The following is a 144,179-nucleotide window of genomic DNA, read 5'->3' as shown; positions in this document are numbered from 1 at the left end:
GGGACTAAAAGCATGCAATGGAGGAAGGATAGCATCTTCAACAAATGGTGCTGGGAAAACTGGAAATCCATTTGCATCAAAATGAAACTGAATCCCTTTCTCTCGCCATGCACAAAAGTTAACTCAAAATGGATCAAGGAGCTCGATATTAAATCAGAGACACGGCGTCTGATAGAAGAAAAAGTCGGCTATGATCTACATACTGTGGGGTCAGGCCCCAAATTCCTCAATAGGACACCCATAGCGCAAGAGTTAACAACCAGAATCAACAAATGGGACTTACTCAAACTAAGAAGTTTTCTCTCAACAAAAGAAACAATAAGAGAGATAAACAGGGAGCCTACATCCTGGGAACAAATCTTTACCCCACACACTTCAGATAGAGCCCTAATATCCACAGTATACAAAGAACTCAAAAAAATTAGATAATAAGATAACAAATAACCCAATCAACAAATGGGCCAAGGACCTAAACAGACACTTCTCAGAGGAGGACATACAATCAATCAACAAGTACATGAAAAAATGCTCACCATCTCTAGCAGTCAGAGAAATGCAAATCAAAACCACCCTAAGATACCATCTCACTCCAGTAAGATTGGCAGCCATTATGAAGTCAAACAACAACAAGTGCTGGCGAGGATGCGGGGAAATGGGTACACTTGTTCATTGTTGGTGGGACTGCAAAATGGTGCAGCCAATTTGGAAAGCAGTATGGAGATTTCTTGGAAAGTTGGGAATGGAACCACCATTTGACCCAGCTATTCCCCTCCTCGATCTATTCCCTAAAGACCTAACAAGAGCATGCTACAGGGACACTGCTATATCGATGTTCATAGCAGCACAATTCACGATAGCAAGATTGTGGAACCAACCTAGAAGCCCTTCAATAGATGAATGGATTAAAAAATGTGGCATTTATACACAATGGAGTATTACTCTGCAATAAGAAATGACAAAATCATAGAATTTGGAGGGAAATGGATGGCATTAGAGCAGATTATGCTAAGTGAAGCTAGCCAATCCTTAAAAAACAAATGTCAAATGTCTTCTTTGATATAAGGGGAGTAACCAAGGACAGGGTAGAGAAGAAGAGCTGGAGAAGAAGAATAACATTAAACAGGGATGATAGGCGGGAGGGAAAGTGAGAGTTAAGGGAAATTGCATGGAACTGGAAGGTGAGCCTCAGGGTTATACACAATTACATATAAGAGGAAAGGAGGAGTAGGAGAAAAATTATATAAGTGGAAGAAACGATTTATAGTAGAGGGGGTGGAGAGAGAGAAGGGGAGGGGAGGGGAGGGGAGGGGAGGGGAGGGGGGATAGTGGAGAATGGGATAGACAGCAGAATACATCAGTCACTAGAAAGGCAATTTGTAAATCAATGGAAATGTAACTGATGTGACACAGCAATCTGTATACCGGGTAAAAATGGGAGTTCATAACCCACTTGAATCAATCTGTGAAATATGGTATAATAAGAACTATGTAATGTTTTGAACAACCAACAATAAAATAATTAAAAAAAAACATTACATAGTTCTTGATATATCATATTTCACACTTTGATTCAAGTGGGTTATGAACTCCCATTTTTACCCCGTATACAGATTGCAGAATCACATCAGTTACACTTCCACTAATTTACATATTGACATACTCAAGTCTGTTGTATTCTGCTGCCTTTCCTATCCTCTACTATCCCCGCTCCCCTCCCCTCCCCTCCCCTCTTCTCTCTCTACCCCCTCTACTATAATTCATTTATCCCCCTTGTATTATTTTTCCCTTTCCCCTCACTTCCTCTTGTATGTAATTTTGTATAACCCTGAGGGTCTCCTTCCATTTCCAAGCAATTTCCCTTCTCTCTCCCTTTCCCTCCCACCTCTCATCCCTGTTTAATGTTAGTCATCTTCTCATGCTCTTCTTCCCTACTCTGTTCTTAGTTACTCTCATTATATCAAAGAAGACATTTGGCATTTGTTTTTTTAGGGATTGGCTAGCTTCACTTAGCATAATCTGCTCTAATGCCATCCATTTCCCTCCAAATTCTATAATTTTGTCATTTTTTAATGCAGAGTAATACTCCATTGTGTATAAATGCCACATTTTTTTTACCCTTTCGTCTATTGAAGAGCATCTAGGTTGCTTCCAACAATCTTGCTATTGTGAATTGTGTTGCTATGAACATCGATGTAGCAGTGTCCCTGTAGCATGCTGCTTTTAGGTCTTTAGGGAATAGACCCAGAAGGTGAATAGCTGGGTCAAATGGTGGTTCCATTCCCAGCTTTCCCAGGAATCTCCAAACTGCTTTCCAAATTGGCTGCACCAATTTGCAGTCCCACCAGCAATGTACAAGTGTACCCTTTTCTCCACATCCTCGCCAGCACTTGTTGTTGTTTGACTTCATAATGGCTGCCAATCTTACTGGAGTGAGATGATATCTTATGGTGGTTTTGATTTGCATTTCTCTGACTGCTAGAGATGGTGAGCATTTTTTCATGTACTTGTTGATTGATTGTATGTCCTCCTCTGAGAAGTGTCTGTTTAGGTCCTTGGCCCATTTGTTGATTGGGTTATTTGTTATCTTATTGTCTAATTTTTTGAGTTCTTTATATACTCTGGATATTAGGGCTCTGTCTGAAGTGTGAGGACTAAAGATTTGTTCCCATGATGTAGGCTCCCTATTTACCTCTCTTATTGTTTCTCTTGCTGAGAAAAAAAAAAACTTTTTAGTTTGAGCAAGTCCCATTTGTTGATTCTAGATATTAATTCTTGTGCTATGGGTGTCCTATTGAGGAATTTGGAGCCCGACCCCACAGTATGTAGGTCGTAGCCAACTTTATCTTCTATCAGATGCCTTGTCTCTGATTTGATATCAAGCTCCTTGATCCATTTTGAGTTAACTTTTGTGCATGGCAAGAGAAAGGGATTCAGTTTCATTTTGTTGCATATGTATTTCCAGTTTTCCCAACACCATTTGTTGAAGATGCTATCCTTCCTCCATTGCATGCTTTTAGCCCCTTTATCAAATATAAGAAAGTTGTAGTTTTGTGGATTGGTTTCTGTGTCCTCTATTCTGTACCATTGGTCCACCCGCCTGTTTTGGTACCAGTACCATGCTGTTTTTGTTACTATTGCTCTGTAGTATAGTTTGAAGTCTGGTATCGCTATACCACCTGATTCACACTTCCTGCTTAGCATTGTTTTTGCTATTCTGGGTCTTTTATTTTTCCATATGAATTTCATGATTGCTTTATCTATTTCTACAAGAAATGCCATTGGGATTTTGATTGGCATTGCATTAAACCTATAGAGAACTTTTGGTAATGTCGCCATTTTGATGATGTTAGTTCTGCCTATCCATGAACAGGGTATATTTTTCCATCTTCTAAGATCTTAATTTCTCTCTTTAGGGTTCTGTAGTTTTCATTGTATAAGTCTTTTACCTCTTTTGTTAGGTTGATTCCCAAGTATTTTATTATTTTTGAGGATATTGTGAATGGAGTGGTTGTCCTCATTTCCATTTCAGAGGGTTTGTCGCTGATATACAGGAATGCCATTGATTTATGCATGTTGATTTTATATCCTGCCACTTTGCTGAATTCATTTATTAGCTCTAATAGTTTCTTTGTAGACCCTTTTGGGTCTGCTAGGTATAGAATCATGTCATCTGCAAATAGTGATAATTTAAGTTCTTCTTTTCCTATTTTTATGCCTTTAATTTCTTTCATCTGTCTAATTGCTCTGGCCAGTGTTTCGAGGACTATGTTGAACAGAAGTGGTGAGAGAGGGCATCCCTGTCTTGTTCCAGATTTTAGAGGGAATGCCTTCAATTTTTCTCCATTCAGAATGATGCTAGCCTGAGGCTTAGCATAGATTGCTTTTACAATGTTGAGGTATGTTCCAGTTATCCCTATTTTTTCGAGAGTTTTGAACAAAAAGGGATGCTGTACTTTGTCAAATGCTTTTTCTGCATCTATCGAGATGATCATATGGTTCTTATTTTTAAGTCTATTGATGTGGTGAATAACATTTATTGATTTCCGTATATTGAGTCAGCCTTGCATCCCAGGGATGAATCCTACTTGATCATGGTGTACAATTTTTTTGATATGATTTTGTATCCTATTCGCCAGAATTTTATTGAGGATTTTTGCGTCTAGGTTCATTAGAGATATAGGTCTGTAGTTTTCTTTCTTTGAAGTGTCTTTGTCTGGTTTCAGAATCAGGGTGATGTTGGCCTCGTAGAATGAATTTGGAAGTTCTCCCTCTTTTTCTATTTCCTGAAATAGCTTGAAAAGTATTGGTATTAGTTCCTCTTTAAAGGTTTTGTAAAACTCTGCTGTATACCCATCCGGTCCTGGGCTTTTCTTAGTTGGTAATCTTTTGATGGTTTCTTCTATTTCCTCAATTGATATTGGTCTGTTTAGGTTGTCTATATCCTCCTGTCTCAATCTGGGCAGATCATATGACTTAAGAAATTTATCGATGCCTTCACTATCTTCTATTTTATTGGAGTATAAGGATTCAAAATAATTTCTGATTATCTTCTGTATTTCTGAAGTGTCTGTTGTGATATTGCCTTTTTCATCCTGTATACTAGTAATTTGAGTTCTCTCTCCTCTTCGTTAGCATGGCTAAGGGTCTGTCGATCTTATTTATTTTTTCAAAGAACCAACTTTTAGTTTTATCAATTTTTTCAATTGTTTCTTTTGTTTCAATTTCATTAATTTCAGCTTTGATTTTAATTATTTATTGCCTTCTACTTCTTTTGCTGTTGTTTTGCTCTTCTTTTTCTAGGATTTTGAGATGAAGTATGAGATCATTTATTTGTCGGTTTTTTCTTTTTTTAAAGAATGAACTCCATGCAATGAATTTTCCTCTTAGAACTGCTTTCAATGTGTCCCATAGATTCCGATATGTTGTGTCTGTGTTTTCATTTATCTCTAAGAATTTTTTAATTTCCTCCTTAATGTCTTCTATAACCCATTGTTCATTCAGTAACCTATTGTTCATTCTCCAAGTGATGCATGATTTTTCCTTCCTTCTTTTATCGTTGATTTTCAGTTTCATTCCATTATGGTCAGATAAGATGCATGGTATTATCTCTACTCCTTTATATTGTGTAAGAGTTGCCCTGTGACATAATATATGATCTATTTTTGAGAAGGATCCATGTGCTGCTGAGAAAAAAGTGTAACTGCTTGATCTTGGGTGGTATATTCTATATATGTCAATTAAGTCTAGGTTGTTAATTGTGTTATTGAGTTCTATAGTTTCCTTATTCAACTTTTGTTTGGAAGATCTGTCCAGTGGTGAGAGAGGTGTGTTGAAGTCTCCCATGATTATTGTATGGTGGTCTATTAGACTCTTGAACTTGAGAAGAGTTTGTTTGATGAATATAGCTACACCATTGTTTGGGGCATATATATTTATGATTGTTATGTCTTGTTGGTGTATGGTTCCCTTGAGCAGTATGTGGTGTCCCTCTTTATCCCTTTTGATTAACTTTGGCTTTAAATCTATTTTATTTGATATGAGTATGGACACTCCTGCTTGTTTCCAAAGTCCATATGAGTGATATGATTTTTTCCAACCTTTCACCTTCAGTCTATGTATGTCTTTTCCTATCAAATGCGTCTCCTGTAGGCAGCATATTGTTGGGTCATGTTTTGTGATCCATTCTACTAGCCTGTGTCTCTTAATTGGTGAGTTTAAGCCATTAACATTTAGGGTTATTATTGAGATATGGGTTATCCTTCCAGCCATATTTGTTTATTTATGTTACTGAATATGGTTTGTTTTCCTCTTTGATTATTTTCCCCCCTTTACTGTCCTACCTCCCACTGTTGGTTTTCATTGTTATTTTCCATTTCCTCTTCCTGTAATGTTTTGCCGAGGATTTTTTGGAGAGATGGTTTTCTAGCTGCAAATTCTTTTAACTTTTGTTTATCGTGGAAGGTTTTAATTTTATCTTCCATCTTGAAGCTTAATTTTGCTGGATACACAATTCTTGGTTGGAACACATTTTCTTTCAGTGTTTGAAATATGTTATTCTAGGATCTTCTAGCTTTCAAAGTCTGTGTTGAGAGATCAGCTGTTATCCTGATTGGTTTACCCCTAAATGTAATCTGCTTCCTTTCTCTTGTAGCTTTTAAAATTCTCTCCTTATTCTGTATGTTGGGCATCTTCATTATAATGTGTCTAGGTGTGGATCTCTTATGATTTTGCATATTCTGCGTCCTGTAGGCTTCTAGGATTTGGGATTCTGTCCCGTTCTTCAAGTCTGGGAAGTTTTCTCGAATTATTTCATTGAATAGATTGCTCATTCCTTTGGTTTGGAGCCCTGTGCCTTCCTGTATCCCAATGACTCTTAAGTTTGGTCTCTTTATGTTATCCCATATTTCCTGGATGTTCTACTCATGGTTTCTTAACAGTCTTGCTGAGCTGTCTATGTTTTTTTCAAGTTGAAATACTTTGTCTTCATTGTCTGATGTTCTATCTTCTAAGTGTTCTACTCTGCTGGTAGTATTCTCAATTGAGTTTTTAAGTTGGTTTATTGCTTCCTGCATTTCTAGGATTTCTGTTTGTTTTTTGTAACCTCTATCTCCCTGTATAGTTGATCTTTTGCTTCCTGGATTTGTTTATGTAATTCATTGTTGAAGAGATCTTTCATTGTCTGATTTTGCTGTCTAATGTCTTCCTTGAGACTCCAGATCATCTGAAGCATGTATCTCCTGAATTCTTTATCTGACATTCCATCTGCTGCAGATATTACCTCTTCTAACATTGAGTTGACCTGCATTGCTTGTGGTCCTTTCTTTCCTTGTCTCTTCATACTGTTCGCGTTTCTTTCTGCTTACTGAGACTGTTGTGTTATTGAATTTTCCCCCTATATATTTGTATTACTCTTGTATAGTTGCAAAGTCTCCCGCGCAGGCGCGGGCAGGGGCTCTGCTCCTCCTCCAATTAGAGCAATGTGCCTACCACATCGGCAGGCCGCTGGGCCTGTTCTGCTGGTTGGTAGCAGGTGCGCCTACCTTGCAGGTGCGGGCGGCGGCTCTGCCCCTCTGCGGGTCGCTAGGCCTGTCCTGTCGGTGGTCGCAGTTCCGCCTCCTTTGCAGTCGCGGGCAGCGGCTCTGCCCCTCTGAAGGCCACTGGGCCTGTTCTGCCGGTGGGTCGCAAGTCCACCTACCTTGCAGGCACGGGCGGTGGCTCTGCCCCTCTGCGGGGCGCTGGGCCTGTTCTGTCAGTGGTCACAGTTCCGCCTACCTTGCAGGCGCGGGGGGGGGGGCAGCTCTGCCCCTCCGCACGCCGCTGGGCCTGTTCTGCTGGTGGGTCACAGGTCCACCTACCTTGCAGGCGCGGGAGGCGGCTCTGCCCTTCTGCAGGCCACTGGGACTGTTCTGTTGGTGGGTCGCAGGTCCGCCTACCTTGCAGGCAAGTGGGGTGGCTCTGCCCCTCTCCGGGTTCCTGGGCCTATTCTGCCGGTGGGTCGCAGGTTCGCCTACCTTAGAGGCGTGGTTGGCAGCTCTGCCCCTCCGTGGGCCACTGGGCCTGTTCTGTTGATGGTCACAGTTCCGCTTACCTTGCTGGTGCAGGGGGAGGGGGCAGCTCTGCCCCTCAGCAGGCCGCAGGGCCTGCTCTGCTGGTGGGTCGCAGATCCGCCTACCTTGCAGGCGCCGGGGGAGGGCGCGGCTCTGCCCCTCAGCAGGCCGCTGGGCCTGATCTGCTGGTGGGTCGCAGGTCCGCCTACCTTGCAGGCGCGTGGGGTGGCTCTGTCCCTCCACAGGTTGCTGGGCCTACTCTGCCGGTGGGTCGCAGGTCCGCCTACCTTGCAGGCGTTGTTGGCAGCTCTGCCCCTCCGCAGGCCACTGAGCCTGTTCTGTTGGTGGTCACAGTTCCGCCTACCTTGCTGGCGCGGGGGGAGGGGGTAGCTCTGCCCCTCAGCAGGCCGCTGGGCCTGGTCTGCCGGTGGGTCGCAGGTCCACCTACCTTGCAGGCGCAGGTGGAGGGCGCGGCTCTGCCCCTCAGCAGGCCGCTGGGCCTGATCTGCTGGTGGGTCGCAGGTCCGCCTACCTTGCAGGCGCGTGGGGCTACTCTGCCTCTCCGCGGGTTGCTGGGCCTATTCTGCTGGTGGGTCGTAGGTCCGCCTACTTTACAGGCATGGTTGGTAGCTCTGCCCCTCCGCAGGCCACCGAGTCTGTTCTGTTCGTGGTCACAGTTCCGCCTACCTTGCTGGCGCGGGGGGAGGGGGCAGCTCTGCCCCTCCGCAGGCCGCTGGGCCTGGTCTGCTGGTGTGTCGCAGGTCCGCCTACCTTGCAGGCACGGGGGGAGGGCGCACACCTATTTGCATTTAGACAGTTACGTGAAATGGAGGACGTAATGCTTGGGATGAAAGTTGGGGGAAGGGGAAGGTAGGTGCTCTTGAAAAGAAAGAAGGAGAGGGAGATAGATAGCATAGAGGAGAATGGAAAGAGCAGTAAAACTTGGAAGGGGAGAGAGAGGGAAAAGGGAGAGAAAAAAATAAAATGAAATAGGAAATAAAATTAGGTCTTAGAGATCCATTTTCTTCTCTTCCCGTAGGCAAAGCTGTGCCCTCTGGGCTGAGTTTTGCCCTCAATGTGTCAACAGCAATCCCTGTAAGGCGGTTCCTGGGAGTCTCTCAATCCTGTTGGTCTAGAGCCATTTCACTTCTACGGCCCCTCCTCCCCTTCCTCCTGCCAGCCAGCCAGGTCCTGCTCACCGGAGGCAGTTCCCCAAGGATTTGGTTACACTTTCAGCCCCACCGAGTGCTCTATTTCCCTAACTACTGAGCACTCTCTCTGTCATTCATCTAAGCCCCAGTGCTGTGGAGCTGTGGTCTGGGAGTCAATTGTTTAATTTTTCCGGACGCCTTTGGTGGGCACACCTTCAGAATCTGGCAGCTAAGACCATTGGTGTCGCTGCTGGTGGTAATAGGAGTTGGGGATCGAGGATTCCCTCTACTTCCCTCAGCCCCTACAGTCACAACCACTCTGCTGGTGGTAGGAGGAGTTGGGGGTCTGGAGTGTCCTCTGTTTCCCTCCACCCCTACCGTCACACCCTCTCAGTTCGCGGTTGGGGGAGTTGGGGGTGGGGAGTCTTCTCTGCTTCCCTCTGCCCCTACAGTCACGCCCACGTCACTGGCAGTAGGGGGAGTTGGGGGTCGAGAGTCCTTTGGCCCTTACGGTCACGCCCACGGAGAGATTTTGAAGTTTCCTGGTTGTTTGTATCTGATATGGGTGGGAGTCACACACCTGCTAAAGTAGATTCCGCTGGGAAGGAATCTCTTTGGCCGAACTTTGGTGACTTCCCCTCTCTGCTATGGCGGGCCCCTGGCTCCTTGCCGGAGTGTCCGAAGGGAGGGGTGGAACTGGCTTGTCTCTGGTCTGACACAATCTCTGGTTTTAGTTCCCAGTTCGCTATTTCGTAAAGGCTTGGTTAGATTCCCTTCACGCTGTCTGGGGGGGGGGGGGAGCCGTTCGCCGGGTGGGCGGGGCTGTTAGTAGAGCCGGGAGGGCACGGGCTGTCTGCTGGGCCAGGCGGGGACACTTCTCGCTGCGTCGGGCCGCCAGGGGCTGCCTGTAGAGCCGGGCAGCTGTGGCTGCGTGGCTAAGATCCAGGCGGGCGGGGTGGCCATTCGCTGAGCGAGAGCGGGGCCTCCCGGGAGGGCCGGGCTGGCGGGTGCCGTCTGCCTGTTCGGGCGGGCCGCACCGCTCCGGGCCGCCGGCCGCTTGCAGAAGCGGCTGGTGGCCGCGGGATTGGACCTCTGCACCCCCCGGGGGGCCGCCTGTAGAGCTGGGCAGCTGCGGACGCGTGGCTAAGAGCCTGGCAGGCGGGGTGGCCGTTCGCAGAGCGAGAGCAGGGCCTCCCCGGGACGGCGGGATGGCGGGTGCCCTCTGCGGGTTCGGGCGGGCCGCGCCGCTCTCTTGTATTTTATTTAGAGCTAGGGTCTCATTGAGTTGCTTAGTTACATACCATTCCTGAGGCTGGCTTTGAACGAGATCCTCCTGTCTCTGCCTCCTGAGCTGCTGGGATTACAGGTGTGTGCCAGCACATACAGCAGTAACTTGCTTTTTATAACTTTATTTTATTTTTTATATTTTTACGTGATGCTGAGGATAGAACCCAGTGCCTTACGCATGCTAGGCAAGTGCTATACCACTGAGCCACAACCCCAGCCACCCCCCTGGTCTTAATGTATACATGAGCCACTGAGCTATACCTCCCTCCACAAGCTAAATAAATGCTGATTGCTTTATTTACTAAAAAGTCATACACCAAATATTACCATTTTATAACTCTTCAAATCACAAAATTATAAAGATGGAAAACAGATTAGTGGTTCCCAAGGGTACATATTGTTAGGGAAGTGGGAGAGGAGTAAAATTTTAAAGGGGCAGCATAAGGGATAACTTTATGGCAATTAATAGTCTTATAATTTGATTGTAGTAGTAATTAAACCAATCTACATGTATGATAAAATGGCATATACACAAATATCCTAAAATGGCACTTTGTACTATTTTTATAATTTATTTATTATGATCCTATAATTATTTTAAAATAAAAAGTTTAAAAAGGGTGTCAATTCATACAACAATACAGATAAATCTTAAATACTTTTTGCTAATTGAAAGGGACAAGATCTAAAAGGATGTACATTTTTTAAAACAGTACTACAGTGAAAAACTGTAATGTAAATGGAAGAAAATACCATGGTATGTTAGAGTTCTTACCTAGAATGTTGTGAGGCCCTTGGTTCAATCTCCAGTACTGAAAAAATATTGGAAATTTTAAATTTTTAAAAAATTTTTTAGTTGTAGTTGGACACAATATCTTTATTTTAGTTATCTATTTTTTATGTGGTGCTGAGGATCAAACCCAGGTGCCTCACACATGCTAGGCGAGTGCTCTACTGCTGAGCCACAACCCCAGCCCCAGAAACTAAAAAAATTTAAAAACAATTTGCAATAGCACATAAACTAGTCATTATTCTGATAAAACATTATAAAACACTGATGAAAGAAAACCAAGAGTTTTTAAAATGGAGTGATACAACATGTTCATGGGTTAAAAGACTATGTTGTTATCATTTCTTTCTAATATGGTTTGTAGTTTCAACATAATCCTAATAAAACTTCCAATAGGACTTTTTTGTAGATATCCTCAACCTGATTCTAAAGCTTATGTGAAAAGGCAATTAAATAAAACAGTCAAAACAATTTTAAGTCAAAATAGAAAATTTGTAGAATTCATACTATCTGATGTCAAGACTGAAAAATAAATCATCTATACAGTGTGATACTGATGAAAGAATATATGCACTGATTAATGAAATAAAATAAAGGGTGCAGAATACACTGGCATGAATATAGTCATTTTTTTTGAGAAAGGTACAAAGGCAATTCAATGAAGAAAGTAATGTTTTATTAAAAAAGTTCTAGAGTTGGGCACAGTGGCACACATCTGTAATCTCATCAATGGGAGAAACTAAGGCAGGAGGATTGCAAGTTTGAGGCCAGCTTCAGCAACTTAGCAAGACCCTGTCTTAAAATAATTTTTTTTAAAAGGGATAGGTATGTAGTTCAGTGGTAAAGCACCCTGGGTTCAATCCCCACTACCACAATAATTAATTAATTAATTTAATTAAAATGATGAGTGAAAAATTGGATCACAAACAAACAAAACCTTTACCTAAATCTCACAATTTATATAAGAAATCAAGATGGGGGTAGAGCTCAATAGTAGAGAGCATGCTTAGAATGTGTTAGACCCTGGGTTCAATCAAAGAAAGAAGGAAAAAAGAAAAGGAAAGGGAAAATCAAAATAGACAATAGATACCTTTAAAACAACATTATAGAACTTTTTTAGAACTTTATAAAAATAGAACAACTTTGTAACAAGGTAAAGCAATAATTTCAAAGACATCAAAAGTACAATCCATAAAAGAAATAAAATAAAGTTCAACAAAATTTAAAACTTTTCCTCTGTGAAAAACACTTTTAATAAAAAGGAAGCCAAAGACTGAGAGAGAATATATGCAAATCACATGTAGTATAAAGGACGTATGTATAGAATATATAAAGAATTCATAAAATTAAATCATAAGAAAATACCTCAATTTTTAAAAACAAGCCAAATATTTGAATAGACACTTCTTTACAGAAGATGTATAGGTATCAAATAAGTACATGAAAAGATTCCCAACAACATTAATCATCAGAGAATTGCATACTTAAACCACAATGATATAGCATTTCAGAACTACCAGAATGGATTTTTTTAAAAGTTAAAAAAAAAAAAAGTAACACTGCTGAGGCCAGGTGCGATGGCACATGCCTATTCTCAGCAGCTCGGGAAGCTGATGCAGGAGGATCAAGAGGTTAAAGCCAACCTCAGTAAAAGTAAGACACTAAGCAACTCAGTGAGACCCTGTCTCTAAATAAAATACAAAATAAGGCTGGGGATGTGGCTTCAGTGATCGAGTGCCCCCGGCCAACCCCTGGCACTAAATAAATAAATATTAAAAAACACTACTGAATGCCAGTAAGGATATAGACAAAATAGTACTCTCCCACATTTTTTTCAGTTTCCAATAATATTAAACATTTAATATGCAACCTAGAAATACATATTCTATATATTTACCAAAAGAAATGAAAACCTAGTTTCACACAAACATGTGCTTAAAAATATTGATAGCAGCTTTCTTCACAACTGCTAAGAGTTGGAAAAAACCTGAATTTATGAATAAACTGTGATATGTTCATACAATGGAATACTAATCAGCAATTTAAAACAACATGATTCATACATGAAACAAACTAGATAAATCCCAAATGCATTATGCTGTGTGAAAGAAGCTAGATTGAAAGCCTATATACTTTATACGACATTCTAAAAACTGAAAAATAATTAGCATGGGAGAACAAATCAGATTTTTGGGTAGCCAAAGATTTCACTGAAAAATGGAAGAACAAGGAAATTATGAAAGTGATGAAGTTTTTAACTTCATCCTAATTCTGGTGTTGATTAAATAACTATGTATTTGTCATACAAAAAGGGTGAATTTTACTATGATAATAAAAAAATAAAAACAATTATTGACCCATGGTGACACATGCCTGTAATGCCAGCTGAAGACTGAGGCTGGAGGATTTAAAGTTCAAGGCCAGTCTGGGCAATTAAGTGAGACTCTGTCTCAAAATAAAATAAAGAAAATGGCTGGGGATGTAGCTCTAGCATGTGCAAGCCCAATACCACAAGAAACATTTTTTTTCTTTTGGTACTGAAGATTGAACTCAGGGGCACTCGACCACTGAGCCACATCCCAGTCCTATTTTGTATTTTATTTAGAGACAGGGTCTCACTGAGTTGCTTGGCATCTCATTTTTGCAGAAGCTGACTTTGAACCACCATCCTCCTGGCCTCAGACTCCCCAGCTGCTGGGGTTACAGGCATGGGCCACTGCACCGGGCACAAAATTTTTTTATAAAATAAAATCAATTGAAGAAGAAATAAAGATTTCCAAAGCAGAACTTCAGAAAGATACTTGTATACACACAAAAAAATTTAAAAAATACAACACAAGAGTACCCAGGTATTGGGTGTTCAGAGAATATGTAAAATTAAATAATACTAATATCACAATGGCATGGGGGAATAATTGGGATAATACTGTCATAAGATCTTTATACTTCATGCAAATAAGATAATTTTAATGTTGACTTAAACTAAAGATGTATTATAAGGCTGAGGTTGTGGCTCAGTGGTAGAGCACTTGCCTAGTATGTGTGAAGCACTGGGTTCGATCCCCAGCACCACATAAAAATAAATAAATAAAATAAAGGTATTGTGTCCATCTACAACTTAAAAAAATAAAACAAAGATGTATTATAAAGTATAAATAATAAGCCAACAGTGGAATAAAATAAAAACATGAAAAACAATCCAAAAAAGAGGACAGATGAAACAAACAGGAAATAGCTATGATTTTAATACAACCATTTCAATGATTATATTAAATAAAAATACTCTAGATATACCAAATAGAAAACAAATAATGTGAGATTAGACTAAATCAAGACATAAAAAGGTTAAAAGACTAAAAGAGTGTGTGTGTGTGTGTGCGCACGCACACGCGCATGTGTGTAGTGAAAGCAATAATCAAAAGGACACTGGAGGGACTGGAGATGTAGCTCAGTGGTAGAGCACTTTCCTGGCACATGTGAGACACTGGGTTTGATACTCAGCACCACATAAAAATAAATAAAAAGTATTGTGTCCACCTACAACTAAAAATATATTTTAAAAAGGACACTGGATTAGTTATATTAATATCACATAAAGTAGACTATGGAACAAGAAATATTACCACAGGAAAACAAGCTTATTTCACAATAATAGTGTGGTCAATTCTCCAAAAAGACATAACAACCTTGAATGTACCAAAAAACAGAAATTCTAAATAAATAGCAGCTAAAAATTGAAGGACCAGAAAGGAAAAATTGACAAAACCATCGCTCTACTCAGATGGAGACTTCAATATTCCTACCTTAGTAATTGACAGAATGTTTAAATGTAAAATCACTAAGTATATATAAGACCTGAACAACACTACCAACCAATATGACCTATTAATTGACATTTACAGAAGAATTTACCCAAAAACAGCAGAGTTCTGGGTAAACTCTGCTAGAGTTCACATGGAACATTCATCATGATAGACATAGTGAGAGCCATAATAGAACACTTATCGTGATGGCTAATTTTGGTTGTCAACTTGATTGGATTGGAAGAGTCCTAGAAAATTGGTTAAGAACATTTCTGGGTGTGTCTGTGAAGGTGTTTCCAAAGAAGATTGGTATGTAGGTCAGTAGCCTGGGTGGGAAAGATCCACCTGGAATGTGGACAGCACCATACAATAGGTTAGAGACTCAGATGGAATGAAAAAGCAGGAAGGAAAATCTAGCTCTCACTGTTGCCTGACCCTTCTTGAGCTGGTGCATTTTTCTGCTGCTGTCATCCATGGGCATCAGATTCCAGATTTTCTAGTCTCTGAATGCAGATTTGCACTACCAGGGCACTTTCAGTCCTTCAGCTTCAGGCCGAGGCTGCATTATTGGCGTCTCTTTCATTCTAAGGTTTCTGGCTTCCTGGACTGAACAGCTTCTATTTTCTCTGGGTCTCTAGCCTATAGAAAGCCATTGTGGGAATATTCAGCTTCAGATCATGTGGGCCAATCTAATAAATGTCCTGTAATATCGGTATCCTTTAAGTTCTGTTTCACTAGAGAATCCTGATACACTTACCAAATTTTGAAACAAAAACTATACAAAGCATATTCTCTGAAAATAATAAAATTAAACTCAAAATCAGTAACAGAAAGATACCTGGTAAACTCCCAAATAATTGAAAATTGAGTGATACACATCTAAACAGGAAAACAAGTTAACGGGAAGTTAATAGGAAAAATAAAAGGGGAATTTTAAAACACTTCAAATTGAATGAAAGTGAACAGGATAATTGATCAAAATTTATGGGAGATGAGTAAAACAGTGATTAGAGAGAAATTCATATCATTAAGTAAATATATTACACAGCTAGGGATATAGCTCAGTGGTAGAGTGCTTACCTAGCATACACAAGGTTGTGAGTTTGATACCCAGCACCAAGCATGTGCACACACACAAACACACACACACACACACACACACACACACACACGAAGACAAGTATCTCAAGTCAATGATCTAGATTTCTACTTAAGAAAAAAATAAAAGGAACAAATTAACCCAATACAGGAAGAAAGAATAAAAATAACAGAAATCAATGAAATTGAAAATAGAAAATCAGTAAAGAAAATCTACAAGACTAAGAAAGTAACTCTTTGAAGAAAATCAACAAAATTGGCAAACTACCAACCATATAAATGGAGAGAGAGAGAGAGAGAGAGAGAGAGAGAGAGAGAGAGAGAGAGAGAGAATTGGAAAAGAGAAAGAGATATATGTTAAGATGTTAAGGAATTGTGTTACATAATTGTAGAGGGTATAAATCCAAAATATACAATGTGGAACAGCAGGCTAGAGACCAAGGGAAGAGATGAATCCTGCTTTCCTGAGTCTGAAAGCAGTCAGACTCAAAACAGCAACATTTTTCTCCACAAGTTAGTCATTGTTATCAAGATAGTCTTTTTACTTAGGCCTTCCATTGACTGGATGAGACCTATCTACATTCTGAAGGGTAAGCCATTTACTCAAAGTCTACTGATTTAAAATTTTTAAATACCATTTTTGAGAACAAAGAGTGTGGCTCAATGATAGAGTGCTTTCATAGAATGTATGAGGCCTTGAGTTCAATCCCCAGAAACAACAACAACAAAAAGCCTTCTTGGTCTGAGGGTATAGATCAGTGGTAGAGTGATTGCTTATAATGTGTGAGGCCCTAGGTTTGATCCTAGGACTGCAAAAATAAAACAAACAACAATGAAAGATCAAGCAAGATTTATCCCTGGAATGCAATGAGGGTTTTGAGATATGCAGATCAACAAATATGATACATCCCACTGACAGAATGAAGGACAAAAATTGTAATTGTCTCAGTAAGTGTAGAAAAATTATTTGACAAAATTCAACATCCTTTCATGATAAATATTCTCAATGAATTAGGCACAGAAGAAATATGACTCAATATAATAAGGTCTATGTATTAAGTCCCATAGCTAACGTCATGCTTAGAGGTGAAAAGCTGAAAACCTTCCCTGTAAATTCAGGAATAAGACAAGAATATCCATTCTCATCACTTCTAATCAACATAGTAATGCAAGTCCTAAACAAAGCAACTACTCAATAGAGATTTAAAAGGCATCCAAATAAGAAAAGTTGCTAAACTCTTCTCAGATGACATGTTCTCATATATAGAACATGCTAAAGACTCCACCAAAAAACTGTTAGAATAAGAAAAGTCAGTAACGTTGCTAAATAAAAAAAAAAACAATATTTAAAAATCAGTTGCATTTTCTATATACTAAAAAAGAACTACTGAAAGAGAAATTAAGAACACAATCTCATTTTAATACATCAAAAAATTAAATACTTAGGAATAAATTTAACCAAAGAAGTAAAATATTTGTACACTGGAAACTAAAACTTCATGAAAAAAATTAAAGACACAAATCAATAAAAGACATCCCATATTCATCAGAATTAATATTGTCCATACTACCAAAAGAGATCTACAGTTTCAATGCAATCTCTTAAAATTCCTATGGCTTTTTTTTTTTTTTTTGTAGAAACGGGGGGTAGATTTCTAAAATTCATGTGGAACCACAAAAGACCCTAATAGCTAAAACAATCTTGAGTGAGAACAACACTAGAAATGTGGACTTCACAGTGAAGCAAATTGATTACCATGACTGACTCCATTTTGTATTATGGCTCCATCTTGTACTTGTGGATGTTTTTCTAAAGATAGATCTTGTGAGGAAATAGGATGTAGGAAAGTACAAAACAACACGTGCTGCACACAGCTGATTAGTATCTTAGTTCTACAAACAGAACTTTTCCAAGAAAATTATGACACTCTCCAGAAAGGGAATTTAGACATTAACAGGAGAAAAACATCTTGTATTTTTGTAGTTTAAATTCCTGCTTGTTGATATGTAATTGCTGATAACTACCATCATAAAAGTATGAGGAATCCAGCTGCTTGGGAGTTCAGCTCCCCCATGGTTCAAACTACTCCATGATTTACAAAACCTTTAAAGAGGAACTAATACCAATACTTTTCAAGCTATTTCAGGAAATAGAAAAAGAGGGAGAACTTCCAAATTCATTCTACGAGGCCAACATCACCCTGATTCCTAAACCAGACAAAGACACTTCAAAGAAAGAAAACTACAGACCAATATCTCTAATGAACCTAGATGCAAAAATCCTCAATAAAATTCTGGCGAATCGAATACAAAAACACATCAAAAAAATTGTGCACCATGATCAAGTAGGATTCATCCCTGGGATGCAAGGCTGGTTCAATATATGGAAATCAATAAATGTTATTCACATCAATAGACTTAAAAATAAGAACCATATGATCATCTCGATAGATGTGGAAAAAGCATTCGACAAAGTACAGCATCCCTTTATGTTCAAAACTCTAGAAAAACTAGGGATAACAGGAACATACCTCAACATTGCATAAGCAATCTATGCTAAGCCTCAGGCTAGCATCATTCTGAATGGAGAAAAATTGAAGGCATTCCCTCTAAAATCTGGAACAAGACAGGGATGCCCTCTCTCACCACTTCTGTTCAACATAGTTCTCGAAACACTGGCCAGAGCAATTAGACAGACGAAAGAAATTAAAGGCATAAAAATAGGAAAAGAAGAACTTAAATTATCACTATTTGCAGATGACATGATTCTATACCTAGCAGACCCAAAAGGGTCTACAAAGAAACTACTAGAACTAATAAATGAATTCAGCAAAGTGGCAGGATATAAAATCAACACGCATAAATCAAAGGCATTTCTGTATATCAGCGACAAACCCTCTGAAATGGAAACGAGGACAACCACTCCATTCACAATATCCTCAAAAAAATAAAATAAAATAAAATACTTGGGAATCAACCTAACAAAAGAGGTGAAAGACTTATACAATGAAAACTACAGAACCCTAAAGAGAGAAATAGAAGAAGATCTTAGAAGATGGAAAAATATACCCTGTTCATGAATAGGCAGAACTAACATCATCAAAATGGCGATATTACCAAAAGTTCTCTATAGGTTTAATGCAATGCCAATCAAAATCCCAATGGCATTTCTTGTAGAAATAGAGAAAGCAATCATGAAATTCATATGGAAAAATAAAAGACCCAGAATAGCAAAAACAATGCTAAGCAGGAAGTGTGAATCAGGCGGTATAGCGATACCAGACTTCAAACTATACTACAGAGCAATAGTAACAAAAACAGCATGGTACTGGTACCAAAACAGGCGGGTGGACCAATGGTACAGAATAGAGGACACAGAAACCAATCCACAAAACTACAACTATCTTATATTTGATAAAGGGGCTAAAAGCATGCAATGGCAGAAGGATAGCATCTTCAACAAATGGTGCTGGGAAAACTGGAAATCCATATGCATCAAAATGAAACTGAATCCCTTTCTCTCGACATGCACAAAACTTAACTCAAAATGGATCAAGGAGCTTGATATCAAATCAGAGACACGGCGTCTGATAGAAGAAATAGTTGGCTACGATCTACATATTGTGGGGTCGGGCTCCAAATTCCTCAATAGGACACCCATAGCACAAGAGTTAATAACTAGAATCAACAAATGGGACTTACTCAAACTAAAAAGTTTTTTCTCAGCAAAAGAAACAATAAGAGAGGTAGATAGGGAGCCTACATCCTGGGAACAAATCTTTACTCCTCACACTTCAGATAGAGCCCTAATATCCAGAGTATACAAAGAACTCAAAAAATTAGACAATAAGATAACAAATAACCCAATCAACAAATAGGCCAAGGACCTGAACAGATACTTCTCAGAGGAGGACATACAATCAATCAACAAGTACATGAAAAAATGCTCACCATTGCTAGCAGTCATAGAAATGCAAATCAAAACCACCCTAAGAGGGGCTGGGGATGTGGCTCAAGCAGTAGTGCGCTCGTCTGGCGTGCGTGCAGCCCGGGTTCGATCCTCAGCACCACATAAAAACAACGATGTTGTGTCCGCCAATAACTAAAAAATAAATATTAAAAAAAAAAAATCTAAAAAAAAAAAAAAAACACCCTAAGATACCATCTCACTCCAGTAAGATTGGCAGCCATTATGAAGTCAAACAACAACAAGTGCTGGCGAGGATGTGGGGAAAAGGGTACACTTGTTCATTGTTGGTGGGACTGCAAATTGGTGCAGCCAATTTGGAAGCAGTATGGAAATTTCTTGGAAAGCTGGGAATGGAACCACCATTTGACCCAGCTATTCCCCTTCTCAGTCTATTCCCTAAAGACCTAAAAACAGCATGCTACAGGGACACTGCTACATCGATGTTCATAGCAGCACAATTCACAATAGCAAGACTGTGGAACCAACCTAGATAGACGAATGGATAAAAAAAATGTGGCATTTATACACAATGGAGTATTACTCTGCATTAAAAAATGACAAAATCATAGAATTTGGAGGGAAATGGATGGCATTAGAGCAGATTGTGCTAAGTGAAGCCAGCCAATCCCTAAAAAACAAATGCCAAATGTCTTCTTTGATATAAGGAGAGTAACTAAGAACAGAGTAGGGATGGAGACCATGAGAAGAAGATTAACATTAAACAGGGATGAGAGGTGGGAGGGAAAGGGATAGATAAGGGAAATTGCATGGAAATGGAAGGAGATCCTCAGGGTTATACAAAATTACATACAAGAGGAAGTAAGGGGAAAGGGAAAAATAATACGAGGGGGAGAAATGAATTACAGTAGAGGGGGTAGAGAGAGAAGAGGGGAGGGGAGGGGAGGGGAGGGGGGATAGTAGAGGATAGGAAAGGCAGCAGAATACAACAGACACTAGTATGGTAATATGTAAATCAATGGATGTATAACCGATGTGATTCTGCAATCTGTATACGGGGTAAAAATGGGAGTTCATAACCCACTTGAATCAAAGTGTGTAATATGATATATCAAGAACTATGTAATGTTTTGAACAACCAAGAATAAAAAAAAGAAGAAAGAAAGACAAATAAAAATTTTAAAAATGAAAAAAAAAACTACTCCATGAGTTAGTTTTCCTGTATTTCATTGTGCTTGCAATTGATGCCCCCCATGTGAGGACCCCAGTGCAATGATCCCCTGTAAGGGAACTATCTAGTCACCTACAGACTGAGGAAACAACCCAGTGAGAGTGTATCTTGGTTGGACATCCCAGTGGTAAATCAACAACAGGTTTGGGGTTCTGTCCCATTAAGCATGGGATGGAGTCTGCTTTCTCTTTCTCAAGTCAAGCAAATATGGGGAATTCCATTTCTCCTGAAGTTAAAGGGCATGCTTTTCAGTTAAGAGCCTTAATAAAGAAAATAGGACCAACTGTTCTTTATCATTTATTATTTAGAGCTTTTAACTGTTATTAGGAAACAATACCCTTGGTATCCAGATGCTGGTAGCAGAAACTTGCGAGCAAATAGGAGAATGCCTCAAAATGTCTATTGAGTAAGAATTTAATTACTTGGAATCAATGCCATTTATCTATTCAACCTATTCAAAATTTACAAATATTATGCCCCAATCTTCCCCCTCTAGATAGACTACCTCCTCAAGCTCCCAAGTAAAAGGAACTAAAGAACCATGGAATTACTTAGGATTTTTAGTAACTAATCAAGCCATTAAACCATAGAAGCTTCAACTTAATTTACCAAATTTTTATACATTAAATGATTTACAAAGATTACTAGAAAATATCAATTAAATCAAACCCATATTAGACATTCCTACAAAGGCAGTGTATCATTAGATCTATAGGTTTAAGAAGTCAGCCCCCAAAGAATAAGTGTCACTTTATAATACAAGTTGCTATGAGACATAAAAGACTGTTTTTTCTTACACTCTGGGTTCCTGCCCCTTCAATAAGCTCCTCCCTAAATAGATTTCTCTTCTCACCAGATAGACACATAAAAAATAGATAGATAGATAGATAGATAGACAGACAGACAGATAGATAAAAGATCCCATAGATGCAAGTTTTCTTTTTCTTAAAACACTTTTTCTGAGGACTTCATGAGTTTCCAAATTCTTTAAATATCTAGGCTGACTCTAATCTGATCCAAAGTGTTCTCTGGTCTGATAAACATGCTCCATATGCTCTTTTAATAAAATAATTGCAGCCATATCATTTTTTTGCTTTTTTCAAGGTCTTTGCCTTATTCTAAACTCAAGGTTTTCTAATAAATTAATATTTGGTCCTACACCAATTAGTCTGAATTTGTCTAACTAGAATTTGTTGTCCTGTTTTTCTTTCTGCTATTTTTATTCAGGGTGAATTGTTCAGAGGTTAACTTTCAAATACACTAAAAAAAGGAAAGAGTCTTCTCCTTGAAAGAATTCTAAACAAGGGCTGGGGATGTGGCTCAAGCGGTAACTCGTTCACCTGGCATGTGCGGGGTGCTGGGTTTGATGCTGAGCACCACATAAAAATAAAATAAAGATGTTGTGTCCACCGAAAACTGAAAAATAAATATTAAAAAATTTTTAAGTGAGGGAAGGGGAGGGGGGATAGTAGGGGATAGGAAAGGTAGCAGAATACAACAATTACTAATAGGGCATTATGTAAAATTGTGGATGTGTAACCGACGTGATTCTGCAATCTGCATTTGGGGTAAAATTGGGAGTTCATAACCCACTTCAATCTAATGTATGAAATATGATATGTCAAGAGCTTTGTAATGTTGTGAACAACCAATAAAAAAAATTTTAAAAATACTAAACAAAATAATAACAATAATAATAAACAATGGTGATGGTGGGAATGAAACTAACCCCATGAAGGATGCCACCTGAACCTCTGATTTCAGCATCTGCCATGAATGACAGACTCTACTCCTAACGTCCCCAATTGAACATGACTATCCTATATCTGAGTTATATTACAAGAATCTGTGAAAACTCTAATTTAATATATAAAGGATTAAGTCTGACAGTCTATTTAATTAAACATCTATAACTCTTTTGCTTCCTACCTGTGGGCATCTAATACCTAACAAAAGGCTATAAAATCTTTTCTTCCTATTGATTTTTATGTACATGTGTGCACAGCTGAGTATTGTGTGTTGTTCACTTGTGTCTATAAATCATGTACATGGTACCAAAATTAGCGTATAGATAAATGAGCACGCATAATATTTTTTAAGTACCCAATGCTTTTCAGGTCATGTGACTTAAATTAGTTAAGATAAAAAATAAAAGATGTCTTCAAAATTACTAATCTGCAAGTTTTTCTAGGTGATCAGCCAATCAAAAAAATAGAATCTATAAAATGTTTAAAATACAACATCCTATATCTTTATCTTCATGGGTAACATGTTTTACAACAAATAAATTTGACATAAATGGAATTAATCTTCATAAATAAGTTTATTTAAAATATCTGATTCATATACAAAGTTAAATACTATAACATCAACTACTAATTTTAAATTTAAGCACTCTTGGCTTCTCAAGTTCTATAATAATATATTTGGGGAATTTATTGTATTTTTATAGATTGTTAGTAAATTAAAAGCTTAAGATGACTTTGTTTCAGGGTCTTCACTAAAAACAAGATAATTAAGGACTAAAATTCAACTTACAGGTATTGTTCTATATAAAAAAACAAAAAACAAAACAAAACCCTTTCTTGATTTAATCCTAACCTCCCACTCTGGAACACATTCATAAAAAATTAGATATAATTAAATGGATATTTTTACCCCATCAATAGGACATAATATTTGTCCTAGGTTTTTACAAAAGGCACATTTAATTATGAAAGACAAAAATATGTGGCAGGGATCCTGATTTTTATCTACCCAGCTGTAACTAACACTCAACTTGATTTTCTGATGGTTCAAGATGATGATTAAAGAATTGCCCTAATTGGGTATGAAGGACAAATATCCTTTTACATACTCATTAATCCTTAAAGAATATATTATTTGGGCTGGGGATGTGACTCAAGTGGTAGCAGCACGCTCGCCTGGCATGCGTGCGGCAAGGGTTTGATCCTCAGCACCACATACAAAGATGTTGTGTCCGCCGAAAACTAAAAAATAAATATTAAAATTTTAAAAAAGAATATATTATTTAAATAAAAAAGGTGAATACACATCCACCATATATCCCTCAAGAGCATTTCCTGATTTCCAATTATAAAATAAAATTATATTACAAAGGTATAGAAATCTAAAAAGTATAGTTCATAAAAACAGATACATAGAACAACGAGGCAATATAAAAAGCCCTGAAACAAATCTACACATTTATATCCAACTGATTTGACAAAAGTTACCTAGTACACACAATGAGAAAAGAAGTTTCTTCAAATTAATGGTGTTACATTTGCTTTTGCTCAAGAAGCTTAAACTGTTGGGATGTATCTGCTCTCCATTTGCCTGGCACAACATTCCTTCACCCTTCAAGTCTCAGCTTAGAAATTCCCTCCTCTATGAAACCTTTCCTTAACAAATTAGGCCTTCCTTAGCCTTGGCTACCAAAGTTATTTGTACAAACCTCTTTCGTAGCAATGACTTTATTAAATTTTTACTGTTTATCTCCTCTTTTAGACTATGAGCTTCCTGAAGACAAGACTTTATCTTTTCATCTTCTATGTTCCACATGTCCAGTCCACGTTTTCCATATGGAAAACAATGAAGATTCCATGTAGGCTGAAGCAAGAGGATCACAAGTTTAAGGACAGCCTCAGCAACTTGGCAAGACCCTCAACAACTTAGAAACCCTGTCTCTAAATTTTAAAAAGGGAACAGGGGATGTAGCACAGTGGGAAGGAACCACTGGATTCAATTCTCAGTACCAAAAAAAAAAAAAAATTAAAAATAAGAACTAAAATAGGATTCAGCAATACCAAATCTAGGGATGTATCCAAAGGAAAGATTTATCTCTACCTCTAAGATAGAGCTGCACTTCTGTGTTTATTACAACATTCACGATAGGGTATATATTGAAATAATCTAAGTGTTTGTAGGTGGAAAGATGGATGGATGAATGGATGAAGAAAATATAGTGGGTTATGTAAATAAATATATGGGCATATATATATAAACTTATTCAGCCTTAAACAAAGAAATTCCGCCATTTGTGACAACATAGGATTCTGTGCTAAGTGAAATGGGCCATTCACAGAAAGACAAATATTACAGGATCTCACTTACATGTAGAATCTCTAAGAAAGGTAAACTCAAGCTGGGCACAGTGGTCCACACCCATCATCCCAGAGGTTAGGGAGGCTGAGGCAGGAGGATTGCTAGTTCAAAGCCAGCCTCCGCAAAAGCAAAGTACTAAGCAACTTAGCGTGACTCTGTCTCTAAATAAAATACAAAATAGGGCTGGGGATGTGGCTCAATGGTCAAGTGCCCCTGAGTTCAATACCTGGTACCCTACCCCCCCCCCAAAATATAAACTCTTAGAAAGTAGTAGGGTAAAAATTAGGGGCTATGAGTAAGAACTAAGGGAAACTGGGAGATGTTAGCCAAAATGTACAAACTTGCAATTAAAATATGAATAACTAGCTGGACATGGTGGCTTATACCTGTAATCCCAGAGGATCAAGTGGCTGAGGCAGGAGGATGGCCAGTTCAAAGCCAGCCTCAGCAATTTAGCAAGGCACTAAGCAATTTAGCAAGACCCTATCCCTAAATAAAATATAAAACATGTTAGGGATATGGCTCAGTGGTTAAGCTCAAAATTTCTTTTTTTAAGAGAGAGAGAGAGAGAGAATTTTTTAATATTTATTTTTTTTAGTTTTCGGCGGACACAACATCTTTGTTTGCATGTGGTGCTGAGGATTGAACCCAGGCCGCACGCATGCCAGGCGAGCGTGCTACCGCTTGAGCCACATCCCCAGCCCCAAGCTCAAAATTTCAATTCCCAGTATACATATGTATTTCTGTGTGTGTGCATGTGTGCACGCGCTGGCAATGTACGATTTTTGGAGACCTAATGTTGACTTTAGTTAATAATAAAATGTTACATACTTGAAATTGGCTAAGAGAGTGGATCAAGAGTTTTCACTACTCAAAAACAGATAACTCTGTGAAGTGATAAATATGTTAATTAACTTGACTGTGGCAATCATTTCACAATGTACACATATAACAAAGCATCACATTAGGGCCAGGGGTATAGCTCAGTGGTAGAGTGCCTGGCATGCACAAGGCCCTGGGTCCATCCCCAGCACCACAAAAACAAAAAACAAAAATCATCATGTTGTAATATATACAATTTTTGTCAATTAAACCCCAAAAGCCGAAAAAGGTAGATACATGTAATAAATTAACTCTTAAAAATGAAATTATGACACATTATAACACAGATGAATCTTGAAGACATTATGCTAAACAAAATATGCCAGTCACATAAGGACAAATATTATATTATTCTATTTATATGATGTTCTTAACAATATTCATGGAAAGCAGAATTATATATTGTGTGCATGTACAAATATATAACCATGTTAATACATATTACAATGCACCAATAAAAAGGAAAATAAAAATGAAAAATGAAAAAAATAATTGTGGAGGAATGGCAGAACAAGGTTATCATTAGTGGGTACAGAGCTTTGGTTACACAAGATAAGAAGAGTTTTGAAGAAGGACTGTGGTGATGATTGCAAAATAATGTGAATGTACTTAATGGCATGAATTGTATACTTAAAAAGGAATGACAGTTGCCTGGGGTTGTGGTTCAGTGGTAGAGTGCCCACCTAGCATGCATGGGGCACTGAGTTCGAGCCTCAGTATCACATAAAAATAAAATAAAGATATTGTGTCCATCTAAGACTAAAAAATAAATATTTTTAAAAAATGGTTGACAGTAACTTTTATTATGTATCATTTACTACAATTTTTAAATAAAATTTGTCAACAAAGCTTTCCCATAATTGGGAAAAAAATTGTCAGAAAGCATATATCCAATAAAGAACATGAACCCAGAACAAAATCTTTTAAATTCAACAAATAATAAAACCATCACAAAACATGCAAGAGATGAATATTTTGCCAAAGAGGATATTCGGATGGCAACATGAAAATGTTCAAATCGTTAGTCATTAGGGAAATACAGATTGAAACCACAAAGAGATACCACTACATACCTATGAGAATAGCTAATGTCGGGTGGAAAAAAAAAAAAACCTGGCAAAACCAAGTGCTAGAGAAAATGTGGGACTAAACCTTTCATGAGAATGTCAAAATGGTAGAGCCACTTCAAAAAACAGTTCAGCAGTTTCTAAGAATGTTAAACATAAACTTACCATATATCCCAGCAATCCAACTCTGGGAAATTGCTCTAAAGAAATGAAAACACAAAAAGTCGCATACAAATGTTTACATAGCAGCTTTATTCATAATTGCCCAAAACTGCAAAGAATCTAAAATGTCCTACAAATGGGGATTAGATAAAACAAATGGTAGTACATCCACACAATGGCGTATGACTCAGGAACAAGAACTAATGTTAACAACCAATGACATTGGTAAATCTCAAATTTATTATTAGTAAATTGAGTCTCAAAAACTTATATCTGTATAATTCCACTTACATAACATTCTTCAAAACATAAACCATAAGGACAAAGACAAATCAATGATTACTAGAGGTTAGTTATAGGGGACTGGTTTTAACTATAAAGTAGCAGGAGTGAATATGGTGGGGGTAGGCTAATAGGACCGTTCCATACCTTGATTGTAATGGTTATTACATACCTCAATGCATAACTTATCAAAGCTTATATAACTGTAACCCAGAGTAAATTTTACTTTTTTTTTTCAGTAATAGGGACTAAATTCAGGGCACTCTATCAATGAGATACAACCCCAGAACTTTTTATTTTTTTTATTTTAAGATAGTCTTGCTAAATTACCCAGGCTGGCCTCAAATTTATAATTATCCTGCCTCTGCCTCCAGAGTAACTGGGATTATAGGTGAATGTCGATATGCCTGGTTCTAATGTAAATTCTAAGAATACAAGTTTAAAACTTGATGGTGTAAAATAAGCCTATATACTGTATGATTCTATTTATATGGCATTCATGCTAAAGCAAAAACACAAGGACAGAAAACAGATCAGTGGTTGCCAGGAACTGAAGATAAGGGATAAGAGTTGACAACAAGGCCTGCGGAGCTTTGGGGTGATAACAAATATTCTGTATCTGGACTGTGGTGGTGGTTCACTCACATATTAATGTGTCTGAGTCCACAGAACTTAAACTAGAAAGGGTAAACTTTATACAAATTACCTTAATTTTTTAAAAGAGAAGAGGAAAAGATTCAATAACTAGCTTTAAGTCAGAAACAGTGGTGCACATCTGTAATCCCAGGTACTCAGGAGTTTTTAAAAAAACAAGATATACTACAGGGGGAATATCTAGAATCTAAAATTCTTATCCCAACATGACTATTTTAATTCTTCCATTTGATTTTGGCCAAATTATGTTCCCATGTTTCTCAATCACCCAGATATTTCTATTTCTCATCCTTGTTTACCAGAACCATTCAAGAATTTTAAAAAAACTATTTTAAATATTAAATTATGAAATTCCAACTGGATATGGTGGCACATGCCTGTAATCACAACTACTCGGGATGCTGAGGGGGGGTATTGCAAGCTTGAGGCCAGCCTGGGCAACTTTCAAAACTCTGTCTCAAATAAAAAATAAAAAGGGATGAGGATGTAGTTCAGTGCTTGCCTAGTATGCCTGAGGTCCTGGGTTAAATCCCCAGCACTACAAAAAAGAGTGCATGTATATGCATTTGTATATGTGTGTGTGTGTATGTGTGTGTGTGTATAAATAAAATTCTATATGGTTGTAAAATGGCTTTGGCAGTCTCAGTACACAATTTTTTATTTTAATAGAATTACCTACCGGGAGAGCCTTATAATGTGATGTGAATTAAACTGGACCTCATTCAAGGAGACTATGAGAGCAAAATTTTAGCAAGACAATACCAGGATTTTTAAAGCAAAAAAAGAAGAAAATGCGGGCTGGGGATGTGGCTCAAGCGGTAGCGCGCTCGCCTGGCATGCGTGCGGCCCGGGTTCGATCCTCAGCACCACATACCAACAAAGATGTTGTGTCCGCCGAGAACTAAAAAATAAATATTAAAAATTCTCTCTCTCCCCTCTCTCACTCTCTCTTTAAAAAAAAAAGAAGAAAATGCCTTTTAAGGACTTGATAACAGAGACTGGCACACAGTAGGTGCTTAATTAATGTACTTTTATTAAGAAGGCAGTATAATGCAGAGGAAAGGGCCTGCATAGGGTTTTAATCACACTTGGCACCACCAGTTAATGTTGTCTTGGGCATAACCTGTCAACTTTCTGAGCCTATTTATTTTTCTTATGATATTAATCCCATACCAGTATAGCCATACTGAGAATTAAGGAGGTTTAACAGATTTCCAGAGCTTGTTGCAGTTTGTGCACAATTAGTAACTACCTCCTTCCTTTGGATGTGCCTGAAAACAGTAGAAGTCCGCACTTTCCAGACAGAAGAGCCTGTAGTCAGTAGCTTTCTCCTGTGTCACCTGATTCAGGATCTGGTTAGGTAAACTTTGGGTGCCAGCCTGAGAGGCAGAGGCAAGAGCAAGACTAAAGGGTATATATTCATGGTCAAAGAATGGTATGGAAGTTTAGTGTAGGTAGCAAAGACTGAAGTAATGTAATGCCCACTCCTTACAAACATATCAACTCTGGATAAATGGCTAGGAACTGAAATTCTGTACAAGAAACAAAAATTCCTAGTAAAATGAGATCGTTTCAGTTGTAATCTTCTATCCCAGAACCTTTACAAGAGTCTGTTATAACTTGGATCCTAAATGTATCCCAAAGGCCCATATGTTAAAAGACTTGATCTCGGGGTAAAGTAAAACTTCTAGGAGGTGGGGCCTGGTGGGAGATCCTTAAATCACTGGGATATTGAAAGGGATTGTGGGACTTCAGGCACTCCCACTTTTTTTTTTTTACTTTTTTTTGCTTCCTGGCCATAAGATGAAAGGTTTTGGTCACGACATGTACCAGCTTATCTATGCTATCTCACCAGAAAGCCAAAGCAATAGAGCCAATCAATCATGGACTGGAACTTTTAAAACTTTAAGTCAAAATAAGCCTTTTCTCGTTATAAACTGATATCTCAAGTATTTTACAATAGTGACAGCAAGCTGACTAAGCCAGGCCCCTAGTAGTGCTTGGGCCTGATGCCCTTGTCTGATAGGGTAGGCCCTCCAAGAGGTGATAGTTAATTATATTTTAATGGGTAGCTTCCAGCCACTGGGAAAGGAGATAGCTGGTGCAGTCCCAAATACAGCAACTCTCTCAAGGACACACTCTGAATAACTGGTATCAGAACTCTCCAGAATTGTGGAATTCAAATGCTGATGCTGGATAAGGTCATACAAGGGCAAGGATCAGCCAGAGCACTTCAGTTAATGGAATTTCTCCAAATTCTCACATATGCCAAGATGGGATTTGTCCCTAAAGCACCCAGCTGCCCTACCAACAGGTACCTTGTTTTCTCCTCCTACAATAGTCTCTAACACACTTTAATACCAGCCAGGCTTATTTGTTTTCTTCTTCCCTTTATCCTATCTCCAGACCCTTGCACAGATATAAAAAGGCTCATCACTATTCCCATGTCCCCACTGCCACCCAAGTGAGGACCTATGAACTTGGAAGAAAGATGCATGGCCAGAAGCCCATTATAGGGATACCTTGGTGGTGATACCTCTCATTGAATGGTAAAGAAATCATCTTCCCTGCAGGGGCTCTAGGTCTACTAACAGTCTAGCCTTTATTTGTACATTCAGCAGTCTAAGAGGGCTTGTGGGAGGTCATCCTTAATATCAGCTCAACCTACGGGGTGGGATCCTGGGATTAAGAGGGATAAATTGTTAGCACCTGGGCTCTGCTGATGTTTTCTCTTATAAAACACAGCAGGGATTAAGTAAAGTTCACTGGATTTGGCAACTGCAACCTCTCTAGAGAGAATGGAGGGAACAGTATTGGGAGGGGACACACAGCATGGGAAGTTTTTATATATATATATATATCTATATATATATATATATATATATAGGTACTTCCGACAGAACCAAACTCCATTTGTACTCCCCCATCCTACAGGAACCAGTGCTTGGAGGGGGAGGGGAGTGGGATCAGCTGATCAGTCACCAGCGCTGTCATCACCATTGCCGGAGAGGTCGAGAACAGACATCATGGAATCAGACAGCTTGCTGGCGATTTTATCTGCAAATGAAGAAATAGATGCAATCTTTTGGTGATTTGGCTTGCCAAAAGAAGGCCTGCCCGAGCTGGCCTAAATGAAGCTTGGTCTGCACCAAGCTCCCAAAATGGCTCACGTAATCCCCAAACATTAAACAAAACAACTGATAGGCTGTTGGAAGCCACTATTAAACCTCACAAGTAGAACCATTTATCAACCTGTGAACACCATAATATAACTTCTATCTCAGAGTTTCCACTCTCAGGGCTCCAAATATTTTTGTGTCTTCCAAGAACCAAAATAGTAATTTTTTTATACTGTGTTGAACTTAGCACTCCATCCTTACCCTCAAAATAAAGCTCTCACCAGGCATGGTCATGCACACCTGTGACCCTAATGACTAGGGAGGCTGAAGCAGGTGGATCACAAGTGGGAGGCCAGCCTGGGCAACTTGTCAAGACCCTGTCTCAAAATAAAATATTAAAAGGCTGAGGATGTAGCTCAGTGCTGCTAGGTTCAATCCCCAGTACCACAAAAACAAAACAAAAAAACAAAGCTCCCACAGCAAAAGAGCAACACAGCAGTAATGGCTTTGGGCCTGAATGCTCACAGCTCACATCTCTCATTTGTCCCATGATTCTTGAGGATTCCCTGAGAATGGGTTAGATCTCCTCACAGTACTTGTTGTCTCTTCAGAGTGATCACTCTGTACTGTCAAATGTCTGTTTTGTCTCCTCCACACTCTCTAATAAAACCAGAAGTTCAAGGGCAGTTTATTTCTGGAGTCCTAGGATTCAGTATAGAGCCAGGCCAAGAATGAATGTTTGGTTATAAAATATGGCCTAGTTCAAAGAATAGGGCTGACAGGGCCAATCAACCCTACCTAGTTTACATTTTGCCTCCACTTATTACTAGCTGTCTCACCTTGAAAATGTCACTGAATATCTCTGGGCCTCAGTTACCTCACTTACTTACTACATGTGATATAAATCTTTTAGAATGAGTTAGTGAGGGTAAGTGCAACCATCCTTCAGTATCCATAGAGAAAGATTTGGAAGACACCAAATCCAGATTTGGTATTCTGAAGGCCCTTATATTAAAATGGTGTAGTATCTGTATATAAACTACACACATCCTCCTGAATGCTTTAAGTCATTTTTAGATAACACTTAATACAGGATAGATACTATGTAAGTAGTGTTGTCATAACATGTTGTTAAGGAAATAATGACAAAAATATAGTATTTGTACATTCAATACAAGTGCAATTTTTTTTTTTCAAATATTTCTGATTTGTAGTTGGTTGAATCTGCAAGTACAGAAGCCACAGATATGGAGGAGCAACAATAAAGCATGAAAACCTCAATGGGCCAGTTACACAATGGACCATCATTAAAATGAAGGTAAGGTCTTTCATGTATTGATATAGAAATATCCCTAAGACTATTGAACAGAAAAGTGATGGGGCAAAACCATGGGTTCAGTAGACTAGCATTTGAGTAGAAAAAACAACAGAGAATATATAGGTATTTTATTGTGTATCAGGAAAGAGACACAAGAAACTAACTGGTTGCCTACGAGAGACCTAGATGACTAGCAGATAGGAAAGATGTTTTACTGTATATCCTTTAGGATTTTGAGTGCAATGCCAAATGATAAAGTATAAATTATATAGCCTGTTAACTACCTAACACATAGAAAGTACCTGATAAATGTGGCCATATTTATACAAAGACTAGGCCACTGGTTTTCCAAGTGTAGTCCCCAGAGGACCAGTATCAGTTGATTTATTCAATTAGAAACTCTAGGGAAGGGCTCTATATATCTGCCTTAACAAACCCTCCAGATGATTCTGGTACAAGCTAAAGTTTGAGAACCACTATTCTAGTAGTTGAGCCCCTAACCCATGCCTGCCCCCCAACCCTAGCCTGGAGCTAGACACATGGATATGCTCATTCAGGAGCCTCTATTCCAGGCCCCAGACTGGACCTTTTCAGAGCAAAGAGTCAGCCAAGTACCCCCACCTGTACGCTTCTGCATCTTCTTCCTATTTTTCAAGGCAGATGCCAAAGCCTGACCCTGTTGCAAGGGATCTGTCTCCATGATCCTCTGCAGCATTGGACGGCGGTCCACTGGGCTGACATCCACCACACTGTTGTTCTTGGGACGGGGGTAGTCCACATTGCGTTTAGCCCACCCCATCTGATGGCGGTTTGGATTGGTGCAATACCCAGTGAGGTCTCCAATCTGGAGAGAGAAAGAGGATAATGGTGAGGTCCTGACCTCCAGAGGACCTCCAGAGACTTCTACAAAGGAGGCAGGAACAGGCTTGGTAAAGAATAGGAAGCCTATATCTGGGTATGATGACACACATCTGTAATTCAAACTACTTGGAATATGAAGCAGAAGAATCTTAAATTCAAGGACAGCCTGGGAAACTCAGACCCCGGCTCAAAAATAAATAAATAAATAAAAAGGAGCTGGGTATGCAGTTCAGTGGTTGAGTGCCCCTGGATTCAATCCCCAATAAAGGGAAAAAAATGGAGCCTAGAGTCATGCAAACCAAGCTCCAATTCTGGCTTCACCATATACCAGCAGGTGCTTAGTTAGCCTCACAACATCAGCTTGCTCCTTTGTCACATGGGAGTGAATAACAGGTAGCCTGTATGACTTTTACAAGAATAAAATGAGCTGGGTGTGGTGATGCATGCCCGTAATCCCAGCAGCTCAGGAGGCTAAGGCAAGAGGATTGCAAGTTCAAAGCCAGCCTCATCAACTTAGTGAATCTCGGAACAACTTAACAAGACCCTGTCTCAAAATTTTAAAAAAAGGGTTGGGGATGTGGCTCAGTGGTTAAGTGCCCCTGGGTTCATCATCCCATCAAAAAGAATAAAATGAAAATGTAAGGTTACTTGATCAATGACAATTGTATTATAATGATACTTTGCTTAAGTTTTCTGAGGTCTAATTAAATTTAACAAATATTCTTGGAACCTATTATGTTCCCAGCTCTATGTGGAAACAAAGAAAAAGAGTCAAACTCATTTCTACCTTCAGGGAATAACCAAGCTAAAGAGGGACTCAAGGATGAGTGACAGATGATAACTGTCAACATACTACTGATGGGGAGGGTCCCTTCTTTCCCTCTTTCTTTTTTTTTGGTGGTGGTACTGGGGATTGAACCCTGGGGTACTTTATAAATGAGCTGTATCCCTGGCCTTTTTGAGACAGGTTCTCGCCAGGTTACCAAAGCTGTCCTCCTATCTCAGCATCCAGAGTCACTAGTATTACAGGCATACACAACCATGCCCAGCAGTTAGGGTCATTGCTAACTAAACACTGGAAAAGCACAGAGCATACTTGGGGGGCACCAAAAAGAGAATGGGAGTGGCAGGAGTGAAAGATGTATGTGAGTACTACAAGTCAGTATTAACAGAAAGTTTATTATATGCCCAGTACCATTCTAAGTTCATATATGAATATACATGTGAGTGTGTGAATGTGTGTGTGTCTTAGTTTAGGTACATTCTTGGATATTTGTACAACCATAAAAATCACCTAACAATGCATCTCTCAGAACATCTCCCCATTGTGAGGCATCATATGTGACTATATTTACCCCTTTGTATATATGTGTTAATTAACTTAATCCTTCTAACAATGCTATGACAAACAAAGCACATGAGGTCACACATCTAACATGCAGTGGAGTAAATTAGAACCTAAGCAGACTAGCTCCAGAGCCCATGCATATGACCACCCACTTCCCTGTAGCAAGGAAAAGGCAAGAGATGGGACTGAGTAAAGCTATCACACTGCACCACTTGGGTTGAGGGCAGAAGCACTATTCATGATGCAGTATACCAGGGAACTCCTTGCAGGTTTCTGAGGAAAAAAGGGTGTGTTCTGGAGCTTAGGAACTCAGTGAAAAATATTACAACTTTACACAGATTTTCCCTTTAAGCAACGGGAAACCTCTAAAACTATGTGAAAACAAGAATAGTGTGATTCCTTCACGGCTGCAGACCACAAATTCTCTTCCAGACTAACTAGAGACTATGGTTTCCTCCTTGGACTGACTACATGCCCTATGGTGGCCCCTTTCTTTATTATTAATGTTCTAATATACAAACCTGCCTATGTCATTTCCCTGCCTAAGAAACCCTTCCAGATATATAACCATAAAAAATAAAGGACAGCTCCTGAAATTAAGCATGTGGAACAATCTCCAAGATGAATTTGTACATGAATCAAGTAAAATGCAGAACTATATGAACAGCATTAAAATAGTTAACTGTAACTGCTTGTGTGGGTATATGTGCACATATAAATATGGAATAGCTCTGAAAAGACATCCAAAAGTCTAATAGTGACTGGCTCCAAGAAAGGGACAGGGTGATGAGAGACACAGAAACAAGAGAAAGATTTACTTCTTGCTGTATAGCATTTAGTACCTTTTAAATTTTAAAATATGATTTGCATTACCTATTTTAAAAATTTTTAAAAAGAAAAAAATTAATAAGCACAACAGAGGTGAAAATCCCTTTGAAGGCAGGTGCAGTGGTGCATACCACTAATCCCAGTGACCCGGGAGGTTGAGGCAAGAATATAGTAAATTCAAGGTCAACCTCAACAACTTGGGAAGACCCTGTCTCAAAATTTAAAAAAAAAAAAGTTGTGCACAACAATGGCACATCCCTGTAATCCCATCAACGCCAGCACCTTGAGAGGCTAAGGCAGGAGGGTAGCAAGTTCAAGTCCAGCCTCAGCAATTTAGCAAAGACTTAAGCAACTTTTTAAGTGGTAGTACTTGGGATTAAACCCTGGGGAACTTTATAAATGAGCTGTATCCTTCTTCTCTAACCCACAAACAGTATAGATGAGGGCTCTTAGAGTCATGCTGTCTTCAACCTTCACCCCACCCCCATTCCCATCCCTGCCAACACTCCATGGGCCTCTCATCAGAGTGAAGATGTCTTTCTGAAATGCAGAGATGGGGGAACTAGAAGAAAAAGAGGCTGGAAAAAACCACCTAGAGTCATCCATGCAAGTCTTGAATAACAGAACTCAGATATAAGAACCTAATTCTATAGGTGCTGGGGAGCCACGAACGGCATTTAATCAGAGGAGGTTAACATGGTCGGACTAGGCCATAAAAAACAGACCTGGGGCATATGTCTAGGTGAGTTGACTCTAGGATTATGTAAATGGTAGAAACAATGGGAAATTGACAGATTCTCAAGAGATTTTGAAGGGAAAAACCATAGGACTTGCTGGCTGACAGTTATAGCATCTTGGGTACTAAGTGGGAGAAAGAAAAGTCATTTGCAACTTAAAACAACTGAGTGACTAAATAGTGATACCTGTTCTATGGACTAGAACCAGGTCTGGGAAAAAAGCTTGGAAGATTATCTCTCTTCTCCTTAGACCTATTATCATTTGGCAAAAGACACACCAGGTCAGGCATCCAGGAACCCACAGGGAGTATTTGAACCACTCACACCCACCTTGTAGGAGCTAGGCAAGACAGACCAACCCCTTTCTAGAATGTGGGTAGAGGAAAGGGTTGCCATGAAGAAAGAGGAGAGGTACCTTATATACGGTGGTGGTTTTATTTTCAATGGCATCTGCTATTTTCACCATCGGAGAATGAAGCCACTTAATCTCCATTTCGAGTGGGTCTGTGTCGCCCAACAGCTCATCTGATTCTCCGGTGGCCAAGCCTTTAACAGAACCAAAACCATCATTAGGATCCTTGCTCCTCTCTGCTGTCAGCCCTTTGGTCAGGTGTCAGCAGAAAGGACATGTGAATGCTGCTCAGGGGAGTCAAGTGGGGGAGAAGCTTCTCAGTCCTACTAAAAGGCTACATGAAGAATGATTAAAAGCATGAGTTTTATAATACGACATTCGCCTACTGGGGACTGGCCTCAGAGTCTTGGCTTGCTAATCTGAAAAATAGAAATTTCACAAGCCCTATACACAGAGGGCTGCTGTGAGACATGGCAGAGGAGCCCTATTATTGTTTAACCCAACCATGATGTTGCTCTATAACTGGAAACTACCAGGATTACCTCCCTAGGACCAGGACTCTCTGTTTCTTCTGGCCCATTGTCTGGAGTTGGTCTCCACTGTAATCTCAGATGTGCCAACTGCCTTGTGCCACACTATCCTCATACCTCCTATAGTTCTGCCCCCATTCCCTTCTTCCTAGTCCCTACTCACCCTTTAAGATCCAGTACTAGGACCAACTCATCCAAAAATGCTTCACTACTAAGCTCTCCCCCACCCTCTTCTCTATGTCCCAGACCTCAATCTTTTGCCTAAATGTACTCTCAGTGAAGAAGCCCCACTTGTCCTCACACCCATCAAGAGTCAAGCATTATCCTGAAAACATGACCTCCCATTCCTCTCAAGTTCCCCCGGAGAGAAGTGAAAACTAAAGTCCAGAAAGGGGGAGGATGACCTGCCTAAAGCCACAGGGAGAATAAATAAGGAAGTAAACAAGTTCTCTTGTCCTCATTTGTAATAAAAGGAAATTAGAAAACCCAGAAAAGAAAATATCTGACCCTCCAAGAGAAACAGATACCAGAAGCTAGGTTACCAAGACATTCTCAACTACCTCACAGTGTCTACACATGGGTCCAGGGAGTCTTGGGACTGGATACAGAAAGAGGCTAGAGCCACAAAGCCAGGGCTTCAGAGGGCAGTGTCTTGTGAAAAGAAACTTTCTAAAAAGTTTCTGAAAGTCACACCTCTGTATAATAATCACCTTAATAATAGCTAAAATTTACTAAGCATTTATTTACTATATGCAAATTACTGTTCTACATGTCTTTTCCTTTCTCGTGTGCTAAGCATTGAACCCAGGGCTGTGAGCACACTAAGCCACTGAGCTACACTCCCTAGCTATCTTTTACACAGTAAATAAATCCTTACCATCACTTACCATGGGTGCTGTTGTCACCATTTTACAGATGACATCATTGATACAGGGAGAAGTGAAATAACTGTTCAGCCTCATATAGCTAATAAGAAACAAAGCTTGGACTGAATGCAGGCAGTTCAACCTTTCAGCCACCTAGCTACTCAGAGCTGGGTGTCTTAGATAACAGGGCAGTAGAGCTGGTTCCAAGGCTACCTTTGCATGCCACTGTCTATGTGCCTTTTGGCAAACATTACCATTTTGTGAATTAGACACCTCACCAGCCAGTGGGCATTAAGAAGGAAAGCCTAGGAATACATTTGCCATGGTGGTGGAAAAGCCTATAGAAACACTAGACAAAGGGCTTTTGAAAGGAACATCTAAACCCACTCCAGGCCAGGTCCCAAGAGATAAGAATTTGCACCTAACAAAAGCTCACAACCATCACCATCACAACCAACCCCTGGCCCAGATTACAATTCTCTACCTTGCAGGAAAAGAAATTAGGCTGAGCTTGTTAAACTTGTACAAAACACAAGTAGTAGAACCAGGGAAGAGGAGATTGTAAATGGGATCTGCCATCAGGTCTGTGTGGCACCATCAGGAGAAGACCAAGTACAACCAGTTATCCATACTTACATTCCATGGTGTCTTCATTGGCCTGCTCAGTATCTTCAATGTCAAAGACCTCAGTCATTTCCTTAACAATCTCAGCACTCAGGTGGGCTGGTAGAGTGTGAGTGGGTGGTGGTGGTGTATAGAAACTGATCTTTCCACTGCATTGAGAGGTAGAAGGAAATTGATGATGGTCATTGAGAGAAATAATGATCAATCAAAAAGAGGACGAGTTCAAAAGCCAGAAACAGTAAGGGACAAGAAAACTCAGAGTGGATTCTGAACAATAGGATGAGTTGCTGGATAATCACTGGCACAAAGTCCCAAGCACAACATGCCCTCATGCCTTGGTTTTCCCCTGCCTTGGGATAGAGGACAGGTAGCCACACCAGCTGTGATAAACACAGATGAGCTATTGTAGAGCCAGACTCCCAGCAGGCCTCATGCTCAGTCCCTTCCTCACCTCACCCAGTCAGCTAGGACAGCTTTAGCAGCCTGCTCCTGACTGTATAAGCCTCCCTTCTTCTTCTTTCCCAAGCGGTGGGCCACTGCAGTCAGAAAGTGCTCAGTGGTCTGGAACCCAGAAACTCCATAGTAGTTGGAAATCTAGTTTAGGAAGGAAGAAAAGAAGTCATTAGGAAGAAAAAATAGTTCTTGGAGTGGGTAGGGTAGGGCATCCACCAGGGGACCTGCTATGTACCTCTTCCAGGTTGCAGCGCTGTAAAATGGTCTCCACTGGGGTCACAGGATCTGCCAGCTTCTGCACATGGATGCAGTTACGCAAAATAGTGCCCACCTCGGAGTTGGGTCCTGGGACAATGCCTGGAGCATCCAGCAGCCTGATGAACTTGTCTAGGTAGACCTCCTGCATGAATCTGGGGTGGGAGAGAAGAAAAAACTGCATGTGCTTGACATTTAGTAATAAAGGTTGAGCCTAGAGAGGTGGGGGAGGGGATAAAGGAGCAAGGAGAAGGTGTCTTTCAGAAGCTGAAAAATGTAGAGCTGGTGGGGTCTGGGGCCCTATAGACCTTGGGCTGATTCTAAAATTCAGTGTCTGCCACTGGGGTCCAGGCTGCAGAACCATAGTATGCTTCTGACTCTCTGGGTTTCAGTTGCTCCATCTATGCACCCGAGCAACTCATGAGTAGCCCAATCTTGCATTGTTCTTAGGAGGAACTAATGAGAAGGACCCAGCAGGGTGCCTGTCCCACACCTGGGGGTACTAGGAAAATGAGGGACTCCCACACCCAGGAAAAGAATCAGAGGATTATAGAAAATTAGGAAAGGGATGAGGGCTTAAGGAATAGGAGTCTGAGGGAACTTTAGTGTTAAGAAGTTGTGAAGTAGAGGAGCAGGTGCTTACTTGGTAACCCCAGGAACGGCTCCCACACTGCATGCACGGCTGCGCTTCAGGCTATTGATCAGGCTGCTCTTCCCAACATTGGGAAGGCCTAGAAAGTAGCAGCAGATGACTCAAGGTAGAAATGACCCTCAGGAATATCAAGTCAGACTCTGTGAGGGAAGCCTGGCAGAAGCAGTGGTCAGGCCATGGAGAAGCCAAAAACAGAGCCTGGCCTCCTGCCTTCCCACTCTAGGCTCTGATCAAGACCCTTACAGGGACTTTCTTCCTCTCTTCCTTTTGTGGACATGCTCAGTAAATGTGTTCCTTCTCTCTAGACGTGACATCCACCTCCTACCCACACCAGCCTGGAGAGGAGCTCAATTCAAGGCCTCATAGGCCCAATGCAACAGAAGGTGGACATCAAGAAATGTCTGTAAAACACAGGGCCATCTGTTCTGCTGTGTAATTGCCCTGGGGGATAAGGGGGTTCTCTCCAGTTACCAGTCTCTTTGTGCAGCTGTCTTTTCTTGTGGCACCTGTGAACTGCTCTCAGCCTGTGAATAGCTTGTTTCTTCCTCCTTGGGTCTCTCATTCTCACCATTCTCTCTGCATATGCATGAATTTACATATGTAGACTACTCTCTCATATATGTGCTTTGGTTTCTATACACCTCTCTTAGTGATTCTCATTCCAAAATATGACTGTTTTGTGCTTTTTTTTTTTTTGGTCTCTCTCCCAGTCTATTTCTCTAGCATCTCTTTTTCTTTTTCTGTGTGTGTTTGTATCTAAGCATCTATTTCTCATTCTGGCCATAGTTCTTTCTGATTCTCTACATCCCACCAATTCTGCCTCTCTGTAATTCCCTCTATGCTAACTTCTGTCAGCCTCCTTCTGACCATACCTAAGGTGAATCAGGTAAATGATGGCTATTAGAGACTCCCATGCCCAGAGTAAGAATCAGAGGATGGTCCAAAATTAGAAGGGGCTGAAGACATGGAAGCCTCCTCTCTCTATGAGTTCCTCTATGTATTTGCTTCCTGAATGTGTTTCATTGTAACTCTTTTTATCTCTGCAGGTATCTCCCTAAGCCTATGTGTGTTTGTGTGTGTTTCTCTCTCTACACATACACACAATCTGTCTCATCGGGAGAGAGATACATGAACATATCTGTCTCATCATAGACATGTTCATGTATCTCTCTCCCGATGACTCTAGATTGTGTTAGAGGGTTATAGTGTATCTAGGCACATGAGTGTTACCCTATGACTCTATTTGCTTTAAGAGAACAGAGTTGGGGTGAATACATGTGGAAAAGGCTTGGTCTGCCATGTATTGGCCCCTCTGTGTCTCCAGATGTGCATCTGCTGGGTGTGTACAAGATCCCACACATGTAGGGGTGTGTGTGTGTGTGTGTGTGTGTGTGTGTTTCTTTGTGTCTATATATCTCTCTTTGAGTCTGCCTTCATCCCTGAATGTTCTTTCTTTGGGTATGATGTCTGCACTCTATATACATGGGGTGTCCTTATCCTTGCTATGCCTCCCTCTGTAGGTTTCTGTACACACAAATCTAACTCAATGTCCCTTTTGGTATTTCTTTTTGGTCATTATATCCCTCTCTCTCTCTCTGCATCCCTCTGTCATTTAAATTTGTCTAATTTTTCATTCTCTACCAACCCTGCCATCTGGCCTTCCTGTTTTATTTTTCTGCATCTTCCTCTGTCTATTCAAGTATATGTATCTATACATTCTCAACTGTCCAACTCTCTCTCCATTTCTCTATCTTGGCTTTACTTTCTCTGCCTGACGATCTGTCTTCGTTTGTCTCTCATGATTTCCCTAGTCCCTTCCCATGATCCTTCCCTCAGTACCCTGGGTTCCATAAAAGCTCAGGTTTAAACCTCAGCCCTGCCTTGTCTTGCACTGGGCTAACTCCACAAGTCTTTTTTTTTTTTTCCTTTTTCTGGGTCTCAGTGTTCTCATCTGTAAAAGAGAGACAGTAACACCTCCTTCCCACAGCTCTGACAAGATGAGATGATAACAATTCCAAGCTTGGCACTATGTATGTGGTCCATGGTTCTAACATTCAATCACTGTGGTGACTATGAACATGCTTTTCCATGTCCACCTATCCAAATTACAGCTCAGAAAACCCTTTCTGAACCACTCCCTTCTTCCCCCAAAAGGCATATTTTCCCCAATGAAATCCCTCTTCAAAGAAGGAACCTAGACCCCAAGACTGTTCACCATGCCTTACCCACAACACCCACACGGATGTGGGTGCGTACTTCACCCAGGCGGCAATAGTTTCCCAGAACCCTCATGAGATTTTCAGCTCCAAAGCAAGCTTTGCTTTTTAGCAGCGATTCAGGGGCTTGATCCACTGGCACACTACACCGATTCTGGAAAATAAGGGCTGTTACAGAAGAGGCATCAGGTAGCAGATGAAATCTGAGTCCAGATTTTCAACTTAGAGGGAAACATTCAGGAAGTCCCTGTGATCATCAAACTCCTCAGCCTAAAACAGAGGGCTTCTCAGACAGGTACTGAACACCTACTCTTTACCACTCACTCCCCTCCACTGTCTTTGCATCTCCAGATTTCTCTCGTCTCTGCTTCTGACTTCACATATGTTTCTTGCTTCCCATAGAAGGGGGCAGGGAGGCATCCTGGCTCTAGATAAGCCACGTTTGAGTGCCAGTTCTACCTCTCATAGGCCTATTTCAAGCAAAGCCTGCTTCCCTTCTCTAGGCCTCATGTGCACAACAGGAATGCCTGCCCTCCTTGCCTCTACAGGGATGAGGAGGTGACTGAACCACAGACTACATTCCCTTGACACCTCACACAAGACAAGGCCATCCCAGCCTCCACATCTTTATTCCTAATACCACCTCCTCTTCCCAGAATGCCTTTCCTCCTTTTCTTCATCCCTTACTCACCCCAACATTGTTTCTAGTGCCACAAAGTTAGAATTAAACTTGTTTAATAAGAAATAGGTTCAAAAAGCCTATCTGGCATATCCTTAAGGTAGAATACAAATGTAACACAACAGGTTTCTTCTTTCATTTGTTTGTTTTTTGAGGTACTGGGGATTGAACCCAGGGGCATTATACCACTGAGAAGCACATTCAGTCCTGTTTGTTTTTTAAAATTTTGAGACAGAGTCTTAATAAATTGCTGGCCTTGGCCTCAAACTTGCAATCTTCTTGCCTCAGCCTCCTAATTGTCTGGGATTACAAATTTGCACCACCATGCCCAGCTGGAATACAACTGTTCAAAACATCTTTGCCTTCAAAACGGCCACAAAATTGGGCTCAGTAGTAGACTGCTTATCTAGCATGCACAAGACCCTGGGTTTGATCACTAACAGCACACAAACCCATGTGAAAAAAAAGGTCAAAAGACTATAAATGAGACAACATATTTCTCAAAGACATAAAAGTTCAAAGTTATCTAAATAAATCCAACATAGATTAACCCTGTTTATATAGGGATTTCTGTTTGGGAAATGTTGACTTGAGAATCACATGTCCCTGGGAATAAAAACAGGCATGCCTACAATAGAAAAATAAAAACATGGGGCCGGGGTTGTGGCTCAGTGATAGAGTGCTTGCCTAGCAAGAATGAGGCACTGGGTTCAATCCCTGGCACCACATAAAAATCAAATCAAATAAAATAAAAATACTGTGTCTATTTATAAAAATTTTTTAAATAAAAAATAAAAACATTAATACTATTAAATATTGGCAAGGGGACAGGGAGCCAGGTGTGGTGGTGCATGCCTATAATCCCAGTGACTCAGGAGGCTAAGGAGGATTGCAAGTTTGAAGTCAGCCTCAGCAACTTAGTAAGACCCTGTCTCAAAATAAAAAATAGGAAGACTAGGGATGAAACAATCTTGGGTTCAAGACCCAGTATTTAAAAAAGATACAGGGGGTCCTATTCATCTACCCCACTGGTGGGAGGATAAACTGTGACAGCCATTATGAAAGCAATTCCATCTATGTCATGAAAAATGCAAAATGCACAAAGCCTATGTATGACCCAGTGACTCCATTTCTCAGTACCTAACCCACACCAATACTTGCCTCCATACAAGGAGAATGTACAAGGGAATTTGTGGAAGTACAGATTATAACAATGAAAAATGGTAAAATAGGGGCCTGGGATGTAGCTCGATAGTAAAGTGCTTGCCTAGCATTCTTAAGGCCCTGGGTGCCATTCCCAGCACTACAAAAAATACTAAGTTTAATGCCTGGGCTGGGTTTGTGGTTCAGTGGTAGAATATTTGCCTAGCATGTGTGGGGTACTGGGTTTAAGCCTCAGCACCACACAAAAATAAAAAATAAATAAAATAAAGGTATTGAAAAACTAAGTTTAATGCCTGGTGCAAAACTGGAAAAAAAAAAGTTCCCCTAGCACCCAAATTCTCTCTCTAGAAGCAACCAATGTTTCTGTAATACTTTTTCATAATAAAAAAATGTATTTCTATATTAATGATATGATTAACAGTAAAATATAACTTTCTTATATTCATATATGAATACACAACCAATGAAACTCCACATCATGTATAAACACAAAAATAGGATCCTAATTAAGGCTCAACATTGAAGGCACAGTTCAATTACTAAAGGGATAAAGGACCCATTCCACATCATAACTCCCTAACCCTGGTCCTAGGCTACCCTGAAAAAGGACAGATACCCTGATCCCAGACTTACCAGGTTTTTGACCTGATGTTGGGTGCTGGCCTTAAAAGCCACAGTTGGCAGCTCATTACGAAGGTAATCCAACCACTTCTCCACAATCTCCTTAGGAACTAGGTCTGGGGAAAATAGGAACAGATGGGGTTGGCAAGGAGAACGTCACCTCCATGGCTCACTCCAAAGACATATCCATAAACACCAAAGGGTAGGGCCACCTCCTGCCAATAGGTCTTTCCACTGGCTCTGTCAGTCCCTGCCCAGTCTCCAGATGGGAGTCACAAAGGAGAGTCTGGTCTACGGGACCAGTTGGCCCTCCCTGAAGGCAACTGTTCACTCAGGGAAAAAATGTGCAAACTGGTTGTTTGGTCCCAAATGGCCTCCTTCCAAGTCAAGGTGCCCAAGGTGCCAGAGGCCTGCCAAAGACTGCTTTCCCTCTCAAAGGGTTGGAGATATAGCTCAGTGGCAGAGTACCCTTAAAAAATAAGTTTAGTGCCTGGTACAAAAATTAATAAAGTGTTCCCCTAGCACAAAAATTCTCTCTCTAGAAGTATTAAGGATGTAGTCAGTGGTAGAGCACTCCTGGATTCAAACTCCAGTACTGTAAAAAGAAAAATAACAACTATCACAAGAAAGACTATCATTTGTGAAGTACTGACCATGTACCAAACATTAACCCTCAAACAAACCTGTCAGGTTGGGACATTCATGACCCATTTTATAAACAGAGAAATAGGAGATCTCAGAAGTGACATGACTTGTCTAATAACTCAAGAGAAAATAACACAGGTAGGATGAGACACAAACCTGAATGATTCCTCAGTCCATATGCTCTTTTACTCCAATCTTTGAGTTCCAGTTTGGGGAAGAGAAGAGCTCTCCAGGACTGTCAAGTCATAAAAATGGCTCAAAAATGGCAAGAATGGTGACATGAAAGGTTGACTTCAAGTCCACCTTGCATTACACTCATTTGTGTGTGTATGTATTTGTGTACCTTCAGACAATATTCCTGGCTTTGAAAACTGGAACAAGAATTTCTACCTGGCATAACAGTATGAGTACCAATGTGTTGCTTGATCTTTATCTGGTATGAGCTAGTCTTTCAAGAAGGCTGACCCCTTCCCTGCCTTACTCAATCCAGCCAAACACCTACCAATCTTGTTCAAGACCAGGACCAGCTTCTTGTTGCCCTCTGCCCGCAAAACAGCCTCCTCCATTTGGAAACACCGACAGCCCAATGGGTCTCTGGCATCCAGGACTTCCAGAATCACATCAGAGTATTGTACTACCTGTACAGCAGAGGACAGAGGGATGAAGGCAGGGAATAGAGTGGGCAGTAGTCATGTAGGCTCATGAAAGAAAAGGTCTCCATTTCAGTAAGGAAAAATCAGAAATGGAAAAGAAATGAAAATGGATTGGGACCCTCCCAAAAAGGTCTTAAGAAATGGATCCCTGCACCTTACGGAACTCCTTGTAATAAGCCTTCCTTGTAGCCTCATCATCCAGCTGAGGAAACATATTTAATTCCTGCAAAACCTCCTCCTAAAAGAGAAAATAAAGAGAATGGATTGGGGAAAGAAGGGAGGAGAAGGGGGAAAAGACAAAGAGTACAGAAGTGTACATGCTCAAGGACTCTGGAAACCACAGGAGGCTAGGGAAGCCATGTCAGTCTCAGTCCACCTAAAAGTAACTTTGACCAACCCACACAGTTGAAAACTGGAAAAAGAATGAACAGAACCACATGGTGCATGTGTTTAGCTATGTGTATGCATACACTTGAGCACCAGTCAGATGCCTGAGCATGCACAGTGGAGTGTAAGGGAGGGATGTGAGGAAAACAATCTATGGTAGATATAGAATTGGGAAGCCAAAATCTGCACTATATATCAGGGAATAAAGTATGGAGTTGGTAATTGCATATTCTGTGTTTGAATCAAGAACAGATGCCAGAAAAGCAGTGAGAAGGACCAGAAGGAAAACGAAATCCCCCCATATGCTTCTCTCTCTCAACCCTCCCCCTTATACTCTTACTCCCTCTTTTGTACCCCCTCCACTCATCACACCTTTCCAAGCCCCCAACCCTACCACCACTCCCAGTTTGGGGCACAAGTTTGGGAGAGAGATGCTCTCCAGAGATACCTAGTCAGAAATAAGGTTCAAAATGGCCCCTTATCTCCCTTTTACCCTCCCTCCCTGTCCCTAATCTTTCCTCTCTGTACTTATTCCTTTCTTCCCTTCCAACAACCTCACACCCTTCCTGTCCCTTTTGCAGTGTGACAGCAAACCCACACTAATCCCACCCAGGGGCACAGGCTGCTCTCTTACCTTGCGTTCAAACTCCTCCTGGCGTCTCAGGACATCCTGACAGTAGCTCTCAATGGTCCTGCGTCTGTCTCTCTCTTGCTCCCGGGCAGCCTGCTGCTTCTCCCTCATCTCCTCAACCTACCAAGTGAACAGACTGCTAGGATTAGAGCTGACTAGATCTACATACTAAGAGAGAAATGGATGACAGAGTAAATAGTGCTACATGGCAGAGGTAAGAGAAACTGGGATACAGAGTGAGGGCAGACAGAACAGCAGGAAGTAGAGTACTTGAGAGGAAGAAATTGGAGAAATGAAGGGAAGGAGATAGTGGTAGAGAAAAATAAAAAGAGAGTGGACACAGTGGCACACACATGTAATCCCACAGACTCATGAGGCTGACAAGAGGATCAGAAGTATTGAACCCAGCCTAGGTGACTTAGAAAGACCTTGTCTCAAAAATAAAAAGGGTTAAGGCTGGGATTGTAGCTCGTCGGTAGAGTGCCTGCCTAGCATGCGTGAGACACTAGGCTCAATCCCCAAGCACCACATAAAAATAAATAAAATAAAGGTATTATGCCCATTTACAACTAGAAAAATACTTTTAAAAATAAATAAAAAGGGCTGAGGATGTAGCTCATTGCATAGAATATCCCTAGGTTCAATCCCCAGTATCATTCATAAATAAATAAATAAGAAAAAGAGGGTATGCGAAGCTAAGAGACTGCATTATAAGCAGAGAGGAATCACTTAAGACCAGACAAGAAAAAAGGACAAGGTCCTGGGATACAACCTCATTTTAAAAGTTGGAAGAAAAAGCTGGATGCCATGGTGCTGGCCTGTATTCCCAGCTATTCAGGAGGATAAAGGAGGTAGATCCCTTCAGCCCAGGATTTCAAGGATACTCTGGGCAACATAGATATCCAGTCTCAAAAATCACACAAGCAAGCAAGCAAACAAAAAAGCAGGAAGAAGAGCAGTAAGAGAGAAATGCAAAAGGTTGGTCAAGAGGAAGGAAACATTCAGGCGAGTGGTATGTCAAAAGTCAAAATCGGGAATGCTTCAAGGAAAGCATGGTCTCAAATGCTGAGAATTCTACTAAGATGAGAGAAAAAAGCTATCCATGAATATGGCATGAAGGTTGGCACTGGGGAAGCCAACAGGGGTGGTTTCCAAGGAGAAGTGGGAATGTAAGCCAGAGAGTAATGGATGGGAACATGAGGGAGAAGTCAGCAAACAGAAAAACTAAATCCTATATCAAGGTAACCTCCCTCCCTCACTTTCCCCATCCACAAACAGCCTCAAGAATCCTAACATCTCTCACCTCTACCCTTCCACTCAATACTTCTGCAGATCCAGCATTTAAACCAGGCCCTCTCCCTCCCCCAAGGTAAAGAAGGGCTCACCCTCTTCTTCTTTAATTCTGCCTCCCGGCTGGCATGATCATTGCAATGAACAAACTGGGGAGCGGAGGGCACTTTGGAAGTTGCTTTCTTTCCATTTTGCTTTATAGGCTGGTCGCCACACAAGAAGAAGAAAAAAAAAATCAAACAAAATAAACCCAAAGAAATCACCAACAGAGGTTAAACCTGTTCAGAGGACTGTAGCTCTGGAGGGAAAGAAAGGAGTAGGACCAAAGGGCTTCATCCCTAGAGAACTGCCTGTTTGGCTGAGAAGAGACCCTCCCTTACTTACCCAGGCAGGGACTAACTAAAAACTCCAGGAAACTGGTGGAGGCAGGGGCAGCTAAAAAGGTTTACCAAGGCCAAGGGAAAAGCTTTCTAGACAAGTAGTTCCCAAAATGTGGTCCCTGGGCCAACCACAGAAGCACCAGGGGACTTGGTAGAAATACAAATTATTAAATGCCATGCCAGACCTACTAAATAAGAAGCTTTGGGGCAGCACCCAGCATTCTGTTTAAAGCCACCCTAAATATGATTCTGGAGGGTGGTTTAAAGTTTGTAGTCAGGCATGGTGGCTCATGTCGGTAATCCCAGTTACTCAGATAGCCAAAGCAAGAAGATAACAAGTTTGAGGCCAACAACTTACAGAAACCCTCAGCAATTTAGCAAGATCCTGTCTCAAAAAAAAATAGAAAGAGTTGGGATGGGGGCTGGGGTTGTGGCTCAGAGGTAGAGCGCTAGCCTACCATGCTTGAAGCACTGAGTTTGATCCCCAGCACCACATAAAAATAAAATAAAGATATTGTGTTTGCCTACAACTAAAAAATATTAAAAAAAGAAAGGGCTGGGATGTGGCTCAGTTATATAGTGTCCCTGGGTTTCAATCCCCAGTACCACAAAAAATACATTAAAAGTTTTTTTTAAATGGAACTGGGGTAGCAGTATAGCTCAGTGGTAGAACTCTTGCCTATCATGACACAAGGTCCTGGGTTCTATCCCCAACACCATAAAATATAAATAAAGAAAGCAGATGTGAGGGCTGGGGATAATAGCTTATCAACACAGCTCTTTCCCAGCATGAACTGATGCCCTGAGTTTAATCCTCAGCACTTTTATTTTTTTATTTTTTTGTTTTGTTTTCATCCCTAGCTGAATACAGTATTAGAATCACTTGGAAATTTTTTAAAACATAAGATGCCTGTGCCCTATCCCAAACCAATTAAATCAGTATCTCTTGGGGTTAGGTATAGTATTGTTTTTAAAACTCCTCAGGTGATTCTAATAGGTAGTCAGTGTTGAGAACTGCTGCCTATGAAATAGGCAATTGTCTTTGGAAAGTACTTTGTGAAAAAAAAAAGCCCAGCTGGAAAAACATCCTGTTTGGAGAGTGCTTCTCTGGCTAACCCCAACTCCTGGAAGCCCTGAAACTGACCCCTGGAGGAAATATAATCTAGATCACAAGGTGTTCAGTCATCATTTACCTTTCTCCTCTTAACCAAAATAAAACCATGAGTGTTAGATAAAAGTCAAAACCAACACATTAAATGCAATGTGGTCCTCTACCGAGATTCAAGAAGTTCTGAGTTATGAAGGAAGTAAGGACAATGGTGGACTGAAATTTGAGTTCAGTTCTGTTATGGTGTGTAAATAAGTACTTTATTTATCCTTTGATTCTCTGGTAATTTGCCTACTAAATTAATAATATACAATGACTCTGAAGAGTAACTGACTACTCCTGGGCTGGGCACCAAAAAGGAACAGTAGGTACTCATAACATTTACTGTCTCCTTTTCTTCTTTAACCCTCTTCCTTCTTTTTTTTTAATTGGTTGTTCACAACATTACAAAGCTCTTGACATATCATATTTCATACATTAGATTGAAGTGGGTTATGAACTCCCAATTTTACCCCAAATGCAGATTGCAGAATCACGTCGGTTACACATCCACAATTTTACATAATGCCCTATTAGTAATTGTTGTATTCTGCTCCCTTTCCTATCCCCTACTATCCCTCCTCCCCTTCCCTCACATCTTCTCTCTCTACCCCATCTACTGTAATTCATTTCTCTCCTTGTTAATTTTCCCATTCCCCTCACAACCTCTTATATGTAATTTTGTATAGCAATGAGGGTCTCCCTTCATTTCCATGCAATTTCCCTTTTCTCTCTTTCCCTCCCATCTCATGTCTCTGTTTAAAGTTAATCTTTTCTTCCTGCTCTTCCTCCCTACTCTGTTCATAGTTGCTCTCATTATATCAAAGAAGACATTTGGTATTTATCCTCAGCACTTTTAAAAAATGGGGAGTGAGATGGAGTTGTAGCTCAGTTGTAGAGCATTTGCCTAGTACATGTGAGGCACTGGGTGAGACCCTCAGCACCACACAATAAATAAAATAAAGGTATTCTGCCTATCTACAACTAAAAATATATTTTAAAAAATGGGAATGACAATAATCCCGACCAACGTAAATCAAGCATAAAAAGTAATGTATGGCTTATAGTGGGAACTTAATATATGCTGCTGAATCTCTGCTGCAGCCACCAAAAGCCAGGTCTACTAATTCCAATGTGGTGCTCTGTCCAGAGTCAGCCAATATCTACTGACCTGATCTCCAATAATGGGCATACCTTAAGTGTGAGCCACCCCATATGATTGTGGAACCAACTTACCTTCTTACAGCCTTTGGAACCTTTACTTGGCTTTTTATTTTCTGCAAAAAAGGAAAAAAGAAAAAAGGAAGGAATCATCATACATCTATCCAAATTTGGTCACACCTTAATCAAGGTCAGGCCACCCTGAAACCTAAAAACCCTCATACACTGTGTCTATCTAGATTCAGCATAAGACAGAGACGCAGATAGTAACAACAGTATCAAAGAAATATAGGATATAATGTTTTGAGAGTTATTTCAATGTAAACTCAAACAAATTTTCAGAGAATTCTGTAGTTACCTAAATGTGTGCTTGTGACTACAAGCCTCCAGTGCCAATCTCCTTGTTTGGGGCACCTCAATAATTTCAGAGTCAGGGTGAGATCAGGGAGCAAGAAGCAAGGTAAGGTGATCTGAGGATGCCCAGCAGGCTAATCCTGCAAAAATGCCCTCAGCATGTGAGGAGAGAACTATCCCTTCCTGCTGGCTCTGCTCTGGCCATCGCCTCTAAGAGACTTGACCCACTCACTAAACTGCTGCCTCCCTTGGATCCAAGAAAGAGAGAGCTACCACTTCTCAAACCATGCCTTAGGAACTTAAGAGGCCTTTCCCCAACTTCAAAGAGAAGTCCCATCTGTCATCCCCTTCACAACTGGCCTCCTGGGGAAAAATGGTTTCCCTTAATTCTCACCACTTTCAAGGGGGTCAAAGGAATTCCTAGAGAGGGAGGAGGTTCTGGAAGGTCAAGATATATACAAATGTATGAGCAGTTCGAGATTACCACATACAAAAAAAACCAGGCTCCACTATCATATGGAGTGGTTCACACTGAAGCAGAGTTAATACAGGAAACAGAACTTAAATATTACTGCAAATCTGTAAGGAAGTTCAAGAAGATACTTCAAAGGAACTGTGTGAGAAAGATTCCTAAAACTTAAGGGATCATTTCTATAGTTACTGGAGAACTTGTTACTAGAGAAGTTTCTTAAATGTGTAGGACTAAGTCTTGGGGGAAAAAAAGATTCCCAAAAGTTGATATTGAAAAGAAATGCAATAGATGTAGTAGAAAACAGAATGGACATCAATAACCATCAAATTAATATTAACCTAGAATTACTCTTCTGACAGACAATTAATATCTATAATATATAAAGAACACAAAAACTTTACAACAAAAAAATCAAATAACCCAATTAATAAATGGGCAAATGAATTAAACAGACTTCTCAAAAGAAGAAATAGAGATGGCCAATAAATATATGAAAAAACATTCAAAATCATTAGCAATTAGGGAAATGAAAATCAAAACTAACTGAGAGGCTGAAGTTGTGGCTCAATGGTAGGGCATTTGTCTAGCATGTGTAAGGCACTGAGTTCGATCCTCCGTACCACATAAATAAATAAATAAAGTTATTTTTTAAAAACCACACTGAGATTTTATGTCACACCTGTCAGAATGGCAGTCATCAAGAATACAAATAATGATAAATGCTGGAAAGGATGTGGAGAAAAAGGAACACTTTTATACTGTTAGTGGGATTATAAATTATTATAACCACTATGGAAATCAGTATGAGGTACCTCCAAAAGGCTAGGCATAGAACCACCCATCTATACCACTCCTCAGTATTTATCCTGAAGAATTAAATTCATCAGACTATAGTGATACAAGCATACCCATGATTACAGCAGCACAACTCACAATAGCCAAACTATGGAACCAACCTAGGTTTCCATCAATGGATGAACAGATAAAGAAAACATGGTATATATACACAATGGGATTTTATTTAGCCATAAAGAAAAATGAAATCATTACATTTGCAGGAAAATAGATGGAACTAGAGATCATTATGTTAGGTGAAATAAATCAAACTCATAAAATTAAGGGTCATATTTTCTCTCCTATGTGGAAGCTAGAAAGGAAAAGGAAAAGAAAGATGTGGGTGGATCGCATGAAAATCAAAGGGAGATCAATAGAGGAAAGGGTCCAAGGGGTGGGGAACGGGGAGGAAGGGAGAAGTGCTGGGGGTGATATTGGCCAAATTATGTAGTTATATTGTATATTGTGTGCATGCACAAATATGTAACAACAAATACCATCAGTATATATAACTATAACACACCAATAAGAAATGTGCGAGAAAAAATATTAAGCTAGAGGACTAAACGAGAGAGCTTACTTTAAAAAAAAATCCAAAAGAAATGGAAATTATAATGAAAAAAAAGAAGATGGAAGAGAAAAAGGTACAAAAGGAGACACAATAGCTTTCTTAAATAATATATGAAAGTTCCTTAAATCAAAAACAGGCTTGAGGATCCAGATTGAAAAGGCACATGGAGGATCAAGATTAAAAAGCATCCTGAGGCTGGGGTTGTGGCTCAGTGGCAAAGCACTTGCCTAGCATTTGTGAGGCACTGGATTTGATCCTCAGCACCACATATAAATAAATAAATAATAAAGGTATATCAACAACTAAAAAATACTTTTAAAAAGCTTCCAAGTGTGGTAGTGCATGCCTGTAATCAAAGTTACTTAGGGGGCTGAGGCAGGAGGGTTGCAAGTTTGAAGGTAGCCTCAGCAAATTACTAAGACCCTGTCTCAAAATAATAAATAAAAATGGCTGGGAATATAGCTCAGTAGTAAAGGACCCCCTGGGCTCAATCTACAGCACAAAAAATAAAATAAAATTTACAACAAGGGGGCTAGAAGTGTAGCTCAGTAGCAAAGAATGTGCTTAGCACATGTAAAGCCCTGGATTCAATCCCCAGCATGGCAAAAGAAATTTTTTTTAAAAAGACTAATCAAAAACAAAACAACAAACAAACAAACAAAAAACATATCCTAGGCATATTCAGATGAAATTTCTGAACTCCATGGCTAAAGAGAAAAATCATAAGCTTCCAAACAGGAGCCTGTAACAAATAAGAGAGAAGTAGACAGCATTCCCAAATCTGCAACAGCTATTGCAAGTTGAGTATCCCTTATCCAAAATAAAAGGGATCAGAAGTGTTTTGGAGCTGGACATGGTGTGGCACAGGCATGTAATCCTAGCTACTGGGAAGGCTGAGGAAGGCAGATCTCAGGTTCTAGGCCAGTCTTAACAATTTAGTGAGACCCTGTCTCAAAAAATAAAAAAGCTGGGGATATAGTTCAGTGGTAAATTGCCCCCAGGTTCAATCCTCAGTACTGAAAAAATAATAATAAATAAGAATTTTGGATTCTGGAATATTTACATATACATATAAAATATCTTGGGGATGGGACCCAAATCTAAACATGCAATTTATTTATGTTTCACATATACCTTACAACATATCCTGAAAATACTTTTATACAGTATTTTTAAATTAACATGTATGAAACAAAATTTCAGCGTGGAATTTTCCACTTGTTACATTATGTCAGCACTAAATACATTTCAGATTTCGGAATATTAGATTAGGGATGCTGAATTTGTACAAAGATCTGAGAAAATGGACTGTATATCAAATCAAATTCCTCTATCTGACCAATAGATGACTCTTATGTGAAAATAAAGGACATTTTCAGACACGCAAAGATTACTATCTGTTTTCCTTCTGGTAAAACTACTTGAAAAAAATAAAAATTAGGGGTTAGCTTAGAGAAGCAAAAACATGAAATCACACTAAAAGCGTCACTCTGTAAGATAGTATCAAACAGCTATTATTGTTGGGCACAGTGGCACATGCCTATAATCCCAATGGCTGGGGAGGATGAGGCAGGAGGACCACGAGTTCAAAGCCAGCCTCAGCAATGGCAAGATGCCTAGGCAACTCAGTGAGACCCTGTCTCTAAATAAAATACAAAATAGGGATGGGGATGTGGCTCAGTGGTTGAGTGCCTCTGAGTTCAATCTTCAATACCAAAAAAAAAAAAAGCTATTATTTAACTTTATAACATGATAGAGAAATACAGTTTTAATTATGCTTTTGTCTTTTTTTCAATACTGGGAACTGAACACAGTGCCTTATGCATGCTAGATAAGCACTCTACCAGTGACCCACATCCCAGCCATAATTATGTTTGTTAATTCCTAATATAACTTTAATTACTCAGGTAGGATTATTTATTTTTTTCCCACCTCTCATCCTTTAATCCCTTTCCTCTACTGATCTCTTTGATTTTCATGAGATTTGCTGCTATTTTTCTGAGCTTCCACATATGAAAGAAAACATTCAACCCTTAACCTTCTCAATTTGACTTATTTTGCTTCCATTGTGTGTATATATCACATTTTCTTTATTCATTCAACCACTGGACACCTGAGTTGGTTCCACAGTTTGGCTATTGTGAATTATGCTATTTAAACATGAATATGCATGTACCACTATAGTATGATAAGCTTAATTACTCAGGATAAATATTGAGGAGTGGTATAGCTGGGTCATATGGCAGTTCTATACCTAGCCTTTGGAGGAACCTCATACTGATTTCCATAGTGGCTGTAATTTACAATTCCACCAACAGCATAAAAGTATTCCTTTTTCTCCACATTCTCTCCAGCATTTATTATTATTTGTATTCTTGATGACTGCCATTCTGACAGGTATGACATGAAATCTCAAGTGTAGTTTTGATTTTCATTTCCTTAATTGCTAATGATGTTGAACATTTTTTTTTCATATATAGTTGGCCATCACTATTTCTCTTGAGAAGTATCTGTTTAATTCATTTGCCCATTTTTAGTCATTTGATTTTTTGTTGTAAAGCTCTTTAAGTTACTTTATATATTATAGACGTTAATCTTCTGTCAGAAGAGTAGTTATCAAAAATGTTTCCCATTCTGTAGGTTCTCTCTTCACATTCCTAATCATTTCCATTACTGTGCAAAAGCTGTATAATTTGATGGTGAAAGATTATTTTAAAACTTTATCAATTGAGCAAAACAAACAAATGAAGCAATAAGAGGAAATCAACAATAAAAATAAAATAGTAGAAATTTGATCAAAAATACGTAGAAATTCAACCAGATAATTTAGTTACCATAATGAATACTGTTGAATTTCCCTATTAAAAAAAAAAACATATACAACAAAAACAGAAACCATGTCTCCTTTTCTTACAAAGTACTCATGTTGCAACAAAAAAGAACGTGAGGATTAGAATGAACCAGGTCTGGCCATTTTACTCAATAATTTCCATCTGTCTAACTTCCCTGGAAACTGAGTGCCTGTGCTGGCTGGATACAGGCACACAATGAAAGAAAATACATCACACTGAAAAGAGAAAAGCATCTGCTTCAGTGGGAAGTGAAGGGGGTAACATTGAAGAGAAGAGGGGAGGGGTGCCATCTCATCACTCCCACTACTGCAGCACTCGCAGGAGCCTCTGTATATTGGTTTATCAACAGCTTCAGAAAGAAAACAGCCACCATATTGCAGCTGGCAGATGGCAGTACTTATTCTGGCTCACCAACTACATAGCTATATGACCCTGAACAATTTTGTTTCTATTTGCTTGTTTTTGAGATGAAGTGTCTGCTATGTTGCCCAGGCTGGTCTCAAACCCTAACTGAAGCAGTCTTCCCAAGGAGCTGGGACTATAAATGTACACCAATGCACCAGGCTGAAGATTTTTTTAAAAAAAATCTCTGAGCCTCAATGTCTATATCCAACATCTAGACCAAAACCCACCAACTCTCACATGGATATTCTAAAACTGATCTCTCCATTCATTCATCTCTCATGCCTCATTTCCCACGCTCTAGGTACCTATACTTCCCCTATACCCTGTACACCCACCTTTGCACTGACTTCATCTATCCCATTCTCCCTCTACCCTGTCATCAAACACCACATGATTCAATATAAAAACATCATTATGTACCACTATAATAAAAATAAACCAATATACAGAGGCTCATGAGTGCTGCAGTACTGGGAGTGATGAGACAGCACGGCTCCCTTTTCCTCTTCACTGTTCCTCCCTTTACTTCCTCCCTCTGAAGCAGATGCTTTTCTCTTTTCAGTGTGATGTATTTTCTTTCATTGTGTGCCTGTATCCAGCCAGCACAGGCACTCAGTTTCCGGGGAAGTTAGACAGATGGAAATTATTGAGTAAAAATCCCATGGAGGTGATCAACACTACCCTAATTCTTCAACCTGTCCTTGGGAACATTCCTCAGCCTCCTGCCTTGAGACTTCACTTTCCCAATAACAATGCTTCACTTGCAGGCCTCTCAAAAAGTGGTGCTTCTGTCTGGAACACTGTTATTTTGTGGCCAGTAGGTAAAAGACCTATCCTCCAGACTTAACAATTGTCAGTCTGTAATTATTACTTCTTGTTAAAAAGGAAAAGAAAAAAGTAGGATTAAACCCTGCTCTTTGAGGACCCCACATTGCTGCAGTATCTGTCACCTAATTGTCACTTTTCCTGATTTATTAAAGTACCTGGATCACTGCTTTACTTTCAACCCAATCTGTGTCACCATCAACCTGGATAACTTTGAAGATGACTGAGTAACTATTCCAATAACCTGGGGTTTCCCATTTCCTTGACATCCTCACCTCAAGGTATCTCCACTCCATCTCAGTCACTCACCACCCATCCATTTGGTTATACCTATAGAGGCATCACCTATAACTGCTCAGACTTCTACAAGCAGTCACAGATATCCCTCTCTCCTATCTTCAAATTCATATAACTTTCTACAGAAATGAACCATCTGTTTAGCTCTTTATTCTTCAGTCACCCCCACCTCTGTCCAACTAACATTCCACATTCTATCAGTATAATCATGCTCTCACACAAAGCCTCAGTTCCCTTGCCCTTCCATCACCTCACTGGGATATATTTGCCAGTGTTTGTTGAACAACCTGTCAACATTATACACCTGTACCAATAAAACTGATGGTCGTAAGCATTTAACGTAATGAAACACTCCCCTTTTGCCAGGCACAGTGGTGCACAACTGTAATCTCGGTGACTGGGGGCAGGATTTAGGCAGGAAGATCTCAAGCTTGTGGCCAGTATCGGCAACTTGGTGAGACCCTCAGCAACATATTAAAAACCTGTCTCAAAATCGGAAACTTGGAATGCAGTTCAGTGTGCAAAAAGCATCCCAGGTTCAATGCCGTGTGTGTGTGTGTGTGTGTGTGTGTGTGTGTTTATACTTCCCCTTTAAATAACCACTCAAACATGTACCTACTCAAACATGTATTGGGAGGGGCTGGGGTTGTGGCTCAGCAGTAGAGCGCTTGGCTAGCACATGCAAGGCCCTGGGTTCGATCCTCAGCACCACATAAAAATAAATAAATATGGGCTGGGGATGTGGCTCAAGCGGTAGCGCGCTCGCCTGGCATGCGTGCGGCCCGGGTTCGATCCTCAGCACCACATACCAACAAAGATGTTGTGTCTGCCGAGAACTAAAAAATAAATATTAAAAATTCTCTCTCTCTCTCTCTCTCTCTCTCTCTCTCTCTCTCTCTCTCTCTCCTCTCTCACTCTCTCTTTAAAAAATTAATAAATAAATAGATAGATAGATAGATAGATAGATAGACAGACAGACAGACGGATGGATGGATGGATGTAAAAAAAAATGCACTGGGAGGGGAGCAAGGGTCTCATGAAAATCTAAGGGATATCAGTAGAGGAAAGGGACCAGGGGGATAGGAGGAGGGGAATGAGGGGAGCAAGGAGAGGAGGGAGGAGGGGAGCTTGTTACATTGTGTCAATGTATAAATTTGTAAAAAAAAAATCCCATAATTATGTACCCCTATAATAAAAATAATAAATGTAGAGAGAAAAAATAAAATAAAAATGATTTTATTTCATGGTGTATGGTGGTACACACCAGTAATCCCAACTACTCCAGAGGCTGAGGCAGGAGGATTTTAAGTTCAAGGCCAGACTGGGCAACTTAGTGAGATCCTGTCTCAAAATTTAAAAAAAGAGAAAAAAAAAAAAGCTGGGATGTGGCTCAGTGGTATAGACTCTCTGGGTTCAATCTCAAGTATGACAAAAAAATTATATTTGAGTTAGGGATGTAGCTCAGCAGGAGCACACCTGCTTACCAAACATAAGACCCTGGATTTGATATGTAATTCCACCAAAAGAATGTAATCCCAGTCACTCAGGCTGCTGAAGCAGGGGATCACAAGTTTTAGGCCAGCCTTGACATGACAACTTAGCAAGACCCTATCTCAAAATAAAAAATAAAAATGGCCAGGGATGTAGCTAACTGGCAGAGCACCCCTGGGTTCAATCCCAAGTACCAGAAGGGAAAAAATGTATTTGAACATTCCTTATAGGATTCCTCAATTACCTTTCCAGATTTAATCATTATTATTATTATTTGGGTCCTAACTATGTATGCCCAGTTCAGAACACAGCACCTCCCCCTCATCTTTCCCAGTAATCATCCCAGTTAGTCTGGTAATTTTAGTTGCAATTTACCAATGAAAGTCCTGTTTTGTGTGCGCTATAAAAAGTTTTTATACTCAATTTAACTTTTACCATTTAATGTAATTTTATAGCTTTATTTTTCTTCTTTCTTTCTTTCTCTCTGGAGCTGGGAAATCAAACCCAGGGAATCATGAATGTTAGGCAAGCATTCTATCACCATGCTATATCCCAGCCCATCATTCTTTATTTTTAACAATAGTCACATAGCTCCAAAATCAAAAGTATATTTTCAGATAAGGGGTATGTCTCAGTGGTAGAGCATTTGCTTAGCATATATGAAGTCCTGGGTTCAATCCCCAGCAACACAAAAATAAAAATGTACTTAAAAAGACTTCTCTCCCACATTTGCTCCTATCCATTACAGTCCCTTCACTGTCAAAAGAAACCATCTTACTGGGCATTGTTCAGTTTCTTTATGCAAATATACACATATATTCTTATTTCTATTTTCTCCCATAAAAGGTAACACTGTGGGGCTGGGATTATAGCTCAGCAACAGAGTGCTTGCCTCACATGTGTGAGGCAGTGGGTTCAATTCTCAGCACCACACAGAAATAAATAAAATAAAGACCCATTGACAATTTAAAAACTTTTAAAAAAAAAGAATTTAACAGTGGTTAATTTTTTAAAAAAAAAGTTAACACTCTATTCTATCAACAAGTTGCTTTTTTTTTCCACTCAACAAATCTTGAAAATCTTTCCGTCTAATGGTCTTTCCATACAACATTCTTGTTCCAAATAATTTTTCCATACAATATTTCCTCATTTTTTAAACTGCCTAGATTTCTACATGTACATATTTTATAAAATATGACTTTATTGCAACCACCTAATTATTGTCTTTTTCATCATTATCAGTATTTTAATTATCTGGTAGTAGATGTTGCTAAATAAAGAATAATTAATTTTGTTCACTGTTCTTGTGCTACTTATAAATATTATTTGTTCTTGATATTAAAAGTTTGATTTTTGATAAAATTTTTATTATCTTATAAAGAAAATATATTCAAATTTGTTTTTTCCACCAAGCTCTACATAGGCAGGGCCATGATTCACACAGAATAGAGAACCACTGGTGCATAGGATCAATAGACTGTACAATGGTTGCACAATTCTTGTCCAGTCCACCAAGTGTGTTATCCAAATGTTGTCATTTTCTTTGTGGACCATGGCAAGATAAATGCAGCGAAGCCCAGAAGTGCACTTGTCCAAAAGTCCTTTTCTTCTCTTTTATGCAGGAGTCTGTGTGACATATTTGTCTTCTCCTTCTAGGCTTCATACATCATGGTAGGAGAGGGAACTGAATTGAGCACTACAAACTGAGTCACTCTACTTCCTGGCATACACTATGTTATACAAACTATGCCTCATCATGCCAGGCCCTTGGGACACAATGATGAATCAGACAAGGATGAGAAGTCAACAGTACAGTGGTGGAGACAACCCTGGTCAATAGGCCCAGTTTCTTTGGATGCACAGAGTAGAAACCAAGGAAAGAAGTTATCAGAGAGGGATTCCCAGAGGAAGTGATGCATAAGCTGAAATCTGAAAATCAATAGTTATTCAGTTGAAGAGTGAGGGGAGGGGAGGCAGAAAGTCCTAAGGCACAAAGAATAACAATTTGTCCACATGTCTTATTTTAGGGTTAAGAAAAACCCTAGACAGGTGTGGTGGCACATACCTGTAATCCCATCAGCGGGGGAGGCTGAGGCAGGAAGACTGCAAATTCAAGGCCAATCTCAGCAATTTAGCAAGACTCCTATCTCAAAAAATACAAAAAAGGACTGGGGATATAGCTCAGTGTTTAAGTGCCCCTGAGTTCAATCCCCAGTACCAACAAAATAAAAAGAAAAATCCAAAGGTCAGGAGAAGCCAGACAACAATTTGTGGGTAGCATAGTATATGCATCCTCTGAAAGGCCAGATTCCAAAGAGAAACAAAAAGACTAAATTTTATTTATCTATTTGCTTATTTATTTATTTATTTATTTTTGGTACTAGGGATTGAACCCAAGGGCACTTAACCACTGAGTCACCCCCTGAGTCACTGGGATTACAAGCATATGCCACTATGCTAAGCTTCCAGCTACTTGGGAGGATGAGGCAAGAGGATCACTTGAGCCTAGAAGTTTGAGGCGAGCTAGGTAACATGGCAAGATCCCGTCTCAAAAAATAAAATAAAATAAAAATCCTCACAATAATTGCAATTAGGTAGATGCCATAATTAATTACTTCTATTTTGTAGATAAGGAGAATATAGTTAAGTAACTTGCCCACAGTCACAGAATTAGTAAGTGAGAAAGCTGAGATTCAAACCCAGTCTAGCTCCAGAGTCTATGCTCTTAACACTGGTACAACTTATGGTACCAACTTAAAGGTATAACTCATAAAGAAAAATATTAGGCATATTAGGCAGTGCCATATAGTATTTACTGCCATTCACCTAAGATCAAGTCACTTAACCTTGCTGAACCTCAGTTTTCTCACCTGTAAAAAGGGAATGGTGGATAAAGGAAGCATTTCTTACAAGGAAGTCAGGAGGGCAGCCATTATACCACATTTTACACACATTCTGAATGATCTGGAAAATACCGAGGGGCTGGGGATGTGGCTCAAGCGGTAGCGCGCTCGCCTGGCATGCGTGCGGCCCGGGTTCGATCCTCAGCACCACATACCAACAAAGATGTTGTGTCCGCCGAGAACTAAAAAATAAATATTAAAAATTCTCTCTCTCTCTCTCTCTCTCTCTCTCTCTCTCTCTTTAAAAAAAAAAAAAGAAAGAAAATACCGAGCAATTTTTAAAAGTCACTATGAAATTCTATGAATATTCACTAAAAGCATAAGATTGGGAGGGGTTAATTAAAAAAAACTCACTGTGTCTGTGCTTCATCATGATGTATCAGTCCAGCTTGAAAATGGGTAATTCCAAATATGCCCACTTTTTTCCTATCAGAATGGGAGAAGAAGCAATTTATACAGACCTGGGAGCCACAATGCCCCAAGCCCCCTAAAAGTAAAATGAAATGTCAGAGAACATGATTAAAAAGCCCTAACAACTATAGATGCTGGGAGAAGGGGCTATCCTAGAACTAGGTTCTAATATGGCTGAGTACACACAGTGTCACATTATCCAAAGGGAGGGGTATATCTGAGACCCTTTTCCTGAGTGGAGCTGATATCTCAATGGATTGAATGGGGTCCTTGATCCTTATTCCTCCATTTTGTAATATTATACCCTAAATAAGGAACTAGAGTAAACCCCTTCACACTGAGGGGAGAGGAGAGGCATGTCTGTTTTTTTTCATGAATCGGGGTGATATTTCTTTTCCCAAGAAGGAAGCCCTGTCCCTCATCTACCCTGGTTGAAGTAATGGTGGGGATAGATTCCAGGAGTCTACCCTGAGGAAAAGGGGCCTCTTACCTATGTGTCCATGAGATTGAGGTCAGTGCAAAATTTTAGAGCAGGGAAATCTGTGCCTGCATGTGTGACTAGGGTGTACACCTTGTCAATTCAGGGGAGCTGTCATCTGTCCCTCTACTCTGGGGTGCAGAGAAATGTGAAACCAGCAGTGGCTGAATGCACTTCTGGTACATGGGAGAGAAGTACAATTGAATGTATCTCCAAATTATTAGGAAGAGAGGGGAGGGGTTCTAGGTCTTTCTACCCTGGAAAGGGCTATGGGGCAGCACTGATATGCCTGATTTCACCATGAGATGACATCAGTACCAAACTAATAGAGGGAAAATGTGCAGCTTTGAATGAGTAGGATATACACCTTGCCTGCAGGGGGCTGTTCTGAAACCTTCCATGGATGGTGGAACTTTTATGTGGATCTATCTCTTCATATATTGACAGATAGGGGGTGTCTTGTTATTTTACCCTGGGTGAGGAGAAATGAATCTGAGTTCCTGTACCTTGGATAAGGAGGAGGAAGCCTATGTGCACTGCACTATAGGGTGATTGGTGATTTTGGTACCTCTTACCGTTACAGGGTGGGGGAACTGCACCTCTGTTCTAGTGAGGTCTCTCCCTTGGCTACATTTAATTATAAGTCCTTGGAAGGAGGTCTCTGTGTCTATTTCACAAGGAGAGGATAAAAATCTGAGTCTTCCTAGCTGGGGATTCCTCGAGGGGCTCCACTGACGACCTCCTCATATATTAACATCCGTTCATATTTGCTGTGAGGCACTTTGGGGTGGGCCTTTACAAATACAGTAAATCAGCGCTACTATATGGTGCAGAGGTTGGGTTTAATTCTCCACAATTAGGACTCCCTCTAGCACAGGAAGGAGGAGTAATTTGCAAGGTTCTCCTTTTGCTGAGGCCTGTGCCTCTAACCACTCCAGGAAGGGGTGATCTTATCAGCTCTGCAGCAGTGCAGTGGGGGCGGGGCTTTTGTTACTCAGCAGAAGTGGAGACTTGCGTGGGTCACTGGGTCTACATCAGGAAAAGAGATTTCCTAACGCTTCACATGTTTCTCAGCTCAGAAATAATGATTGGGAGATACATCACAGCCTGTCCTGGGGGATGAGGTGCCTCAATTAGGATCTGTGTCTTAAACCAGGAGAGGTCTATGCCACTCAGCCCTGTAGTGGCCACTGTGTCCCTATATGGTGGGGACGATGTCGCCACACCTTTGGCGGGTTGATATCCATCTAACACCGAAGGGAGTAAAGCGAAACAGAGTCTCACTATCCCGAGGGGCGGAGGGCCATCAACGATTTTCCATACAAGTGAGGTCTGTGCCTCTCGGCAGTGCCTCCGGGGTCTACACCTTTCTAGATGGGGTGGAGCAAAGCCTCAACCCCGCGAGAATTCAGTTTGGCGCATGTCCACGTGCGGAACTATCCCTGTCCTCCTTCCGGGCCTTTCTACTCTGGAAGAGAGCCAGCCGTTTACCTCTCTATTCCAAGCTGGCAGGCATCTCTGGTTTCACCTCAAATAGTCGATCCTTATGGCGCTGCCGGCTGGGTGAGCGCTCACCAAGAGAAAAGAGGAGAAGAGTCTCTTACCTACACTTCCGGCGGGGATCACAGAGGAGAGGGTAGCACAACTACCAGGACGGAGGACATGCGCTTGTACGGCTAGGTTCCGACTTCCGGATCTCAGCCTCGCGAGGCGTGATTCCGTCGCCGAGCTCGGCTCCGCCTGCTGCGCGTTCTCTTCAGAGGCGGGGTCTCAAATTATCTACTCTCACCTTCCGGTGCCTTCCCCGCCCCCACGCCGGCCCCGCCTCCTGACTGCCTCGTAGGTTAAGAAATAGCGGGGGTGGGGAAGGGGGCGGGGAAATGGTAAGGGGAATCATCGGATTTCCTCCTAAGGTCATGTAACCTACTTGTAAGACAGAATCTTGTATACCGGACTCTCTCTAGGATTAAATCAGCATGTTCCCAAATCTTAGTGGTCAGGAAATAACTCAGCCTGCCTCGGATGTAGGCAGGGGAGGGGGTTCTTTGTCTGCCTGGAAGATGGCGACCGGCAGGGTATGAGAAAATGGCCGCCTGGGTCACATGTCTAGCCGAGAATTTCCCACCTGAAATGAATTGGGTTAGCTATTCCCAACAACCTTCCCAGCTCACAGGGCTCCAGATGAACCCTGAGGCAGCCACTCCCAGAACTTTCTGCAGAAGCTCACATCCGTGGCCAGGCTCTGCCCGAGAAGGAGCCAGGAATAACTTGGGAGCTTCTCCCACCCATATGCTGACCCTCCTCCCTCCTTCCCTGAATTGCGGAGCAGCGTTTGCGGAAAGAATGAATTTGTGTCTCTGAAGTGGGACCAAGTAAGGTTTTTTTGTTTTGTTTTTTTCCAGAAACCATTTCGAGGAGCACCTGACGTGGTTGGAGAGTGGGTATACCCCTAAAAACAGTAAATAGTCTGAAATGGCTTCTCCTTGGTAATCTAATTCCAGCCCCTCCTCTTCCTCTAATCTAGACCTCCGGAGGGGGCAGAGGGTAGGTGGGGCTTTACCCGGAGGGTATGTTCCTCCACTTTAAGCACATCTGCTGAAAATGACTTCCTCAGCCCTCCTACCCCTTAGCACATGCTAATCTCACTCCCTAGCCCTATATCCATGAAAGACTTGTAACCTCTCCCCATAGAGGCATAAAAATTCCTTTGGACACCAAACTAGCCCTGGCCACCTTCACATTTCTCCCGCATTTGCAAATTCAGTTTTTTGAAAGACCTAACTCCTATCACTTCTGTGAAGTTGCTATGAACTTTCACAGTTGAGTAAAAACCCAGAGCACTTTGTATATAACTGTTAACCTACCACCTCACTGAATATTGTACTGTAGTTGTTTATGTGACTATATCTCCACAGTAGAGTGAACTCCCTGAGATTAGGGACCATATGTCTTCCAGTTCTCAATCATACCTAGCACAAAATGGGTACAAGGTTGGTTTCAGCAAATTTGACAAAACGGGTGAGTTTAAAGCCTATATCTCTAATCATTGGAAAATGAACAATTTAATAGATAGCATTGGGAAATTTAACTCACAAAAAAAAAAAAAAAACCCTAGATCTCTACTTATTCTACATAAGAAGGTGGACTGCAAATAAGAAGGTAAAACTATAAAGCTAATATAAAATGTGCAGGAAAATACCTTTGTGGCCTTTAACTGCGGAAGGGTTTTTTGAGGGGAGTGGTACTAGAAATGGAACCCAGGGGCACTCTACTACTGAGCAATACCACTAACCCTTTTTATTTTTATTTTGACCCAAGTTCTCACCAAGTTGCCTAAACTGACCTCAGATTTATAGGTCCTCCTGCTTCAGCCTCCTGAGTAGCTGTGATTATAGGCCTGCACTACTGTACCTGGTTTGGGGAAGGACTTTTTAAACAAAATCCTTAGTACACAGAAAATACAGTAGAGAACAAATGTAATCAAATCTTTGATAGGAATAAAAATTGGTACTATTGCTTCAGAAAACAATTACAAATTGCGTGAATAGTTGAAGATGGCTCTGGGATCCAACAGTTCTCCTGTTGGAGATAGGTAGAAGATCTCCCCTACACGTTAAATCCTGAAGAAATTCTTATACATATGCTCAAGAAGGCATGTGCAAGAGTAATCTTTGCAGAACTGTTGTAGTGGAGAAAAAAAAATTTGAATGTCACCAATAGGAGAATGAATAAAGAAATTGTACTATAGCCATACAACACAATACTATACAACATTGAAAATGAATGAATCAGGTTGAGGCAGGAGGATCACCAATTCCAGGCCAGCATAGGCAACAGAGAAAGAATCTGTCTCAAAAAAAATACATACACACACACAAAGAATGAGTAAGAGTTGCATGCATGAACCCAGATAAATTTCAAAAATAATGCCAAGATAAATACAAGTTGCAGAAGAATACACAAAGTATGAAACTACTTTACATAGAGTTTTAAATCTCAAATAATGTACTATGCTGTTTATAGATTATGTAGACACATATTTTGGGGGGGGGTACAGGGGATTGAACAAGGGGTACTCTACCACTGAACTACATCCCTAGACCTTATTTTCTGTTTTGAGGCATGGTCTCACTAAGTTGCCCCGGCTGACCTCAAACTTGCAGTTCTGGTGCCTCAGTCTCCCAAGTTGTTGAAATGGTATTTTAAAAATAGAAATACCAAAAACAGAATGGTGATTATTTCTGGAGAAGAAAATAGGAACAGAAAGAGAGAGAGATGCACAGGAGACTTCAACTGTTTTGTCTAATATTTTATCTTCTGAGCTGAGTAGTAGGTACATGGGTGTGTGTTGCATTATTCTCTATACTTATTTGAATGCCTCAAATAATATTTTTTCAAATGACTCAAAGGATCTACAACAAAGTGTTAATAATAGTTTGAATCTAGATCACTATTTCTCTAACTTTGGCTAGAATCAGAATCACTGGATTACTGATTACTGGGCCCCACACCCAGAGTTTTGGTTCAGTAAGTCTGGTTTAGGGGGTTTAGGACCCAGGAATTTGCGTTTCTAAAAGTTCCCAAGCATGGTGGTAGTGATAATAATGATGATGATGATGATGATGACGATGACTACGACGACGAAGAAGCTGTTATTGTTGCTAGTCTAGGTACCATATTTTGAGAACTACTGATGGAGAAAATGAGATTATCAGTGAATTTAATTTTCTTCCTTGTGCTTTTCTGTGTTTTCCATTTATATGATGAATATGTATTATTTTAATGAAAGGTTTCTGTTTTTACTTAAAATCACTTTCATCTCTACTTCCCACTTTCATTTCCCTCCTATACACAGTCAATCTAAGATATTTTATGCATATCTTTACATTTGCCACCTTGCAATAGATGTATTATTTTAGATGCATATATTTCCTCAAATTTTTAATTTTTCAAAATTCAGGACAGTTAGAAGAAAAGTATAATGAAAGTCCATGTGCCCTTACTATTTTGCCAAATATTCTACATAATCACAATACCACTATCACACTTAAGAAAATTTAGCAGTTATTCAGTAATATCAAATATAGCCAAGGGCTCAGAGTTTAGCTCAGACCCCTATATCTTTGTGGGTTTTTTATTGTACCTCCCCCCTATTTCAGGGAGTATGCTGAGGATTGAACTCATGGGCATTTTACTATTGAGCTACATCTTCAGCCCTTTTTATTTTTTATTTTGAGACAAGGTCTCACCAAGTTGCTGAGGATCTTGCTAAAGCTGTTGAGGCTGACCTCAAATTTGTGATCCTCCTGCCTCAGCCTCATAAATTGCTGGGATTACAGGCATGTGCTACCACACCTGGCTTTCTCCTCCCTATATTTTTTGTGTGTTTCAAATGACATTGATATTTTTGAGGAGTCCAGGATAGTTGTACTTTTCCTTTCCTTTTTCTTCAATATGGGAATTGAACCCAGGGCCTTACACACTCTATGCAAGTGCTCTCTACCACAAACTACATCCCCAATCATTTTTATTGCATTGTGAAACAGGGTCTCACTGAGTTGCTCAAGCTGGCTTCAAGTTGAGATTATCTTGCAGGCTCATTGTTATGTATAATGTCCCACATTCTGGGATCATGCTTTCTTTCAATATGGTTAGATTCAGATTAAATGTTTTCAGCAAGAGGAGTACATAGAAAATATCCTTTATTTCATATTGTATCACCTCAGGAGGCACATAATATCAAGTTGTTCCTTGATGATGCTTTGTGTTTGTATATTTTATTTTAAGTAATGATATCTCATTCTGTTGCTTTGTTCATCCATTCTTCTGTTTTTATGTATACTTCTAATCCCTTGCTTCTACCTCCTCATGGTAACTAGTGCGCTTTTGCTGCATTTCCCCTAAATATTCAATGGACAGCATGATTGTCTCTAGCTCCCCAATGGTACAAATAATACTTCAGTGAACATCCTTGTACATGTCCCCTTATTGACCTGTATGAGGATTTGTTTTGCAATAAGGGTTTTTTTCTTTTGTCTGTTTGCTTACTTGAGCCTAGGACCTAATACATACTAGACAAACACTCTACCACTAAGCTGCATCCCAAATCCCCTCTCCTTTTTTTTTTTCATTTTGTTTTGAGACAAGGACTCACTGTGTTGACAAGGGTGACCTTGAACTTGGAATACTCCTGCCTCACCCTCATAAATAGCTGGGATTACAGGTGAATGTCACTGTGCCAAGAGATAATTTGTTTTGGAACATACACCCAAGAGCAGAACGATTGTATCCTAAAGTGTACATATATATTTAGTTTCACATTGGACACCAGTTCTTCTAAATGGTTCTCCAGGATGGCTGTACCAGTCCCATACTTTGACCACATATAAGGATTTCTATATGCCTGCATCCTCATTAAGATTTTTTTTTTTTAAAGAGAGAGTGAGAGAGGAGAGAGAGAGAGAGAGAGAGAGAGAGAGAGAGAGAGAGAATTTTTAATATTTATTTTTCAGTTCTCGGCGGACACAACATCTTTGTTGGTATGTGGTGCTGAGGATCGAACCCGGGCCGCTCACATGCCAGGCGAGCGCACTACCACTTGAGCCACATCCCCAGCCCCTCATTAAGATTTGATGTTTTCCAGCCTTCTAGTTTTTGCCAGTCTAACAGGTGTGACTCAGTATTTTGGTTTAGCTTATATTTCTTTGTATACTAATGCATTTTTAGCATCCTTTCATATGTGTGTTAAACACCTGTTCTGTAAATTGCTTGCTTAATAGCTCATATTTTATGTTGAAGTTCCTATCTTTCCTATGGATTTCATTTTGATTTACTGGAGTTTCTAACAGAGTCTAGCTATTAGATTCAGACATTGTAAATATTCTGTTGTAACTTTGAAAATGTTAGACTTTGAACAGAAATTGTTAATTTTGATGAAATAAAATTCATCAGTTTTTTTTTCCCTTTGTGGGCTTTTTCTTTTGTTTTGTTTGGCTGTTTGCTTACTTGTTTTTACAGTACTGGGCATTGACTCCAGGGGTGTTTAACCACTGAGCTATGTCTCCAGTGCTTTTTTAATTTTTAGTTTGAGATAGGTCTCACTAAGTTGTCTAGTCTGGCCTTGAATTTACAGTCTTTCTGTTGAGCTTCCTTAGTAGCTGGGATTACAAGTTTCACTTTGTAGTTTGAGGTTTAGAGATTTTATTTATTTATTTATTTGGTGCTGGAGATTGAACCCAGTGCCTTGCACATGCTAGGCAAGCACTCTACCATATCACCAGCCCTGGGGATTTTATTTTTAAAGTACTTACCCTTCCTAACTCAAAAAGATATTCCCCTCCTATTTTTCCATTAATTTCATAGTATCACTTTTCAAATATAGGCCTTATTCCATCTAGAATCCATAATCCATTCTTTTTTACTTATTTATTTTTTGTACCAGGGATTGAACTCAGGGGCGTTGCTGAGGCTGGCTTTGAACTCTTGATCCTACTGCCTCAGCCTTTGAAGCCATTGGGATTACAGGCATGCACCACCACACCCAGCTAGAATTCATTCTTACAAGTGGTGATAGGTGAAGATAGTTTTTTTTTTCACACAGTAAACCAGATTTTCCATCATCAAATACTAAAAATTCCTCCTTTTCCCATTGATTTGCCATGTCAACTTTATCATATCCATATTATGATATGTATAAGTGTGTCTATGTCTAGTCTTGCACTAATGCCACATTGGTTTTAATGTTTTATAATGTATCTTAACATCTGATAGGGTGTTTTTTTTTCCTCTTTAGTCTTCTTTTAATATTATCTTCATTATATCATTACATAAGTTTTAAATCAAATCTATCAAGGTCTTAAAAATGCAAGTGAGATTTTGATGGGGATCACACTGAATTTATAAATTAATTTGGGGAAGTTGACAGCATTGTAATATTAACTGATTCCATCCAAGAGCATGGAATATCTCCTAATTTGTTCAGCATGTCTTCTTCTGTATTCTGTAAGTTTAAGGTTTTCTCTTTAGAATTATTTTATATTAATTTATATTTTCTTTAGAGTTTTGGTTACTATTGTGTTTTGTTTTTATATATTTTCTATAGCTAATATACATTTATTTTCAGTATCAAAACTATTCAATATTTATTTATTTAGGTACTGAAGTTTGAACTCAGGAGCACTTTACTACTAAGCTACATCCCCATTCCTGTTTTCAATTTTTTTTTTTTTTTTTAATTTTGAGACAGGTCTTGCTAAACTGCCCAGGCTGACCTCAAACTTGTGAACTTTCTGCCTCAGCCTCCTGAGTAACTGGACTGAATATCAAAGTATTTTAAAATTATGCTTTGAGAGAAGGCTCTTCCAGCACCATGCAATGCACAGTACTCATGTCTACCTACAAGGAAGTGAGCATGTTGCGTTTTGAGGAATTCAATCAGGCTGTGAAGCAGCACAACAGACAAGACCATTTTCTCCTACTTTACCAGTACTAAGGACTCTGAAGGGAAAAGCTGGTATCCCTACTGTGTGCAGGCTGAACCAGTTGTTCAAGAGGGGCTGAAGCATATTAGTGAAGGATGTATTTTCACCCACTGCCAAGAGAAAAATCTTACTGGAGAGATCCAAATGATGATTTCAGAAACCAATTGAAAGTACCTGCAGTGCCTACACTAATTAAACATGGAATGCCTCAAAAACTGGTAGAATCTGAGTTTCTTCAGGCCAAACTTATGGACATGTTGTTGTCTAGAAGATGATGGTAGAGATGGAAGATAATGGGAGAGCCAGGTATGGTGACACATGCCTATAATCCCAGTGGCTCAGGAGGCTGAGGCAGGAGGATTGTAAATTCGAGACCTGTCTCAGCAAATTAGTGAAGCCCTAGGTATTTAGCGAGACTGCCTCTCAAAATAAAAGATCAAAAGGAAAGATTGGGGATGTGGCTCAATGCTTAAGCCACCCTAGGTTCAGTCCCCAGTATCAAAAAAAAAAAAAAAAAAAAGATTTGATGATGGTAATTGTGTCTTGATTTCCTGGTTTGCTCTAGTATAAAAGAAACTGCATACTTGCTTTGAATTTATTTTAGCAATAAATAAATGGTGAAGCCAAAATTAGCTTTTGTCTAAACAATAAAGAATGCTATTAAAAAATAAAGTTGTGCTTTGAAACATTTCACTTACCCCTGTCCACTCAGTTGACCCCCCCTCCAAAAAAAAACACCCTTTGTATCAGTTTTGTTCATTTGTTTTCTCTTTCCAATGTTTCTTTCTGCAGTTACAAACACTATAAATGTATATTCTACCGCCCCCTTACACAAAGTACCATACTCTCCATATGGTTATATATGTTGCCTTTTCACTTAATAATACACCTGGAGGTTTTTCCACATCAGAGCATTAGAGCATTTTCACTATTTTGAAAGCCACTTATAACAGTACATAGATGACTGCCTTAGAGTCTTAAATTATGTGGATGTACACTCTTATTTAATGACTGTGGTCCCTGACTGATACATGGTTGGGGTGTTTTTAGTTTTTGGTATTACAGTGAATAGATATCGCATACATATGCAGATATTTCCATAGGATAAATCCCCAAAATTACATTTATAATTTTAATAGATATTGCTAAATTTGAACTCCATAGGTGGTGTATCCTTTTGCATTAAGTGAGAAATGGTATCACAATGTAGTTTTAACTTGTATTTCTCTTATTATGAGTAAAGTTGAATATGTTTCCATTTGTATAAGGATTATCTTTATATCTTTTACTATGAATTAACTTTTTATCATCTCTCCTTTTCTGTTGGATTGTTGGCCTTTCTTTGATGTCTAGAACCTTGTTGTATAATTAAAGATATCACATCTTTGTCAGCGGTATCAGTTTTCGGAATTTTTTCCAGTTTGTCATTATTTTGACTTAGCTAATAGATTTTTTCCAAGTAAATTATATCTAAACAAATGTAAATGTTTTCTTTCTTTTGCCCTTTCCAATTTTTCTTTCTCTTTTAGTTTATTTCTTCCTTTCTATTGTCATTTCTTAATTATTTTTCTCTTTCTCTTTCTTAGTCTTTCCTTCCTTTCATCCTTCTTTCCTTCTTCCTTCATTCCTTCCTTTCTCCCTTCAAAATTAGGTTTTACTATGTTGTCCAGGCTGACCTTGAACTCCTGGGCTCAAGCAGCAACCCTCCTTCCTCATCCTCCCAAGTAGATTAGGCTACAGGCATATACCACCTCCAGATTTTTAGTCACAATTTTTATGACATATTTCATTAATGACCCCAGTTTTTCATTTATCTCTGTATCCACAACCTTTCATGGTACCCTTGCACACTGTCTGGCCATGTGACTTGCTTTAACTAACAGGATAGTAGAAAACTTGTTATAAGCACAGATTTAGAAAAAAACTTCTTACATGTTTTGCTTCCTCTCTTGGACCTCTACCACAGCCATATATACCCACACTAGCCTACTGGAGGACTGTGAAAGACTTGTAAAAATGAACTTGGGGGCTGGGGTTGTGACTCAGTGGTAGAGTACTCACCTAGGATGCATGAGGCACTGGGTTCAATCCTCAGCACCACATAAAAAATAAAGATATTGTGTCCACCTAAAACTAAAATAAATAAATAAAATGAACTTGGTCATCCCAGCTGATGCATCCTATAGCAATCTACTTCTGGCCAAGCCACCAACCAAGTGCAGGCACATGCCAGCTAACCCAGTTGAAATCAACAGAGACAGGTTTATTTTTTTTAATGAATCATTATTATGGCAGGAATCCCCTATCATTGTTCTTCCTTTCAGAGATATCCTGGCCATGCTTGCTTTGTGTGTGTGTTATGTATTACTGGGGTAATGTATTTCTAAGTAAGCAGTCCACCACTGAGCTACATCCCCAGCCCCTTATTATTTTCCCTTATCAACATTAAAATTAGCTTTTCTAATTTCAGAAAAAGTAAATATTTTTAATGGGCTTACACTGAATTTATAAATTAATTTGAACAGGCACAGTGATATACCTGTAGTCCCAGCTACTTGGAAGGCTGAGTTAGGAGCATCACTTGAGCCCAGGAGTTTGAGACTAGCTTGGGCAACATAGTAAGATCCCATCTCAAAAAAAAGCAACTAATTTGACATCTTTATGATTTTGATTTTTTATAAGAACATGGAGTACCTCTACATTTTTCTTTAGGGTGATATAAATATTTCTCACAAAGATTTGAGACATAATTTTTTTCTTTTGGCAGTTCTGGGGATTGAACCTAGGACCTTGCACATACTAGGCAAGCACTCCTACCATTGAGCCACATCCCCATCCCTTTTTTATTTTGGACAGGGTGTCACTAAGTTGCCTAGGCTGGTCTCAAACTTGTGATCCTCCTGCTTCATCCTCCTAAGAGTCTTGGATTACAGGTGTGTTCTACCACACCCAGCTAGACATTTCTTTTTAAGGTTTCTAGTTATTATATCTTTCTTCTTTAATAAATGTAGCCTTTTCTTTTATACATCTTCCAAATGGATGATTTCTATATATTAATTTTATATCTTGCTACCTTATTGATTTTTTCTCATTTGTAGTAGTTTTTCTATTGGTTCATTTGAGTTTTCTGGCTCTATAATCTTATCATGTAAATAGTAATAGCTTTTTCTCCTCCATTCCAATTATATACTTTTAATTTATTCTTTTTCTAATTGCAATGATTACTACCTCCAATACAATGTTAAATTTATAGTAGAGAAAGTAAGTAAATACCATTACCTGAATTCTGATTTTAACATATAAATGCTGGGAGTATTTTCTGCTTAAGTAAAATGATGAATTTGGGAAATCTATGAATCTATCAATAGAAAGAAAGATAAAACATCATATAAAGAAGAAGCGATATATTTCTTTTATTGAAAGTTCCTTAAAAAGAATAATATTGAGTTTTGTCAAACAAATCTTTGACATCTCTAGAGATGCTGATATTATTTTTCTACTTAGATTTAATAATGTGTATTAATGGATTTCCTAATATTGAGTGATTCTTACATTCTTGGAATAAACTCCACATAGTCCTTAGTCCTTACTTATGAATCCTGATGTAAATCACAACCTGATGTAAATCTTTGTGATTTACATCAGGATTCATAAGTAAGGATTAATTTATATGGTTTTCTTTTTCTGATATATTCTATTTTTTCCTCTTGGTAGTGGTAATTGAAACCAAGAACACTCTATTGCTGAGCTACATACCCAGTCCTTTTTACTTTTTATTTTGAGACAGGTTTTTGCTAAGTTGCTGAGGGTCTTTTTTTTCAGTTGTAATTGGACACAATACCTCTATTTCAATTATTTTTATGTGGTGCTGAGGATCAAACCTAGGGCCCCATATGTGCAAGGCAAGTGCTCTACCACTGAGCCACAACCCCAGCCCCAGCTTAGGGTCTTGCTAAATTGCTGAAGCTGGCCTTGAACCTGTGATTCAGCCTCCCAAGTTACTGGGATCCCAGGCATGTACCATTGTACCTGGCTTCTTGTAGAATCTGTGTCAGATCTTGGCATCAGTATTATACTCACTTCATAAAAAGATTTTAACGTGTTTGGGGGCTGGGGTTGCAGCTCACTAGTAGATTGCTTTCCTAGCATGCATGAGGTCCTGGGTTTGGTCCCCAGCACTACACAAAATGTTCCTTTAGGCTCAAAAAATAAAAATAGCATTGAGATCTAAAAATTTAAAAATAGCATTGGGATTATCTGTTGTTTGATATTAACGAACTTTCCCTTGTGAAAAGATCTTGGTCTAATACTTTTAGGAGGTGCATAGCTCCTTAAAGCTTTCTCTATTTCTTCCAAGGAAATGGTTCTGTTTGGAATTTTCTCTTTTAGGGTCAGTTATATTTTTCTACTACATTATCCATTTCTCCTAGGTCTTTAAAACCATTTGTGTAGAGTTGTGTGAAGTCTTTTTTGATGTTTAAAAGTCTACTTGCTATAGTTCTGTTCATCTATTAATTTCTTATTTTGTATATTGGTGCTTTTCTTTTTCTTTTCTGGACTACATTATCTAAGAGCTTATATATTTCTTTTTCACAGGATCAGTACATTTATTCATTCATCCTCTGTTATCTAGATGTTTTCTAACTCTTTGATTCAAGTTTTTATCTTGGTTAATTCTTTCCTTCTGTTCTCCTTGAATTAATTAATTAATTTTGGGTACAGGGATTGAATTCAGGGCCAATCAAGCACTGAGCCACATCCCCAGCCCTATTTTGTATTTTATTTAGAGACAGGGTCTCACTGAGTTGCTTAGCACCTCTCTTGTGCTGAGGCTGGCTTTGAACTCATGATCCTCCTGCCTCAGCCTCCCAAGCTGCTAGGATTTTTTTTTTTTTTGTCTAACTCTTTGAGTCTAATGTTTATTCATTTACTTTTTTCCATGTTTTTCATATAAGTATTTTAAGGCTATAAACTTTCCTCTAATCACTGCTTTCACTGTACCATAGATTCTGGATATGTAGTTTTTCAATACCACTATTGTCTGAAAATTGAGCAATTTTGGCTTGAGTTTCTCCTTTGATCCAAGAGTTGTTGCAAAGTCAAAAAAAGATCCATTGGCTGGGAATGTGGCTCAAGCGGTAGCGTGCTCGCCTGGCATGCGTGCAGCCTGGGTTCGATCCTCAGCACCACATACAAACAAAGATGTTGTGTCCGCAGAAAACTAAAAAAAAAAAAAAAAATTAAAAATTCTCTCTCTCTCTAAAAAAAAAAAAAAAGATCCATTTATATCAACTTCTATTTTTTCCAGTAGTGATTAGAGAAAAATATCTTCTGTTTACTTTTTGGAATTTATTGAGATTTTTATTCTTGGCCTAATATTGACTTTGTTGTTTAAGTTTTCTATGTTGTTACTGGATTTTCTATTGCTTTAATCTGTCCTGGAATGAAAAAGGTGAGTTAAATTTCTCTTGGTTTTAGTGTGTTTCAATTTACTATCTGTTGGCCTCTGAATCTCATTTTAATTTCGTTGACAGTTGCTATGTTATTTGGTTCAAAAATATTCAAACTTTTATATCTTCATTGTAAATTTTGGCCGCCTTCTTTGTCACAATTAATGTTTTTTTGAAATAACCTTTTATTTAAAAAATATATTCATAAGAAACTTACAGAGGTAATACAGAATTTCCATATACCCTTCACCTAGTTTTCCCTTCTGTTAACATCATGTATAACTACATTTGTCAAATACTAAGATATTGACACTGGTATATTGCTATTAACTAAAATGTCCACATTTTTTTCAGATTTCATCAGTTATTCCACTGCATTCTTTTTCTATCCCAGGCTCAAATTCAAGATACCATATTGCATTTAATGATCATGTCTGCTTCAATATGTGACAGTTTCCCAGTCTTTCCTTGTTTTTTGTGAGTTTCACAATAAATCGGTGCTTTTTCTTCTGAGTTCCTAACTTGTCTGATATTAAGATTGCATTATTTGCTTTCTTCATTTGCATTTGTCTTGTACATCTTTGCCCATTATTTTTTTTTTTCCTTTTTAAAACCAGAGACTGAACCCAGGGGCACTTAACTACTAAGCCACATCCCCAGCCCTTTTTATATTTTATTTAGAGACAGGGTCTCACTGAATTGCTTAGGGCTTCGCTAAGTAGCTGAGGCTGGCTTTGAACTAGCAATCCTCCTGCTTCAGCCTCCAGAGCTACTGGTACTTGCCCCATGGTACCTGGTGCCCATTCTTTTTTCTTTTTTTTTCTGATATGGAGGATTGAACCAAGAGGTGTTATATCACTGAGCCACATCTCCAGCCCCCCCTTTTTTTATTTTGAGACAACATCTTGCTAACTTGTCCAGAACTCAAATTTTCAATCTTCCTGCCTCAGCCTCCCAAGTAACCGGGATTACAGTGCACCATCGTATCAACCCATTCTTCTATTTTTAACCTTTTGGAATCAATTTATTTTAGTTGATTATCTCTATATAGATAGATAGATATTGATTTATTGCTAAAGATCAAATCCTGAGCCTTGCATATGCTAGGCAAGTGGTCTACTATTGAGCCACATCCTTGGCCCTAGTTAACATGCTTGAATATAGCAGTTGGGTTTTGCTTGGTGATCCAATGAGCTAAGACCATTTGTATTTATTGATAGGAAAGATTTGTCATAATATTTTTTAAACTTTCTTTACATATACATATTACATATTAAAAGCTTTTTGCTGCATAGCCTCTTCTCACATTTGTTTTTATAGTTATCCTGACATCCAGAAAAGTTAAGGACTAGGATTGTAGCTCAGTGGTAAAGTAAGAGGCCTGGATTTGATCCCCAGGACAACAAAAAAAAGTTCATATTTTGAACTAGTGATCAATCTTTTTTTTTTTTTTTTTTTTTTTTTTTTTTTTTGGTACCAGGGATTGAACTCAGAGGCACTCAACCACTGAGCCACATCCCCAGCCCTACTTTGTATTTTATTTAGAGACAGGTTCTCACTGACTTGCTTAGTACCTTGCCATTGCTGAGGCTGCCTTTGAACTCAGGATCCTCCTGTCTCAGCTTCCCAAGCCACTAGGATTACAGGCATGTGCCACCATGCCAGCGTGATTAATCTTAAGTGTCTTTTTCTTTCCTTTGGCAGTACTGGGGATTGAATTGGGCCCTTTCTACCACTGAGCTATATCACTATGCCTTTTTTTTTTTCATTTTGAAACAGTTGGCTGTGAGTTTGCCATCATCCTGCCTCAGTCTCCCAAGTAGCTGAGATTACAGGCATTTACCACCACTCCCTACTTAAGTGTATTATTTTTTTTATTACATTTTCCTAATTGTTTTTTACTAAAGTAAAAAAAATGTTATTGATTTTTTTTTTTGGTGGTGGTGGTGCTAGAGATTAAATCCAGGGGTGCTCTACTACTGAGCTATACCTCCAGACCTTTTTATTTTATTTTGAGATAGGATCTCACTAAGCTACCAAAGCTGGCCTCAAACTTGCAATTCTCCTGCTTTTGCCTCCTGAGTAGCTGGGATTACAGGCATGTGACACCATGCTGGTTCATATTATTGATTTTTATAAGTTGATTTTATATCTGGCAACCTTCTAATAATGTCTGTTGAATCATTTTAATATATTTTCTTCTAGCCCTCACATCTCTCATTTCTCTTTCTCCCCATATAGTCTTTATTTTTGAGAGAGAGAGAGAGAGAGAGAGAGAGAGAATTTTTAAAAAATATTTATTTTTCAGTTTTCAGTGGACACAACATCTTTATTTTATTTTTATGTGGTGCTGAGGATCGAACCCAGCACCCCGTGCATGCCAGGCGAGCACGTTATCGCTTGAGCCACATACCCAGCCCTTCTCCCCATATAGTCTTGACCAAAATTTTCAGTTCTGTATTAAACAGTTATTGGTGAAAGTAAATATCTAGTTTTTTTCTTGATCTTCAAGGAAATACATCTAACATTTCTTCATTTAATATGAAGTATGATGTAAATTTTGAGTACATAACCTTAACCAATTTATGAAATTGGCCTCCTAATTTACTAATGATTTTTATTGTTTATAGGTGTATGACATGATTTTTCTACATTAATTGAGATAACCAAAAATGTGATGAATTGCACTGATAGATTTTCTAAGATTGAACTAATTCTCCTTTAATTTTTGAACTAAATTCCATTTGATCATCTTATATTTTTAACATACTGTTGGGTTCTATAATTTAATATTTCATTTGAGATTTTCACATAAGAGAAATGAACCTATAATTTTATTTTCTTTTATTGTCCTTATCTGGTTTTAGAATCAACATTCCAAGATTGTACTAGACTAATAAAATGAGCCAGGCAGCTTTCTCTCCTCTTCTATTTTCTGGAATAACTTCCATAAGAAAGGAGTTGGCTAAGGATGTAGCTTAGTGCTTGCCTAGCATACATGAGGTCCTAGGTTTGATCCTCAGCATCCTATAAAATAAATAAAAAATAAAAGAGTTTCTTGGAGAGTCTGGCACAATGTACCTATAAAACCATCTGGGCTTGGATTGGAGGTGGGATGGGAGTTCCTTGACTACCATTTCAATTTCATTAATACTTAGTGGTCTATTCAATTTCTGTATTTTTTCTATATCATTTTTGTCATTTTCTATTTCTCAAGGGAAAAATTCTTATCTGATTTTTCAGATTATTTCTGTCTAGTTCCTAACAGTCAGGTTTCTGGCTCAAGTCCTTGGCAGTGCCTTCACAGAGAGGGGAGCGCCAGAGGAGCAGCATGCCTGTCATTTGGGGGCCAGTGGAAGTTTGGCTCCTTTTGCACTTTGAGCAAAAAGAAAAAAATGGTTATGTGTGATTCTCTGGCTTTGAATATTTGGGACTGTATATGATTGTGTACTCTTCTATGAATGTGTGTGTTTATACATGATGCTCTGCTGTGCTTCTGTTTATACAAAAATATAAGACTGAAAGAGAACAGTTTTTCAACAGGAAATTGGCTGGATGATTCGCTCTGTAGCTATTCTTCAGTATCTACATGGATCCCTGAGCTGCAAGGGGGTAATTTCATGGGTCCTTCAATGTCCTGGTGTACATCTGTATCTCTGCAAGTGGATGATTCATTCTGTGTGCTATTCCATGCCTCCGACTGCGTCTGTGAGAATCTGTGATCATATGTGTATCTGTATGTCTCTGCATGTGCCTGGGTCTCTAACAGTGGTAGATGGTGTATGCATCTCTGTTTCACTGTTGAAGTATATATATATGGAGTGCACATGCTACGTGGCAAGTTCAGACTCTCTAAGTCTGGAAGAAACATTACAACAGGAAATGCTCTGGATTCCAGCTTCCGGATGGAATTTCACTCAGAAAAATACCCCTTCCTGGTCCTCCCAATAAATGCAGCATTCTTTGTCTTTCTTCAAGAGGCTGATTTGAGGGGGGTTTTGCTAACCTTGACCTCGGAGGCCACATCTTTCAGGAGGTTTTGGCAGAGCCATGAAATTCCACACCCTGCCACTTGCCTCTTGCCAGGCCTACCTCTTCCTCCTGAATCCTTTTATAGCTCTACATTATCTACCAGACCAATTCCAATTTAATTGTTCAGAGTGGCCAGAGGAAGACACAGGGAGATGGGGACAAAGAATATAAGATTTTTTAAAAGTAAATTGATATGGGAACAGGAACAGATAGATAAAGACAAAGAGACAGAGACCAAGAAATAGGGTTTGATAGGTAGAAGCAGACTATAAAAAATGGAGATTAAAGAAACAGATGGATGGGTAAAGATATACAGAGAAATGAAGTAAGCTGGGTGAAGAAAGAGAGTCTAACTGAAATTAGGTAGGAATATAGGAGGAGATAGAGATTGGGGTCACAGAAGCAACTCCATTGAAAGTGAGGGCACATGCCAGGCTTAGTGGAGCACGTCTGTAATCCCAGTGACTTCAGATGCTGAGTCAGGAGGATTGCAAGTTTGAAGCCAGCCTGAGCTGGCAAGGTCTTAAGCAACTTAGTGAGACCCTGCCTCAAAAATTAAAAAGGACTGGGGATGTATCACAGTAGTAGAGCACCCCTGGGTTCAATCCCCAGTACCACACACACACAAAAAGAGGACACAGAGATGATAACAGAACCAGACAGATTGTGAGGGGGTAACTGGGATTAGATAGACAAAGATGGAAATAAACACGTTGGTGACAATAAGGAGGAAGATGCTGATATTGCAGCTAACATTTTTGAGCATTTGTTCTATGTGGGGCATCATTCTACAAGCTGTGCTTAATATTAAAACTCACTTAATCCTCATAGTAATACTATGAAGTGCAGGTACTATTCTTATTCATATTCTACAGATGAGAACACTGAGGCACAGCAAGTCAGTGGCACTGCTAGCATTGGAATTCAAACAGTTTAGCACCAGACAGTGAATGTATTTGTGTAGATTATATCATTGAATCCTCAGAACTCTGATGTAGGTTTTATTATTATCATCCACAGTTTACAAATAGGGAAAGCAACACTTCAAGTGATAAGTAACTTGCCCAAGGTCACACAGAGGAGCACGGAGTGAAGCCCCAGCCTGGACCCAATAATGAGAATATGTCATGAACCAAGGATTAGGATTAATTATTCCAACAGTGACAAAGAGATAGAAGCAAAAAATGTGAAGGGGGCAGAGAAAAAATGAAGACAGAGATATAGAAATTGGGACAGAAAGGTGAGACCAGAGAAAGACAGGTGGAGAACAGACAGATGAATGCAGCAACACAATTAGAAAAATGAGGACTGGAAGACAGCTGAGATAAGATAAGTAAGGACAGAATGATAGGGGACAGGAGGACAGGAGCCAAGGAAATTGAAAGAGAAACAGAAAAGACAGAAATTCAGAAACAGATGAGATAGAGCAACAGGGTTACAAATATAAGGACAGACATTGACCAAGATGAGGACCGTGAATTAGGGGCAAGATGGGAGACAAGGTGTACCCCAACATAACTAACATATAGAAAGTGAGACAGCAAGAGCAAGGAGAAAGTTTGAGAGAATAGGAGGGACAGGAAAAAGAAACAGCCAAACATATGTAAACAAAATGACAAGAGAAAATAAAATAGAGACAGAGATTGGGGAATGTTTGAGAGATGGTGACAGTGATGGAGAACTTGGGCTGGGGGACAGGCAAATGATAGAGAAATATAGACAAAAAATTCAGTTCAATACAACAACTATTCACAAATCTTTTGGCTATATTAGGACCAGCACTGGACGCAAGGGGCCCACTGGACTATGAACTTAGAAAGGCAGGGCCCATGCCTTTGTTATTCACTACTGTAGCCTACACCCATAATAGAGTGCCATTTATGGAGAGGGTTCTTGTTTATTAAGTGTTAGTAGAGAGTGTGCATGCATTTGTGTGGATTATATCATCAAATCCTCAGAACTCCAATGTGGGTTTTATTATTAGCACCCACAGTTTACAAATGAGGAAAGTGACACTTCAAGTGATAAGTAACTTGTCCAGAGTCACACAGAGGAGCCAGGACCAATGGTGAGAGTATATCATAGACCAAGGATTGGAATGAATCCTGTTCCATGCACCTGAGGCACAAAAAATTCTATTCTGCCAGTCTCTAAAGCCTTTATGTTTGACCATGATGCCTTACCGCTTCCATGACAGCTTGCTAAAGGAGAACTGCAGAGCCTCTAGGGTAAGTGTATCCAGACTCCTTATTCTCTGGAGCTCTAACCATCTACTAGGAGAGACAAATCTAGCTATTTCAGAGAAACTGGAAAGTCCTCTGGGAGAACTGAGGAAAAAGCAAAGAAAATAAAATAAGATTCTTAGAAGGGGAGGAAGTTTTAAGAGGCCAGAGGTAGATTTACATAGAAGTCAATGAAGCTTAAGTTTCAGGACCCCTCATTTACACAGGTCCCTTCAAGTCCTTGTTTAATGAACACCAAAAATATCCTGTCCCCAAATCTTCAACTCATATCTGAAAGAAATGAACAGAGGTTCTACCAAGTTTGACAGCAGTCCTAAATATGTGTAAGATAGGGCTGAGGTAAGATAGTTCAGTGGTTAAGTGTTTGCCTAGCATGGAAAAGGCCCTGCGTTCAACCCTTAGTACCACAAACAAGTGTAAGATATTATTGTTGTGAAGCTGAAACTTTTCTAAGCTATCAATAGAAAAAAAATTCTATCAACCATACTTTTAGGAAAGACTAACATTTCTATTCTCTTTATAGAAAATGACCTTTATTCATGCTTCAGTGACAAAATAGAAACCAACCATCAGACATTGAGAATTGTTACAGGTCTCTCATCTTCCCACCACTGAATCTCTAAACCTACCAGTGTCAGTGTTCATTTTCTTGTTCCTACCTGTTATGATGAAGAAATTAGGGCAGGACAAGTTCGAGGATGGATCTCCTCCTCTCTGAGGTGTGGTACCCCGAATCTTGACCCATACCTCTCCTTTCCCTTGCATTATTCCCTTTCTCCCTCTCTACTGGATCATTCCCAGCAGCAAGCATAGTCCACTAACTCCCATCTTTTAAAAAAATCATACTTTGACCCTAATACTACCATTACCCTGTCTCCCAGGGCTCTGTTCCTCTTTGTAGCCAAGTTGCTCAAGAGAATTTTCTACACACCTAGTCATACTTCAGTGGGGTAAAGGTAGGTGTTCCCTTCCATTTGATGTCAGTGAGGGTCCAGTAACAATCTACATACCCATTACACTCTAACCAACTAGTACTGTACATTAAAAATTAATGATTTTAATGATATAGATTATAAAATTTAAAATATACATTATCTGTAAAATTTGAATAAACAATAAGTTCCTATAGACTCCCCTAACACCCAGGTTCAAAAACAGATCATTCATTAGTGACAACCCCCACTATGGAACCCTTACTAGTCACATCTCTTTCTCCTCCCTAAGAGGTAACTGCTGTCCAGAATTTTTCCTTTTTCATTCATTTTCTGTATGATTTTACAACATATTACTGTATCCATATATTGTTTAATTTTTTCATGTTTTTCAGCTTTATAGAAATATATTTCTGGTGACTATTTTGAATCAGCATTAGTTTCCTGAGTCTCATCAACATTGATACATGTAGCTACAGTACAGTCATTTTTTTATTTCCTTACAATATTCTATTATATAAATACATCTCAACATATTCATCCTATGTTTGTGTTTTCAGTTTCTTGCTATCATAAACAGGCTTTTGTGAATATTTTTGTCGTGCTTCTCAGTACACATATGCAAGGATTGCTCTAAAGGGCAGTTCCCAAACTTTTTGGTCTTAGGTCCCCCTTTTTTAGGTCTCCACCTTTTCAATTAAGACACATCTATGTTGACCAGGTGGCCTCCAATTCCTGGGCTGAAGCAATCCTCTTGCCTCAGCCTCCTGAATAGCTAGAACAATAGACCCATGCCACTGTGCCCAGATTGCATTCTTAAAAAGCATTGCAGACCCCAAATAACATTAGTTTATGTGGGCTAATATAAAATATTATCAAATATCAATTAAAATCAATATTGATATTAAATATCAAATATCAATTGATATTTGCTGTATTAGAAATTAAAACTGAGGAAGCAGCGTGCATTGGCTCAGGGGCTCAGGAGGCTGAGGTAGGAGGATAGCAAGTTTGAGGCCAACCTAGTAACTTAGTGAGACTCTGTCTAAAAATAAACTTTAAAAAAAGCTGGGGATGTAGCTCACTGGTAGAACACTTGCCTAGCATGGTCTAGTTCCTGTGTTCAGTCCCTAGTACCACCAAAAAAGAAAAAGAAATTAAAATTGGAAAAGTTTAAATATATCCATTTCAAAATAACAATAATAAATATATTAATTTCACACAAGGTTTTTATGAAGAATATGTTTTCCAAAACAAAAATAATTTAGTGAGAAAAGTGACTCTGTTATACATTTTTTTATAAATCTCTACTGTATGGCTTAATAAAAGACATCTGGATTCTTATATCACTTCTACATTCAATCTGTTGTGATATCACATGTCAAGTAGCCTCTGGAAAACTCTCTCCTACATTCTTGAGAGAATGAGAGTAAAATAAGCAAATAACTAGTATTATGGTTTTGGCTCCGCCCAACTCCACAGGATCCCCAGACCACACTGTGAGAACTGCTACTCTGGGATATATATCTAGAACTGCTGGGTGATAGAGTATGTGTATCATTCAGTTTTACTAGAAAATGCCCAGCTTTTTCTAGAGTAGTTGTATCAATTTACACTCTCATGAATGATGTATCCATTCACTCTTCATCCATTCTGGTGTTCATCCTAACAGCTCTTATCAAGGTCACCAACAGTAACTATGTTGCTATATCCAATGGACTCTTTTCATTCCTCATCATACTTGACTTCTCAACATTCTTAAAAGATCCCAGACACACTCCTATTTAGGACCCTACCTCTCAGTCTCTTTGCCAGCTCCTGCTTTTTCACCCAACAAGTAAAGTTGGAACTCTGTAGAGCTCAGTCATAAATCCTCTTCCATTTTCACTCTTTGCTTTATCTTTACTGATCTTTTTTATTCTCATGGCATTTATTTGTTTGCTTGTTTATAGTGGGGATTTAACCCAGGCACTTTACCACTGAGCTATATTCCAGAATGTTTTATCTTAAATTTTGAGACAGAGTCTTGCTAAGTTGCTTAGGGCATCACTAAGTTGCTGAGGCTGGTCTTGAACTTGCAATCCTCCTGCCTCAGCTTCCCAAGTCACTAAGATTACAGGTGTGTGCAATTGTGCCTGGCTTTATGCTGATGACTCTCCTTTATATTCAAAACCCAGACCACTTCCCTAGAATATACCACCACATACTTGACTTTTCCATGTGGATTTCAAAAGAGCATGTCCCATTTAACATATCCAAAACTTAATTCTTGCTCTTCCCCAGAAAAACCTGTTCCTCTTTCTATTTTTCTCACTTCAATGAGGGACTGGCTCCACCATCTGCAGTCCCTGAGAATCATTCTTGAGTTCTCCCTCCCCACCTCCCCTTCCAAGCCTCTACACCATATCCTCTCAATTCTAAATATCTCTTAAATTTGTATACCTCTCCCTATCTAAACTGCCACTACTTTCAGCATTTGTCAACTCACCATTATCTCTATTTGCAATGAGTTCCTAATCTTGTCCACCATCAATCCAGTCCACAGCAACGATGTCAACCCCAAGTTAAAAACTTAATTTTTAAGTGTATCTCATCAGGTTTTAGATATGAAATACCTACAAAAGGGATTCTATTTTCTTATGATTCTGTTTACATATGACACAAAGTGAAGAATTTCATGGAACATACTTATCCTTCCTACATAATTCTATGATACACTCTAACACTTTCTATTCTTTTCTCAAATTGACTACAGTACCTTCTTCAGTGGGATCCGCATGTAAAATCATTGCTTCAATACCTTTCCAATGCTTGTAGACTCAAATCCATTCTCCTTACCATGTCCTATAAAGCTCTACATAATTTGACTCCTTTAACCTTATATCCCACCCCTCTCACCATTGACTATGTTCCAATCACACTAGCCTTCCTATAGCTCCTAAATATAGTTGTCCACTGGCATACTTGGACAATTGGTTCCAGGACCCTCACCACATGGATGCCAAAATCTGCAGATGCTCAAGTCCCTTATATAAAATGGCATAGCCTGGTTAACAAAGCAGACCCCATCACAAAAGAATGGCACAGTATTTGCAAATAACCTATGCACATCCTCCTATATACTTTAAATCATCTCTAGATTACTTATAACAGCTAATGCAACACCATGCTATGTAAATAATTGTTATACTGTACTGTTTAAGGAATAACAACAATAAAAAATCTGTATACATTTGGTACAGGCAAATTTTTTCATTCATACACAGGATATATATATATATATATATATATATATATATATAGAGAGAGAGAGAGAGAGAGAGAGAGAGAGAGAGAGAGAGAGAGAGAGAGAGAGAGACTGGAGTGTGAACCCAGAGCTTCACACATGCTAGACAAGTGCTCCACCACTGAGATACATCCGCAGCCCTTTTTTAAATTTTTTATTTTGAAATAGGGGCTCACTAGTTTACCCAGGCTGACCTAGAACTTGTGATCCTCCTTCTTCAGCCTCCCAAGTAACTGGGATTCCAGGTGTGTGCTACCACACCCAGTTCAAAATATTTTTTATCTGAAATTGGTTGAATCAGTGGATGCAACAGAGGAGCAATTGTATATCATTTCTCTTTCTCCCCAGGGCCTTACTACTTGTGTTGTCCACTGTGCCTGGAACATTTTTGCCTTCACCCTTCCTCTGCTGACTCCCATTCCTTCAGTTTCAGCTTAAATATCAGGCCTTGCCTGACGCCTCAGACTAAATCACCCAACCCCATTATTCTTTTTTCTATCCTATCATCCTGTTTTGTCCCTTTATAGCCTTATAATATTTTGTAATTATGTGTGTTTATGTGTTATAACTATGTTTGTATATTTCATATTATCTTCAATACCAGGCTATAAACTCTGAGGAAAGAGTTTGTTCACCACTGTCTTGTTCATCTCTGTCTTACTACTGCATAGTGTTTCACATGGAGCCTGGCCCATAGTGTGTGCTCAAAAGACATTCATTGAATGAGCTGGAGATTTGGAGAACAAATGAAGGGGAATTAAGGAAATGTGGAGAGAATTTCACACAGAGGCAACAGCATATGCAAAGGTTCAGAAGCTATAAGGCTAAGGAAAGTCTAAGAATTTCAGCTTTGACTCAAGCATGTAGTCTGGAAAAGCTGGCAGGGGGCCAGATGATGAAGGGATCAGCTTAACCTTCCCAGTTAAGGAAGGTAGATTTTCTTTTGAGTCAGTTGGGACTTGCTGAAAGATTCTAAATATAGGAGTAATATGATTTGATTTGCCTTTTCAAAAGATACACATTGCCTATAGTGTAGAGAATAGATTCCAAAGAACAGAAATGAACCAAGGCAGCTGCAGAAGTATTGTAGGTTAGAAATGGCGCTGGTCTAAACCAGAATTGTGTCATCAGAAATTAAGAGCCTAGAGCTGGGATTGTAGCTCTGTGGTAAGCACTTGCCTAGCACATGTAAGGCACTGGGTTCGATCCTCAGCACCACGTTAAAAAAAATAAATAAGATAAAGGTATGTGTCCATCTACAACTAAATTTTTTTTTTCAAAATGAAGAGTCTACATAAATAGACTTGGGAGATATTAAGGAGTTAAATGACAGTACTTAATAATTACATGGGGGGCTAGAAGAAAAAGCAGAACCAGGGGTGTACCTCAGGTTTCTTCTTTCACTGGGGTCATTCACTAAGATAAGGTGCCAAGAAGGACAGTTTGGAGGAGGATACCCGGGGTTGGAAACAAGCTGAGGTTTTAGGTGTCTCTGGGATATTCAGGTAAAGCTGTCTAATAACCAATGGAATGCATGAGTCAGAAGAAACATTTGGACTTGGGGTTAGCAGTTTAGGGGTAATCAGCAAAGATAATAATTGAAGCCATGAATGCAAATGAGATAACTGAAGGAAAGAAGAGAGAAAGACAGGAGCTTAGATCACAGCCCTAAAGAACAGCAACATTAGGGGTTGGACAAGGAGGAGCTCAGAAAATAAAAAGGAATTACCAAGGAAGTAGGAGAAATATAAGGAGAATATGATGTCATGAAAGTGGTTTAAGGAAGAGGGAGTGGTCCCCAGTGCCAAATGCTACCTAAAAGCCAAGTAGGATCACCTCTGAAAAGATTCTATTGCCCAGCATTTTGGGAAGCTGAGACAGAAAGATCTCAAGTTCAAAGCCAGCCTCAGCAATTTAGGGAGGCCCTAAGGAACTTAGCAAGACCCTGTCTCAAAATTAAAAAATAAATAAATAAAATGGGCTGGATATATGGCTCAGTGGTTAAGTCCCCCTGGGTTCAATTCCTGGTACAAAGAAGAAGGAGAAGGAGAAGGAGAAAGAGAGGGAGAGGTAGAGGAAGGAGGAAAAGGAGGAGAAAATGAAGATTCTATTGGAGTTAGTGACTTAAACCATGGCAGACCTTGGTAAGAGGCAAGAAGTGGAGGCAGATTGGAGTGGGTTCAAAGATACGTGGAAAGTGGGGAAATGAAGACAGTTGAGGTAGGCAACCCTCTTGAGAAGTTTGTAGAAAAGAGAAGATAAGGAGATGGTTGGAGAGAAAGAATTTTGGGTAGTCATTTATTAATTTTTAGATGGATGAGACCTGAGTATGCTTAAACGGGAAGGAGCAAGGGGCAGATTCCTAGGCTTGGTGGCAAAAGTCAAGAACTTCATGTTTGGTGGCTTTTGTTTACCCTGTGAAGTAGGAGATGGGGTCATCTGCTAAGGGTTAGAAGGCTGATGGAGAAATAGGGGGCCAGGTGAGGGAAGGTTTGAAATGGCCGTGTGAAGAATGGGAGAGAGGGATGATCAGGGAGTGGTGAGGAGAATGAGAGAGAGAGGGGCGGGCGCATGAGAGCTGACGAGTAGGGTTGTAGGTCAGCACTGAAGACGTCACAGAAGCTGGGAAATATGGGTTTATAATGGCACACGTCTGTAAAGTTGAATAGCTTTTGCCAGCAATGTTTTCTTGCCTGGGAAAAGGCAGACAGTTGGACGGATTCAAGACTGGGATGTTGCCAAGCCCATGCGACAAATCAGGGAACTGAGGCTACTGGTAAGAGAGTTGAAAAGTAAAAGACCATGAGATCTGGTCTGAGCAAAGTGAAGAGTACAGGCCAGCTATGACCAAACCCTAGGGAAACTCTGGAACGTGTGGAAAGGCTTCTGGAAGAGAGTGATAGGCGAGCGGAAGAAGACTTGACATGGGATGGAAGAACAGATTTAGAGCATGGTGCCAGGAGATTTGCCGGTGTGGAAACACTGAGGGTTGGAGAAGGCAAACTGAGGGAGAAATTTTAAGGGGTAGGAGGAGGGCCTTGAAGGCATTCGCTGCGAGAAGTGAGGCGGGACCGACGAGGGGGCGTGGTCAAGCGCAAATCCCGGGCGAGGGGGCGGGCCCCGGTAACTGGGTTCCAGCGCCGCTGTGGCTGCGGCTGGGCTGCCTCAGGGACGGGCCCCCGCCTCCCCATCCCCCTTCCCAGGGCTTCTTCCCGCCCGCCGCCGCGGAGATCAAGGCTGAGGCTGGAGAGGACGGTGGAGCCCGGCCCAGGCAGTTTCCCTGCCCCCCGCGGCTGGAGCATCGTCCGGAGGACGGGCTGAAGGAGAGCCCCGCAGCCGGAGCGCGCGGCGCACACGCGCGCCCCCAGGCCACCGCCGTCCTCTCTTCCCTCCCTTACCCTCCCCTTCCCTCTTCTCCGCCCCCAGCCTCCGCTGCGGCGGGAGGAAGAACCCTTTCCGACCAGCCAAGAGAGCCCAGATCGATTCCCATTTGAGGAGAAAGAAGAGACCCCGCACTCAGATCCGACTGGCCGCTCGCCTCGGGGCCACGGAAGTGGCTCACAGTCCAGTGGAGAGCCCGCGCCGAGTGCAGCCCTCCGACCCTTGCCCAGCCGCAGCCGCATAGACAGCGCTCCCCAGCGGGCCCCCAGCCCCGCGGAGCCCACTCCCCGCTTGGGGCCAGGGCCGGCGATGCCTGGCACGGCAGCGGCGGTGGCCGCGGCTGCTGCTGCTACTGCCACCGCTGCCACAGCTGCTGGCCCCGGCCGGGGCCGGGGGCTCCAGTCTCCGCAGTGGGGCTGAGCCCGCAGCCCCGCCCCCCGAGCCTGAGGCCGCTGCTCCGCCGGGCGCCGGGCCTCCTCCGCCCGCGCCTCCGCCCCAGGAGCTGGAGCCAAGCGGGGAGCCCGGGCCCCGCGCCCAGGCCCGGACCATGCATGGCCACCGAGTCCCGGGGGGCGCCGGGCCTTCGGATCCCCAACACCCGGCCACGAATCCCCCAGGCGCAGCTCCATTGGCCTGTGCCGACTCGGACCCTGGAACCTCGGAGCCCGGACTACCCGTGCGCAGAGGCTCAGGCTCGACTCTTGGCGGCCCTCTGGATCCCCAGTTTGCCGGACCCTCGGACACTAACCTGGGTCCTGCTCCAGGGCCCCGGGTCTTGCCCTGCGGCCCCAGTCCACAGCACCACCGGGCCCTGCGCTTCTCCTACCACCTGGAGGGCTCGCAGCCTCGGCCTGGTGAGTGATCCAGAAGGCATGGGAGCTCGGGCCAAAGGCCTGGTACTGGGAGCGGGTTCTTGTTCTCGGGCTCTCCAAGCCCCACCTCAGGGCTGCCTGCTCACCCTGGCCTCTTGGGTCCCCTCAACCCCAATTCCCTCCCCTTATCCCTCCACCTCCTGTCCAGTCCGTTCAACCTCTGTTCCCTGACTCTTCTTTCTGTCCCTGGTGCCCATCAACCCTGCAGACCCCTTTCTCTTCTATCTGTTGAGGCTACTGGGAGAGGAAGCACTTCAAGAAAAAGAGACAGTATTGCAAGACAGAAGTGGGGATTGGTAGGGGGAGTTTAGTTGGGGGAATGGGAGAAAAGGAGTCTCCCATTAGCCAAGTGCCTACATTGTGCAAGGCACGGAACTGGGTGCTTAACATAGGTTCTCATTTCACCTTCAGGAGCCCTCTGTTGAGTGGATATGTTAGCCCCATTTTGTTGGAAGGGAGGGAACTGAGACTCAGAGAAGTTAAATAATTTGCCCAAGGTTGCACAGCCACTATGGAATCTGAATTCAAAACCAGATCTGAGTCCAAAGTCTATGGTCTTTCCACTATCCCAAACTCAGGCTGGAGACCATGAAAGTAATGCCAAGCCTTCTGCTTATGTGATTTTCTCCTGTACTATTCAGCAGGCCTGGAGTATGAGTGGAAAAAAAAAAAAAAGAGGGACGGGTGGATTGATCCAAGGTTGGGGTTGTGCCAGGTGTGTGTGGTAGGAGGACAAGGGAAGGGAGGAGCAGAAGGTGCTGATGAGAGAGAAAGGTGAAGATGTGGGTCTTGGGGGTCAGACTGGAGGAGAAGGGCTTGAGAGGTGGGTAGAGGGAGACAGTGGGAAGGTCAGAAGGGCAGAAACCAGTTGTAGCAAAGCTGGAGAGCTATGGGCCATGAGGTTGTTTGTGGGGATAAATCAGAATGGTTGCTCAGATTTGCAGAGGTGGAGCAGCTCTAGGTCAGGCTGGGGCCACAGACTACTGCCTGAAGAGGCCTGTGAACTGCACAGCCTTAAGTGTCTGAAGAGCCCAGCAGGCCTCCTCCATATGGGGACATTCTCATTGGGCCTAAGCTCAGGAGCCATGGAGAAAGAGCAGTGCACATCTGCTCTGCCTTCCACTGAGACTAAAGGAGTTGTTGAGCCTAAGGGCTTTCAGGACTCACATCTGGCTCCACAGGTCTTTGGGATGGTAGCCAGCACCAGGTAACACTAATGAAGCATAAAACAATGAAAGGATGAGCCCCTTGGGCTGTCATGACCTTGGGCTAGTCATGGAGCCTCTGGGAGATTTCAGGCAACTCCCTCCTTGTGGACTGGGGATAGCCAGTCTGACAACAGGCCCTTAACACCAACACCCTACCCTGCTTATTGCTTCTGCTGGTTTTCCAAGCTCCCCTTGACAGATGCTGTGTGAAGGGGGCTACTCATACTTTAATGTAGCTTCTTCTTTCAGATCCCAAAACACCCACGAGCACTCCCACCCTACTTAGGGCCTTTGCATTTGCTTTGCCTTCTGCCTTGTAGCTAGCTCTTCCCCTAGTCCTCCACCTAGTTTGCTCCTCATCTTTTGGGTCTCAGCTCAGATGTCACCTCCTCCAAGAGACCTTTCCTAACCACTTTAGATAGGACCACTTGTGAGTCTCTATCACAGCTGCCAGTATGCTTCCCATCCTTGTACTTAATACAATCTGAAATCACCTTATTGTGTGGTCTACTTGTTTATTGCCCATCTTCCTCCACTAGAATGTGAGCTCCACGAGGGCAAGGGAATTGTGTCTGTGTTGTTCACTATTGTATCCCCGGTGACTAGCATAGTGCCCAGCACACAGAAAGTGCTCAATAAATCTTTGTTGAACAAATGCCTGAACAGATACTACATGAGCACATAGGTCCTCATAACTATAGCTTAAGAGAAGGACCCTGACTTCCTGCCCTCCATATACTCTTGGTCTGAGAGTTAGTAGCTGGGAGCATCTAGACCCCTGGTCCTTGACCTGTCTGATTTTTCCAACCCCCCCCCCACCACCACAAAAGCAGCACAGCATTCCCAAGATCCTTTTTCCAAGTGAAGTATCTGCCTCTGTAATTGCATGGTGGGTGTTTTTTTTTGTTGTTTTTTTTAAGTGAGGATTGGGCATAAAAAGGGTATCAGGGAGGGACCTGGTCTCCCATCCAAACATTCATAACTGACTCACTGTGTGACCCCAGGTGACTGACTTCTCTTTTCTGAGCCTCAATTGCCTTGTCTAGAGAATGCCATGAGGAGACTGTGAGGTACTGGTTGCAAAGCCTGCAGCATGGTTTAAACCCTCAGTAACCAGGAGTTTAAAAAAAAAGAAAATAATAAGAAGAGTGGAAAACCTTTTGAAGAGGAGGTGGAGGAATTACTCAAGCACTGGCAAGGCGGGTGCTGGGCCATGTGATTCACAGTAGCATGGGTTGTGAGAGGCCCGCCTCCCCCACTGCCCAGCCAGCCCAGGGGTAGGCACAAGTGACTTGCTTCTTTCTCCACTGGACTAGCCTATAATTGGCTCAAAGAGGGCAGGGTTGGTGGTTGTAGGGTGTGTGTGTGTGTAAGAGGGGGAGAGAGGGTTTCCTGAACTTCAATTAAAGGGTTGAAACATTTTAATCCACATGTTAAGATTTCAGTATGCCTGCTGACTTCCTCCCTTACACTGCTGAGGCCTTATTGAATCACCATCCTTAGGGCCCAGTGGCCTAGGCCTGCAAGGTGGTGGTGGGGAGGCTTTTAAAAATAATGATTATATCTTATCTGTATGAAAAGCCTTGAATTGCTTCCAAGTCCTTTCTCTTTTAGCTGTCCTATCTGATTCCTGGTGAAGGAAGGGACAGTTATTATGCCCATTTTCCAGGTTGATAAAACTTAAGGCTTCAATTGGGTCATTGGGATAACCCAGTGAGTTGCCACAGGGGCTTTGAGAGGGTTGGAAAGGGTACAGGTTTGCTCATAGGGATTTAAGAGAATCCTATCCTTTTTCCCATGGTTGATGTCTAGAATGTTCTTCCAAATACTGGAGGTTTGGGGGAACTCAGGGCCTGACCTAGCTCAAAAGAGTTGCATGTAGTGTTAGAGCCTTTTTGCGGGTAGTAGGGGAAACAGCCAATTTGGGAGACAGCAGGAAAGGCTGGATCTTTCTGATTTGGAGTCTGGGGAGGGTCTAAGGGTATAATTCAGTTGTAGCGTACTTGCCTAGCATGTGCGAGGTCTTGGTTCCATCCCTACCACTGAAAAAATAGTGGAACTGGGAAAGACCCTAGACACTGTCTGGTTCTGGGCCTCCCAAACTGAGTGAGCATCAGAATCCCTTGTTTATCATAAAAAGAAATAAAAGCTATTCCCAGACTCAAACTCAGAGTTCCAGAGTCTTGGGGTTGGAACCCAGGGATCAAGTTTTAAAAAGTTCTCAGGTGATTATGATGCATGGCCTAGAGTTGGAAACCACTAGCCAAGCCCAATTTCCAGTTGAGGCAGTGGAAGCTTAGAGAGGCAGTGATTTAGCCATGGTCCTATAGTGAGTCAGCATCCTGATGGCCAGGAGAATTCATTGCCCCCCCCCCCAGGGCCTTATATGGAACTCCCACAGTTTACTCTCAGTCCAGAAGGGAGACATGGGATCTAAGATAAAGGGAGTGAATCAATCCCTCACCCACATACACACAAACACTGGTTACCTCAGTTTACCTCTAACCCCAGCTCTTGTGAACAGCTGTCATTTGGCAGTTTCCAATTAGAAGGGAGTTGTAGTTCTGGTACTCTGGGGAGATGAAATCCTGATATCAGTAGTGCCCAGCACAGGGCCTGGCCCAAGGGAAAGGTCCTAGAGGGGTGTCAAGAATTGTAGAACTAGAGAGGAACATGGAGGACAGTTTATGCAGGAGGTTTGGTGAGAGCAAAAACACCAAGACATGGGGTACTGAGTGGGGCTGGTATTGGGAGGAGTAGAGGGATAAGTTTGGTAAGGGGGCTTTCTCCTGAGTGCAGTCAGTAGTCACTGAAGGGTTTATTAACGGGAGAATGATGTGCTCAGATATGGGGGTTTGAAGCTCCCCATAAGTATACATGGAGAATGGATGAAAAGGGTACAAGCAGGGAGACAGGCAGGTGGGTATTGCAGTCGTTTCAGAGACAGGTGATGGTAGTTCTCATTAGAGTAACAGCAGGTAGGGAAAGTATGATCTGAGAAACATTTAGATGCTAACATGGACAAGCCTTGATAGTCAGATGTAGAGGCTGCAGAAGAGGGGAAAGGGCAGGGTGGCTCAGGATTGTTTTCTGAGACCAACCCACAGACTTGATGAATGATGGTGGGGTCATGTACATGCAAGAGAAGGAGCAGATTTAGGGGAAAATAGTGAGTTGTGTTTGAGACATGGTGAGATTGAGAGGCCTGGTGGGGACATCAAAGTAAAGATGGATTCAAAATCTCATAATGGTCTGGGCCAGAGATATTTGGGAGTTTTCACCACCAACACATCCCATGGACCACATGGTGTCTCATAGAGAGATATGTATGGCTCTGAGGGCCAGTCCCATCCTTGAAGACAGTGAGGGCAGCAGAGTCACATTCAGGTGAATCACTCATTACCTGCCCAAAGTTTGCCCTATAAATGTGTCTTTTTTGTGGAGGAGCAGGGGTTTTTTTGTTTTTGTTTTTAATTTTGGGTGCTGGGGATTGAACCCAGAAACACTTTACCGCTAAGCAATGTCTCTAGTCCTTTTTATATTTTACTTTGAAATAGCGTCTTGCTAAGTTACTGACGACCTCTCTAAGTTGCTGAGGCTGGTCTCAAACTTGTGATCCTCCTGCTTTAGCCTCCTGAGTTGCTGGGATTACAGGCATGTGCCACTGTGCCCAGCTGTAGGGGAGCAGTTTTTAAAATGTGTGTGGAGCTGAGACCTATTTCACATACACCCAGGGTAGCTGACTTTTGCAAAGAACTGAGGAAGTACTCCTGAAAGTCAAGCCAAATACTGGTAAAGTAAATTCATATGGCTTCCTCAATGTTTCCCCTGTTGAGGGAATCCTGAGAGGCCACAGAGGGGGTTTGCTCATTGAAAGGAGAAGAGAGGGCTGAGGACAGGAGGTGTCCTAGTGGGCTCTGAAGGGTGTTTTGGAAAATAGTAGGTCAGATTCTAGGGGGAGGGATGTCTGGGAAAAGACCCAGATTTGGTTCCTAGTCAGCTGGGGCCTTCCAAATAAACACAACAAAATTAAAAGACCCTGGTTAGCTGGACAAAGGACTTCCCCAGACAGAACTAAAAGAATCAGCTGGGCACAGTGGTCTATAACTGGAATCCCAGTGTCTAAGGAAGCTGAGGCAGGAGAATTGCAAGTCTGAGGCCAGCCTCAGCATACAAGTGAGGCCCTAAACATCTCAATGAGACTTTGTCTCAAAATAAAAAATAAAAAGTGCTGAGAATGTAGCTCAGTGGTAAGCCACCCCTGGGTTCAATACCAGTAACAAAAAGGGAAGAAGAATTGAGGTTTCCAAATGTAGATTCTCATCATCTCCTGAGTCCTTTCAGGTCCTGTACCTCAGGGAGAGCCCAGGTATGGCTGCCTGCTCCCTGAAGATGAGTAGCTAAGATTGCACCAGACACAAGCCATGAGTTTCTGGGGGCCAGATAACTAAATGCCTTAGACAGATGTGGAGCTGGCCAGACACTGGCTGGGAGGGACTAGGACCTGTCTGGAATGAGGGCAGGAAGCAAAGTCTGCCATTGGCTAGCCCCTCAGGTTTAAGTACCCTCATCTTGAGAGCAGACATCTTTGGAGCAAGAAACCAGCCTCTTGGAGCTCTAGTGTCCAGTTCCTTGAACCTGGAAGGCATCATGCCTCCCAAACACCTGGAAACAAGGTTGCAGGGCAGCAGCTGAAGGAACCTCAGTACTCCTGGCTCTACTATTGGTTCATTGTTCCTCTAGGCTTCTTCTCCCCACTCAAGGCCTTAGTTTCTCCATCTATAATATCACAGACCTGCTTTTTCCCACTTGTTAAGCATATGATGTCATCCATAAATACTTGGTGAGCAAATAATTGAGAAAGAAGGGGTAGGAGGTCATTTCTTTAACATGTGTCCATTGAGTGCCTTCTACATGCTAAGTTCTGAGCTGGGTGCTGGGTGGGCAACAAGAGAGGTACAATCCTTGTTCTCAAGGAGCTCATTTCTATCAGGAAAGGCACACTACAAATAATTCCAAGCAAGGATGCTGCAGGAACACATGGGGAGGAGGCAGGGAAAAGAGGACTCTTGAGTTGAGACCTGAAGGGATAAATAGCAGTCCAGAGGTAAGAAGAAGTGGAAAAGTGGTTCAGGCCACGGGAACAACATGTGCCCAAGCCCCAGGCAGAAGAGAGCACTTTCGAGGAACAGACAAGAGGCCATTGTGGCTGGAGATTGGGGGTGGGGAAGTGTTCATGAGCTTAGGCTTTCCTTGTCCCTGTGCTCAGGAGTTTGTAGTTCACCCCCAAGGCAAGGGGAGCTCTTCAGAGGCTGAAGGAATTGAAGGGGCTGTGTTCTCCAAAAGCTGGCTGTGTTGTAGAGAGTGCCTTGAAGAGGGCCCTGCGGATGCAAGGGAAATTACTTAGGAGGCTGGAGGGGGGCAGTGTATGGATTCTCCAGCTACTGAGGGAGCCTCAGCTGCAGAACTTGGGAACTTGCTGGATGTGTGACTTGAGGGAGGGGCAGGAGTGGTGGAGAAAGCCCAGTTTGGGACTTGGGGAAGTGAGTAGAGGGAGGTGCTGCTCTTGGGATGGGGAAGGCAAGAGGAGCAGACTAGAGTGGGGTTAGCAGTGTGGTTGATTTAGGATGCACCGAGGAGTCCAAAGTCAGGATATCTAGGTGAGAGCGCCCAACCGACATCAGCTGTGCCTATGTGGGCTCCAGAGTAAAGTTAGGAGGGTGAGGGGCACACGTGTGTGGCTGAAGCCTCCAGGGAGCAGCAGGCTCTTCCAGGTGCCAGTGGCTTTTAGTTGTCTGTACTGCATCCCCGTGGCCCCTGAAGGGAAGGGGTTAAGTCACGGAGGGAAGGCGCCTGTGGAAAGCGGGAAAGGCGGGACTGGCAGGGCTGGCCCCTGGGAGCTGCAGCTGGCATAGAAGCCTTTCCGCCCGGGGCCTGCTAGGCCCGCGCCGCCACCGCTGTGGACGCTGCTGCTGCTGCCGCCACCACCGCCCACGCTGCCGCCTTCACCTTCACCTTCACCTTCCCTGCTTCCCCTCCAGCTTCTTTTTGGCTCCCCTGAGCGGGGCCTCCCTACCTAATGCATTCCAGGTGTAGACGCCGCCCCTCCCCCACCCCGGGGCCGCAAGGGAGGGGGGCAGGGAAGGCGTGGGTCTTTTTCTTGCTGTGCATCTCTTAGGGTGAGTCTCCCGGTGTCACTGACTGACTGCTGCTCTCTCTGGAGAGTGTCTTCAAGGATCCCTTTTCTTCAGGCCCGTGTCTCTGGCATGGGATGGCAAGAGGGAGAGTCCCCTCAGACCCAGGTCTGATTCTTTCTAAAGTTTCATGTGACCTTGAGAAAGTCACCTCACCTCTCTGAACCTCGGTTTTCTCATCTGTAAAATGGGGTTGAAATTCCTACTTCCTAGGGCTGTTTTAAGGATTAAATGTTACAGGCAGAGCCCAGAGCCCTCAGCATGGCACACTGCAGTATGGTTCAACAAGTGGCCCTGGCCTGCTCTTTTTCTCCTTGACCCTTTGCTTTTCTGGGTCTGCATCCATGTGGATCTCTTTGTCTCTGTCTCCCTTCTGACTTGTCCCCTCCCTTTGCTCTGTGTGTGTGTATCTGGGTCTCTAGTTTTCCTGTCTTCTCCCTCCTTTCTTTGTCCCAGTGTCTTTCACTATCAAGTGTCTTTTTCCCTCATAGTCTTTCTGTGTCTCCAACTTTCAGATTTGACTGGGCCGCTGGTGCATGGGAAGGGAGATGGGTGGGTGTTGGGGTCCCTAGGGTTGAGGCAGGGGTCAGAGGGACCATCCCGTTGTGGCTTTGTCCTCCCAGGGAGGGGAATCCCAGCCAGCGTGGCAGCCCTAGCACTGGGTAATTACTGCCCCCAGTGCTCCCAGCTGCAGTTCCACTCCCTTCCCTTCCTGTCCTCTGAAGTCCCCAGCTCCTCCCCGGGGTGGAGCTACCACCCCCTATCCTTCTCTGGCCTCTGGTCCAAAGAAACAGAGGAGGTGGCCAGGCCTTCACAGCAGTCAAGCCACTGGATGAGGGATGGACTGCTTGTGCTCTCATGTGACTGTGGTGTGCATGTTTGTGTGTGTGTGTGCGCGCGCGTGCGCACGCACATGTGCCTGGCTGTCCGCCTGTGTTTGTCCCCATGGGTCTTCTTTGTGTCTTAATGTTCTTGTTTTTGTATGTCTGTATGTTTTCATGTGTGTTTTTGGGTCTAGATATATTGTATGTTCCAGATAGTATGTCACCTTAACTCAATCGAAACATGTGGAGGTTTCTAGATGTTTCTGCATATGGGTGTCTATATATCTAGTGTCTGTCTGTCTGTTTCTGTGTGTCCCCTATAGGTCTATGTCTTTTTTTTTTAAGTACCGGGAATTGAACCCAGGGTGTTTAACCACAGAGGCACATCCCCAGCCCATTTTTATATTTTATGTAGAGACAGGGTCTTGCTGAATTTCTAAGTGCCTTGCTAAGTTCCTGAGCCTTTTTTGAACTTGCAATCCTCCTGCCTCAGCCTCCTTGGTCCCTGGGATTACAAGCATAAGCCACCTCACTTAATATAGGTCTATGTCTTGATGGTGGTGGTTGGTCAGTGGGGTAGGGATGCTGCCTGCGTTCATCTTTTGGTCTCCCCTGCCCCTTCTTCCTGTTCTAGAGCCTTCTTGTAAACCCAAAGCTCTCTGTCCTTTAGACACATATTTCAACCATACCACCCTCCAAAGTATCCATAATTTTGCCCACTCTTCTTTCCTTGTCTGTGGGTCCATCTCCATATATTAAAAAAAAAAAAAACACCCTATCCTGAACAGCTCAACTAAAAACTACCTCCTTTATAAAAATTTCTCTCCACTGCATCTAAATGTGATTTCTTTCCTAAGTTATCAAACATTCACTGAAGATGTATTCTATGACTCTGGACATAGACACACTTGGGATACGGCTCCAGTTCAGTTACTATTAGCTGGGTATCCTCAAATAGGTTATTTTGCTTTTTATTTTTTTGGTTGTTGCTGTTGGTGGTTAGTTGTTTTGTTTGTTTGTAGTATTGTGAATTGAATCCAGGGGCATTCTATCACTAAGATATATCCCCAGCCATATTTATTTATTTATTTATTTTGTAGTGCTGAGGATTTAATCCAGGGGTGCTCTACCACTGAGCTGTACCCTCAGCCCTTGAGACAGTGTCTCACTAAATTGCTGAGGGACACACTAAATTGTTGAGGCTGGCTTCAAATTTGTGATCCTCCTGCCTCAGGAGGAGTTGCTGGGATTATAGGCATGCACCATGGCACCCAGTTTATTTCGTTTCTTTGTGTCTCAGTTTCCTCATCTGTACACAGAGTAGGAGGATGGCACACAGGAGAGTATCAAGACAATGCCTGACCTAGAATAGGTGTTCAACAAATAGTTGAATTGTTATACCTTGTATTTCCCACTAAAATATTATCAGCATAGGTGACTGCTGTGGTGCACACCTGTAGTCCCAGAGACTCAGGAGGCTGAGGCAAGAGAATTGAAAGTTCAAGGCCAGTCTTGGCAACACAACTTAGTGAGACTCTATCTCTAAAAATATTTAAAAATAACTGGGGGTATAGCTCAGTGGCAGAGTATTCCTGGGTTAAATAGCCAGTACCACACACAAGAAAAATTAACAGCTTGAGTTCCAGAGAATTCAGAATTTTCTTAGAATCCCCTGCTCTTTTCTTTAGGCATCCTGTGCAGGGCAGAAGGTGAACGGAGCCAGATAGAAAAAAAAAAGCAGATTCTAATTTGATGAATTCCTGAAAAGTATTGCATAGGCCAATTTCCTGGGCCTCCTCAGGCCCAACAGAGACCAGGTACTTCCAGGAGGTGGAACAGGCTCCTCCCTAAGACCAGAGCATGCCTTGTAGGGCAAAAGCTGAACAGCAGAAATGAAATAACTTAACTCAGATTTTGAAGTGATGACCTAAAAGTTGAATTGGATCCCAAGGTTTATTTGACCTGTTCACTGTTTTTAAAATGCAGTTTCATACAAAAATCTGGATTTCTGGATTCTCTTGAAATATTGCAAGATTTGGCAGTACATGGCCCTAGTCCTACAAGGTAAAAACAGATTGGAGGGGAGGAGCTGCTGTCCCTACTTTAGGTGAGGATGTGCTCTTCACTTTACCACAATTCATACCATTCCCTATTGCTCTTTACTATCCCATTTACAAAGGTTCTCCCTTTACATAAGGGTCCATGCTTTACAGGAAGGTCCTACACTTTACAGAAGGGACCACACTTTACTAAATAAGCATTCCTCCATTTTCCATACAAAGCTTCTATTTTGTCAGAGTCATTCAATTACTGGTAGGTCATACATTTTACAAAAGAGTTTCTATAAAACTTGCCTCATTTTACAGAATGTCCCTGCACTTTGAAGGAAGCTCTTTCATTTTACAGAAACTTCTTCCTTTTCAGAAAGGGCTTTTTCATCAGAGACTTCTATTTTATAGAAAGCTTCTCCATTTTTCAGGAGGGTATGGAGGACATACTCTTTTTTTTAAAAAAAAATATTTTTAGTTGTAGATGGACACAATATCTTTATTTTATTTATTCATTTTTTCTATGTAGTGCTGAGAATCAAACTCAGTGCTTCACGCATGCCAGGTAGGCTCTCAAAAGTATCTTCACAGTCAGGCACAGTGGTGCATGCCTGTAATCTCAGCAGCTGAGGAGGCTGAGGCAGGAAGATCACAAGTTCAAGGCCAGACTCAACAACTCATTGAGGCCCTCTGCAACTTAGCAAGATCCTATCTTGAAATTTTTTAAAAAAGGGCTGGGAATGGGCTGGAGTTGTAGGTCAGTGGTAGAGTGCTTGCCTCACATGTGTGAGGCCCTGGGTTCCATCCTCAGTACCACATAAAAATAAACAAATAAAAATAAAGATGTTTTTTAAGAAAAAAAGGGCTGGGAATGTGACTCAATGATTAAGTGCTCCTGAGTTCAGTCCTTAATAACACACACACACACACAAACACAAAGTCTTCATTCTGCAGAAAGTGCCCCCATTTTTCTGCTGAGTCCTTTATGTTCAGAAGACTAGTGGACTTAAGGGAAGGAACCTCTGGACTACCCACAGGGTTCCTGTAAACATCTCCTCCTGCACATTTCACACTTGACAGAGCTTTGTGTTTGGACTTCCAGAAAGAACATCTGCCAGGCCAAGCAAGTCCTGTGTACAGTCTGGCCTTGAAGGTGAATTGGGGCAGCTGAGCTGGAGCTCACATTCAAGGGGTAGGCAGGAAGAGGTGGGGCAGTTTTGCCTTCATCCCTTGCTTTTTCTCTCAAGCTGTGGGACTCCCCCCAACAGAGCTGGCTTCTCAAAAGGCATTTTCCTCTTTGCTGTTGTTCTTTCTTCTCCACTCCCTCTGTTCCCTTTCCCCACCCCAACCCCACCCCAGGAATTCCAACTGTCCCTGGGGCCTACCTCTCAGCCAGGAAAGGCAAAGATTTGAGGGCTGTTGGGAGAAGTTTACATCAGCTGTGAAAAGGCCTGAATGCTAGGGTCAGCTTCTGCCCACCTAACATCTCACAGATTCCTCACAAAAAAAAGCACACACATATTGTCCCAGTTTTACAAATGGGGAAATTGGGAGTTCAAGCTATGCAGCCCCTTGCCCCAGGTCACCAGGGAGTTAATGGCCAATGTCCAGTCTTGGGGCCCTAAGAGCTATCTTGAAATTAAGCCAAGGCTACAGCTGGGAGAAGAGAGAGGGGATAGTGCTGGCCAGGGAAGAGGGGAAACTGGCAGCTGAAATTCCCAGAAAGAGGTGAAGGAAAAGTAGGGTCTGGTTCCAGTGGGAATGGGCCAAAAGAGGAGTCCTTGTCCTCAAGCTCAGCTAGAAGCTGGACCTCCTCTGCCAGTAAACCCAGAAGCATGTGCTCAGGGCACCTGCCAAGCAGGGGCATACAGCAATCAGAAACAATTTTTGGAATGATTTTGCTATTTCAACAATAATAAATTGTCATGGGAAAATTTGAAACTCAGATGCAATTCTTGACACATATTTTACACTTTTGTATGGTTTGTATTTTGAATTGTGTTTGAATGGAGGAGACAGGGCATCATTGTCTTTTCACCTCTAATAGGAATACTGCCCTGATCTACAGAGCTCTTGTGGTGAAGAGGGCTGGATTCTGTGCCCATCTCTGGCTGGGTTTACTTGCATTTCTCAATGTATCAGTAGTTTTGTGCTGGGTTCAGCTTCTAGCTGAATTCAAGAGCAAGGACTCCTCTCTTTGGCCCACACCCACTGGAACTGAACCTTACTTCACTTTCCCTTCTTTCTGGAAATTTCAGAATCAAACCAGGAAGCTGCTATTATTATCTTCTTTTCCAGACATGGAACCAAGACTCAGAAAGATGGGGACTGAGAGCCACTTAGCTAGTAAATGGTGGTGTTGGAATTTCATGGGATGTTCAACTGGTAAACTCTATGCAAATAGTCCCCAATCCAAAACAAAACAACAAATTCCAAAATCTGAAACAATCTGAAAAATTCTGGTCTGAAGCATTTCAGATAAGGGATGCTCAACCTGTGTAGCATAATATTTTAGTATAAGTATGCATAAGACATGCTTACACTAAAACATCTATTTGTCATTCATGTGAAATTTAAATTTTACTGGGTGTCCTGTATTTTATCTGGCCATCTTTTTTTCCTGACCTCTCCCTCTCCTGAGCTCCCCAATCCCAACAGGCTAACCCCCTTGCACCTTCTGAGCCACCACTTAACTTTTCCTAAATGAGAGTCTCTTGTCTTTAAGATTGGGAGCTCCCTGAAGGTAACAGTCAAGATTTCCCTAACTTGGGCTGGGGGTGTAGGTCAGTGGTAGAGCACTTACGTAGCATGCAAAGCCCTGTGTTCTACACCCAGCCTGCAAAAAACAATTGCCCTTCCAGCATGCTGAGAGTCAAGAGGGGTGAAGGTGGAGCGAGGAGGATGTACACCCACCTCCACACCCACAGCAGAGCTGAGAAGAACCCAGGTGCTCTTGGGGTGCCCAGGATGTGCTTCCTGTCAGTGCCAAGAGATGTCCAAGTGGTAGTAGTGGTTGTGTATGTGTACTTTGCATGTTGTATATGAGTATATGGAATGGCTTTGTGGTTCTCTCTGCGTCTTTGAGGACTGTGTACAGTAGATGTGTCACTATATTGTTGTAGGACTTGGTGATGTGTCTTTATGGGTGTGAGGAGGCCTCCTTTGTGTCCCCTGTTCTGTTGGGCAATGAGAACTCTGGTAAACCCAGGGGTAAAAGGGCAGTGCTGGTAGAGGATCTTGTCAGGGGTATGGATTTATGTGTGAGAATGTTGTGGATTATCAACCATTTAAAAATGGGCCATTTATATTCCTGTAATCTCAGCAACTCAGGAAGCTGAAGGAGTAGGATCACAAGTTCAAGGGCAGCCTCAGCAATTTAGTAAAAACCTCAGTGACTTAATGAGACCATTTCAAAATTTGAATAAAAGTTAAAGGATTGGGTGCTGGGGTTGTAGCTCAGTGGTAGAGCGCTTAACTAGCATGTGTGAGGCACTAGGTTGAATCCTCAGCACCACATAAAAATAAATAAATAAAATAAAGGTATTGTGTCCATCTACAACTAAATTCTTTTTTTAATTAAAGAAAAAAATGAAAGGATTGGGAATGTAGCTCAATGGCAGAATACCCTGAGTTCAATCCCTAGTACAAAGAAAAAGTGGGCTGGAGAAAACTAATGTAGGACCTAGCTTGGTGCTGATTAGGTGAGTCAGTGGGAAGACCTGTGGTTTCTAGAAAGGGGAAGGGGGCATCCTACCCTGGAAGCTCCCTGAGAGCAGGAATGGGATTTTCTTATCTGCCAGCATACAGTGGACCAGGCTCAGAAATATTTATAAGGGAAATCAGATAATTCAGTAGTGTTATAAGGTGCTGCAGAGACCTAGCTGAGTAGTTTCTGTTTTTATATGGGTGTTAGGAAGTTATGGAAGGTTTTTGTGTAGATAAGTCATAAGACCAAGCTATATTATTAAAAATGCAGCCAACCACCAAGAGGGAGCAAGCCCTGGGGCCAAGGGATCCACTGAAAACAGGAGGGAAATTGGGAGTGTAGGTAAAGAAGAGAAAGGGAATACTGAAATAGGAAATGGAGGGATCTCAAACCTTTTTCCCCTTGGTGGAACCTAGCCTGGTTCTTAGCCAGACCTATACCACTAAACTTGAACCATGTAGTTTTTCCCTATAGGCAGAGTTGGGGTTGTCCCTCTTATTAACCACACTATGATTTGTGACTTTAAATCCCTGGAATCCACCCTGTCCCTCTTGGTTCCCTACTTTTCCAGCTTCCCCTTAGAAAGCAGGGTTAAGAGAAGAGTCCAGTCCAGAATCAGCCTGCCTAAAAGTCTGACATTGACTTGCTGTGTGACCTGGGGGTAGTCACTGCCTCTCTGTCTGCTTTCATCTCCACGTTAGAAACTGAGCTGAGAATCCCTTCCCCGCTCACCTGGGATTCAGCCTACTATTCTGTAGGGCTGCCTACAAGAAGGCAGAGAGAATAGAGAGACAGGGCCATGTGTGGACTCCAGGGTGAGATAGGTGAGGAAGAGCAGAGGGTCACCACACCATGAAGAATAGCAGTGGAACAGCCCCACAGGAGACCTGCTGCCCTGCTACAGACCAGGTGGGGAGGGCTTTCTTAGAGAGGCACACTTGGGTTGGGGTATGGAGAAGGGATTTGTGGGTTCCACAGGCCTAGGGAGGCATACAAGGAGCTCCTGGGGATCTTAGTACTTGTGTGTATTTCTGGAAGAGGAGGTGTCTACATTTGTTCACTTGATCTTTGACCCTATCAGCTACTCTCTTGTGTCTCACTTTCTCTGGACAAGTGTCTTTCCAACTGTGTCTCCGCCTGTGCCTCCATCCAGGTGATTCATCCTCCTCAACCCCACGCCCAGGGGGAGGGCAGGGCAGGATCAGCCAGGATGTGCTGAGCAGGGCAGAGTAAGCAGCTCAGCTAAGCTGAGAGGAGCACCTCCTCAGTCCTGGCCAGGCCCTAACTGCTCAAGTGGGCAAGGAAGTGAGGAAACTGTACCCAAAGCAAGGTACGGGTTGGAAGGGTGGGGGGGAGTGCTTGGCCTGGGACACCATGTTCCCTCAGCTAGAAAGGGCCCTTGGCCCAAGTCTCCTGGGGCTTACCTGGCCCAGGTATAGCGTGGGTGGGGTCAGGGGCATAAGGAAGGTTCTGGAATCCTGTGAGTTGAATATTCTTTCCTTCCAAGACTCAGAGACTTAAAAATCCCTTAAAACTCTGCCTTTATGACCTTGTAAGGGAGGATATGGATATCTCTGTGTGCCACTGCTATATCTTTTTGTAGTGGAGATGATTGTTTACCAGGAGGAGGCAAGTGTCTTATGTCTGTGTGTATCCCAGGGCTAAGACTCTAATGTTTATTTCATGAGTGTGACATAGTAAATTATGTTATGTCTGTGATTCTGTGTTCATGTATCTGAGTAAGTAGTTGTCATTGTGTGAGGTTGTGTCTGGCCTGGTATAATTGACCCCCATGGCTAGTCTTTATGTTTAACCATGTTTGCAGATGTGTGGAGGTACATTATAATGTATATCAACTCCATGATTCTGTAAATTGAGATAGAGTTAAATGACACTGTGTATTTTTATGATTCAATGGAACCATGTTTGAGGGATGTATAATAAGGTATATGATGGTATGTGTTTAGGTGATTATCATGAAATGGTAGATTAGCCATTATGTGAGTACCTTTGTAACTGTGTATGACCATGTTTTCAGGTAAATATGATACCATGATCCTGTGTGATCATATGTGAGATCATAACTTCAGGTCTTTGTAACTGCATATGACCAGACAGACTTTCAGGAGTATAATGACCTGTGTTTGATGTTTGAATTTATGTGGCCTTACAGTTGTGTAAAACTATAAATAACACCATGTGCTTTTGTGACAGAGTGGAACCATTTGTGACTGGTCGTTGATGAGACTGTCACACAGTTAACAGACCTTTTATGGCTATGAGAGTCCAAGTAACTGTGGCACAACATAACTGGCAATGTGTGCCACTGGTAGCTCTAGAAGCTCTGAACTACTGTTCACTCTCTTGTCCTCACACCTGCTTTCCTGCGTCTTTCCCTACACAAGCACCTTTTATGGCTCCCTTCTGCCACAGGATAGATGTCCAACTCCTCAGCCTGTCATCCAAGCTTTATCCCCTTCTCTCTGGCCCCACCTGACTTCTCTGTAATATGAGGCATTCCTACGGCCCCCTCCCCAGTCAAGACCGCGTGTCAACCCTAAGAGACCCTTCACTGCCTTCCAGACTGAAATTTCTCTTGTGTCACCATCATCTCCAAGGCCCCAAACAGGTGGGTTTAGGAGGCCCTAAACTAAGGGAGGAGGGACAATACAAAAAGACTTCCTGTTTTTCTGAATTTGCTGCTTGCTCTTTTAAACTCATTCTGGTGACCTGAACTCAGAATTCTGGATGTGTGTGTCAGGGGTGGCATATGTGTTGGTATGTGTTGATGTGAAAGTAGACGAGACTAACACAGATTGGTGAGACACTGTTTTTTGTTGTTGTTGTTGGAGGTTTTTTCAGTGCTAGGGATTGAACCCAGGGGCACTTTAACAGTAAGCTACATTCCCAGTCCTTTTTATATTTTGTTTTGGGATAGGGTCTCACTAAATTGCCAAGTCTGGCTTCCTGCCTCAGCCTCCCGAGTTACTGGGGTTTTAAGAAGCAAAACTTTTGCTCATGAAACACAGTTTCATCATTTTTAAGCTCACTCAGCTGTACAAAATTGTAGACAAAAAAGTTCAAATATTCTCATAGCCTTAAAAAACAGGTTGAAGCCAGGAATGGTGACATACCTGTAATCTTGGTGAAATTAACCATCAATTTAGTGAGACCCTCAGTAATTTAGCAAGACCCTGTCCCCAAATCCCAAGATGTTTATGTTTCTTTTCTTTCTCTTTTTTTTTTTTTTTTTTTTGTACTGGGGATTGAACCCAGGGGCACTCAACAGCTGAGCAACATCTCCAGCCCTTTTTACATTTCATTCTGAGACAGGGTCTCACCACGTTTCTTGGGCCCTCGCTAAATTGCTGAGACTGGCTTTGAACTCGAAATTCTCCTGCCTCAGCCTCCAGAGCCACTGGAATTATAGGCATATGCCACCATGCCTGGCTCTATCTCAAAATTAAAAAAAAAAAAAGGCTGAGGATGTAGCTTAGTAATAAAACACCCTTGGGTTTAATCCCCAGTACAAAAAAAAAAAAAAAAAAGATAGAAAATGGTTTATGCCAAGCATACCCACTGTAACTGTATAAACAAATGCTACAAATATACAAACTTTAGGGTGCTCATTCCCATCCCCAGCCTGATTAAACTCCCTAATAGTAATGTCCACTGATATACATGAAATCAATGCCCTAATCACAAAGAACTCTTATCTGTTGATGAAAACAATCAGCCCAAGCCCTAGGCCTGGCTTCACATCTGAGGGCTGGGGTAGGGGTTTCCCAGCAGTGCATTGTGGCCATAAAAGGGGCTCCATGAAACCCAATACCCAAGATACCTGCTAAGACATGGAACTCCCCTTTGGAGTAAAGTTAGTTGCTTCACATCCAGTTTCTCCCTTTCTGCAGGGCTGCACCAGGGAAACCGGATCCTGGTTAAAAGCTTGTCCCTTGACCCTGGCCAGAGCCTTGAGCCTCATCCAGAAGGCCCCCAGCGGCTTCGCTCAGATCCAGGCCCCCCCACTGAAACCCCTAGCCAGCGTCCTTCACCACTGAAGCGGGCACCAGGCCCAAAGCCACAGGGTAAGTGCTTCCAGAAAGAGCTGAAAAATGGCCCAGGGGAGGGGATAAAGGAGAGAAGTTAACCAGTGTCAGAGGGAGGGCTTGTTAAAACAAGAGGCCCTGTGGTCTCAGAGAGAGTGCTACCTACCCAGCAGGCAGAGGATTGTGGCCTGGGGTGAATGTGCACTGGGATCTCACCTCAGGCCTGCTCTGTGCCTACCTCAAACAAAAACAAAAGAAAAAAAAATCCCACAAAACTGGGGTTTGTAGAGAGGGAGGTAGCCTGGTCATATAGCCACCCCTAAACCCAGCTCATTGAGGTATCTCTTCTCTTCCTCAACCTCTCTAGTCCCCCCAAAGCCCAGCTACCTGCAGATGCCCCGGATGCCCCCCCAACCTGAGCCTATCCCTCCTCCGCCATCCCGCCCACTACCTGCGGACCCCCGAGTGGCCAAGGGTCTGGCCCCCAGGGCAGAGGCCAGCCCCAGTTCTGCAGCAGTATCCTCACTGATTGAGAAGTTTGAAAGGTAAGTCTGGTACCTCTAGGACCTTGTGGGGAATGGATTGGGATAGGAAGGGATGGTTTTAGGAGAGGCCTCTCAGTCAACCTCATACCCTGCTTCCATATGTGTCCGCCACCAACTTCAGAGAACCTGTGATTGTCACCTCGGATAGGCCAGCCCCTGGCCCCTGTCCAGGTCCCCCAGAGCCAGCCATGTTGCCACAGCCACCCCCGCAACCACCAGTGTCCCAGCTCCCTGAGGGTGAGGCCTCCCGCTGCCTGTTCCTGCTGGCTCCTGGGCCTCGGGATGGTGAGAAGGTACCTAACCGTGACAGCGGCATCGACAGCATCAGCTCACCATCCAACAGTGAAGAGACCTGCTTTGTCAGTGATGATGGGCCTCCCAGCCACAGCCTCTGTCCTGGGCCCCCTGCCCTGGCCAGTATGCCTGTTGCTTTGGCCGACCCCCACCGGCCTGGCTCCCAGGAGGTTGACAGTGACCTGGAAGAAGAGGATGATGAAGAAGAGGATGAGGAGAAGGACAGAGAAATCCCAGTGCCTCCAATGGAGAGACAGGAGTCTGTGGAGGTACTGATCTGTGTTCACCAAGAGACAAGACCTTGCAGAGAAACCAGGAACCTGGCTTTTGTGCTTGGTTCTTGCCCAGCATGGTATTTCTCAAAACAGGGCATTGTTTCCATTTAGGATGTTTAGCTTCCCTAGTATCCTGGCACTAAATACCGATAGCAAAAACCCCTCTAATTATTGTGACCACCAAAATGACCATACATCATTCCAAATGCCCACTAGGAAGGTGGTTCTACTTTCATCAGAGAACCACTAGCCAGATCTCAGTTTTCCATTCTGAAGATGAGCATTCTGGTTGGGGGATCTTTAAAGTTCTGTCCCAATTGGGAAAATCTCATGACTCAGTAGCTGTGTGACATTGGTCAAGTCTCTTCCCTCTCTGCTCTCCTACCACAAACCTCAGTATCCTTGTTTGTATAAGAGAAAGTCTCACATTCCAGAGAGGCTTCCTGACAGCTGGAGGGAGGGCACAAGATCTAGAGCCCCGGAAAGACTTAAGCCTGTGGAGAAGGAGACTCTTTTTTTAAATTGTTTATTTTATTCATTTTAGTTGCTGATGGACCTTTATTTATTTATATGTGGTTCTGAGAATCAAACCCAGTGCCTCACACATTCAAGGCATGCGCTCTACCACTGAGCTACACCCCCAGCCGGAGAAGGAGACTCTTAACTTCAGGGACCCCTTTCTGTACCCTTACAACCTAATATTTCTTCAAAAGGCATCCTTGCACTTGAGTTAGATCTCAGCTGCTCTGCCAGGACCAAGCTCAAGTGTGGGGGCTAAGGCCATAAATTACTGGGATAAAAGGTATTCAGTGAATATGTATCTAGCAAATCAGGAAACTGAACCAGCAGGCAATGAGTTTTAGACCTTTCTATACTTTTGTGTGTTTATCTCACCCCCAGGTAATCATCAAGCCTTTGCTGACTATAAACTGAATGGGTGAATAAATAGCTAACTAATATTTATAGACTACTTATCTGTAGTTTACTCTGTTACATAACTGTCTGAATTACAAATGGGCTTAGGTCCTCTTATAATTGGAATTTATAGATGAGGGATCTTATATACAGAGCAGTTAAACAACTTATGCAATCTTGTAAGTGGCAGAGCTAGGATTTGAACCCATGAAGTCTTGACATTCCAGTCCCTGTGCTTAACCACTACACTATGCCCAGTGAACAGAGAGAGCAGATGAAAAGATAAATGAATAACTGAGTGAGTGAGTACATATTATCAGAATTGAGGGTGGGCTTTGTGATCAACTGGGGAGTCAGGGATGAAGCAGGAGAGGGACTTAAGTGTCTAGAGATGGGGTCATGGTTATCTCAGGGCAGCATTGGGCTTAGAGCACGATGTGAGCTGTTGTAAGAATTCTAGGGGAGCCAGGTAAAGTGGCATGTGCCTGGAGTCCCAGCTACTGAGGAGGCTGAAGTAGAAGGATCACTTATTTGAACCCAGGAGTTTGAGGCCAGCCTGGGCAACATAGCAAGACCTTGTCTCTTAACAAATTATTCTAGAAACTTGGGTAAGGGTTAGGGTGGAGGATGATGAATCAAGCGTCGGCTCTTCTCCTTTCAGTTGACTGTGCAGCAGAAGGTGTTCCACATTGCCAATGAGCTCCTGCAAACTGAGAAGGCTTATGTTTCCAGGCTCCATCTACTGGATCAGGTGAATGTCCCCTCAGGGGTCCCAGGGACCCATTACCTGATAGATGGGTTCCAAGGAAGAAATGATAGGACCTGAGCCTAACCCTACCACTGAGGTTAGAATCTAGAGGTGGTAAGGCCCCTCTCTGACCTTGAAGCTAACTGTCCCTGAATCCAACTCTGATTTTTATTATTCCAAGTTTGATCCTGATATTAAGCCTGAACAGGTATTCCAGCCCTGATTACAACTCTAACATTAATACTGACTATTCTCCAGATCCTAAATTTACCCCTTATTTGAACTTCACTCTAATTCTGGCCCTTTGCCTGGCCCCAAATCCAATAGGAATTTTTATTTACTTTGTTCACTGCTCCATCCTAACCAGCAGGACAGTGCCTGGGACACAGTAGGCACTCAGAAATATTTGTTAAATGAATGGATTTAATTCCAACTTTCTATCTGATCCTGAATCTGTTTCCGACTTTGACTCCGATCCTGACTTCTCATTGTTCCAATGTCTAACTGCTAACCTTAACATTGTGAAGTCCAACTCCATATATAACCCTAATTCCCTTTCTCCTCAGTCTCCAAACCAATATTGATCCCAAACCCTCACAAAAATTTCCACAAACACTACCCTCACCTGCAAGCTAGCCCTTCCCCAGCCAAGCCCCAGGCCCAGCTGGGCTAAATGTTCCCGCCTTACTCTGCAGGTGTTCTGTGCCCGTCTGCTAGAAGAAGCTCGGAACCGCAGTTCCTTCCCAGCTGATGTTGTACATGGCATCTTCTCTAACATCTGCTCCATCTACTGCTTCCACCAGCAGTTCCTGTTGCCTGAGCTAGAGAAGCGCATGGAGGAATGGTGAGAGGCCCCAGAGCTAGGCTGCCTACAATTTGCTGCTGATCCTAAGCCCAGATGTGTACATTTGAACCCAGGAGTTTGAGGCCAGCCTGGGTAACATAGCAAGACCTTGTCTCTTAATAAAGTTCATTCCTGGCCTGGGGGTGTAGTTCAGTGGTAGAGTGCTTGCTTAGCATGCCCTGGTTTGCTCATATTCACCACAAAATAAAAAGAAGAAAGTTCATTCCTACCTGCCCTCTCCTACTGATTTCATAAAAAGAACCAGGCCCAAGCTTCACCTTCTAGGCCCTCCTGAGTGTAGCACAGATGTAGATTTAGAAGATTACAACAGAATTGCAGAGCCCTTAAGCAGGTGAAGTTCAGGCCAGACATGGTAGCACATGCCTGTAATCCCAGCTACTTGGTAAGCTAAGGCAGGAGGATCACAAGTTGGAAACCAGCTTTGGCAACTTGGCCAGACCCTGATTCAAAATAAAATAAATAAAAATAAAAAGGGCCCAGGCTGCAACTCAGTAGTAAAGTACCTCTGGGTTTAAGCCCCACTACTGGAAGAAAAAAAGTATGAGGTTCAAAGCTAAATTGATACAAGGTGAAATATTTACACAATCTCAAGAGAAACCAAACTATCCAGAGATAAATTGGCATGTTCAAATTCTGACTCTGCTGCTTGCTAATTTCTTAAATTGCTTTTCCTCAGTTTCCTCATATTTATTTAGCTACTGAGATTGAAACCAGAGGCATTTACCATTGAGCTATATTCCCAGCCCTTTCTACTTTTTATTTGGAGATAAGGTCTTACTCAATTGCTGAGTCTGGCTTCAAATTTGTAATCCTCCTGCCTGCGCATTTTAAGTAGCTGGAATTATTATAGGTGTGAACCTTTGTGCCTGACCCCTCATCTTTACAATGGGAATAATAAGTGTTATTTTAAGGATTAAATAAATTGATACATATGGAGATCTCTTAACAAACAGTACCCAGTATCTAAGTGCTCAGTGTTTGTCAGCTATTGTTATTTTTATCTGTGCTATGATAGAGGTGAGAATGGGAGGGTGTAGGGATCAAACAGATGGATCAAGCCTAGCCTGGGGGTCTGAGAACAGATTTAGAGAGGAGATAATGCCTGAACCTAGTCCTGAGGGAGCAGGGCAGGTTTTACAGATAAACTCTAGCCTCTAGACTTTCCTCTTTCAATTCAGCCTTTTTGAGTCTATACCACCTGCTTGAATGAGCATTTAACAACAACCAGATCATATCAGTCCCTGCTTAAAATTGTCTACATGTTCCCCACACTTATAAGATAAACTGTGTCCCTCTTACCAGACTGTGATCACAGAGGCCTGGCATGAAACCTGGCTTTGCTATCTCCCCAGGAGCCCATGACCTCAGGTCTGGTTTATCTCCCACATCAGACTATGACTAGCGAGGATTATGAGCAGACCTGGTTTCTTGGCCTCCCGCAATGGACAGTGAACCTCTCAGGGCTCAACTGGGTGTGACTCATTTCTGTGTTCCCAACACCACTTAACACAAGATTGGGCACAGAATCAATTATATAGGCCTTGCAGTAAAATCAAGGCAGATGTTCCAGGACATGTTGTTCCTGGTGCTTGAGCAGGAGTCAGGGCAGGAGGCCTCCCAGGCCATGTTCTCAGGTCAAAAGAGCCTCCTGGCTTAATTGGCCTATGTAAGCAGCATTTCCAAAGAAGTCAACTGGTTGGGAAGTAGGTTTCCAGGACTGACATGAGAGTGATATGCCTGGGACTAGAGACCTATGAGGGAGGTCCCTGGGAGCTAAGGTTCAGCAGGACCACATCAGCCCCCATTTCTACCCCAGGGACCGCTACCCACGCATTGGGGACATCCTGCAGAAGCTGGCACCCTTCCTCAAGATGTATGGCGAGTATGTGAAGAACTTTGATAGGGCTGTGGAGCTGGTCAACACCTGGACAGAGCGCTCCACCCAGTTCAAAGTCATCATCCATGAGGTGCAGGTGAGTGGCGAACCTGGATGGAGCAGATGGAGGGAGGAAAGATCTGCAGGGACCTGTTGGGGGGTGTGTCTGCAACTAGACCTGAGCTCCTATCTTTCTGCCTGTCACAGAAGGAGGAAGCCTGTGGCAATCTGACATTGCAGCACCACATGCTGGAGCCTGTGCAGCGCATCCCCCGCTATGAGCTGCTTCTCAAGGACTATCTGTTAAAGCTGCCTCATGGCTCCCCAGACAGCAAGGATGCCCAAAGTGAGTGTGTGTACCCAGACCCTGCCCTGCTCCCTGACACTGATAGCCCTAGGTCAGACCTCTCATGCAGGTCCCCAAAACTTAATTCCCAGGTTCAGCTTTCCATTGACATGTGATTGAGATCCAAGAATAGAAAGAATCTCTAAACTGAAAGACCTACATTGACACTGAATTGAGATCTCAGGATGAACCTCCCGGTTAAGATCCCTCCCTGTGTACCCAGAAAGAACACTCAAAAGGAGTCTCCCAGCTGGAACTTCCCAAATGGAACCCCAGAGTTTGAGAGACATGCCCAGATTGACCCCCTAAAGGAAGCCATCCATTTTTTAGGCTGACCCTCAGATTTATCCCCAAATGAAGTACAAGTACAAAATTAAACTGAACATGAACCCCCAGGGACTGAGCTTCTAGGCTAGAGCTTAGCCTAACTTCCTCAGACCAAGACCTCTTTTACTAAGTCTCCATGGTTGAGCTCCCCAGAAAGAGCTCCGTTCTATGTCCACTATCCACTCCCCAAAATGAACCTTCCAAAAGAACATCCAAATTTGATCAGGGCCCCACAGAATCACCTCTAGAAATGATCACCCTAAACTGGTTCCCTTATTTTCTACCTCAGATTTGGATCTCTAGGCCAAGAAACTTCCTCCCCAGACTGAGTCCCTACACACTACCACTAGAAAAGTATTTTATTGTGACTCCTCCAGTACCTGTCCCATCCCTATAGCATCACACCCCAGGTAGAGCTCCCCAGGGTCCACCCCACTTGCCCTTCCCCAGATTGCTATTTATATTTATTCATTCATTAACTTAACAATTGAGCACCTTAATATTTAGGGCAGAGCTCTAGGCACTGGAGATATAGACGCAAACAAAGCAGACAAGGGCCTTGATTTCAGAAAGCATGTATTCTAGTTGGGCAGAGAAACGATTAAAGTAACAAATGCACAGGAGGGCATTAGGTAGATGCTAAGTGTAACTCAGAGAATTAGAAGAGAGTGATATGACAGTGACTGGGCAGTCTACTTTAAGTTGGATGGCTTCTCTGAGTAGAAGACATTTGAGTCAAAACCTGAATAACAAGAAGAAGATAGCTACATGCCAATGGGAGGAGCACTTTTCAGGCAGAGGCAACAGCAGGTGCAGAGTCCCCAAGGCAATAGGGATACTGGGGAAATTTTGAGAGATGGGAAGCTTGCATATCTCTGGATCAAAATAAAGGCCACTATGATTCAAGCATGGCAAGTGAGGGTAGAATAGAAGTGGGGTTGGAGAGATAAGCAAGACTTTGAAGGTCAAGATAAGGAGATGGATTTATTCTGAGTGGGGTGGATAGCCATGAGAAAGTTTTTGTCTGGATTATATGGGAAGAAGAGAGGGAACCAAGTGATTAATTTGAAGACCTTTGCAATAATCTAAATGAGAAAAGCTGACTTGAATGAAATAGTGGAAATGGTTAGAAAAGATTGAATTCAGGATATATTCTATTTGGAAGTGGCACTGAAAGGCCTTAGAGTGGATATGGAGCCTGGGAGAGCTGAGAACAATGGTTCTTAGCTGGGCATGGTGGTGCATGCCTGTAATACCTGTGACTCAGGAAGCTGAGGTAGTAGAATCATAAGTTCAAGGCCAGCCTCAGCAACTTAGTAAGATCCTGTCTCATATAAAAATAAGAAGGATTGGGGATGTGGCTCAGAGGTAAAGCACCTGTAGGTTCAATCCCCAGTACAAAAAAAGAATGATGGATCTTCTTTTAAAAATTTTTTTTAGTTGTTGATGGACCTTTATTTTATTCACTTATTTATATATGGTGCTGAGAATTGAACCCAGTGCTTCACAAATGCTAGGCAAGTGCTCTACCACTGAGCCACAAGAATATTGGTTTTTTAGATAAATTTGGGAATTTGGCTTTTAGACAAAAATGAGCTGCCAATTTGGGCAGTTAGATGAGTCTAGAATTCCAGGGAGAGAGATTTAGATTTCACTGGCACATAGAAAGCATAGAAAGTCATGGAGTTGGCCAGGATCACCATAAGGAGTGAGTGTAAATGGAGGAGAAAAAGGACCTAGGACAAAACTCAGGGAAGTGGAATCAGAAAAGGAGACTTAGAAGGGGCAGCCATAAAGGTAGGAAGAAAACAGGGAAAGTGTGGAAGCCACAAGAGAGAAGAGTAAACAACTGTGTCCTGTGCTGTGTCTGCTTCCCTACTTAGCTCCTTTCACCCTACCTTTATTTTGATCCAGAGATATGATAGCTGAAGTCTCCAAATGGATACAAAATACTAAGTATCTCATTCCTCCCACAGAATAAGAGCCCCACTGGGTGCCTAACCTAAACCTCTAGAAAGAACCTGAATGATTCCTTGGGATGAACCCCATGAACTGACATCTCCCACCTGAGCCCTCAAGCTAAGTAAAGTCTGAGGTCGCAATTATAGACCCCTACAGGGCTCTCAAACTTAGATCCCCAGACTAGGCCTCAAGAATGATCACCCCACTCTTAGCCCTGAGAGTGGGTTCTAATCACTGCCCTTGGCCTGAGTCCCAAAGTGAGATTCCTCCAAAAGAGCTACTCAATCTTTTCTCCTTAGCCATCATTCTCTAGACAGGTATTGCCAGACTGAACCCCCTAGGTTAATCCCACCATTTTTTTCCCTTAGATTAAAACTTCCAGTCTGAACCCAAAAGACTGATTTTCCTGTTCCATCCCACACATTGAAACATCACTGAATCCTCAGACTGGATTCTCACAGTTCCCCAATGTAAACCCCAGAAATGACCCTGAAATTGAGCAGCCCAGCCTGAGCTCCAAGTATTCCAGACTGTGTTTTCCCTAGCCCAAGTCTCTGAAGAGCCCTATTTTTCATCAATCAGATTGAGAGTCCTTCACTAAGCCCTCAGACTAATGCCCTGGATTGTCCCCCAAATTAAGCCACATAGGCTAAGTACCTCATAGGCTGATTTTCCAAGTCTCAACTCAGACTGACTTCCCCCATGCTGAACCTCTAATTTTCTATCTCTCAGACTTCAATTCCTGAGTTGATATTTCTGGGCCAAGTCCAACAGACAAGTCTCCAGACGGCCCTGTGCTGAGACCCAAGAAAGGTGCCTCACTGCTATATTAACTCCCCACATTTTGTACCATCCAGCTAGGATCCTCAGAAGGTACCTCCTATCTCATTTCTCTCCTGAGCCCCGTAGAATCACATGTCCACATTAAGCTTCTAGGACTTGGTTCTTTCATTTTACTAGATCCCCAGCATGAGATTCCCAGATGGAAGTTCCCTAAAGGAGCTCCCTGAACTGCACTCCAAAGTGAGCTGCCAATATAAGCTCCCTAGATTGGGCCACAGGTTGAGCCCCTTTTGTCAATAGTGCATTCTCCAGCAATCTACTCAGCCTCTCAGCCCCAGTTTTTGTACATGCAGAAGTAGAATGATGATGGCTACCTCTTAGGGTTGTTTTGAGGATAAATGAGATAATTTTGTAGCACAGTGCCTGGCACATGGTCAAGGCCCAAGCTGTTTTTTATTACCAAATGTCCTGGATAATGTCATCCATACAGAATCCCTCTAAAATTAGCCCCCAGATTGGGCCTTTCAAACTTAGTTTCCTGTTTTGTACTAATCCCAACCCTATCCAAGTCCCCAGAATGAACCTCAGAGTTTGAGGTTGGCTGAATGGGCTCCCCACATTGAGCCCAAAGGTGAAACCCCCAGAAAGAACTTCCCAGTCTGGTTTATAAGCTGCTTAGAATGATGATCTCTGAATGAAAGCTAGCTAAGATATGCCCACTAAGCTCCCCAGCCCAAGATCTTAAACTGAGCTGTCTATTATTTACCCATCAGCTAAAATCTCTTGGCTGAGCCCCACTGAATCATATATCTGGTTCCACAAACTGTCTTAGCCACTCTCTAGCTCCAAAGTGAACTCCTGAGCCTAGACCATAGACTGAGTGCCCAGACCAGGCTAAGTAGGCTGCCTACACTGAATTAAGACTGAACTCCAAACCAAGATCCCAGACTGCCAAGCCCAAACCAGACTCCATGAAAGCTTTCAGACCAAACTTATGCACCAAACTGTACTCCCTCGCCTGAACCCCAGGTGAAATCATGGGCTAACATCCCCACACGAATCCCCTAGACTGAACCTGCTCACACCAGACTCCTGGAAATGCCATTCTGTACCTCATGTGATACTTCTTCAGACAGAGGTCCCTATAGCAAAGCTTCCAGTCTGAGCCCAGTGGCCTAAAATAGGCCCTAGCTTGTGTGTTTCAAGCTTGCCAGAATATTCCTCTTCCTTCCCTTGGGCTCCCCTATGTTCACCATTCAGCCTGCCACTTACCCTGGAATGGAGGACATGCAGGAGAAAAGACAACAGGGAGATCAGCCCCTGCTCTGATGCCAACTATCACCTCCCAGCTAGCCAACCTAAAGTGGCTACCTGCTTTCTGAGTCTTGGTTTTGTCATTGGACAAATAGAACACAGTCACACCTATCTGCCAGGGTTGTGAGGATCAAAGGAGCCAGTTTATGAAAAGCATCTATTGGGGAATCCTGAAAAGGTAGTGGAACCTTGGCCCTGTCCTAAGTAGCTCACAGTCTACTGAGGGACACAAATGTAGATGTATGATGAACACACAGTGTGACGAGTGGGACAGAAGGAATTTGGAAACACAGTGTCCTCAATCAGCCTGGGAATTCAGGGCAGGCTTAATGGAGGTAGTGGTCAGAATCTGGAAGACTGACTAGCAGTTGGCCGAGTGAAGCGAGATAAACATGTTTAGGGAGGGGCAGAGGAGGAAACTGGAGTGGTCAGCAGAAGCCAGATCACCAAGGGCTTTGAATGCCAGGTTAAAGGGCTGGGTCGTTGCTCTGCAGGTACAGGGAACCATTGACAGATTTGAGCAGAGGAGTGACAGTGAGCTGTGTGTGACAAAGCTCCTTCTGGCAATCAGGGTAGAAAAGAGGTTGGGGATAGCCCAACACCTGAAAGGCATGGGGAGGCCTGAGCCAGGACAGGGACCTGATGCTTGAGCACCAAAACAGGACTTGGTTTACCAACCATATGGAGCCTCTTCAGAAGTACCTGAGGCCCTCCAATACACGCATGGGGAAATACAGTATGTAGAACAGGGACGAGTAAAGCTATGTCCAGGCAATTAGTAGGGGCAGGATTTGTTTAGTGCTTGGGGACTCATTTCAGGTTTTTTGTTGGTTTGGGGGTTTTGTTTTGTTTTGTTTTGGGTACTAGGGATTGAACCCAGGGCTGCCTTACTGAACTATATTCCCAGACCTTTTTATTTATTTATGTATTTAGAGACAAGGTCTTTGCTTAGGGCCTCACTAAGTTGCCAAGGTTGGCCTTGGACTTGCAATCCTCCTGCCTCAGCTTCCTGAGTTGCTGTGATTATAGGCATTGCACCACCATCCCCAGAACATTTCAGTTTTTTTCTGATGATACCTGGTCACTGTAGGAAATATGGAAATTACAGAAAAGATTAAAGTAGGGGAGAATCTCATGTGATCCAAACCCATGTAGAATAAGCATGATGAGCACTTTGATATTATTCTTCCTGGTGTTTTTTAGGTATGTATATTTGCAAAAATGAGATCATCCTGTATATACAAGATTGTATCCTTAAAATACCCTGAGCATTTCCCAGACTGTTAAAAACCCTACATAAACTGGGCTGGGTGGCACACACCTGTAATCCCAGTGACTTGGAAAACTGAAGCAGGAGGATCACAAGTTTGAGGCCAGCCTCAGCAACTTAGCAAGGCCCTAAGCAACTTAGAACTGTCTCAAAATAAAAAATAAAAAGGACTTGGCATGTGGCCCAGTGGTTAAGTACCCCTGGGTTCAATCTCTGGTACAAAAAGAAAAAAGAACCCTACATAAGTATCACTTATAAAAATTATTTGATATTCCATTACATGAGTGTACCATAATTTAACCAAACTGCTACAGTTGGATGTTTTTTTTTTTTTTTTTTTTCCGACTTGGCACATTAAAAACATCACTTCAATGAAAGTGTGTTTATACATAGAACTTGTGCCTATAATCAGAATTATTGAGACAGATGAAAGAATCATCTCCCCCACTCTCTTTTAAGGTACTGGAGATTAAACCCAGGGCATCAAATATGCTAGGCAAGCACTCTAACACTGGGTTATATCTCTAGTCTGTCTTTGTTTATTTATATGACTTTTCTGATTATAAAAATAATACATGTTCTTTGTCAAAACTATGGAAGAGCCAGGCACAGTGGTGCACCCTGTAATCCTAATGACTTGGGAAGCAAAAGCAGAATGGTCAATTCAAGGCCAGCCTAAGCAATTTAGTAAAACCCTATCTCAAAATTAAAAAGTCAAAAAGGGCTAGGGATGTAGCTCAATGGTAAAATGCCTCTGGGTTTAATCTCCAGTCCGCACCCCATACTAAAAAGCAAACATACACACACACACACACACACACACTCACACACACTCACATACACACTCACACCTATGGAAGAGAAGATGGGTGTGGTGCTACATCCTTGTAATCCCAGCAACTCAGAAGGCTGAGTCAGAAAGATCACAAGTTCAAGGCCAACCTGGGCAATTTACACCCTGTCTTGAAATGAAAAATAAAAAGGTCTGGGTTCAGTGGTGAAGTACCCTGGCATTTGATCTCCAGTACAAATATATATAGTTTTCATATATTATTTGTTTATTTTATATATATATATATATATATAAAATACAGAAAATCTAAAGAAGGTAATAAAAACCACCCACAGTCCCACCATCCAGAGACAACTTGCTAAACATGAATTTTTATATGTAACTATTATTGTCATTACTATTAATGGTAATAATAGTTTTGCCAAGCTTGCATTTAATGGCTGTCTGCCATCCCATATACTATGATTCTGTTACTGTGGCCTTGAGACAGTTTCAGATTCTATATGATGTTGCTTTGGACATCTTTGAGGCTAGAACTTTCCAAGATGGGTTGGGGGGTGTGGTCAGCCCAGGAGGAAGTATTCAGGGAGGGAAAAAGCCCCCAAGAGCTTCATTTCTGCTAACCCTCCATCTGACCTCACTTCTCTACCTGTAGAGTCTCTGGAGCTGATAGCCACAGCGGCAGAGCACTCTAATGCTGCCATCCGAAAAATGGTGAGTGGCCCTTCTAGATCCTGCCCTTCCTTTGCCACCCACTTGTGGTGTCCCTCTCCAGGGTTTGGGGGGTTTGTGATGTAAGGACATGCAAGGGAGGTTGGCACCCCAAGCCTTCCCTTTTGCTCACTGTCTCCTTCCAGGAGCGAATGCACAAGCTGCTGAAGGTATATGAGTTGCTAGGGGGTGAGGAAGACATTGTCAGCCCCACCAAAGAGCTCATAAAAGAAGGCCACATCCTTAAGCTGTCAGCGAAGAATGGGACCACTCAAGACCGATACCTCATACTAGTAAGTGCCAGGTGTAGAGTTGTGGGTAGGCATGCCAGATCCCCATTCATGTTGACATGGTACTCAAGAATATGCCTCCAGCCAGACTTTCTTTCCTATGGTATCTTGTATTATCACTATCTATGTTATGAATTATTTTTTTCTTCTTTACAGATGATGTAACTAAGACTTAGAGATAAATGACTTGAAAAAGGTCACCCACTAGAAAGTGACTGACATGCCTAGGCTCTTTCTTTGCAACCCCTGATCCCAATCTGGGTTTTCTTTCCTCCATCTATTGCCTTGAGTCCTCAACAATAAAGCTTTGGAAGTCCCATAAGGGTGGGGAGCCAGGCCACATTCCCACTAGGTCTCCTGCACATACATCCCAAACCTTTTCCTTCCTAGTTCAACGACCGCCTCCTTTACTGCGTGCCCAGGCTGCGGCTCCTTGGCCAGAAGTTTAGCGTGCGGGCACGCATTGATGTAGATGGCATGGAGGTGAGCACCAGGAGGTGGGAAATGGGAATCCAGACTGGGGTGTTGGTGTTGGGAAGAACAAAGACGTGCTAGCTTTGAACATAAGCCTATGTGTATAAGTGCAGAAGACTAGGGCTCTAGGGAGCTCAGTAGGCCTTACCACTACCCTTTCTCCTTCCATTCAGCTAAAGGAGAGCTCCAACCTCAATCTGCCTCGGACCTTCCTGGTGTCAGGAAAGCAGCGCTCCCTGGAGCTCCAGGCCAGGTACCTGCCTTTGCCTATGCCTTCCTTACAGCCTCCTCTCTCCTTAAGATATGCTTAGGTATTCCAGGCCTGGAGATTATTCTAGAGAAAGGATGACCACCTTTCCCCAAAGATGCAGGCTTGCTCTTCTGCAATGTGGGCCACCCCTGAGAGCTAGATGATATTTGGACTAAGGATAAGTACTTACTGGTGTGGGGAAAGTCAGCACTCCTGCCAGTGGGGGGGGGGAGCTTTTGGAGAAAGAATAAGCTCTCCCGGATTCAAACAAGAATTTCTTCTGGTGGGTTCTGTCAGAGGACAGGGAAGAGTAGAATACTAACTCTAACATACAATAATAGCACCACAGATAGTTTATTGCAGATTCACAGACTTAAGGAAAATAACAAAATGCAATGTGTGTTCCATGATAGAAGCCTGGTTTGGGAAAAACAGCTTTAAATGAGATTTGCTAGACAAGGATTGAATTGAACCTTAGATTTAATGAGTACATTGTCATACTCCTATAATCCAAGTGACCCAGGAGGCTGAGGAAGGAGGATCACAAGTCCAAAGCCAGTCTCAGCAACTTATCAGGGTCCTAAGCAACTTAGTGAGACCTTGTCTCAAAATAATAAATGAATAGATACATAAATAAATAAACAAATAAATAGGGCTGGTGATGTGGCTCAGTGTTTAAGCACTGGTTAAATTCCCAGTACCAAAAAAAAAAAAAAAAGAAAAAGAAAACAGTCTAGGGAATGTAACTTAGTGGTTAAGTGTCCCTGGGTTCAATCCCCAGTACTGCAAATAATAACAGTAATAAAATAAAATAAAATTGTAAAAGTAATAGCATGAGTAAAGTGTTGAGCTTTTTAACAGAGGGGCTTTGATATCCATCCTCTATGTGGATGTTTATATTAATAGATTATATTTCATAAAGTCTTACTCTTGTGCCAGGTACTATTTTAACTTAATTGAACTGTCTAGTTGAAGTCCTTCCTTTCAACAACACTTATTTCAAGTAGCTACTTCGGCTATGATTGCCATCAACCCATTTTACAGATGAGGAAACTGAGACACAAGACAGTGTTGCCCCAGATCCCACAGCTGTAAAGGAACAGAGCTGGAATTGGAGCTCAGGCCACTTGGGTCTAATGTCCACACCCTCAACCACTGTCTAGGCTGCCTTCTGAGGAAAGGGATATGAAGTTCATGGCCAGGACTGGAGAATAGATTCACCTCAGCAGATGACCTGCCTCTGACAGGCTGTGTGGAGGGACTGCATTGAGACAGAACAGAGATGAGTGTGAACTGAGAGTAAAGCTAGCTGAGACTTGGTCCTTGAAACTGAAGGAGACTGAGAGAGCCTCCCTGAGGCCTGCAGCAGGGACAGCAGGAGCAAAACAGACACATCTGAAAGAATGACAAGCCACGTGACAGGGACACGTTGACTACAGAGAGGGAGGGGGCTGCAGAGATCACTGGACCAAGCAGTGTAGGGTTTCCTCCTAGTGGCAACAGGAAGGTATGGAAAGTTGGCTTTGCAGCTGCTTTTACTACCCTTATTATTTTTTTAATGAAAATTTTCAAGTATCAAGAAAAGTAGAACTATAACAAGCACCCATATGCTCACACTTTGGACAACTGATTCTCAACCTTGGCAACTCTTGGAATCAACTGAGGAGCTTATAGTAAATATTGATAGCTGGGAGCCACATCCAGAGATTCTGATTTAATTATTCTAGGATGTAGCCTTAAAAAATGGGGAGTTTTAAAAGCTCCCCAGGTTATTTCAATTTGTGCACCAGGGCTTAGAATCACCAAGTCAAATGCAACAAGCGGTAGAGCACTTGCCTAGCATCCATGAGGTCCTGAGTTCCATTCCCAGTACCACGAAGAGAGAAAGAGAGAGAGAGACAACTATGGACATTTTGCCATCTATATCTTTTTTGGTTTAATATAATTTGGTTTGGGGTTTTTGCTTTCTTGTTGTTTGTTTTTTGTTTTGTGTTTTGTTTGTTTTGTTTTGTTTTGTTTGGTACTGGAGATTGAACCCAGGGATGCTTAACCACTGAGCCACATCCCCAGATTTTTTTTTATTATTTTATTAGGGACAGGGTGTCCTGAGTTGCTAAGTGCCTTGCTAAATTGCTGAGACTGGCTTTGAACTCACAAGATTCCTGCCTTAGCCTCCCAAGCCACTGTGATTACAGACATGTGTCACTGTACCCAGCTGTGTTTTTGTTTTTCAAGGCAGGGTCTCACTATGTTTCCCAGACTGGCCTCAAACTGCTAGGTTCAAATAATCCTCCTGCCTCAGCCTCTTAAGTAGTTGGGACTATAAGCTTGCACAGACATGAGTCATTTTAAACTAAATTACAAAAATCATGAAATTTTATCCCTATATAATTCAGCATGTATGGCCAAAAATACTATTTTGGTTCTTAAAAATCAAAAGAAAGCCAGGTGCAGTGGTGCACACCTGTAATTCCAGCAGCTTTGGAGGCTGAGACAGGAGGATTGGGATTTCAAAGCCAGCCTCAGCAATGGTGAGGTGCTAAGCAACTCAGTGAGATTCTGTCTCTAAATAAAAGACAAAATAGGGCTGGGGATGTGGCTCAGTGGTCGAGTGCCCCTGAGTTCAATCCCCAGTACCCCCCCCCCAAAAAAAAAGCAATGCTTTTTCACTGCAAAGAAATTATAAATTAGAAAATATACATAAATAGCCATCAGAATAAAGTAAAAATTCTCCCTAGAACCCTACCACATAGACATAACCCATGACCTTTTCTTTCCACATTTTATTATGAACGTTTTCCAAAATACAGAAAATTGGTAGAATTGCCCAGTGAACACTCATAAACCTACCATTTGGATTATAAAAGTGTTAACATTGTACTATATTTACTTTATCACGTATCTATCATTCTATTCATCTACCAAGACAAGTGATTTGTTTTTTAAATGTGTTTAAAAATAAATTACAAACATCATTACACATCCCCCCTCAAGAGTTTGACACATGCAGGCATGGTAGTGTACAACCTGTAATCCCAGCAACTCCAGAGGCTAAAGCAGGAGGATTGCAAGTTCAAGGCCAGCCTCTGCAATTTAGCAAAGCCATAAGCAACTTGCTGAGACCCTGTCTCAAATTTTGAAATAAAATAGGATCAGGGGTAGAGTGCACTTGAGTTCAATCCCCAGTGCCAAAAAAAAAAAAAATAGGATATTGGATATTAGATAATTTTGTATGTGTTCTTTTCATTCAACATATTATAAATATTCTATACCATTAATAGCTCTCTTCTCCCTCTCCCTCCCCCCAGCTCTTTTTCTTTCTCTCTTTCTCTCTGTGCTGGGGATCAATCCCAGGGCCTCACCATGCCAGACAAGGGCTGAGCCACATTCCCATTAATTTTTTTTTGGGGGGGGGTACCAGAGATTGAACCCAGGGTGCTTAAGCTCTGAGCCACATTCCTAGCCCCCTTTTATTTTTATTTTGAGACAGGGTCTCACTAAATTGCTTAAGACCTCACTAAGTGGCTGAGGCTGGCCTTGAACTTCCTTATGGCTCAACCTCCTGAGCTGCTGGGATTACATGTGTGCACCACCATGCCCAGCTAATGTCTTCTTGTAGTAATGACATGGATGATCTGTTTTGTTTTAACCTGATCTCTATTGTCAGATGCTTAAACTGCTTCCAGTTTTTACTATAATAAAAATGCCTTGCAGTGGACATTCTTGGAGCTAAATATTGACTTACATCCTTACTTTTTCATGAAGTGTTTCTAGGGATATAATTGAACTTTCATATTGGAAGAATGTTTTTGATGTCTAGAGTGTGTGGATGAGGAAAGAAATTCAAATAGGCCAGATAGAAGGCAGCAAGAGTTTGGGGTCCTATTCCTAGTGAGCAGTTGATGAAGCTATACCAGGGCAGAGACCTGAGAGAATGGAGGGCAGACAGGAGAGTCCAGGAAGAAGGCAAAGGGAGGAAAACCTCACATTGATTGACATTTTATCTTTCACCTCAGTTATGCTAAGAACAACACAAAGAGTGATAATCGTCTTTATGTTACAAATGAAAACAAAATAAACTGCCTCCTTTCTCAAACTTGACATTCCAGCCACAGGGAATTATTGATGTGGTTTTGTGTTTGTTCCGTACTCACACCCACTTCACCCTTACTCCTTTACATTAACCCTTGCACCTCCCTGAGGAAAGTTTCCTTAAAAACCCCCATCCAAACTTCAGGCTGGGGCAGGTCCCCAGTCACATAGTAATAAGTGAAGAAGATAGTCAAACCCAGATCTGTCTAATTCTAAAACACTGGCTCTTTGCCACACCAGTTGCTTTTGTTGTTGTTGTTGTCATTGTTGTTGCCTTTCCCCCCACAGTGCTGGGGATCAAACCCAGAGTCTCATGTATGCCTGCTAGGCAAGCATTCTTCCACTGAGCTATATTCCCAACTCTCCAGTTGCTTTTTTTTTTTTTTGTTCCAATTGCTTTTTGTTGACCTGCCTAACCCAACATCTTTTTTCCCCCAAGGACAGAGGAGGAGAAGAAAGACTGGGTCCAGGTAACATCCAAGAAGACTTTGTGGTGGGGGCTGGAAAAGAATTAACAGGTGTCATAGGGGTTGGTGGCCTCTTCCCAAAAACACATCTGAACACTATGGCCTTGGACACTTGCCTTCCAACGAATTTTAGCATTCCCATATTACAGATAAGCAAACTGAGGTCCAGAGGTTAAACAGAATCTTACAAATTCTTCTGTTAGAAAACTGTCTTCTTTGAGGGTGTGATCCTGGTGAGTCAAGCCCTATAAAACCTTATGCCCAGACAGGGGCCAGAAAAGCTGGCCCCTGGTTTTTCAATTATTGCTCCCCTCCCTCATTTTATAATTATAACACTGAGACTTGGATTGGGAGGAATTTGCTCAAGGTCATATGCCTAGCAGGGACAGAACTCAAGTTTTCTGACTCCAGGATAGCATAGGAAGGTGAGGTGAGGATGGAAATGGGTGGCTTGTAGGGCAATCTGATCTCTCATTTTTTGATCCTCCCTCACCAGGCCATCAACTCCACCCTCCTGAAGCATGAGCAGACGCTGGAGACCTTCAAACTGTTGAACTCAACAAATAGGGAAGATGAAGACACACCCCCCAACTCTCCAGTAAGAGTCCCCAACCTCTCCTCCTATACTGGGACCCTATCCAGGCCTCCAAATTCCCACCTTCCCTTGCAATGATCCACTCCCCTTCTGGAGTCAATGTGCAGTCTTCTGTTGGTAGGGCCACAGAAAAATCAGTGGGGAAACTAGGGCCCCCAAAGGAAAAGACACACGGTGAGATAGGAGCAGAGCCAGACTCAAAGGCAGGGCTTCTGACTGTCTGCTGCCCGCCCTCCTCCTAACCCCGCTGTGATGATCTAAGCCTTGGGGCAGGAACAAGGGCTGGTTGGACTGGGCAGAGGAAGAACTGTCTCTGACCTGGGAACTGGCCCTCCCCCTAGAACGTGGATCTTGGGAAGCGGGCACCTACGCCCATCCGGGAAAAGGAAGTCACCATGTGCATGCGCTGTCAGGAGCCCTTCAATTCCATCACCAAACGCAGGCACCACTGCAAGGCCTGCGGGCATGTGAGTGTTGGGAGGCAGGGGCGGAGCTCAGGAGGGTTCGGGCTGACAGCCTAAAGACTCACTTATAAGTGGGCACCCTCCAAGTGGGGGGAGGCTGCAAGTCTGCTGTGGGAGTTGATACATTGAAGGGGAAGGCCCACTGGAATCAGGCTGCTCTTGCCCACTTGCCACCCCAGGTGGTTTGTGGGAAGTGCTCCGAGTTCCGGGCCCGCCTTATCTATGACAACAACCGCTCCAACCGTGTGTGCACTGACTGCTACGTGGCCTTGCATGGGGTGCCTGGGAGCAGTCCAGCCTGCAGCCAGCATACACCTCAGCGCCGGAGATCCATCCTAGAGGTAAGAGCCAGGCCCCTAACCAAATATCCCACAAGTGGGCATCAGCCACCTAGCTAGTATGATTGAGGAAGCCTGGGAATCTCTAAAATTCTAGGGTGTGATGTGCGTCTGTTGATCAAGTGATCCAGGCTTGGAGTGAATAAAATGAGTGCAAGAGTGAATGAAACACAGTAATTATTTTGAAATGCTTTACACATTTAATCCTCACAGTAACTAACCTACCTCATGCTATTAATATCCCTAGTTTTCAAACAAGGAAACTGAGCCCCAGAGAGATTATTTGCCCATTACATAGCCAGTGAGTGACAAAGCTAGAGTTTTGTGTTGCTTTTTGTTTGTTTGATTGGTACCAGGGATTAAACTCAGGGGCACTAGCCTACAGAGCCACATCTCCAGCCCTATTTTGTATTTTATTTAGAGACAGGGTCTGAGTTGCTTAGCACCTCGCCATTGCTGAGGCTGACTTTGAACTTGCGATATTCTCCTGTCTCAGCCTCCTGAGCTGCTGGGATTATAGGCATGCACCACCGTGCCTGGCTTATATTGTTTTTGAGACAGGGTCTGGCTATGTTCCCCAGGTTGGCCTTGAATTTGGAAAAGCTGCCTCAGTCTCTCAAGTACCTGTCACTATAGGCACGCACCACCATGCATGCCTAAGATTTTTTTTTCAATTAACAAACTGCCTTTTCTCATTACAAAGTAAGCTAAATAAGACAGCATAAACAAAAAGCAACAAAATACTACATTCCTTTTACCTAGACACAACTGCTAACATCAATCCTTCCTATCTTTCTAGGCACATGTACATGTATACATTTTGGGTTTTTTTTAATATTTATTTTTTAGTTGGACACAATATCTTTATTTATTTATTTTTATGTGGTGCTGAGGATCAAACCCAGGGCCTCGCATGTGCTAGGCAAGCACTCTGCTGCTTAGCCACAACCCCAGCCCAAGGGTTTGTTTTTACAAACTATTATTGAACACCTAGAGTGCTTACTCTGTGCTAGGAACTATCCTACATATTTACATGTATTAATTCATTTGATGTTTACAACAGCCCTCTGTGCTCTCCTTCCAAGACCATGCATTTTCATCTAGAGCTGGAATTCTGAGCCAGACTACATTTACCACCCACCTACCCACCCCTTAACCATAATGCTAGATTGCCTCTTGAGTGTACAAACGAATGTGACGAAAGATGAAAAAAGGTGAGGTATGAATGTGTGAATGACTTGAATAAATAGACTGACAGAAGTAAGAGTGTCTGACAGACATTTATTAGATGCCCCTGCTGAGAACTATACCCCCTCTTCCCTGGTTCTAGAAGCAGCAGCCCTGGCCTGAGCCAGACAGATAAGCCTAGCTTTGAATTCTGACTCTACCTGACTTTCTGGGTGGCACCAGGCAAATCAATTCTGCCACCTGAGCTTCACTGTTTTCCTCTAAGACATGGGAATAGGAATCTATACACTAAGGGGCTCTTTAAGCCAAGAGGAGTCAGGCTAGGCCTTCTATCAACATTGACACCACCCCATGTCTCTGACTACAGAAACAGGCCTCCGTGGCAGCAGAGAACAGTGTCATCTGCAGCTTCCTGCACTACATGGAGAAGGGTGGGAAAGGATGGCACAAGGCATGGTTCGTGGTCCCTGAGAATGAACCCTTGGTGCTGTACATCTATGGAGCCCCTCAGGTGTGCATCCTATTCCTTTGGGTCTTTTCAGCCACCTGACAAAATCAGGCTAGCTGCCTTCTCTCCAGTTCTTTGACCTTTCCTTGGCCTTGGGGGGATATAGAGTGACTACCTAAGGGAAAGTTAGAATTCCCACTCTTGTGTGACAAAGACTGACTAGAGACAAGGAGTGGTTGTGGGCCAAGGCATGTAGGGAAAACAGGTGAATTTGGGGTGGAAGCTGGCTTTCTGGAAGAATCAGGAGTGAAGACAGGGCACTACTAGGTTCAATTTGGAGTGGGGAAAAGCATGTAAATAGGGGCAATGACCTAGACAAAGTCCTAAAAACACTGTGCCAAAGAGACAAGCCCAGCTATTTTGGGGTGCGGGAGGAAACGGGTATTTGAAGCAGCCTGCATTCTAGCCCTAGTTCAAACATTTTCCTATTGGTTACAATAAGGCCAAGTAATCTCTTTTTTTTTTCTTTTTGGTACTAGGGATTGATCTCAGGGATGCTTTACCACTGAGATCCCTAGTCCTTATGTAATATTTGAGATAGGATCTCACTAAGTTGCTGAGATTGGCCTCAGACTTTTGATCTTCCTGACTCCGCCTTCTGAGTTACTGGGTTATAGGCATGCACTGTGGCCCCTAACCAAGGAAATCTTCTTGAGCAGGGGAAGAAAAAGGGGAGCACATGCAAAACCCGTTATAAGTTGGGGCAAAGGGGAATGTCCAGCCCCCAGGTGATCCCAGCCCTATCCCTCCTCCACAGGATGTGAAAGCCCAGCGCAGCCTGCCCCTCATTGGCTTCGAGGTGGGGCCTCCTGAGGCAGGGGAGAGGCCCGACAGAAGACATGTCTTCAAGATCACCCAGAGCCACCTAAGCTGGTACTTCAGCCCTGAAACAGAGGAGCTCCAGCGACGCTGGATGGCTGTGCTTGGCCGGGCAGGCCGTGGGGACACGTTCTGCCCAGGGCCCACACTGTCCGAGGACAGGGAGATAGAAGAGCCACCAGTGGCAGCTTCAGGAGCCACTGCTGAACCCCCCGAAGTCCCCCAGACCCGAGACAAGACCTAGAGGGTTTGGGGGGAACTGGGAGCCCCCATCCCACACACTAGCTGCCCATGTCCAGTTGGGGGGTTCCAGCCCCCTCCTTCCCAGCTCAGTCAATACTTGAACTCCCATCACGGGCACTTTCAATCCCGAATGCTGGGTCTTGGGTTTTTTAATTCATCTTTTCACAAAACGTGGGCTTTTAAAAAGTATTCCTACAGTGATATTCATTTTTTTAAATCCCCATCTCCAGGGAGGGTAGGAGCTGTTGCTATACCCACCTGAATTAGGCTGTCTCCCCCCCCCCAAAAAAAAAAACAATACCCCACAGATCCTGCCTCCACCCAATTTCCCTCAAAAGCATCAGAGGCAGGAGTTCTGGATTCAAAGTGCCAGCTCTGCCACTGACCCTGGAACCCCAAACCACTCCTGCCTCCTCAGCCAGTGTCTTCACGTGTACAACTCCACGTGGAGTGGTGACTAGACCCCTCCTGCCTCTCCCATGGCTTATAGCTTCTACCCAGCTCCAAGGCTACCCAGTATTTTATCGTCCAGACCCATGGCAGGGCCACCGGGCAGGACAAAGGAACAGGGGGGAGGACAATGGATACTCTGTTTTGTTTTGTTTTTTTAAAGAAAAATACAGTTTATTTCAGGCTTACAGTAACTTTCAGAGCACTGCTGTGTTCCATTCATCCATATAGTTTGTTTATACAAAGTACCAGGCTACTAGGGTGGGCCCAGAAACCACTCCCTTGCCGAACTCTCAAGTTCAACTCCCAAAAGGCTGATTCCAAGGCTACTCACAGGTCAAGCCACAGATTAAACAAGAGGGTATTATTTATTAGGGTCATAAGCCTCATCCCTGAACTTAAATGGGATGGGATAAAGAATGAGGAAAGAGGTTGGAGGAGACAGAAAATAGCCCAACTCTTCTTCCAAGCTCACCACCTTGCCAAGATCTTAGAATTCCTAAGGGAACCTGGGGTGAGAGGCTGGGCTGGAGGAAGGGAGCATTCCTGGGAGGTTTTAAGCTCTGAGCAGGAATAAGAGTTGCTATGTGTCGGGTGGGGTGGGGTGGGGTGGGGTAAGGGAGAGGCACCACAGCTACTTTTGCTTACATCTTCAACTTTTCTTTCATCTGCATGTTCATCTCACCATTCCTGACCCAGCCAGCCCTTGGCACTGAGTACTGGTCCCCAGGCTCATCCTCTCCATAATCCTCCTGTCTAGTATCCACCAGAGTCTAGCTCCTCCTCCATCCATGCCCACATTCACTCATCCCTCCTCTTCACTGACTGCACCCAAGAGGAACTATGCTGGGAAAACTGGCCTCATCACTCAGATAACTTAAAGCCCAAGGCGGTATGATGGACCAAGTGCCTTAGACCCCCCAAAACCAAGAACCTTAGGGCTTTTCTTCCCCTGTAGGGAACTGCACAGAGGAACAAGAAAGAGGGTGGGAATAGTATAACCAATCCAGAGGTCTATAGCCCTCCATAAAAGCCCTACAAATAAGTTTCGAATAACTAGCAAACAAGGGCCCAAACCAATTCCAGCCCCACTCATTTCTTTCTCCGGACAATGGTCCAGCCATCTTCCACTATATCCTCTTCCTTAATATTCTGGGAGTTTGGATCAGAGGGTTCAGGCTGGGGGGAGACCCCATCTGTGGTGGCCCCATCATTTGTAGCTGTGACCTGTGAATACAAGAAATATAAAAAATAGAAGAGAAGTACATGATAGAGTGTTAAATACACTAGCCATTGTAGACCCAGGCTCTGCTCCCAACTTCCCCAGGACTGGCTGTGACCTATGCCTCTCTGGATAATACCACAACCTCCAGAAACAATCACCCCCAATCATTTCTGTGATTTTAGATCCTCTCCCAGAAAACTGAAAACATCTGCATCCCCCCCCACCACCCAAGGAGCACCCCTTTCACCTCCATCTCCTCCACGCTGTCTGCATCATCTTGATCCCCATCAGTCTCTTTGGCTGCCTTGAGTGCAGTGGCTTTGACTTTGCACTTTTTTTGGGTGATGTGGGAGGCCATCTCCCTCAGAGCAGCCCCATCACCCTTCTGGAAGTGGTGGAACATGGTCTGCAACTGCTGGCTCACCTACCAAGAAAACATTCAACCAGCTTAGATTTTTCCAGAGAATCTACTATATATAATCAGTCTGTGCTTGCAGCAAGACTGTGGAAAGAGTTGCATTTTCCAGAAGAGAATGGGGCTGTTTCCTAAGAAGTTTGCTAATGAAGAAATCACATACGTACGGCTCAGATGAGGGTCTGAAGCATTGAAGGAGGGCTTCCTAGTAGGAAAGGCACTAGAACTAGACTTTCAAAGACAGAAGATGTCAAAGGGAGAGCAATCTCATTAGGGGGAGCAGTGTTAACCATAGCAGAGGTAGAAATCTACTGGGGTTAGATACAGGCCTGGATGGGAATAATATATGAAGAAATATAAGAAATGTAAGGTTTGAAAAGACCTAGAAAGACTAGACCTTTTCCTCTGGGCTAAAGGAGTCTTAGATGCATCTTGTGCAGGACCCAAGAAAAGAACAGTTATAGCCCAAAACATATGGCTGAGGAGAAGAAAGATGACAGGTAGGGGAGGTAGCAGTTGTGTCCATGATAATCTCACCTGGGGCAGACTCCCATCCTCCACAACTGTATCAAACTCATTTGTCATCAGCTCCCCAAGGAAGTCTTCCACCTCATCCAGCTCCAAGTCAGCTGAGTAGGAAAGGATAGGACCCTCTGTCAAAGACCAGGCAACTTCACCCCTGCCCATTACTTTTCAATACATACTTGGTAGGTCTGAATCTGGTTGGAGGTAAAAGACCAAACCGTGAGCCTTTTATTCACTAGAGTGCTCTCTTTCATCTGGCCTATTCTAACTGGCCTCCCTTCTATGTTATCTTGTATAAACTACTTACTTCTCTCTCAGCCTCTTCTGTCGGTGGGTCTAGTAGTGCCCTCCTTGAATATCTGTAATAAGAAGTCACTCAACCCAATGAATGGCAAAGGGGAGATCCCTAATCTGTGTAAATATCCATCACTCATGGGCTGAAGTGTTTAAAATATATAGATCTATTACAACTGTGGCTCCATTGATACAGGAAGCCACAGACCAAAGGGCTAGGAAGAAATGGATGTGCCACTTCCAATGACTAAAATCACATCCTATAATGGGACTCTGGCCAAGTCTTCCTCTTTGGGCTTCAGTCATCTTATGGGCCAATGTTCTCTACATTTTCTGAATTAGAGAATAACTCAAAAATGTCTTATACCAAGTTCCTCAGTCTCTCTTCTGTCTCTGTGGTCTCCCTGGGAGAACTCATCAAGCCTCTTGCTTTTCCCTACCACTCATAGCTCATATCACCCAACTCTGTCTCCAACTCAGAGTATGTATGTATATAGATGTTTCACAGGTGCCTCAGACCTCCAAATACAAAGACTCATCACCTTACCCTCCAAACCTCATCCTCCAGAGTTCCTCTGTTCTACAAAAGGCACCTAAGCCACCCACCCAGTCACTCAAACCAGAAACCTGTCTCTTTTTCCCTCACCCCTCTCCTGCCAAGTACTCTCCAATGCCATAATCCATCCCTTTCTTTTCTGTGACCATTGTCATTGCCCTACTTCAGACCTCATCATTTTCTAGACCAAAACAACCTTCCCTTCAGTCTTTCTGTCTTCACTCCATGCTCTATACTGTTACTTTCTATCCAACAAATCCCATCCTATGACTCACCTTAGAACCTGCCCATAAATTTTTACCACCTACTGCAGTGTTTCATAGTTTGCCTTTGGGAAACATCTGTTGATTTTAAGGGAAGCTATCCATAGAATGTTAATGGAAAACAAAGGCAAACAGGGTTATTAGTGATTCTTATCCTTATGCATGTCTTCAATATGTTAATGAGTGTTATGTTGTGACTCCCAAGTGGAAGCTGAAGAAAAAGAACTTACATAATTTGACTGGAGAAGTTTTTTCTTCACTGAACATCTAACTGGACAAGTTTTCCATAGCATGCATTTTGGCAAACACTGGCCTAAAGGATAAAATCAAAGGCACATAAGGCCTTCCAGGTCTTACCCTTTGGGGGGAAAGGTCTCCCTACCTCTAGCCTCATTCTCTACTACTCCTTCACAATAGAGCCCTCTGTCACTTTCCAAATATAGCACATTATCTCCTCATACCACAGTATTCATGAGTGTTATTTTCTTTGCCTCTCCTATTCAATTAACTCCTTCTCATCCCTTAAGACCCAGTCTAATAACCACTTCCCTGAGAAGCCTCTCTCCAAGGTCCCTGTAACCAGAATAATCACAAGCTCCCCTTTATCAGAACACTTATCTCCCAGTGTTTTAACTGCCCATTTACCCATTTACAACCCTCACTAGATTGTAAACTTTCTTGAGATATGACTGTCTGATATCATCTCCAAGGCTAAAAAAATGAATAATTTTATAAAAAACCATAGAATGCAACAGGCCCCCTTCTGGGCCACTTGTTCTTGTATAATCCTCAAGACAGGAAATAGCTACATGTGGTTACTGAGCACTTGAAATGCGGCTAGGCCAAACTGAGATGTGCTAAAATGAAATTACCAGAGTTTGAACACTTAATACTAAAAAACATAAAAATTTCAATAATGTTTTGTTTTTGTGGAACTGGGAACTTGATCCAGGGCCCCAGGCACTGAGCTACATCACCAGATCTTTCTAAAAATTTTACTTTGGAAACTGGGTTTCACTAAATTGCCCAAGCTGGCCTCCAACTTGCTATCATCCTGCCTCAGCCTCCCCACTTAGTGGGCTCACAGGCATGCACTACCACCCCTGGCTCAATAATGTTTTATACTTATGGCATACTAAAATATTTTGAATGTGAGTTGAAAAGTATGTATTATTAATTTCATGTGCCTCTCTTTGCTTTAGTAAAAACGGGTGTGTGTGGAGGGGTGGGTGGGTGTGGTGCTGGGGTTGGAACCCAGGACCTTAAGCAAGATAAGCAAGTGTTCTACCACTGAGCTACACCCACAGCCCAACGGTTTGTAAGTTACATGATGGATGACACACAATTCTACTGGACAGCACTGCGGGTAGAGACTCTTACATTCATTTTTGGGAATTAAAAAACTGAGTCTCAGTAGGTAAAATGCCTTGCTCGGGGCGAAAGCATGATTCCGTGGCACGCCCCTTAAGATAGAATTCTGACTCCAAAGCCTGCGTTCATTCCACCGCGGTCCAGGTACCAACTGACAACCGCTAGAGGAAGTGCGTACTTAGCAGGATGGAGCCCCTCTTCTTCACGCCCGGACACAGATCGCTTTGCCTCCCATTCACTCACCATTGCGGATGAAGTAATCCTCCACTGCACCCCCCAGCCACTCCGCCTTCTCTTGGCTGTGCACGCCCCCGAATCCATTCTCTACAGCGATCTGCGAACACAGGCCCAAGCCCACCACGTCAGCTTGGGAACTGGCCTGGTGTGGCCTGAATGATCTGTCGCTTACGCCGCTGCCAAGCCTCGGGCGCTTCGCCTGGGCCGATTCCTATTTTGCCCGGGTAGCCTTAACCTTGATTCTGCCGTGGCCTCACTCACCTGTAAAGCAGGCCAAGCCTCCAACGCCGCGCGGACGCCAGCCCTGAAGAGGGCTCGTGCATCTTCCCCGGCGCCCGCCATCATCCAGTCTGTACCACGTGAAACCTAGGCTGCCCAATCCCGCCACAGATCGTTACAGGCTGAACCAACCGAAAGCTGATTCTGAGAACAGACTCTCTTTTCCGCTGACCTGGCAACAAGACCAGAGCAATAGAAAAGTCTATCAGACCGATTGATGACACCACCACAGTTAACACTTGTAATAATTAAATCAAAGGACAACCAACGTGAATGATTTCTGAGCCTCGATTTCCCGATCCGTGGGTGCTGCGCAAGAAAAATGTGGGGTAGTTATTAGGTCTACAGACTCCAGGCTCTGGGACAGAGGACTCAGGGAGCTTAGCCTAAAAACAAAATCTATATCGTAAATAGCATGCTAACATCTGTGGAACACTGCAAGCAACGAGTGCAGAATACACATTTTTCTGAAGTGCACAAGAACATTCTCCAGACTCTACCATAAATTAGTCCATAAATCAGCCGGACACAGTGGTGCATGAAGGGTGAGGCAGGAGGATCACAAGTTTGAGACCAGCCTGGGCAACTTAGCAAGACTCTTGTCTCAAAATAAAAAGGGCTATAAAATGGGCTGGGATTGCAGCTCAGTGGTAGCGCACTTGCCTGGTAGAGTGCTCACTTAGTACAAGGGTTCGATCCTTAGCACCACATAAAGATAAATAAAATAAAGGTGCTATGTCCATCTAAAATTTAAAAAAAAAATTAAATAAAAAGGGCTGGGAATGTGGCTCAGCCTTTGGATTTGATTCCCAGTACCACAAAAGAAAAGAAAAATGTCCGTTTTAAAAATCAGTAGTGCAAGGTGCTGGGTTCCATCCTCAGCACTAAAAATTTAAAAAAATAAATAAATAAAGTGAAGGTATTGTGTCCAACTACAAGTAAAAAAAAAAAAAATTAATGAAAAAAAGGGGATGGGGTTGTGGCTCAGTGGTAGAGCATTTGCCTAGCATGTGTGAGGCCCTGGGTTCAAGTCTCGGCACCACATATAAATAAAATAAAGGTCCATTTACAACTAAAATAAATATGTATTTTAAAAAATGAAAAAAAAAATAAGTTGCAATGGCAGAGCATGTGCATGGGCCTTATTTAAAGCATAAAGTGGACCTCTGTTACAGTATGGAGTAAAATTAGAAATCAATAGCAGAAATAAACTTCTGAAATACATGGAAATGTACACTCCAAAGTAATGAATGGGTCCAAAAGGAGAAAGTTCACAGAGACAGTAGAAAATACTTTGAAATGGAAACAGCATACCAAAATTTGTGAGCTATAGCTGGAACAACACTTAGAGGGAAATTTGAAGCTGTATTTTTTTAAAAATGTAGTTGTCAATGATAACAAAATCTCAATCCTTGTCTGTTGCCAATCCAATAATGAGGACAAGGTATTGAGAAAAAGGAAAAGTTTTATTGTTCAGCTAGCAAGGGAGAAACACAGGGGACTCCTGTCCCAGAGACTGTGATTCTCCCCCAGGGGAACAGAGCACTTTAAAAAGAGGAATAGGAGGGCTGGTGTTTAAATATTACCAACAGACATACTTAGTTAATATCCACCTGGTGTTCTTGAGAGAGTCATTGCTTCAGCATGTGGGTTTGTAGTTTCTTTATTCTTGTGGGCAGTTATAGCTTTCTGAGCGGTAAAGGACAGGATAGCTTAGCCTGCAATGGGGAAAATGTTATGTTATTTCCTCCCACTGTTAGGAAATGGGGGAGAAGAAGATAAAAGGGGAAAGGGCCAGTTTTAAAATAAGCCATCAAAGCTGGGCATGGTGGCACATGCCTACAATCCCAGCAACTCAAGAGGCCTACACAGGAGGATTGCAAGTTCAAAGCCAGCTTCAGCAATTTAGCCAGGCCCTAAGCAATTTAGCAATACCCTGTCTCAAATTTTAAAAAAAGGGGAGCTGGGGATGTGGCTCTTTGGTTAAGTGCCCTTGGGTACTCCACAGTACCAAAAAAAAAAAAAAAATTAAAAGCTGCCAAGCAACAAAGTTTATATTAAAAGCATAAAGTGGGCCCCCATTATATAAATATTTAAAAAGAAGGATCTTAAATTAACAAGCTTAGGAAAAAAGAAAAGTAATCCCAAAGCAAACATGAAAAAGGAAATAATAAGAAGAAGAGCAGGAAAACATTAAATAGACAATGGAGAAAATCAGTGAAGCCAAAAGTTGATTATTTGAAAAGATCAAACTGGGTATTGTGGCCAGGTGTGGTGGTGCATGCCTGTATTCTCAGCAACTTAGGAGGTTGAGGCAGGAGGATCGTGAGTTCAAACCCAGCACTTAGCAATTTCGTGGGGCCTTAAACAACTCAGGGAGACCCTGTCTCTTAATAAAGTATAAAAAAGGGCTAGGGAAGTTGCTCAGTGAATGAGTGGTTAAACACCCCTGGGTTCAATCCCTGGTACCAAAACAAACAAACAAACTGGGTGTTGCACATGCCTATAATCCCAGCTACTCTAGTGGCTAAGTCAGGAGTGTGGCAAATTGAGGGGCAGCCTCAGCAACTCTGCAAGACCCTATATCAAAATAAAAATGGCTGGGATGTAGCTCAGTGGTAGAATGCTTGCCTAGCATGTGTGAGGCCCTGGTTTCAAACTCTAGTACCTCAAAGACTACAAAAGAAATGAATAAAATCAAGAAAATTTATCTCCCATTAGCTAGACTAAGAGGGGGAAAAAGAAGACTCAAATCACTGAAATCAGTAATGAAAGAGGGGACATCACTACTGACTAGTCAAAAGAGACCACAAATTATATGATACTATTTATATGAAATGTACACAATAGGCAAATGTGTAGGGACAGAAAATAGATGAATTGTTTTGCAGGGCATGGAAAGGAAAGGAAATAGCATTTACTCTTAATGGGTCCAGAGTTTAATTTGGGGGTAATGAAAATGTTCTAAAATTACATATGTAATGACAGCAGATATGGTGCCATTGTGTCCACACCTATGCTAAATTGTGTCCACACCTACCCTAAATTCACATGTTGAAGCCTACAGCCCAGTACGTTAGAATGTGACTGTATTTGTGGATAGGGCCTTTCAAGAAGCAATTAAGGTGAAGTGAGGTCATAAGGGTAGGCCCTAATGTAATATGATTATTATCCTTTGAAAAAGAGATAAAAGGGGCTGGGGTTGTGGTTCAATGGTAGAGCACTTGCCTAGCATGCATGAGGCACTGGGTTCAATCCCTGGCACTACATAAAATGAACAAATAAAATAAAAGTATTGTGTCCTCCTACAACTAAAAAAAAATTAAAGAAAGAGATAAAAGCCAGGTGCAGTGGTGCATGCCTGTAATCCCAGCAACACGGGAGGCTGAGGCAGGATTGTGAGTTCAAAGCCACCTTGAACAATTTATCCAGGACAACTTATCCAGGCCCTAAGCAACTAATCGAGACCCTGTCTCTAAATAAAATATTAAAAAAGTGCTGGAGGTGTGGCTCAGTAATTAAGCCCCTTTGGGTTCAATCCCGGGGGGGGGGGGGGGAGAGAGAGAGAGAGAGAGAGAGAGAGAGAGAGAGAGAGAGAAAAGGGGCAGAGACACCAACAGGTGGATAGGTGTATTCATACATAGATGACCAGCTGAATACACAGCAAGAAAATTAAAGAAGCTGGGCATGGTGATGCATGCCTGTAATCCCTGTGGCTCAGGAGGTTGAAGCAGGATGGTCACGAGTTCAAAGCCAGCCTCAGCAAAAGTGCTAAGCAACTCAGTGTGACCCTGTCTCTAAATAAAATACAAAATAGGGCTTGGGATGTGGCTCATTAATTGAGTGCCCCTGAGTTCAATCCCTGTACCCCTCCCTGCCATAAAAAAAGAAAGAAAGAAAGAAAGAAATTTTTAAAAAAAAAGTCAAAGAGGAAATCAATAGAAACCAATCCTGCTGATACTTTGATCTTAGACCTCTAGCCTCCAAAACTGAGAAAATCAAATTTTTGTCGTTTAAACTACCCAGTCTGTTATATTTTCCTATTGCAGACCTAGAAACATAGTAGAGTTTACTCTCTATATACACTAAAAACAGGGCTGGAGTTGTGGCTCAGTGGCAGAGCACTTGCCTAGCATGTGTGAGGCACTGAGCTCGATCCTTAGTACCACATTAAAATAAACAAATAAAATAAAGGTATGCTATCAATTTAAAAATGTATACTAAAAACCATTCAACTGTATACCTTAAATGCTTGAAGCCATGGCATGTAAATAATATCTCAATAAAATTGTTTTTAGAAGAGTGTCCTAGGTGATTTTCCTCACACATCAAAGGTTGCAAACTTTGAACTAGACCATGCTAACAAGCAGCCCTGACAGTTTTGTGCCTGGGCCTGTAATGAGCACTGCTTGGTCATAAGTTTAATGGGTTGCTCAAGGACCTTGTAGTCTGGCATGCAAGATTGTCCAAAGACCATAGAGAATGAACAGAGCCTAAGGTGAATCTAGGCTTGATTAGATGCAATTTTTCCAGCCCTCTCTAAGAAAAATAGAACAGGAAAACAGAAAAAGAAAGAAAAAGAGAACAGGGCTGTTGGGATAGCTCAGTGGTAGTACACTTGCTCGGCATGCAGGAAGCCCTGGCTTCACACCCCCACCCCCCACACAAGTACAAAAGTGTTTCTTTATCATTATGAAATAAATCACAAATGTTAAAGCTTTACAAGTTTTTTGTTGCTTTGGGGTATTTGGGGTTTTTTGTCTTTTAAATTAATTAATTAATTAATCAATTTTAATTAGGCATATATGACAGCAGAATGCATTTTGATTAATTGTACACAATTTCAGCACAACTTTTCATTTCTCTGGATGTGCATGATGTATCGTTGCACCATATGTGCAGTCATATATGTAGTTGTTTTGTTTTATCTTGGTTCTAGGTATCAAACTCTGGGCGTTGCACATGTTAAGAATGCACTCTGCCACTGAGCCACACACCCAGCCCTTAATAACAAATTTTTAAAAACTGAAAAATATAACTAGTAAGAACAAATTTTAAAAATGGAAGGAAAAAAACCTTATAAAATATGTGAAAATCAAAACACCCTGAAAAATATCATGAACATTTTCAAACCCAGAAAAAAATTGTTTTATTTATTTATATTTTTATTTTTTGCAGAAAAATAAAATATTTTACTTCATTGTCCAACTCACCTCTATCGATTTTTTTCCTACACTTCTGGGTACTGTAAACTCTTTGCTGTACTTTTTTGTGTGTGCCATGCTAGGGATTGAACCTATTACCAGCTGCAGGGTATTGGGTGGGTGGTGAGGGGTTGGTTCTTGTCTTCCAGAAAGAAAGATTTCAGTCAAGTAACTCAAGATTTAACAGAAGCAGTTAAAGCAGCAGTGGTTTATGGGTTTTTTGTGGTACTTGTTTTGTTTTGTTTTAAATGGTGCTAGGGATTGAACCAAGGGTTGCTCTACCACTGAGCTACATCCCAGACATTATTTTTTAAGGCAGAGTCTCGCTAAATTGCCTAGCCTGGCCTTGGATTTGCTCTGTTCCTGCCTCAGCTCTTGAATCACTGAAATTACAGGCATGTAATCTCAGTGGATTTGTGATTTATTAACAAAGCAAAAGAACAAACATATGCTCCAAAGGAAGTGAAGCAGGCTGCACCAAGGAGTGGTGAGAACCACTACCTGGGTCTGTGTGACTGTTCTTATGCCAGTGAGGATATAAATTAATCCCTTCTTTTTCTTCTAAGTCATTTGATTGACATTTACAAGTTACGTAAATTTAGGCCCCATGTGCTGGTGCTTAGCATAACCATCTATGTGAATACCACAAGGAGAGTCAAAACTAAAATGTAAATGATATTATAATGAACCCCAAGAAAGTTGGGGGCACAAATTTGCAAGTACTGCATGTGCCTAACATTTTTCTTTCTTCTTTTATTTATTTGTTCTAATCAGTTATACATGACAGCAGAATGCTCTTCGATTCATTGTACACAATGGAGCATAATTTTTCACTTCTCTGGTTGTGCACCAAGTAGGTCACACCATTTGTGCAATCATACATGTACCTAGGGTGATGATGTCTGTCTCATTCCACCATCTTTCCCACCCCACCCCCTCTCCTCCCTCCTGTTTGGCCAATCCAAAGATCCTCCACTCATCCCATGCCCCCCCCCCATTATGGATTAGCATCCACTTATCAGAAAAAAATATTCAGTATTTGTTTTTTGGGGGGGATTATTTCATGATATTAGCATGATATTCTTTAACTCCATGCATTTACCTGCA

The 144,179-nt window shown here is 41.9% G+C and overlaps 3 protein-coding genes and 1 pseudogene across 5 annotated transcripts; 2 read left to right on the top strand and 2 right to left on the bottom strand.

Moving 5' to 3' along the window:
- Window positions 1–30,847: 30,847 nt before the first annotated feature.
- GNL3L (G protein nucleolar 3 like) lies at window positions 30,848–64,558 on the bottom strand. Of its 2 annotated transcripts, XM_081277323.1 has the most exons (16): window positions 64,404–64,558; window positions 62,265–62,336; window positions 50,982–51,022; window positions 48,314–48,421; window positions 46,932–47,048; window positions 46,065–46,148; window positions 45,760–45,895; window positions 44,625–44,728; window positions 42,158–42,302; window positions 39,924–40,011; window positions 39,261–39,435; window positions 39,024–39,166; window positions 38,585–38,721; window positions 36,616–36,746; window positions 33,048–33,270; window positions 30,848–31,046 (listed from the first exon to the last, which is right to left on the bottom strand). In XM_081277323.1, exons 2-16 carry the CDS (start codon window positions 62,281–62,283, stop codon window positions 30,964–30,966), a joined length of 1,734 nt encoding a protein of 577 aa, XP_081133449.1. In that variant the 5' UTR covers window positions 62,284–62,336; window positions 64,404–64,558; the 3' UTR covers window positions 30,848–30,963. The 2 variants fall into 2 exon arrangements, with proteins under 2 accessions (XP_081133449.1, XP_081133450.1); XM_081277324.1 differs by lacking the exons at window positions 62,265–62,336; window positions 64,404–64,558 and adding an exon at window positions 61,878–62,012.
- Window positions 64,559–65,241: 683 nt separating this feature from the next.
- Window positions 65,242–71,554, top strand: LOC308639420 (thioredoxin domain-containing protein 17-like; annotated as a pseudogene). Its single transcript has 2 exons — window positions 65,242–65,257; window positions 71,097–71,554. The product of its transcript is annotated as a thioredoxin domain-containing protein 17-like (transcript).
- A 19,593-nt stretch (window positions 71,555–91,147) lies between these two features.
- FGD1 (FYVE, RhoGEF and PH domain containing 1) lies at window positions 91,148–132,534 on the top strand. Its single transcript, XM_081276774.1, has 18 exons — window positions 91,148–91,457; window positions 109,367–109,540; window positions 109,869–110,046; window positions 110,168–110,609; window positions 112,192–112,281; window positions 112,974–113,122; window positions 114,960–115,116; window positions 115,227–115,365; window positions 122,470–122,528; window positions 122,672–122,818; window positions 123,206–123,298; window positions 123,463–123,542; window positions 128,071–128,101; window positions 128,595–128,696; window positions 129,035–129,160; window positions 129,337–129,498; window positions 131,051–131,194; window positions 131,949–132,534. Exons 1-18 carry the CDS (start codon window positions 91,151–91,153, stop codon window positions 132,252–132,254), a joined length of 2,886 nt encoding a protein of 961 aa, XP_081132900.1. The 5' UTR covers window positions 91,148–91,150; the 3' UTR covers window positions 132,255–132,534.
- Window positions 132,535–133,295: 761 nt separating this feature from the next.
- TSR2 (TSR2 ribosome maturation factor) lies at window positions 133,296–137,953 on the bottom strand. Its single transcript, XM_081276775.1, has 5 exons — window positions 137,851–137,953; window positions 137,596–137,686; window positions 134,881–134,972; window positions 134,176–134,352; window positions 133,296–133,930 (listed from the first exon to the last, which is right to left on the bottom strand). Exons 1-5 carry the CDS (start codon window positions 137,932–137,934, stop codon window positions 133,796–133,798), a joined length of 579 nt encoding a protein of 192 aa, XP_081132901.1. The 5' UTR covers window positions 137,935–137,953; the 3' UTR covers window positions 133,296–133,795.
- Between the last annotated feature and the right edge of the window lie 6,226 nt (window positions 137,954–144,179).

The sequence above is a fragment of the Spermophilus citellus genome, assembly GCF_964194105.1.
Source record: "Spermophilus citellus genome assembly, chromosome: X".
Lineage (NCBI taxonomy): Eukaryota > Metazoa > Chordata > Mammalia > Rodentia > Sciuridae > Spermophilus > Spermophilus citellus.
Note: the sequence above shows the minus strand (reverse complement) of the source record. Positions and strands in the feature narration are given on the sequence as shown.

Coding starts and splice junctions, on each gene's coding strand:
- TSR2 (XM_081276775.1), bottom strand. CDS start 137,934: ATGATGGCGGGCGCCGGGGAAGATGCACGAGCCCTCTTCAGGGCTGGC. Junction 134,353..134,880: donor AGGATGGGAGTCTGCCCCAG/GTGAGATTATCA, acceptor TTTTCTTGGTAG/GTGAGCCAGCAGTTGCAGAC. Junction 133,931..134,175: donor ACAGCGTGGAGGAGATGGAG/GTGAAAGGGGTG, acceptor TTGTATTCACAG/GTCACAGCTACAAATGATGG.
- FGD1 (XM_081276774.1), top strand. CDS start 91,151: ATGCATGGCCACCGAGTCCCGGGGGGCGCCGGGCCTTCGGATCCCCAA. Junction 122,529..122,671: donor ATGCTGCCATCCGAAAAATG/GTGAGTGGCCCT, acceptor GTCTCCTTCCAG/GAGCGAATGCACAAGCTGCT. Junction 131,195..131,948: donor ACATCTATGGAGCCCCTCAG/GTGTGCATCCTA, acceptor CCTCCTCCACAG/GATGTGAAAGCCCAGCGCAG.
- GNL3L (XM_081277324.1), bottom strand. CDS start 61,950: ATGTGGTATAATGGCTGCCCTCCTGACTTCCTTGTAAGAAATGCTTCC. Junction 46,149..46,931: donor AGGAGGAGTTTGAACGCAAG/GTAAGAGAGCAG, acceptor TTTCTCTTTTAG/GAGGAGGTTTTGCAGGAATT. Junction 42,303..44,624: donor AACATCAGGTCAAAAACCTG/GTAAGTCTGGGA, acceptor CTTATTTTCCAG/AATCGGTGTAGTGTGCCAGT.